The sequence below is a fragment of the Telopea speciosissima genome, chromosome 4, assembly GCF_018873765.1.
Source record: "Telopea speciosissima isolate NSW1024214 ecotype Mountain lineage chromosome 4, Tspe_v1, whole genome shotgun sequence".
In the NCBI taxonomy this organism is placed as follows: domain Eukaryota; kingdom Viridiplantae; phylum Streptophyta; class Magnoliopsida; order Proteales; family Proteaceae; genus Telopea; species Telopea speciosissima.
In genome coordinates, this window is record NC_057919.1 from 35,022,284 (window position 1) to 35,166,462 (window position 144,179).

Here is a 144,179-nt window from a genome sequence, read left to right on the forward strand (position 1 = left end):
AGCGGTGGCATTCTCCTCCCTGGGAACTCGAACCATCTTAAACTTCTCGAAACCCTCGATCAATGCTTGAGCGCGTGCTAGGTATGATGCCATCCTCTCATCTTTTGCCTCATACTCTCCATTCACCTGATTCACCACGAGCTGGGAGTCGCTCCGGGTGGATAGGTGTGTGACTTGGATGGCTTTGGCCACCCGGAGTCCAGCTAGTAATGCCTCGTACTCTGCTTCATTATTGGATGCTTGGAAGGTGAACCAGAGAGCATATTGGATACGAAATCCCTCGGGGCTGGTTAATATGAGCCCAGCGCCGCTTCCTGCTGCATTGCTCGACCTGTCCACGAACATGTCCCATGATCCGTGATCCTTCTCTTCGGGCTCCCCTGTTTGTGACTCGATCTCAGACTGGGTACACTCTGCAATGAAATCTGCAAGAGCCTGGCCTTTGATGGCTGTCCTTGGTTGGAACCTGATGTCATGCTCACTTAACTCCACCGCCCATGCTATCAATCGTCCGGAGACGTCCGGCTTGTGCAATATCTTCTTCAAGGGTAGGTCTGTGAGGACTGTGATGGTATGGGCTTGGAAGTATGGTCGTAGCTTCCTGGCTGCCATTACCAATGCATAGGCTACCTTCTCGATCCTAGTGTACCTGGTCTCTGCATCGATCAGGACATGGCTGACGTAGTAGATGGGCCTCTGGACTTTGTCTTCTTCCTTCAGCAGTACTGCGCTGACCGCGACAGGGGTGGCGGCCAGGTAGAGTTGCAACTCTTCGTTAGGTTCCGGTCGCCCAAGCAGGGGTGGGCTCTCTAGGTACTCCTTCAATTCTCCGAACGCCTTTTGGCACTCTTCCGTCCATGTGAAGTCCTTAGGGCTTCGGAGGTTCTTCAATGTTTTGAAGAATGGTAAGCACTTATCACCTGATCGTGACACGAACCTGGAAAGGGCAGCAACCCTTCCATTCAACCTCTGCACTTCCCTGACCGTTCGAGGAGGTGCCATCTCTTGGATGGCCTTGATCTTGGATGGGTTGGCTTCTATTCCACGGACTGAGACCATGAACCCCAGGAATTTTCCTGACGTTACACCGAAGGCGCACTTTGTAGGGTTTAGCTTCATCTGGCTCCTCCTCAGTACTGTGAATGCTTCCTCTAGGTCGGTCAGGTGTTGGTTGGTGTGGACGCTTTTCACGAGCATATCATCCACATATACCTCCATGTTGCGCCCGATCTGCTCCTCGAACATCTTGTTGACCATTCTCTGGTAGGTGGCCCCTGCATTCTTTAACCCGAATGGCATGACGTTGTAGCAGTAGTTCTCTTTGTCCGTCCGGAATGCAGTGTAAGACTCATCATCCTCATACATGAGGATCTGGTTGTATCCGAAGTAGGCGTCCATGAAACTCAGCATCTCATGGCCAGCGGTGGCGTCGATCAGTAGGTCGATCCGGGGCAGTGGGTACTCATCTTTTGGGCATGCCTTGTTCAGGTCAGTGTAGTCGACACACATCCTCCACTTCCCACTTGGCTTTGGTACCATGACCACGTTGGCGAGCCAGGTTGGGAACTTCTCCTTTCTGATGAACCCTGATCGGCTTAACTTCTCGACCTCCTCCTTGATTGCTGCTTGTCGGTCGAGGGCGAAGTTACGCCGCTTCTGTTGAACGGGCTTCCTGGTTGGGTCAACATGTAGTCGGTGTTCCGCTATGGAACGTGGTATTCCTGGCATGTCGGAAGTCGACCATGCGAAGACATCCATGTTCGCTTGGAGGAGGTGTCCAAGCCCTTCTTTTTGTTCCTTGCTTAGCAGCGAGCCGACCTGAACGACCTTAGAGGGGTCATCCTGGCGAGGGGCCATGGGATGAGGTCTTCCACTGGCCTTCCCCTTCTCTCTGTCGGTTCATCTCTGCAGTCCGATCATGCTCTCTAGGCAGAGTGCCATTCCACGGGTGTTGCCATTATTCTTTTTCATGAAGGTGGCGTAGCACTCCCTTGCTTTCTTCTGATCTCCTCGGACTTCGCCTACCCCATTCTCGGTGGGGAACTTCATCTTCAGGTGAAGTGGTGATATGACTCCTCTAAGGGCTGTCAGTGATGGTCGCCCTAAGAGGCCGTTGAAGGACACCACTGACTTGACTACCATGAAATTTACCATGATGGTTACTTGTTGAGGGTGTACCCTGAAGGTGACGGGTAGCTCTATGGTACCTCTGATGGAGGCGGTGGCACCTGAGAATCCATGGAGATAAGTGGGCTCTGGTTTGACCTGGTCGTCCCCGAACCCGAACTGTCGATAGGCATCCAAGGAGAGTACATCAACAGACGCCCCTGTGTCTATCAGTACCCTGTGTACAGGTCGATTGGCTACCTCCACCTGTACTACCAAGGCATCTTCATGCGGGAAGTTTAGTCCTTCCAGGCCTTCATCCGAGAAGGAGATCACCGCCTCAGTCTTGGCTATCTTGCTGGGCTTCTCTGCCACTCCCACGAACCTGGCATGAGCTTTAGCTTTTCTGGTGGACTCTTGCCCTGGTCCTCCAAGTATGGTGAGGATAGGAGGTCCCTTGGTGCCACTAGGTTCTGTGGCATCTCTCCGCTCTTCTGGGCAGTCTCTCTCTCGATCTATTCTTCTTTCTTCTCGTCTCGGTTCCACTCTGTCTCCATCGCGACCTCTATCTCCTTGGCCTGAGCGGTTGTCACGTCTCCCCTTCACATACTTGTTCAAGCTTCCTGCTCTTACCAGTTGTTCTATCTCTCTCTTCAATTGATAGCACTCCTCTGTGTCGTGCCCATTCTCTTTGTGGAAGAGACAATATTTGTTAGGGTTTCGCTTCTCTGGCGCTGCTAGCATGGGTCGTGGCCAATGGAGTAGGTCACGGTCCTGGATCTGCATGAGTATCTGGGACCTGGTGGTGTTCAGTGGTGTGAACTCAGGGGTGCTTGCCCTCTCACTTCTCTCTGGGCGGCGGTCTGTCCTCCTAGATGGGCGGTCGCTCTTCTCTTGTCGGCGCTCTGTCCTCGACCTCTTACCCTCTTTGCGGTCATCAGGTGCTGACCTCTTGTTGTCCTGTGGCTTGGCCTCGATTATTTTTGTTCTAGCTTGTAGTACCTCGGCCATATTTGCAAACTCGTTGCACCGCTCCAGGAGCTCTTTCATAGTCCTGGTCTCATGACGTGCCAGGTCCTTGATCAAGTCCAGGTCCCTAATACCTCCTGCTAGGGCTGCATACTGTGTCTGGTCATCCAAGTCTCGAACCTCCAGGGACTCCTTGGTGAACCTGGTAACGTATTCCCTGAGAGATTCCCCAGGGTTCTGTACCACGTTTAGTAGATTGACGGTGGTCTTCTTCTGCTTGACGCTGCTTTGGAAACGGGTGACGAACTATTCGCATAGCTCTGCGAACGAGCATATAGATCTCGGTCGTAGCCTGGAGAACCATGATGTGGCCGCTCCCTTGAGGGACGCAGGGAATGCCCGACAGGATACCACGTCCGACCCCCCATACAGCATCATCATGCCATTAAAGTAGTTGATGTGGTCATTAGGGTCAGTGGTACCACTGTAGAGTTCAAAGGTGGGTAGTCGAAACCTGAAAGGTAGTGTGGCTGACATGATCTCTGCCGAGAAGGGGTGTTGTCCAGGTATGGAATGTGTCTCGCCTTTGGTCTGCTTCTCCAACCCTTTCAGCTTCTCATCCAGGTCGCGGAGTCTTTGATCGAGCTCCTCGTCCCGTGTCTGCCCCCCACGCCTAGCCGGACGTTCGCTGCGACCCCGTTCACGCTCTCTCCTGGATGTCCCCTCCCGCCTTGAGTGTTGGCGGGATGGTGAATGGTCATGCCATGATGAACCCTGTCGTGAAGGTAAGGGGCTTTCTTCTCTGCAGGTCCGGCTTCGTCATGGTATGTGACCTTCTTCCAGTCGTCCGTCGAACACAGACCTCCAGACCGATCTCTGCGGGCTAGACACCCTCGCCCTGGGTGTTGGCGTCCTCCCACGTTCTGACCGTGGCGAGAGGTCTCTTGTTCTCCTGGGATGCTGGGAAGGCTCCCCCCGTTGTGGAGTGGGGGTTGCCTGTCGCGCAAGTCTCTCTGATCTCGCGCCCCTGGGAGATGATCTCCTAGGGTTTGGCTCTTGTTGAGGTATGGACTCCACCCTTGCTGATGGTGAAGTCCTCCGACGGTGAGATGTCGCACGCTGCGTCAGGTATTCTCGAAAGAGTCATTGTTCATCGAGGATCTGTCATTGCAGGTCGTTGATCTGACCCACAGTGGCTGGAGCATTGGGGTCAGGTGTCACCTCCACCACCACATCGTCGGCCTCGTTATTGTTGGGCTCGGCGATCACGAACTGGTCATTAAGGGGGATCTCCTCCTCCAGAGGGACATGGTCCTGGTTGTTGGCTCTGCGGCGAGAGCACTCTGGGGGTGGTGATCCATTCCTTGCTCCGTTGTTGGTGGTGGTAGTCTTCCTTCGTGCCATTGAATGAGTATGGAAGCGAGTTAGTAGCTATAATGGCTAGCGTCGTTCCCCACAGACAGCGCCAATCTGTTGCGTCAAGAAATCGTCGAGCGGTCCTGCGAGTGCCGTCACCTGCAAGTGGACCAAAGGGGTCAACAGAGAGAACCGGTGTGGTCCCGGCCTAGGGGTCTCCGATGCCAAAGTTAGATCTCCTGGCGCAAACAGATGAATAGTGATTATTCAGTATGAGTTTTGATGTCCTTTGATGGGGTTGCGTACCTTGCCTTTTATAGTAGCATATGGCGGTGTATGGCGGTGTGGAGAGTCCCCGTTTGATGGCGATTGTGCCGTTGAGTGGATAGAGGCCCTGGGTAACGGGGCTCTATCCTGATTGGCCATCTCCCCGTGGGAGGGAGTGTCCTGGTGGCATCAGGATCCTTGGTGGATAGATACCCGCGTGTGGTGATAACGTCCTTGGTGCTTGAATCCGTCTGGATGACGTGACCTCTAAGCGGCGGTCTAGAGTCCTGGTAGTGACATGAGTCTTAGCGATACGATCAGATCGTAGATGGGTGGCCCCCACCTCACGTGCCCACGATGTTGTGCCTGGGTGCAGGCCGCGCCTGGGTGAGGCTGCGCCTGGATGTGTGGCTGCGCCTAGGTGAGGCCGCGCCCTGGTGAGGAGGCCACGGCCTGGGTGAGGCCGCTCCCTGGTGAGGAGGCCGCCCCCTGGTGAGGAGGCCGCGCCTAGGTGAGGAGGCCCCGCCCTGATGCGGGGCCGCGCCCCCGAGTGGTGCTGGGACCCCGGTTCGTTCCCCTTAGCTATGGAGCGGGTGTCTGTGACACGTGGCGGTCGTTGATTGGCCCGGTGAATATTGGATGTATCAGGCCTCATGCCACTCCTTGGCTGAATGATTTATGTAATTAGGATGCCTTGCGGTTTTCTTGCCCCTCTTTTCAATAATATTTCCCTTTACCAAAAAGGTTGGAAGTTGGAACTACAATGTGAAGGCCAATATCATATAGTATATAGTTTATACTAGGGGTGTCAAACGGTAGGTTCGGCTCGATTTGGGTCGGGCTGAATCAGTTTCGATCTTAGAATGGTGAGACCAAAACCAAACCGTTAAGAAACTTTGATTTTCAGTCGATTTCGGTTTATTTCGGTTTTTCAATATCGGGTGATTGCTGGTTTAGATCGGTTTGTTTTTGGGTTTGAAGCACAATGGAATCTTAAATTCATACTTTATAGTGAGGAAAGATTCGATTAAAAGACCTTATTTCACCTTCCCCAAGTCAAAACAAGTATACAATCATAAACAAGAAAATTGATTTAATACGTTCATGTTGTAATTCAAACAAAGAAGAATAAATTATACGGGGAAGAATGGAAGATATATTCAAATCAATGGATAATTATTGTTACAAATCATATAATTATTTATCATTAATTGTAAGGGGAAGATAATTAAAATTGAAATCAAAGAATAGTCACTGAGAAGACAATTAATATTGAAATCACAGAATGAACCCTACTTTCAAATCATTTATTTGACAACCAACTAATTTTGTATAGTAGGAGATTAATGGAAGAAGCATTGTTAAAATGAAATTTATTTTTTTCATAACCTCATACTCATTGATTCGTAACAATTCCCCTTGCAACCAGAAATTTGTTCACTAACTCAATGATTTTTCTTTATCAATTCACCTATTCATAACCTTATACTCAACGATTTTTTTTATCGGTTTCATTCGGTTCGGGTTTCTGTTTGCTATCGGTCGACCCGGTGCAGTCCGATTTTCAGTCGGTCCCGTCATACCCCAGTCCAAAACCAATCCAATAAGGATCGGTTCGGTTCGGTCCGGGTTTTTTCGATTGATCTTAACGGTTCGGGCTAGGTTTTGACACCCTTAGTGTATACCATATATGCAACTTAACTACAAATTTAAGTTTTGAATAGTTAAGCTACCATTTCTACCAAAAAAAAGGGGGAAATTTCACGGACACCCCCTCTAAGTATTCAAAATGGCACGGACTTACCAAACTTGGTCAAAATGGCAACCTTCCCCCTGACGTTAAACAGGGTTACCACCCAAAGTTAAAATGTCCATTTTAACCCCATTAGTTATTAAAAAAAAACAAGATGAAATATCCATTTTAACCCCAAAGTTGAAATGTCTATTTTAACCCTAAAATATCAACCTTCCCCCTTCTTCCCTCTTCTTCCCTATTCCAACAATCTACCCCACTCCCCCAAACCCTAACTCGCCACCGGCAGCCCCTCACCGCTCCTTTCATCTCTCACTCCTTGAACCTAATTTAGCCTGGTGTATTCATACCTTAATTTTCCCCATTTTTTGTTTCCCCTTTCTTTCTAGGTCCTCCAGAGTAGTCAGACCGCGAGGAGCAGCAACTGTTCATACACGGTGAGCATAAAAACGAGCTGCTCACCAGTAAGATTCACCCGAGGCAGAATCAGCCTCTCATTCGACGAAGCTTATGGTAACCAGGTCTGCATCGATGATCACTTCTTCTTCAAATTTTTATTATCTGTTTGTTCTATTGAAATTCCATATTCTTAAAGGAAAGGATTAAAGGAATATGTATCTATTTTGATATCTGATCTAATCTAATCATCTGGGTGGATTAGGTTTATGCCCCAAGGTTGGACGTCTCGGATTTTTGAGCAATGCTCGACGGATACGTTTCAGATAAGAGGGTCATGCACCTACCAGATTTGTTATCTCTATTTGCTAAGATCTAGTTATGATGGTTGGAAGCCGAAGACAGTGAAGGTGTATGGGGGGCCTTCTAAGGTTTCCTTCAATTACAACATCTTCATTCCCAATGGAGTTTGGTTTGGTTTCAATCTTTGCAATTCCAATGTCAACCAGAGTTCATCCTTCTCTGTTTGTGTCAAACCTGGATTTTCCAAGAAAGCTGCAACGCCAAGACCAACACCATCACCCTCTCCCTCTCGGATTTTTATGCTCTTAAGTTCACATCGAACACTCCGGCAGGCAGTGAAAGATGAGAGGAGAGGTGAGGGGCTGCTGGCAATGAGAGGGGGGATCGAGTTAGGGTTTGGGGGAGGGAGGAGACCATGAAAGGGCAATTCTGCCATTATAAAATGTTAACAACAGCTTAACTGCAAAAGACTAACGAACTAGACTTAGTTGAGATATAATCATAAAATAAGGGTAGTCTTTGATATTTTTTCAAAGTTGTCCGTGACATATTGAATACTTGGAGGGGGTGGCCGTGAAATTTACCCCCCCCCCCCCCCCAAAAAAAAAAGAGAATAGTTAAGCTTCCATGTGTTAGATTATATCATCCAAGGGGGTGCTCAATTAATCAAAATATAACCTACTTCTCCCCATATAGGGATGTCAACAGATAGTCAATAAATGAGTTCAATTTGCATCTGTATCCATTTAGGGGTATCTAAATTCGAGTTTGGATAATCCAGAACATATTCTATCCAATTCGAATAGATATCCAATTAATAATAAAAAATTATGTAATTAATGATCTCGAGGGTTCTTCAAGATTTGACCGGTTCTAAAGAACTAGGAAAAGAGCTAAGACAATTGAGAAACATGGATTGAGAGTGAATTGTATCCGATGAGGGGGGAAGGGGAGGAAAGTCTTTATTACAGAAGTCGGGGATTTAAGCAGATGCATATCTATCGGTTTGGGGTATCCTTATCCAGCCAAGGTGATATCTAGATCCGATCACATCCAATCCATATTCGATCGTTTACATCTCTATCCCCACATCCCTTCAACCTTGCTACTTTCGTGGTACTCGTTTCATGAACTAAAATAAGAAGAATAATTTGTAAGGGAGAAAGTTCTCTATCCGAGAGTGTGGCCTATGCCAACACTTCTATGAGTCATTCTCTCTCCTCCCCATATGAAAAGACACCTCTATCCCCTTATTTTGAGGAGGAGAGATAGACACATGGGAGTGATGGCATAGACACACTCCCAAACAGAAAATTACTAGAAAAGATTTTCATATCATGTGCACACCATCTCCCCTACTACACGATTCGTTGCGGGCCCCTTTCATTGGTTCAAAACTGCACCATTCTGTTGTAGCGAATCCTTCCCACTACATAAAAAACAAAATTGAGAATAAACTATAAAAGGAATCGTCATTGTTATGAACGGTTGGATGGGCACCTGGAGTAGTTATGAAATGCTAGATTCATATCCAACGGTTGGAAGCTCGATGACTGGCACCGTAGCAGGTGAGGTGAGGGGACACAGTGGGTAATGCCATAGCCTATAGCAGAAGTGCAGAACTAAAGTTACTGAACAGTGGGGTTTCGTTTTGTTCGTTTTGAAGAAGGTAAGAACTGAAGAAGTAAACGCCAACCCTGGAAAAAAAAAATTGAATTTTTCAAAACGTTTCGTGCGGGAAGTGGCACCCATCCCGAGGGCGATGGCAACTCAAATAAAAGCATGGAAAAAGCAGACAGAGAAACTGTATTAAAGTATTAATGGCGTCGCGGGGTGCAAGCAATTAACTATTACTAATTTGAAGGGTACAGAGTTCAGACAAGAAACACGCTTACAGAGCTTGAGAGAACTCATCTTTGTTGTGGGTTGTGTTTCCTCCAAATCCGCAGTAAACGCGCAAATTACGGAGCTTGTTTCTCGATTTCCTCTTGTTCTTATCATCGCCTCGCTTGATGCTTCCTGTTGTTTTCGCCTTCTGATCAAACCCAAATACTGTGTTTGATTATTATGCTTCTCATGGATCAGTTATCGTGACAAGGTACAACCAGATTCAAGAAATCTCAACTGGGTATTTCATGATTGTGTTATTCCTCCCCCCCCCCCCCTCTCCTTCTTTTCCCTATCTTTTTGGTTTTCTGTCTCCGTCTCCCTACACCCCCTCTATCAATCTATTCTGGCTGAAACCGTAAGGTTTGCACGAAGCAAATCGAATTTCACAGGGGTTCATCACTCCAAAAATTACCTTCTTAATTATTGGAGTGATGCATGATTGTGGCCTTGTAGGTAGTGTGAATGGGCTTTCATGACTGGTTAATCTGCGAACACTGAACAGGCGGGGAATGGCAGTTTATTTGAATGCGAGTGTTTGTGTTTTTGAACTCTAATTTCTTGAAATGATTGGAACTTAATCTGCTTAAATAATTCTTAAAAGATTTTTTTTTTATGACACGAACACTTTTGTCATATCCTCCACAAATCACCATAGATAGATGCTATAATCATAGAACAAGAATCACTTTCAAAAATGATTTTTTTTTTGATGAATTTCAAAGATGCATTTGGTGTGTAATAGAAAATTCGTTTTCTTTTCATTTTCACACATCCACAAAAGATAAAATTCTGTTTTTGCAGAACAGAATTCTCCCACCCATCCAAATCAAGGGAATGGCTGAGATTACACTTCATTGCTTCGAAGGATCACTTATTGGCACAATCTGAAGTGATAAAACGCAAATGGTGCTCACTGTGGGAAATGGACAAGTTGGTATTTGCCACAACCTTTTCAGCTTCTGATCCTAGAGTATGTTTATGGTAGTTCTGTTTTTGCTATTATTGATGTCCAATGACTGGTTGGTGAAGAGTCCATGTAATTTCACTTTGAATCAATCGTATATTCATCTCTATCATTCACAGTAACTCATTTTGCTTTTGCCTGTTCAGCGTTGTCATTTTCTCCCATTAGGATCTTTTTGGGGGGCGCGGGGGGGGGGGGGGGGAATTGGAATTTATGTTTAGTCCATATTTGAATGGGTAAGTCCCTTTCGTCTTTTTCCTTATCCTGATTTTCTTAACAGCATTGCTTACTTAAACGTTCATATGCTACACATCTAATTTATATTATTGAAATGAGATTTCATTCATTATTCAACTCAATTTAATGGAGTGAGAAACAACATGGGGATGCACATGAGTAAAAATTCACTACTTCCCTTCTTTGTACTAGATAAATCATTAGCTGGTGAAAAAAGAGGCTTGAATGATAATATTATGCTCAAGGTGTAAGGACTCTTAGTCATTGTTGAAGCTAAAATATTGACTTAGAATGAACACGTCTTTGGTTGAATATCCACCTACATGAACTTGATCCTTTCTGAATACCAAACAAGTTGTTGGAAGTGATACTGCCAATTCTTATAACTGGCATAGCTTGGACTGGGAACCACATTGATCAATGAGGTAGAAACCAGAAATCTCATCCTGGCTGTAATCCATCAATTCATTCCAAATATCATACTGGAGAAAGACCAAAGTGAATGGTAAATACCGAATCCTCACCAACAGAAACATATTACCATCCCTTCAGTGTTACACTCATTCATTTGGAATTGCATTGACTCTCTTCTGATTTTGCCAATTAGTAAGCATCACCTTACAGTTCACTGGAGAGATTAGAACTAGAATTGGTGGGATGTTCTTTATATTTTTCTTATATCCGGTTGATCATACCTTGCAGGGGTGATCTTGGCATGATACAATGTGACCTTACATTTGGGTTACCTAGTTGGAAGAACTAGTGATGTGCTTTGTTCAGGCCATTTTCTCTGTAAATTGGTTTATTAACAATATTCTAATGCTATTTTATGGGCCACACATCATTACTAAGTATCTTGACCATTTTTCACAGAGAAAAAGCTTGTTATTATACATATGAATGTACTGGTATCCAATGATAGGAAGAATAAATTTATATGCATAACTATAGGTTAGAGCTCTTAAAGTGGGACATTTGGGACTTTGGGAAGTCATATTAATTGGAAAACACTCTGAAATGGTTGGACATATTAAATTCAGGTAATTTATGTGCCTTCATCTCCATTTTCTGTTAAGCTTTAATCATATTTAGGGAGCAACACAGCTCTCTTAGTTATTTTAATTAATTATGCTTCATTCTTTTGAAGCTAAAAACCTCAGTTTAAGTAATCAGAGGTATAATAGGGAGGGTACATTGGAACAAAAAACTTGTCCAACCATTTCAGAATATTTTCCAATTAAAAGGAATTCCCAAAGTCCCAACTGTACACTTTAAGAGCTCTAACCTATAGTTATGCATATAAATTTATTATTTCTATCAAGAGGCAAGTTTCACTTTTTTGTCTTCCATTGGATCCCAGTATATATGATAACTTGCTTTTTTTTTTTGTTAATACTTGAATCAGATTTAGAGAACAACCCGCTCTCTTATTTATTTTATTTTTATTATGCTTCATTGTTTTGAATCTAAAAATCTTAATGTACGTAGTCAGAATGGGGAGGGTACACTGGACCAAAACGCTGCCCACTTCTAGAGTTCAATTGGGAGAACTCCGGGTTTTATGTATATATTTAATTTATTGGTTGAACATGCAAACATCTAAATATAATAGGTTGGCAGAAGGCTTACTAGAATAGTTTCACAGTTTAGAATGCAACGATTAGAAATATAAGAAAAACAGTTCATTTTCTGAACAGAAGTTCTCAACATGATTCAGAATACCACAGAATTATTCACCTATTTCTACCATTATTTTAAGGATAGTTTAATTGAATCACTTTTATGAGCATGGTTTGTTAACATTTTAGTAACATTTTGTTTTTCTAGGAACTTATATGGGATTTGACAATTTGTTATGGACATTGTTTCTGTTCGTTGAAAATTATGTCTTGCCTGCAAGCAATTTCCTTTGACAAAAATGGGTGCCTTAGTTCTATTTGTTATCTTTGTCGATGTCACTATTTTAGCTTTATGATCTGTTCTATCTGACAGATCAAGGATATCCTTGAAAGTTGGCAAAAGCAAGGTCTGATGGCATTGTTTCTTAGTTATTGAGCTAGAAGTAATTCCGAATTTGGAAATTGCAAGCATCACTCCTGGAGGCAGCATGAGCGACGAAGTTCTTGAATCTCATTCTTCAGCTGCAGACAATGATATGAATTCAAATGCAGAGAACAAAAGTGTTCCATCTATCAGGGCTACCATTGCTTCTACTCGAAAGGCTTTAGTGTTGTCTACCAACAGTGTGCATGAGCTGCTTCTCTGCCCTGTTTGCACAAGCTCAATGTACCCTCCCATTCACCAGGTTTGTACTTTCTCTCTTGTCCTGTCATTCCATGATTTCACATTCAGTTGATAATATGCCATACCTGAACATGTTTAAAATGTTTGTTTTGCAAGGCATCTGCTCTTTTAATTTTAATTTTTTTTCTTGCAAATAGGGACACTCAATGGATTCTATCTTTTAGATGTAAAAATCCAAGAATTGCACTAAAGTATTCCTTCATTAAGATCCATATGTCACTTTTGGAGCTCCCTTTTGCTTTATCGTCTAGGAGAGATACGACTCTCATGGTCTTACTTGGGCGCTTCTTGATGAAGGATGTCAATGGCCCGTGGGGTTTGAGATCTCAAAAGTTTCAAGTTCATTGAAGGTCTAGGAACCTCTAGAAAATATGTGAAGGAGTGAGATAATCAGGAGAAGAGAGATAAATGTTGAGTTTAACTAACATCCTGGCCTCTAATTGAAATCTCAACAATTAGAGAAGCAAGATGATGGAATTATAGCACCTCTGTGCATGAATCTTCACTTGCATGTTGATACCCTACATCGGCTAGGGGGTGGGACTTTGGTGTTCATATACCTGTTTCTCTCTCTTCCTACCATTCTAGACTTTTGGGATCAAATCTAACATGGTATCAAAGCATGTTTCAATCCTGCCGTAGTTTTGATACTGCCTCCGTGCATCGTTCCACATGTTCGCATTGTTCTGATCCACCTACACGTGAAGGGGAGTATTAAGTATTAACATCCCACATTGGTTAGGGAGTGAGACTTTGGTGTCTTCATACATCTGTTGGTTTCTCCTCCTATCAGTCTAGACTTTTTTGGATTAAATCTAACATTGAAAACCCAAGAGTGTGGCAGAGAAGAGATAATTTTTTTTTTTAATCAAGGAATGGAGGATTACTAGGAGTATTATAGGGTTTGCAAAGGCATTTCCTAATGCAAGTATCCACTTCAAAGTGTAACTTGAAACATTTTCATCCAGAAGGAAATATAGCACCAAAGACAGCCAAAAGAAATCTAATAATGTTTCAATGGATTCTGTAGTAATAATTTGAATAACTCAACTTGATTGTAGCCCAAAATTGGTCTCTAGGTCCAGATAGATGCCATGTGAGTTCTTCTTTTGCCTATGATGTACACATTCAGCCCCATCTCTCTCTTTCCCCTTTTCTTTACTTTTGCATTTTTGTTATGTGCTACAAACTACAAAGGCCAATGACTGCAGTCACGATTCACGAGTTACCCATCACTGTACCAGTGAGAGGGATATGGTGCGAGTGGAATGAATCAGGTTGAAGTAGCAAGACCACGAGTCCTTATGAAGTCATGAGGCCTAGATAGATTGCAGTGATGCAATATCTTTACCCCAAGTAGGGTGTGTAAGGCTTGTTTTAGGTCCCCCTGTGTTTCTTTCTCATTTTCTTTTCCTGTTACTTCCCTTGATAATATTGACAATTGCAATCAACACTTTTTTACCAAGTAGAGTTGTACTAACTTCTGTGAATGGTATCTGATGTTTGGTCTAAATCAATCGAATGGTTGTTTTTACAATGTTCTGAAATCGCAATGTGAATTCTACAATTTTTTTTAATGATAGTAGTTAATTATAAGTGATTCTTGAAAAGTGCCTTGAATTTGAAGATAATTAAAAAAAAAGGGTTTTGAGGGGAGAGAACATTGAGGTGGGTTTTAAGACGCGAGTCCAAAAGACACATTGAAAGCTTAAGGCATAATGACCAAGCGAGACATCCAAAGGAGGTATCCCCAAGCAATAAGAAGATACCGTGTGCTGTCTCTAGTTTTGTGACCTTCCAGAATTCACTTGAAAAACTTATAGATAAGAAATTCATAGGCATCTATTATTTTTAATTTTGTATTTCTTCTTTGCAAGTTTCAACCTCAATTTTTATCATGGGGGTAGAAAGAGTGTTCTCAAAATTTGTTTAATTCAAGTATTGATTCTCAAAATTCTGTAAGTGGATTGTGTCCAATTCCTTGTGCACTAGAGAATTATTTGAGGGGTACAAGGGAATTTTTTGTAATCATGCCTTGAAATCCTTCTTGAAATTGATTTTGGGGGAAATTATCTCTGAGCTGCTGGCAGAGGCTACGCCAGCAGCTCCTCTCTCTATCTCTCTCCTCCTGACCCCTATTAATGAACTGTAACAGAACCCCTTATTGGTGGGTTCTCCATGCCTCTAGCTCAGAGAACCTTCTCCTTTTTTTTTGTTTGGATTTATCCTACTGTTAACAACATAACTTTCCACTCAGTGTGTGTTTTAAAAGGTGGGAACATACACAAGTACGCATACAATGTAGACACAAAAACTTTAACAAACATTGTACATTATATGGTTTAATTAATGATATTTTATTCTCATAAAAAAAATGTAGACACAAAGGCACCGATTGATGCTTACATTGATGCTACCCTTCTCTAATAGTTCAAGCTTTTAGGTGAAAACGGTATTGAACATGGTATCAGAGCAGGGAGGTTGTTGGCAGAATCGTGGGTTAGAAAGAGAGAATGAGAGAAAATAATGTGTTGTATTCATTGATAGATAAGCCCCTCGATTTATAATAGATGGGAAATTACAGAGAGACTAAACTAGGCGATATGGGACTAAAACCCACATAGCCCACTTACACTTAATAACATAAGAAGAATAAAACTACCCCAAAAAGACCAGAATACCCCCACGGTATTCTGGATTACATATTCCAACACTCCCCCTCAAGCTGGATTATACAAATAAGCAAAGAAAGAAGATCCAGCTTGAACTAAAGAAAAAATAACTCCTAATAATGCTAACACTCCCCCTCAAGTTGGCGCATACAAGGTACTAATGCCCAACTTGAAAAAAAAAGGGGAAAAAACTAAGTTGTAGCAGAATCCAGCTTGACAGATGAATGCATCTCCCAAATAAACCTTCAAGAACTTGAAAAAAATAAGTCTTCAAAACCTGGGCAGACTTGAGCAGCAAACTTTCACCAATCTTTAACAGCTGTCTAGTGATGAATCTCTGATTGATAATCTTGAAGATAAGCAACTAGGGCAGCAAGTAGATGAATCAAGCTGCAGAAAAGATCAAGCAGCGGAAAAAATCAACCCAACTGTAGAACCTCATATAGGCAGACAATAACCAAACATCTTCAATACTTTAATACTTCTAAGGATCAGCCTTAAGCCCTTGTAGCCCTTATCTATTTATGCTTATCATGAACGACCTAACCAAGAGCATTCAAGATGAGGTCCTGTGGTGTATGCTCGTCACCGATGACATCGTTTTGGTGGATGAGACAAAAGCAGGGATTAACGTCAAGTTAGAGCTATGAGATCAACCTTGGAATCAAGAGGCTTTAAATTAGTAAGTCGATGACAGAGTATATGAGGTGTAATTTTAGTCATACTATTATGGCTACTGACATGGTGCGAAATGAGGAAAGAGAGATACCGCAAAGTAACTATTTTAGATATCTGGGGCAATTATAAATAAAGAAGGTGACATAGAGGATGATGTTTCACAGAAAATTAAAGTGGGATGGATGAAGTGGAAAGGCACGTCCGGAGCTGTGAAACCAACGTATTCCTTTAAAGCTTAATGGAAAATTCTATAGGACTGTTGTATGACCAGCTATGATGTAAGGGGCAGAATGTTGGGTAGTTAAGAAGTGTCATATTGAGAAGCTATGTATAGCTGAGATGAGGATGTTAAGATGGATGTGCAGAAAAACTAGGAAGGATAAAATAAGGAATGTACGTTTTAGAACTGATTTGGGAGTTGCACCGATCATTGACAAGATCTAAGAGAGTCATTTGAGGTGGTATGGTCATGTCCAACGAAGGCCTAGGGACGCCTCAGTAAGGAGTGACATGATCCCGACTGAAGGAGCTAAAAGAGGTAGGGGTAGACCTAAAATGACCATAGAAGAAGTTGTGTAGAAGGACATGCAAAGTCTAGGTCTTGTACCCATTAAGTTCGGATAAGGCTGAGTTGTTGTATTTATATCCCACTACACCCCAACCCCCCACCCCCCCCCAAAAAAAAAAAAAAAAAAAAAAAACGGGAGAAAAAGAACAAGCACTCTTCTGCAGCATATCGTATATGAGCCACTGTTATATCTTCCCTAGATGAATTATTTCCCAATCATCCATTATCCTTTGGCTCCTCCAAGCACTGTTCTAAATTTCATCCAGTTGACCATGAACTTGTTAACATGGTATAAAATCTCGCGAAATATCGGCGATATATCGCGATATTTCGTGAATCTCGACATGACCGAGATACGAAACAAGGTCGAAATAAAAAAGTACAATAACTCGTCGATATATCGAGATATTTCGACGATATATCGTGGAACTCACGATATATCGCGAGATATCACGATATATCGCGAGATATTGTAAAGTGACAATAGTGTCACATTCAAAATCCTTATAAATTTCATATTTCGCTCTTGGTCGATATTTCGACCGAGAGCTGCTGAAATGAAATTTTCTCTCTTCTTCCTCCCTTCCAAGCCTCATTGAAGCTCCTTGTCGCGGGAAGACGTCGGAGGGTCATCTAAGCTCATCATCCAAGCCTAATTTCATTATTTAAGGTAAATTATATTTCTCTAAAACAATTTTTTTAAAAAACTTTGTACAAATGTTGTTGGATGTTGATGATATTAATATATGTTAGACACGGAGGCCGATCTGACCTCACGGTGTCGAAATTTTTTCCCATATGTATTTTTTTATTTTTTTCTGGTTTTAAAAATTCATTTTCCTACAACTAAAATAGGAAATAATTAGGGGTAATATGACTTAGATGGTAATGAATTAAATATATGTTAGACACCAATGGCCGATCTACGGCTTCACAGTGTCGGATTTATTTTTCTGCTCTTAAATAATTCTTTTAATTTTCGAAAATTAAGAAAAATATATAAAAAATTAAAAAAACAGAAATAAATAAGGAAAAATATGAGTTTTAAGTTTAAAAAATAATGAAAAAATATGAAAGTTATTTCTATATGTTTTGAGATGCATTACATGTATATTATGTTTACTAATTCATAGTTTTGTTGTGTTAGGTCAATACTTATATTAACATTATATATAAAAAATTGGTTTTAATTTTGTGAAAAATATAAGGGTTAGGGGAAAAATATTAAATAACTATACAAGTGTATTAGTAATCTAAAAGTGTCAATTGAAGTGCATCTACATTAAGTTTTTTAATTATTTGTGTTACTTACATTGCAGTAAACAAGTATCATTATGGCGGATCGTGATAGACAACGTGCGAGGGGCAAGCAAAAGGTGGGGAAAGTAGTCAACAAAGGGGCGGACGAACAAAGAGAACAGAGGGAACAAGAGAGACCAACCAGCCAGCATAGGGGTGACATTGCATGGTTACATGGTACTCCCATTGATGGGGATAAGAGAAAATCTATATGTAATTATTGTCACATGCAATTTATGGGAGGTGGGTCCAAGAGACTTAAACAACATCTCCTGGAGGATCTAAAGATGTTGTAGGTTGTCATATGGTCCCTCTTCGAAGTAGCCAGGAGATTGGTGATAGTTTGAGGGGAAGAAAGAAGAGGAAGGCCGACAAGCAAAGGATAAGAGAACAACTTGAGGATACAGTGAGGAGTTCGATGGGAGGAGGAAGACGATACAATGATGATGATGACTCCTCCTCCTCCTCCTCTGATGATGACATTGCAGTACCTGATGACATACAAACAGCAGAGGAGGCTAGGGATTTTAGGCGGACTGTTTCAAGGAGTAGAGGAAGTTTTCAAGATGATCGCAGAGACAAAGAGTAGGGGGTAGTGGAGGAGCTGGCAGTTCTGGAGGTCCTAAAACTTTGAATCCTTTTAAAAGATCACAAAGTGTGAGGGCAACCCCAACACCTCTACCAAGATCAGCACCACCATCAACATCCGATCCTAAATTGCATAAGAAGAAAGGAAGCAACAACCGTAATCAAAGGAGCATGGAAGGGGATGAAGGGATTGGTTAAAGAATCAATAGCTAAGTGGATGCTATACCATACCATCCCGAAGAACATCGCACAAGGCCCCCATTATGATACCATGATAGATACCATTGCAGAGGCTGGCCCAGGATTCAAGGGCCCCACCCCATATGAGGTAATGAATGTTTATCTACCTCAACAAAAGAGTGAGATTGATGAGTACATTAGTGAGATGAAGAATATGTGGGAGACATATGGGGTGACTATAATGGCGAGATGGATGGACTGGGCCTACAAGAAAGTCCATCATCAATTTCATGATTTATTGTGATGGGAGGACGTGTTCCTCAATCGTGGATGCATCCAAAGAGATAAAGGATGCAAAATATATTTACTGATTGTTAAAGGAAGTAGTGGAAAAAGATGTGGGTATTGAGAATGTTGTCCAGATTGTAACGGACAATGGAAGTAACTTAAGCGGCCGGTGAGAAGATGATGAACAATAATAAGTACCGGCTCTTCTGGACTCCTTGTGCAGCCCATTGCATTGACTTAATGCTAAAAGATATGGGAAAGTTAAAGTTGGTGAAGACTGTGGTTGAAAGTGCAAGACAAGTCACCAACTTTGTATACAACCACTCCTATGCACTCAATCTATTGAGGGAAAAATGTGGGGGTGACTTGGTTAGGCCTGGCATCACAAGATTTGCCACCAACTACATTGCCCTCAAAAGCATTGAGACAAAGAAGGCCGGGCTGAGAAGCATGTTTGCTTCGAGGAGTGGTTTCAATGGAAGGGTTCCAAGACTCGCAAATGGGAGGGAAGCACAAACAACGATGTCATCCGAGGACTTCGGACCAAACTAAGCAAAGTGGTGAAAGTTTTAGAGCCGAATTCAAGTTCTACATGTTGCTGACTCCGCCCGAAGGGCCCAACCATGCCAGTCCTATATGCCGCAATAGACTTGATGAAAGATAGTGTCTATAGTGTGGGTCCTCGCAGTAGCAAACACTTCTTAGATATCATAAATGCTCGCTGGGAGAATCAACTTATGCATCCACTGCATAAGGCTGGTGAGTAAATTTGTTTTATGTTTACTAATTCATAGTATTATTATTTACTAATTACCTATGCATTTGACAATACCTCTATTCTATATGTCATATTTCAAGCATACTACTTCAACCCTAAGTATCAATATAACAATAGGCTTGGGTTGGAAACTCAACTTATTGATCGTGAAACAAGTAGTGAAGAAGTTGGAGCCGATGGTGCACTACAAGCAATTTGCAACAATGAAGTGAGTTCATTTGGAAACTCAACTTATTGATGCTTTCAAATAAGTAGTGAAGAAGTACTTACTAATTTTCCACATGGGTATAGATCAAGGTATTTAGGGATGCATTGGGAAGTTTTGGAACCGAGGCTGCGATACAAGGCGAGCACGTGGTGATCTTGGTAATTCTTTTAAGTTTTAAATTACATATGTATTGAAATTTGAAAGTTGAAAGTTGAAACAACATTTGACACATGTCTTTTTGTTGTAAACTTGTAATGCAATGAATGGTGGGTGTTGTATGGGGAATCGGCTGAAAACTTAAGAAGAATAGCAATTAAAGTCCTCGCCCCAAACATGTTCGCATCCGGTTGTGAGAGGAACTGGAGTACCTTTGCACTCATCCACTCCAAGAGGCGCAGCAGATTGGGGTCTCAACGTTTATCCGACATGGTGTATGTGCACTACAACTTGAGGCTGAAACTCGCAACACATACGCATGGGACATGAGGACAAGAGGGGCACCATTGATCTAGCTGACATCTTTCAAGTTGACTTGGACGATGAGGACCCTATTGTGGATTGGGTGAGGATAGAGGTGAGCCAAGTGTTGGATGAGGAGGGAGGTAGGCCCGACCCCATGATAGCTTCCCGAGATTGGTGCCGATGTGGGACGAGTATATGGCCGACGAGGGTCGATACATGCAAGGGAAGCCTCACCCATACCATTCCACCACCTGGTGGCAATGTTGCTTGATGATGAAGACTGGTCTAAGTCCTCAAATGATGATGATGGTGATGATGGTGATCTTGGTGGTGGTGATGGTGATGCTTTGGTGGTGGTGATGTTGGTGGTGGTGATGTCTGGTGAAGAATATGACGCATGCGAGAGCGTTATGTGGTAGGCCAGGAGGCCCGAGGATTCGGCACTGTGAGACCCACTCCGATTCACCTGGAGAGACACGGTTTGATCATGCCACACAAGATACGGACCACGGAGCACGTGCCCCCGCACCCCCACCTCGAGAGGCCCCCTACATACATACAACAGAAGCGTAGGGGTCGACAAACACACGATTGCAACTCCGATCAAATGGACATTAATAACCTATCTAGCTCTGTTGGTGGTTTGAGTATGGGTGATAGGGAGGGAGGACCGATTGGACATTGGCGTGCCCCATCTTTTGACGCACATGCCACTCCATTGGCATCGGATTATGGTGCATCACAACCTTACGGTGGATATGGATATGGATCATCATCATATGGGCGATTTAGTGGGGTAGGGACTATTGACTACCGGTCCAGTCCCAGGGACATCTTGGATCATCTTTGTAGATAACATCTTTGCATACCCTAGCGGACCTAGATACCAACCTCACCAGCCATACATGCAGCCAATGCCATCGCCTCTTGCGCCGGCGCCAACATCATATCACAGTGGATCATCTTCTTCACGGACTGGATCGATTGGTAACCCTAGTTTATATCCTAGGATAGGTTACCTACAGACTGTTGATGATTCCATTTACGTGACACTTGTGGATGACTACACTCGTTTCTTCTCCGATTCTATACCGTGGTCCACATATGTCATTCAAACAGAGAGCAATGGACGTCGACTCCAGCGAGGCATGAGTGGGATTGATCCAGGGAGGCACAGCAACTACTATTAGCAGTTTAGCACTTGTAATTTGTAACTTAAGTTGTGATTTCATTAATCTATGTGTATTTAACTATTTATACATTAAGGTCGGCGACCGTATGTCAATCAAGGGTGCAAGCCCAAAACACCAATTTGAATTCACATTTTTACAATTTTATGGTTTAAATGTGTTTATTAAGCTTAAATAAGGCTGTCCATGAAGTTTCAGGCCTAAATATGGCCAAATACCCCCCGAGATGGACCCCCGAAATATTGCAGAAAAAATGCAATATTTCGGGAATATTTCGGATATCTCGGTAGGCCCGAGATACCGATATATCGCGAGATATAGTACTATGCTTGTTAAGCTGAATTGAATCAATAGAAGTGACAGTTCGGTGATTTGATGTTCATCAGAACTTGTGAACTTGACTAAAGCTTTATAAGGTGAACAAAAAATGAATGAAGCTCTGATTAGTCACAAACTGTAAACTTAATTCAATGGGAATCCTTTTAAGGTTTAGACTGTCCAAGAAAGAAATTTTCTGATTACTCACATGATCTGGAAAACCTACAGTTGGTCATTTATTAACAATCTGCACACAAACTACACTCTCAGTTCCATAGCAGATGTCTATATATTCAAAGATTGACAAGTGGTATGATCATTTTGATCATGCAAACCAGAACATGCCGTGAAATGAAAATTCTCTTTGGGTAGTTAAAACTCCTAACCAGCATCCACATTTTTTAGAACTAAAGTTTGTTGTTGACAAGTGGTATGATCGCTCTGATCATGCGAACCAGAACACACTGTGAAAAGAAAACTCTCTCGTTCAATGGAATCATACCTACAACCAGATTTCTTTCTAACAAGGATCAGTTTAGATATAGAAAATACTGAAAGTTAGAAGCGTACCAACTGATCCACCGCAGTATCTCTCCTCATTATCTTCTTTCTATGAAATGAAGGAATCTATCTAGGGATTCCAGAACTGTTAAGTGAAACAGGAGATGAGGACCAGTAATGAATCTGTTTTGATGAATTACCAACCACTGGGCTGTGAAAAACCTAACCAGCATCCACATCTTTCCAAACCGGGGTTTATTGTGCTCAAGAAAATTTAAAAAGAATGAATGAAAAGGATAGTTGTCAAGGCATCCAGGGCCTTGGTCACCTTGGGTGCCTTGATCGCCTAGGCGGATGGCCTTGGACTCCTTGGTCGCCTTGCATCCAGGCCCCCCTCCAACGCATTGGGTCGCCTAGACGCCATGACAACTATGATGAAAAGTTTCAAGAAATGGTACTCTCAGGAAAAGACAATAGGACATTCCTAGGGGACGGAGGATTTTCAGATATGCATGCTTTGTTAGAGAAATCAGAAGATTCTTATATGGTGCATGTCAGCCAAATGAAGTCCACCTATTCATCATTCCTCTGTCAAGTGTATGATTTGGGACAATTGTAAATTATAGCTTCATACGGACATTCATATAAACCAAGTTGTTACCATACTGAGGGATTATTAATGATCATGCAAAGAAAGCAATGCTTAATACCACTAATGCATCTGTGGCTGAAAGATCTAGTAGATAAGAAATGTGGACGGTAATGCAACTAATCCAAGAAAAATAGACAGTAGATGGAACCACTCAACCACCTTAAGAATTTTAGAAATAAATAGTGGAAATGGAATAGTACCTCATAGCAGTCTTCTCGATGCACTAGTCCTATACAGCTGCCCCAGTCATCAATGACAGGGACAACAGGTGCACTAAAAAATCGCATCACCACTTTCTTCAAGTCCAAGGTAAAATGTAATGGATGGGCTTCTGCAAATGGAGTCATGATATTCTCAATAGGATCACTCAATGGAACCTGAATTTTAGGCCAAAATGTATAGAACTTGTGAGAAAAGAATTCTTCAGAGTTGGGAAAAAGAAAATATTAAGGAGAAATACTAGTGACATCTAGGTAGAGAATAAAGGCAGTGAACCTACTACAAACAGGTATGCAAAGCAAAGAGGTAGAATGCTGGAAACACCATTCAATTGGCCCAACTGCAGAGATCCAGAGTAAAAAAAGAAAGCTATTTCCCAGCTATTTTTGTGCACCTTTATATATGATATAAATTATAGATATAGATATATCCCTCAGCCATTCCCCTCTAAACCCTAGAATACATAAACTCTAGTATCAATATTTATATGGGACCTGACAGTAAGGCTATGCTAACTTATGGGAACCTGAACTGATCCTCATTTATCCAAGCTTGGGACTGCAACACAATAACATTGGTGAAGATACCCTACATCAAACATAGACTGGATCAGGTCAGAATATCAGTCCTACAGATTTTAACCCGACTACTCCCCACTTTCCTTCAGATTGTCCAAAGAATGCAATCAGTCAGATGGGCAAACTAAGTGTCATGGTTCTAAACCTCGGTTTCTTACGAAACTGAGACAAAACCTAAATGCAATACCATTTTGTACCTGGTTTCGACATGTTCCAGCCATATTTTGGTAATTTCTCAAGTTTCAACCTGAACCACCTATATAAATTCACCTATCCCCATCAAAACTTGATAAAACTTGGGAGTATCAACCTGAACCTGGTTGAACCACCTTTTATTTGTTATTTCATTTAATTAAGATATTATTCATAAATAAGTAAATACCCACCATTTTGAATCCAATACATGTAATTAGAAATTCAAATTCCAAAATGATAAAACGTCAACCCCACAGTTCAAGAACAAAAAATCAGACTTTCATCAGTAGGTGAAATTTTCAACTTTCTAATGTCGGGGATTTTTTCAAATCTAAAAAAATACATAAATCTTATTATGATAAAACATGACTAAAAACCAAAAGAGCGGCAAAATTATCTTTTATTTTGATATCTAAAAACTATTTTCATTCAGAGCGATTTTGAAAGCATTCGCACACACCAAATAAAGTTTGACCGGAACATAATTCCTTCAATAAAAATCAGATTTAAGCAATCTTGGGTTTGTTATAAAGCTTTCCAACAAAGCTTTCAAACAAATCCAAGATTGTTTAAATCTGATTTATATTGAAGGAGTTATGTTCTGGTCAAACCTCATTTGGTGTGTGCAAATGCTTTTAAAATCAGCTCTGAATGAAAATAAATTTTGGTTTGATACCATTTTCAAGAATAGTATACAGTATCAAACTTGGGTCAAACCACAAGTACCATTTTGAGTGTTCTTTATGAGAAACTAATGCATGGATTGGGGTCAAAATGTCAAAAATAGGCAGCATAGCAAAAATCAGGGCAGAAAAAAAAACAACTGTTGGGCCTCGAAACCAAGGTTTTGAATTGTCCGGGAGGAAGTTCTAGGATTAGACCAAGATATGGTCGCAACCTAACATATCTCGGTTTTGGGGCTGGCTGAAACCAGCCTCGAAACCAAGATTTATAACCTTGCTAAGACATGTGTCATGCTGAATCCCACACCCAATAAAGTCTACCAAGTGAACCAGTGTGCCATTGATAGATCTTCCTTAAGGGTCTGCAACAGCATGTGAGAATTTTGTGTCAATGTAAATGAGATAAGTAGAAGCAAATCAGACACCTGATATAGAACGTGAGGACATAGTGTAGATAGGGTGAATCCAGACAAAGCCTCTATACACACAGCAACCTGCATTGCATTAGTCAAAAGTTAGGATATCATGCACTGAATTGAACATATAATGCAAGGATTTCATAGGAATTAGGAAATTGGGATATAGCAAAAATTGATCTATCCTAGAAATTGAGACAAAGTGACTGTTTAAGAAGACTAGAGCTTTCAAAAGAACTTTCTTTTTGGATAAATAACAGCTATATTCATCAATAAAGGATATAACCAAGCACAAATTAAATGCAAAACATCTACAGAAACGAAATTTTGGATATACCCATCAGATCAATTCCCCCAGCCCTGAGATAAGCAGCTACAAATGACAAATCCTGTACGTATGTAAACTCTTGGGAGATATCAGGTAATTTCATAAAAGATTCTGTGATTCTCTTCTTCTAAATGCCCAATCTAACCTTTAGTGCTAAAAGTAATGATTGGCCATAAATGGTGGTAAGGTAGTCCTCGGTGGCAAGGAGACCAGCCAGGAGCCAAGCAGCAGGATCTGCTATGAATAGGCAGTCCGATTGGGTAGAAAAGAGGATTTTAGTCCAAATTAGGGTTAGGGTTAGGTTAAGGGCTGATGATATGGTTATGCTAGGCAGGGGGTGGGAAGTCTATTAGTATTGTTTAATAATGTTTTTGATGAGTGGAAGTGAAAGGATTCAAACGATAGCGGGTTAGGGTTTCAAATTTCTGGTTTTTAAAAAGTGGAATAAGAAGGGATCTAGTGTTTAGGTTGGGAATTTTGGGCAGGGGCTTAGGTCGAGTCTCCCTAATGGTGAGGGGAAGATTCGACCCAAGTGTGGGCAATTTCTGATGGTGGGAATAGGCTGGACAGAAAACTAGGGTTTTGGGAATTTAATGGAGGTAGGGTTTATCTAGGGTTTGAGTAGGACTTTGGGGACCAAACTCAGATCGAGCTTCCCAATTCAGGAGGGGAATGTTCGATCGAAATTTGGGCAGAATGAGATGACTGAATTGGTCTGTGCAGGTTTTAGGGTTTTGGATTTTTAATTTTAGATGAGGGGAATTAGGGCTTGGCTGTTAGAGGGTTTAGAAGCAGAATTGGGGGATGGGGAATATTTCATACTTGTAATGGCAGAATGTAATCGGCAACAACTTGTTGACGGAGGAACTTGGATAAAAATCGAATCTTAGAACTTGAACTTGAAACTAGAACTTGAAGAGAACCACTCGGGCTTCACACTATAGTGTCGATTGGATTAGACTCCAATCCCACCAACAAACCACCCGGGCTTCACACCGCAAGGTGTCGATTGGATCACACACCAATCCCACCTTGCTTTGATCACACACAAGGCATATCTTCCGGAGAAGAGAAGTTGCAGCAGCTTTACAAGAGAGAAATTTCATAAACAGTGAGGTAAAGAGGAGCCCCACGGTTTGCCTATATTTATAGGCCAAAAGCCTAAATTCCTATGCAGCCTAGGAATAATAAATCCCAGGCTGAGCCTAAATACAAAACACTCCCTCTAAATTCGTGTAGAGGGTGGACCCTAAAATATGACTTAAGTTAAAAAGATTCTATTTTAAGAGAATTCTAAAATAACTTAAATTGGACCAGTGGTTCAACCGGTTCAATTTAAAACACTAAAACATGAAAATAAATTAAGTACAGGGCTAATCCCGTATGCAACACATGTACCCATATTTTAGACCCATTAAAGTGGCCTATTACATATAAAACCCATGGGATCAAAGGCCCAACATGTCCGTAACCCAACCCTAGACTTATTTCTAGGGAAAGAAGCCCAATTTGGTGATAAACCTGCATCAGGTGGAAAAAAACCTCTAATCTCTCTTGGCTTCTAATGACCCGCCCCAAAAGAACAAACTCAACTCATCCTTATCCAAACTAAATGGGATCGAACCCCAAAGAACCAATTAGAATAAATTATCTCAAATATCCCATGCCATACTGCAATCAATAAATTGGCAATTAACTGCCTCCTGATACACTTGCCAAATGAAAAAATGGCAAGCCATCTGGAATCCTTTAAAGTGATCCACTTCAAGTCTTCAACAAGGATCTAAAAACTTGGGAAACGGGATCGAATTGGACTCCACTGAATCCCATCCTCAGTTGACTCCAACAATCCCAAAAGATCCTGGCTGAGTTTAGGCTGTGACACGCATACTGGACCTAGCCGCCAATTTTTAGTTGGCTCCATTGATCCAGATACAGATTGGCCATTATGCCTGATCAAATCCATGATACTTAAAACCACGCACTTCAATATTGAAACCAGACCCTCAGAAATGCCTCCAGAATAGGAGGTAATGGAATACCCCAAATCCTTTATAAAAGAGAAAACAAGTCTCTAGATAAGAATTGTAAAATGATACTACTAAAATGTGTTTTCATTTCCTTCCTCCATTTTGTTGAATCTGCTGAACCTAGAAAAGAGACATCTACTTCCTCGTGAGCTGGATAGCAACCAGATCAATTCTCAACTGCACGCATTCCAAGGAGTTAAATTGGTTTTTTATTTAGCATTGGTTTGTTTCCGTAGGCCCTAAAGCCAAAATATTTCTCTACTGTGCTGCATCTATTAATAAAAACCTGTGCCAATTAAACACCCTCAAACTAGATTTAGTCCATTTTAGAGGGAAAGATTCTAAAGGACGAACTAGGATATCTCGAGTCCTATGGTAGGTCTCTCAATAGCCAAGGGTAAACTTCCAGAATATGCATGTTATAGACATTTTGGACAAAGTTATCCTGATCAACGGGTTCTTCTATGACATAAATAAGAATTACATTAACAGGAAATCGACAATCCCATTAGCCCATGAAAATTATTTTATGGTATATAACTTTTAGCAAAATTTTGAAAATGAAAGGATTCATGATCTTTTATATATACCAATTAAAAGGGGACAATAAGAATTGGTCACGCACCATGCTTCCTCTGCTTGTCCAAGACGTCACTTTCCATCTTGTAATAATATTTGATAAAATTTGTCTAGCCACATCAACCTAAAGACAATCCATGAAATCTAAAATGTCAAGAACTAGTACTATGAAGTTTTAGAAGCCTTTTTTATAATTGGCTATGAAAAACGTCAAGAAATTTATATTAAAAACAAAAAGAAGCATAAAATAATGATACATCACAAAATAATCAGGAAAATACAATTATTAGGTTCACATTAGCAGACCATTGTATGCATAATAGTCCACCTTTGCCTCCTGTCAGCCATCTTTTTAGGTATGCCGTCTATTTCCCGCTTCCAATGCCCTGGCTTTCACTGGTACCTAGACCACTGGTATGGGTTCACCCCAATCTACTAGCACAGGATCTAGAGACCCCCCTGTGACTACTACTACTATCTCTGGTTCTGGACAGGAAGGGATGTTGGGCCAAAAAATGTCAAGGATATCATGGGAACGGAAACCCCCTCAGTTGTGCTCGTGTACCGCCGGGCTGCAAACTAAAACAATCAAGTAGTGGCTGATACCCATTCCCTCTGACAAATAACAGCATTCTGTTGCCATTAACTAAAAGGGCATACCCAGTGCACGAGGCTCCCACCATTAAGGGGTGTGAGGAGGGTCATAATGTACGCAGCTTTACTCCAGCTTCGTGGAGAGGCTGTTTCCCGACTCAAAAGCAACCTTACTGTTGCGCCAAGGTCCACCCTCGTAACTCTTGCAATATATATATATATATATATATATATATATATATTGTCTTGAATGAGATTGAAAATTGAAGCTTTAAAATTTTGGAGTGAATTATGTTTCGTAGTTTGGGAAGTAGATTCAGAAGTTTGGATGTGTAAGTTATACGTTTGATCTCTCTCTATATATTTCTGTTACTGATACATGTGGATGTGAAGTGTCTTCAGTGTTTTCGTGAAATTTTAAGCCCTCAATTGTTGGTGCTTTGCATTCTTCATGCTCCCTGCGTTTCTCCAAGAGAAAGCGCTAATAAGTAAAAATGAAAATGAGAGAAATTCACTTATCTATATTTCTTTTCAACTTATCTATATATATTGCATGTGTCCAGCAATGCCTATGGTTTTGCTAAAAAGTTCATTGAATCCTATCCTATAAATCTCACATGATAGAAAAAGGGTCAGTCCAAAGAATCGTTCATTTAACACCAAGGGAAAAAAATATGGGACTCGACATAAAAATGGGAAAAGTTTTTCTCAACATGATGTTTAGAGAGTATATATTGATGACTGCCTTGTTTCTACCATCTGGAGGGTTGATTAGGTCAATCCAAATGTTGGATGGATAGAGAACCCTTTGGATTGTCTACATGTCAAAGTTCATGTCCAATCTCAAACGCATAGATCACCATCCAATGGATTTTTCTCCCATTTTATTTCAACCATCAAGTCAGCAGGATGTATGTCACAGTTCTAACTGTTGGATAAACACGGGATCGTGTGATGTAGATCGATGGAGGTTGAAGGAAAATCAGAAACAGACTGTCCTGACTCTTCCCCCCCCCCCCCCCCAATCGAACCAGCATATTTGGGCCCATATTCTGATTTTACTTAGGCCCATATATCAAGCCACCAATTACCAGTCCCCAAAGAGATATTTTATCAGAATTTTAGGGCCCATAAGGCCCTTGTGTGGAGATATGTTAGGAGATCAGAATTGTTGTTGTATGGAGTACCTTCTATAAGATTTGAGCGGTCAGCCTTGAGAAGATTTTATTTAGTTACTAATTTGTGTTACTTAGTCAATGACAAAGTTAGATTCATTCAGTTTATATATCTTTGTACGCTTTATTTAGTTTCTATTTTGATGAATCTCTTTGTTAGCCAACGAGAGTTTCTATTTTATAACAAAGCAGTATTATTAATAAAGGTGGAGGCATTATTACTCTCACAGGATTTTGAAAATAAACTTTGAGGGCCTTGCGCATGCGTGTGCTTGTGAGAGACAACCACTGCTGTGAGAGACAGCCTGGGTGAGATGCCCTTGTGAAGATAGGTGGGAGACCTTTCTTCAAGTTGGTGAGAGACTAACCTATCCTATTGTTTAGTCCTTTCTTCAACTGGTGAGTTTGATCCATCTTTGATTCTGTTTCCTGCTACTGGTAAGTTAGTTTATTGTTGATTTCAGGTAGTTTCTATTTCAGACTTCAGTTTCTCATCTCTGCATTTTGTCGATTCCTTTCTTGAGTTTTCTGTTCTCTGTTTTAATCAAGTCTTCAAGCTACTGACCTACAGATGCTGATACAGGACCATAGAACTCAGTTGCTATTTTCCAGCCATGTTCCAATGTAGCAACTTCTATTTCCTAGCTTTCTAACCTGGTTCAGCAGGTTATCTATTGGGATTTCTGGTACTGCTATTGTCTGAGATCAATACACTCCGTTTATATGCTGTGTTCTAACTTTCTAATTCTGGTTTTTAAAAAACTTTCCAATTCTGTAATAGTCCCACAACTTCATATCTTAGCGTCAGATACAAGTTTTGAGAATGTGTTCTCCACCCAATTAGGTACACTCAACCAGAATTCTAATTTAATCTGACTGGCCTGTTATGAGTTACAGAAATTTTCTTATTTCTGGTTTATTATCCTGCCCTGCGATTCTGGCTATCTTTGGTTTCCTGGTCATTAATGGTTTGGTGATCCCACAAATTTGGTATCAGATCCATGGCCAGCAGTGGCTTAAGTCCCTCCGATATGGCTGACATCCAAAAGGTTCTTAATTAACTTCTTGGGGAGTTGAGGCAACTGGACAAACGAATGGCTCGAAATGCAGAAACATTTGGGTGTCCTAGAATCATCTATAGCACATTAGCACCTCCATGGGAAGAGCAGAGACCTCCTTTCAAAGAAAAAGAACCTGAAGTGGGGGTTAACGTTGAAGAAATTCCAGCAATTGGTGATGACATAGAAAAAATGGTGCTTGACATTCCTACTATAGTGGCTTACATTGAAGAGTTTGAAACAAACAAGGACAATGAGGTTGTGATTAACGAACTTGGCACTACAATTAAAGTGGTGATTGAAGAAATAGCTAATTCAAAACTGAGAGTAACCCAGATGTGGAGTTTGTAGAGTTCATAATTCCACCTAAGTTTGGTGAAGAAAAAGAGCCGCATCTCTAAAACTTCATTCCCCACATTTGTAAGTGGCCAGAATACTGTTTTGGTCTGAAGCTGGATGTGCACCATGCCAAACTTATACTTAAACTCCATTAAACTCGAGGTCGAGTTTTTCTCAAGTGGGGGAGAGCTGTTGTAGATCGATGGAGGTTGAAGGGAAATCAGCAACAGACTGTCCAGATTCTTCCCCCATCGAAACAGCATATTTGGGCCCTATTCTGATATTACTTGGGCCCATTTATCAAGCAATCGATTAACAGTTCTCCAGAGAGATATTTTGTCAGATTTGTGGGGACCATAAGGCCCTTGCGTGGAGATGTGTTAGGAGATCAGAATTGTTGTTGTGTGGAGTACCTTCTGGAAGATTTGAGCTGTCAAACTGCCTTGAGAAGATTTTATTTAGTTACTACATACTTAATAATTTGTGTTACTTAGTTAATGAAAAAGTTAGATTTTGTTCAGTTTCAATTAGATTTTATTCAGTTATCTATTTTGGAGTATATATTTCTTTGTAAATTTTATTTAGTTTCTTTTTTGATGAATCTCTCCATTAGCCAAAGAGGGTTGCTATTTTGTAACAAGGCAGTATTATTAATAAAGGTGGAAGCATTATTAGTCTCACACAATTTTGAGAAAAAAAAAACCCTTTGAGCGCCTTGTGCATGTGAGTGTGTTAATAAAACATCTTTGAATGAATGGCTTGAATAATCTGAATGATCAGGCAAGCCCTTAATTTATAATTAAGAGATTACAAAAGGAGGATAGAATTGCCCTTACACTAGCTTACTCTATTAAGAGAGTCGGCAGAATATAAAAAGAACATAAAAATAACTCCCAAAAGACCAGAATACCCCCACAGTATTCTGGAGTACATTATTCAACACTCCCCCTCAAGTTGGAGCATAAATGTCAAACATGCCCAACTTGACTAAAGCAGGATGAAACAACTATCCAAACAATCCCTTGGTGAAAATATCAGCAAGCTGATCAGCAGACTTCACAAAGGGAATACAAATCAGTCCTCCTTCCAATTTTTCCTTGATAAAATGCCTATCCACCTCAACATGCTTGATACAATCATGCTGTACTGGATTATGTGCAATACTACTCGCAGCCTTGTTGTCACAGTACATCACAGGAAGACGAATAGGAACACCAAGGTCTTGTAGTAAACCCTTCAGCCATAGTAGTTCACAAATACCTTGTGCCACAACACGAAACTCTGCTTCAGAACTGGAAAGAGCTACCACATTTTGTTTCTTGCTATGCCAAGTGACAAGATTGTCACCTACAAAAGTATAGTACCCAGAGATAGGCTTGCGATCAGGAGAACCAGCCCAATCAGCATCAGTATAGGCCTCTATCCGTAGGTGATCATGAGGAGACAGGAGAATACCTTTCCCAGTAGCTAACTTCAAGTAATGAAGAATACGAAGAACAACCTCCATATGGGAAGAGTAGGGATCATGCATGAACTGACTCACAACACTCACTGCTATAGCAATGTCAGGACGTGTGTGTGAGAGATAAATCAACTTCCCTACCAACCTTTGGTACCGGCCTTTATCAACAAGTTCACCCTCCTTTTCTTTGAGACGAACATTAGCATCCATGGGAGTATCTGAAGGGTGACACCCTAAACAAACCAGTCTCTGTCAACAAATCTAGGATATACTTCCTTTAGGCGAGAAAGATGCCCTTAGAAGACCTAGCAACTTCAATTCCAAGGAAGTACCTCAACTGTCCTAGATCCTTAATCTCAAATTCCTGACCCAGAAAATTCTTCAGACTGCTGATTTCAGCACCATCATTACCAGTTACCACAATATCATCAACGTAGACTATAAGAATAGTGATTTTTTCACCAACTCTTTTAATAAAAAGAGTGTGATCAGCATTACTCTATTTGTAGCCTACAGAAATCATAGCCTTGTGAAACCTGCCAAACCATGCTCGAGGTGATTGCTTCAGCCCATAAAGTGCATGCTTCAATCTACACACTTTGCATTAAGTCTTGTCACAAGAGAACCCTGGTAGAATACCCATATACACCTCCTCATCCAGTTCTTCATTAAGAAAAGCATTCTTCACATCCAGTTATTCTAAATCCCATCCAAGATTAACTACGTAGGATAATAGAACACGGACAGCATTCAGCTTTGCAACAGGGCCAAAGGTCTCCTGATAATCAATGCCATATGTCTCGATGAACCCTTTTGCCACGAGTCGTGCCTTATATCTATCCACAGTGCCATCCATCTTCTATTTCACTACAAGCACCCATTTGCATCCAAGAAGTCTTTTCCCTGGTGGAAGTGAAACAAGCTCCCATGTATCATTTTTCTTTAAGGCTTCCATTTCTTCCATCATTGCTGCCTTCCACTTTCGATCTGATAGAGCTTCTTGGCAATTCTGAGGAATACGAACAGAAGAAAGAGAAGAAACAAATGCACGAAAAGATGGAGAAAGGGAATAATAGGAAACAACATGAGATATAGGGTATTAAGTACAAGCTCTAACACCTTTGCGAACAGCAATAGGTAGCTAAAGAAAAGAAGTCTTACCTGGTAGAGAAGTAGGTTCTGGATCCAGGTTTGGCCACTGGATGGGTACTGGTGCTATAGTGGATTGAAGCTGCTTATCTTTGGTTTGGTTCCTTGTATAGACCTTCAAATTTGAATCATTAATCCTCCTTTGAAATTCATTAATGGTTTTCTGAACTGAAGTGATCTCCCCCTAAACAGGAATTTCATTATTATCACTTTTTGTAGTCTCCCCTGTATAGGAACATCTCCCCCTGAAGTAAAGGGAGGAACAAGAGCAGGAGGAGCAGGAAGGGACTCATCATGTACATACTAAAGAAGGGGTTCTATGGTCAGCACATCTTCACTAAAATTCTCCCCCTGAAGAGGTGGGGACGAATAATAGGAAAGACTCATGAAAAAAACATTCATACTTACCATAGTAAAACGGGCAGGAGGATAATAGCACTTGTACCCCTTTTGGGTGGTAGAATAACCTAAGAAAATGCAGCTGAGACCACGGGGTTCAAGCTTACTAGGGGTTTTAGTGTCCCGAGCACAGCAAACATAGCCAAACACCCGAGAGGGAACAAAAAAGAAGAGCCATGTAACAGCTCAGCTGGGGACTTGGAGTCAAAAACCCGAGTAGGCAGCCTATTAATCAAATAGGTTGCAATAAGGACAACATCCCCCCAATAAAAGGAGGGAACATTTCGAGCAAACATAAGTGTATTGGCCACCTCCAAGAGATGGCGATTTTTTCTCTCAGCCACACCATTCTGGGCTGGAGCATCAACACAGCTGGTCTGATGTAAAATTCCATGGGTAGCAAGGTATTGTTGGAACTGACCTTCCATATACTCTGTCCCACTATCACTTCTCAAAAATTTTGAGTGGCATTAAACTGGGTCTGAACCATCTTATGAAAATGCTGAAAGCATGAAATAACCTCATTTTTAGTATGCATCAAGTAGACCCAAATGGTTCTAGAATAACAATCTATAAAAGTAGCAAACCAACGATGGCCAAAAACAAAAACTTTGCGACTAGGACCCCACACATTAGTATGAACCAAATGAAAAAAGGAAGAACATCTTTTATTAGAAATTGGATAATTTGAACGTGTCTGACAATCCAGAGGATGCCAGGAGTCGAATCTTACTTTGGCAGGGTCTTGCAAGCTTCAGGAGCCTCAACGCCTATATCACTAGGCTTTTACCTTCCTTCGTAGTTTGGGAGCTTTGGAAGGAGAGAAATAACAGAAGGCATGGAGGATGCAAGCGATCGGCAGGTACAATTATTAAGAGCATCAAATTTTGGGTGAAGGGCATCCCATATCCCCCTAAGGTTAGACACTCCTCTTCACCTAGAGAAGTACTAATTTTGCAGTGTCTTGGATTATCGGCTCCCCCTATCAGGCTAAAACCCCCCCTTCCTATCTATTGGTGTCCGCCCTTTGCCTCTGTAAAAATTAATGTGGATGGAGCCTGTAGAGGTAATCCGGGTTTAGGAAGGGGTGGAGGAGTCATTAGAGACAAGTTGTACTGGCTGCTTTCTCAAGCTACTATGGTGAATGCACCAACTCGATTACGGAGTTGAGAGCTATGCGGGATGGCCTGAAGTTGTGCTCTGATTTGGGTTTCACAGACTTTGTGGTTAATTCGGACTCTGCTATTACAGTTAGAATGATTATTTCCAAAAGGTGTAACTTGTGGAGGGGGTGGTACTGGTTTCAGGAAATAATGGAGCTCCTACACTCCACTCGGCCTCTTATTTCTTTTGCTTTCAAGGAGAGTAATAGAGCTGCAGACTGGCTAGCCAACTTAGCTTGTGATACATCTGCCTCAGCCATCTTTCACTTTGGGAGTCAGACCCCCGGGGATCTCCAGTGGATCCTTCGGGAAGACAAAGCTGGTCTGCCAATCTTCAGATCATAGCTATTGGCTTTTGTTGCGTTATTTTCTCAGAGTTTTATGGGTTTGGTTTTAGGTTTGAGTTGTGAGTTTTGTCTTCCTTTGGGATGGGGTACGGCCGAATGTCCCCCCCCCCCCCGTGTATTCTTTTATTTGATCTATTCATTAATAAAGTTTCAGGGGCTGACCCGGGTCCCAGATAAGTTTGGGTTAAAAAAAAAAAAAAAAACGTGTCTGTTTGGCCAAGACACAAGCCTCACAAAAAAATTCTTCCTTTTTACAGTTTTTAACCAAAGCAGGAAATAAATGGGACAAAGTTCCTAAGGGTGGTGTCCTAATCTAGAATGCCATTGATGCAATTCAGAGGAGGAGGAAGGCTAACACAATTGAGAAGGTAATGCTGTAGGAGGAAGACGACCATCATCAAGCAGGTACAATCCACCATGCACTTTACCACATCCAATCGTTCGGCCCGTTTCCAGTTCCTGAAAAACACAATGAGTGGGAAAAAATGTGACCTTACAATTCAGATCTCTAGTAATACTACTAATAGAAAGAAGATTGGTAGTAAAATTGGGAATATGTAATATGGAAAACAATGAAAGGGATGATGAGCAGCTAATGGAACCCTTTCCGGAAATGGAGGAGAGGGAGCCATTAGCCACCCTAACTTTATCCTTGCCAGAAGTAGGAGAATATTTATGAAAAAGACTGGAAGAACCTATCATGTGATTAGTGGCACCGAAGTCTATAGTCCAGGGGGAAGAGACAACCGATACACAATGACCAACAAATGAAATACCTGAATGGGCAAAGTGGGAACCTGATGAAGTGGAAGAACTGGCAGGAAGAGATGTAGTAGAAGCAGCAGAAGCTTGTAACATATGCCTGAAAGCTTGTAATTCTTCCTGGGAAAGACCATGTTCAGAAGTAAAAGCTGTAGTTACACTTTCAGTGTGATTAGCCTTGTTTTTAGTTTTACCATAACCACGTTTGGCTTCAAAATCAGTAGGTTTCCCATGTAGTTTCCAGCAAGTAGCCTTAGTGTGAGAAGGTTTGTTGCAATGTTCACACTTAAAAGGGTCCTTGGTGGAAGTAGCAGCCGTAGGAGAACTATCAGTAGTAGGAGTAGGGCTGGAACCAGCCTGTAAAGCAGACCTCTCGACAGTAGGAGTACGAAGCATGGCAGCCCGATGAGTCTCCTCAGTATGTACCAAAGCATAGGACTGCTCCAGTGTAGGAAAGGGAGACTTACTAAGAACCTGCATTCGAATAGGGTCATACTCAATATTCAGGCCTGCCAAGAAGTCATACACATAGATCTTGTCCACATGTTTGCGATAGGCAGCAATGGCAGCTTTAGCAGAGGGCTGAAAGTCTGAGTAATGATCCAATTGCTGCCATAAACTCTTGAGGGGAGCATAGGATTTAGAAACTGATAACTCCTTCTGAGTGGTGTCATGAACCTTCTTGCGAATCTCATACACCTGAGCATCATTCCTTACCTGCCCATAAGTCTCCTTGGCAGCACTCCATATTTGATGGGCTGTATCCAATAATAAGTAGTTGCCGGATAGGTCAGGTTGCATGAAGTGTAGCAAATAGGACATTACCATAGCATCATTGGACACCCATCGATCTTGTAGAGCTCCAGGTTCAGTTGGCATGGTAGTACTCCCAATAATATGTCCAGTAAGGCCTCGACCAACAATGGTCAAATAAGTAGACTTGGACCACATCAAGTAATTGGTGCCATCGAGCTTTAGAGGAGCAGTAAAAGGTAGAAATTCAGTCTTGGTCTGACCATCAATCCCAGAAGTTGCAGTATTTATATCTGAGCCTGACATGATTGTAACCAAACAATAAATAGAACCAGCAAGGAAGCAATGCAGCCAGCCAAAAGAGACCCAGAAAAAGGGGATCGATATTGGGAGAAATCGAGCCAAAGAGAGGGAGACCAGCATTTTGCCAAAAAACTCAAAAAAATTGGCTGATAACAAGGTTGAGTGGTCTTCTTGTGTGAATAAAACACCCCTGAAAAATCAGCAATAGGAGACAGCCCTAAGCCAAAAATCGATAAGTGATTCAAAACCCTGAAAGTGGAGATTGATATTGGTTAGGGGGCTTCAAAAAAGGCTGTAGAGCTGTGATAGGTGCTGTCCAGAACTGCCAGGGTGAATCTCCAACAAGGAATATCAATCTTCAAAGTGGAGAGGTGCTTGATCTTCAAAAAAAGAACTCCAAAAATCGCAGAGGAGAGAGGCAGCAGCTATTGATCTGAAATTCTGTTTAGAATATGAAGTGATGATGTTGAATTGAGGGCAGAATCTAGATCATATGATCACCTCATTAGTGCTGCCCTAAGGTGGAGAATGAGAACCAAGGGGAAAACAAAAACAAAAGAAGAAGAGATCGAGAGGAAGAGGGAGGGAGAAGAACGATGGAAGGGGGGAAGGGTTTTGAAAACTTAGATCAGAGAATTTGGCTCTGATGCCATGTTAACAAAACATCTTTGAATGAATGGCTTGAATAATCTGAATGATCAGGCAAGCCCTTAATTTATAATTAAAGAGAATACAAAAAGATGACAGAATTGCCCTTACACTAGCCGACTCTCTTAATAGAGTTGGCAGAATATAAAAAGAACATAAAAATAACTCCCAAAAGACCAGAATACCCCCATGGTATTTTGGAGTACATTATTCAACAGTGTGCTTGTGAGAGACAACCACTGTTGTGAGAAACAGCCTGGGTGAGATGCCCTTGTGAAGATAGGTGGAGACCTTTCTTCAAGTTAGAGACCAAGCTATCCTATTGTTTAGTCCTTTTTTCAACTGGTGGGTTTGATCCATCTTTGATTCTGTTTCCTGCTACTGGTGAGTTAGTCTATTGTTGATTTCAGTTAGTTTCTATTTCAGACTTCAGTTTATCGTATCTGTACTGTGTCGATTCCCCTCTTCTGTTCTCTGTTTTAACAAGTCTTCAAGCTACTGGTATACTGATCCAGGACCATAGAACTCAGTTGCTACTTTCCAGCCATGTTCCAATTTAATAACTTCTGTTTCCTAGCCTTCTAACCTGGTTCAACAGGTTATCTATTGGGATTTCTGGTACTGCTAGTCACTGAGATCAATAAACTCTGTTTATATGCTCTGTTCTAATTTTCTAATTCGGGTTTTTTTTTTTTCTTCCAATTCTGTAATAGTCCCACAACTTCATATCTTAGCGTCAGATTTTGGTCAAGTTTTGAGGAAGTGTTCTCCACCCAATTACGTACACTCGAACAGAATTCTACCTTAATCTGACTGACATTCTGTGAGTTACAGAAATTTTCTTATTTCTGGTTTATCATCATGCCCTGCCGATTCTGGTTATCTTTGGTTTCCTGATCACTAATGGTCTGGTGATCCCATCATCACGTGGATTTGTCATCTATGAAATTTTGAGGTAAACTCAATCATATGGATGTAGTTAAGGGTGTCCAATTGGGGCAATTGGGTCACATAACACTTCATTTTGGCCCATGGTTGTGCTATGGGCATTGGGCTTGTTATTTTTGAGTTTTTTTTTTACTTTTTGTAATGGACCTCTTTTATAAGCGCATTAAGTGGGGGGGGGGGGTTAAAGCTAGTACATGGGATTAAACATGGGATTAGTAGTTAAGTGTTGGAGTTAGATTAGGATGCTTAATAGTTTATAAGAGTTTTGTTTTGAGTCTATTTACTTTAAGTTAGCATAAGAAAGTGGTTAGGAGTCCTTTTATGATTCAGATTAGGAAATTTAAAAGGTTATATATATGTATACACCCCCAACTCAATTGGAGATGATTTCATAAAATAATATTGAATTTTTTTATGAGTTTTGGAGCTGTTGAGCTTGGCATACGGGATTGATTTCCATGACCTTATTTCTTCTCTTTGTCTTGTGTTCTTTACTCTTCTCTTCCCTTCGCTTCTTCTTCAGTGATAACATTGTGAGCTTCTGCAACCGATTGTTAGATTGTGCTGTCCGATGGCTACTAGGATTCATTAGTATTAAGTAATCTAACCAATGGATCAACTTGATTTTCTGATATTATATTTTGTTCATTACTTGAGCACACGTGACCAGTTCTTGATGAGAATCTGATCATTGGTTGTGAAATTTAATTATCTCCATTGCTGCTTCTGAGATTCTATTTTGAGGTTCAGAATCCAACCATTGGATGAGCTTCTACCTTCGATACTTTGTTACCTATTATTAACCCTACTTGCAAGTTGCAACCAGAATTTAGAGTACATCTGATCTGATTTTATCAAAATTTTCCTTTACTGAAGTTGTTCCTGTTTAAAAGTTTCCTGCAGAATTGAAACACTGTCATTACTTCAAATCTGACCATCAGATTGATTTGATCTTTCAGTGTGTTATTCTCGTACTAGTGCTTAACATCTATTCACAGTTTTGTTCACCCCTGAGTTTCTGATTTTGGTTTATTGAGTTTCATTGAAAACTGGACTGTTAAGTCCTTGTCTGCGATCCTGGTTTAGAGGTTTTCTGAAACCTACTTGTTTGGTAAATCTAAACCCCATCACATACATCCTTTCACACATAGAACATTTTCACTAGTTGTCAAAGACTTGAAAAAAATTGGGTTGTTGATTATGTCATATGGTGCAATTCTACTGAAATTTACCACATGCTATTAGCATATACTGAATTATGTAAATTTAGCCAAAAACAAAAATTTTATTTTTATGGATAAAACACTTTACAGAAAATCACACAATGGCATGAAATCTGTAGATATGTCTCTCCAACTTCCAAGGTATAAAACCACAAGGTACCTGACCATTGTTCAATGCTGCTTCCATGAGAAGCTCATCAGCTTCTACTTGAACAGGAGGAGCAATAGTTCCTACCGTATCTAGCCACATGCGTGTATGTAAAGTTTTCACCATTCTATAATCTCCAAGAAAAGAAAATGTCCGCATCATTGAAATGTAAAGGTGGGGCTTCGGCCGCAGGTCTGGATTTTGACCACTTGGCTTCAATACCTCCCCAAATAGACAAAGAGCACCTGAAAACAGGATACAGAAAAATAAAAATAACTGCAAAGAATGGAGTGAGAGGACATTGGGTCCTCTAAAAATTGAAAAAGAATTCATGAACAAGATAACAGCATCCATTTATAGATACATATGCAACGTTAGCACAAAAAAGTACAGCAACTCAAGTACGGGCAAACAAAAGTACAGGAAATTTACATATTAATCTCCCTACTCTTCAAAGATTTTAAACAATAACCAGCACCAAATTTTTATATATCAATCAATCAAACTAATCCAGCCATCAGGAAAATATAATACATTTTAAGTGGCTACTATTCCGCTATTCCGTCTCAGAATTCAACAGATCTAGGGAGAGTCCTAAGAGAAAGAAGGTATCTGAAGAGTCATCATTCTCACAGCCAAAATAGTAGCAAGAGATTATCAATATCCACCATCCCTCCCTGTGATGGTGGTTATCATATAAAATTGAGTTTCACCAAGAATGTAACTGTTTTTTGTGACTAGTGAGATTTGACACTTCTATTTTTTTCAATGAACATCCTTACCTTTTGATCACATTCATGTTTTCTACCTTTCTAACTATTGAGTTACGTAACCCAAAAGGGTTTTTTGGGCTTTTTCCCCCATAGCTAGTAGAGTCGGCTATGTGGGGGATTTTATTGTAATTCTGTCCACTCTTTGAAAGTTATAAATAAAGGGCTTGATGATCACATTGATCATTCAAGCTTTCCATTCTAAACTGTTCTGTTAACATGGTATCAGAGCTAATTAATCTGATCTTGGTTTTAGAACACCCCTTCCCATCGTTTTTCTCTCCTTCATCTTCTTCTCTCTTTCTCTCGGTCTCTTCTTCTTCTCCTTTTTTTCTGGTTTTCCACCCTCATTAAAGGGCAGCACTAAGGAGGTGATCAAATGATCTAGCTCCTGACCTCCATCTACCCGAGCAATCAATGAATTAAAGAAGGTTTTTTGCGATAGCTGCTTCCTCCCTTTCTTCTGCAATTATTTGGAGACGACGACTTCTTGAAGATCAAGCCTCAAGCACAACTGGAGATTGATTGTTCGTATTGGAGATCCATTATGGCAGATTTGGAGAGCATTTATCACAATTCATCATCAACAATTGAAGCCCCCTACCCTACATCAATCTCAGCTTTCAGGGTTTTATAAAACCTTGACAATTATCGATTTTAGGGTCAGGGTTGTCACCTCTTGCCGATTTTTTTAGGGGAGTTCTATCCATACCAGAGGAGCACTCGACCTTGATATCAGCCATATCTTCTAAGTTTTTTTGAAAAATTCAGTTCTTCTCCTTGGATCAATTTCTCCAAATTTCAATCTCCTTTTTCTGGTTCTTCTGTGGCTGGCTGCATCGATTCCTTGCTGGTTCTGTTGATTGATTCAAACTCCTTGCTGGTTCTGTTGATTGGTTGTTTGCAAGCATGTCAGGTTCAGATATTACTACTGCTACTTCTAGGATTGATGGACAGACAAGGCCTGAGTATTTACCTTTCGCTGCTCCTATCAAACTCGATGGCACTAATTACTTAATGTGGTCCAGGTCTACTTATTTGACCATTGCTGGTCGAGGACTACTGGACATATTATTGGCAGTGACTCAAAGCCAGCCGAAGCTGGTTGTCTTCAGGATCGATGGGTGTACAGACCAATGATGCTATGGCGATGTCCTAATTGCTGCACTCTATGCAACCTGACCTCTCCAACCCATCAAATATGGAGTACTGCCAAGGAGACTTATGGGCAGGTAGGGAATGATGCTCAAGTGTATGAAATTCGAAAGAAGGTTCATGACACCACACAGAAGGAACTGTCCATCTCTAAATACTTTGCTGCTCTAAAGAGTTTATGGCAGCAATTGGATCACTACTCTGATTTTCAGCCTTCCACTACAGCTGATATTGCTGCCTATCGTATACACGTGGACAAAATTCATGTCTATGACTTGTTGGTAGGCCTGAATGTTGAATTTGATCCTGTAGAAAACCTAGGACCTGTAACCAGTAACCTTAGAGAGAGAAGAGAAGAGAGAAAAGAGAGAATGAGAGAATAATTGCTTATATTAATTCATAGGTAAGCCCCTCTATTTATAATTGAGGGGAAAGTTACAAGAGACTAAAATAGGCGATGTGGGACTAAAACCCACATAGCCAATTTGTAAAATCCGCAATAAATTTAAACTTTTGGAACTTATGTGATTTCAGGTTCCAGTTCCGTGTCGATGCTTGCCTCGATGTTGTGGGCTGCATCGGTTGAGGTCTTAGATCAATCCCCCGACCCACCTATGGAGGATTCCAGGGAGTCTTCTTCTCAACTTGCCCTTCTGGAGTCAGAGAACCCTAGTGGGGTCCCGCATCTAAGCTATCTGTGTCGGATCTGCTACCTGGAGGGCATGCAGAGTCTCTCCCTAAACTAAATGCATTGTAAGTATAGTTTAAGTGTATTTATATGCCGATTGTATGACCAAATAGAGTTAGCGGGGTATTTTAGTAAATTTACCTCTGTGGGACCCACATCCCCAATGGGGGAATGCTGTCCGTAGCAGTTATGCGTGTTTGGATTATCCCTGATGTCATCTGACGTCGCTCTATGGTTAGATTAGAACAATAAAAACAGATTTCTGGTTATAAACTGATTTGAAAATCAGTTTTAGAAGTAATTATTGCTCAAAAGACCAGATTACCCCTTAGTGCTTAAGTTACTATATAAGCATTCCTATCCTTACTATTCATCCATTCTACCAAAACCAAGAGAAGACAAAACGATTCAGCTTGGGAAAAAAAAAAAGAAGGAAGGAGAAGAAGAAACCTAAGGCTACGGTTGGACATTTGAGCTTGGATTTGCATTAGAGCTGGATTTGAAGCTATTATTGGCTCTCTAAAACCTAAATCAGGTTGGTTCCCTTCTATCTCCATGCTGTTAGACATGTCTTCTCCCTCTCTTCTTTCCTCTTTTTCATTCTAAACCCTTGGCAGCCATGAAAGTCTGTAAATCAAGCTTTGGAAATGGGAATTTGACCTATATAAATCTGATTTAGGTTAGACAAGGTTCAGACACAGCAGGAAATCCTGGCTACCTCCCAAATTGACCCAAATCTGGTTCCATGAACCAGATTATAGAACCCTAACTTTCCAATGTGGGTTAAATACCTAAAATCCTCAAATTGGAATGTAATTTCTTCTCTAATTTCAGTCCTATTGCAGCCTAAGCTGCTGGCTGCCATTAAAGCCTCCTAACCAAGCTGCTATACTGAAAATTTAATGTCTTTGGGACTGATTTAAGTCAAATTACACTCCCTTACACCTGAGATTCATGGCAGTCCCTTTACTTATGTTCAATTCTTGATCTGGGGATCAAATTTTAGAACCCTAAATCAACCAATTTGGAACCTATAATTTAATTCCCCTAATTTTGGTTTAATCCTTGAAATTAAACAAATATATGAGCTGACCCCCCTTAGAATAGGTTGAAACCATGAAATTGGACCCCTAAATTAAATTGACCCATCTTAAAATAGGGTTAGAACACCAAATTAGACCCAATTGAGGTTCAGATCTTGAGTTAAGTTATATGTTTCTTGCTGAATTTCAAATTACAGCTGAAACACAAAACCTATTGAACTCTGGCATAGTGAATTAGGTTAATTTGACCAATTTCCCCAAATTAGTTATGGGGTTTCAATTAAATCAGCCTAATTAAGTTGACCCACCTTAAATTGAGTCTAAATCATGAAATTGGACCCTTGCATCCAAGGATCCATGCACTAGGAACAAAACCCCCAATTTTGCCCTCTAATCCGATCCAATACTTTTGGACAGAAATGCCCTTGGACCCTTGGTTAGACCTTAGACTGCCTTCTGACCCTAACACTTTATCTTTTCTAATGTTTTAGGGCTGCCTTTGGACTGTTTAACCTGTGTTTGTCTGTATTGCTGGGATCCTTGGAGGGTAGTTGATCTAGTCTAAATCTACAACTTCAGGTAAGGGAATTTGACTTAATTTATGTGTGTTTCTTAGTTAATTCTTGTTTATTCTGTGTGCCATGTCATGTTTCATTAACAGTACACTGTTCATGTAGTTTCTTAGCTTAATTTTCTTCTGCACTAGTTGCATGTGATTCTAGGCTGCATTGGCATTTGCATTTGCATTGATATTTATTGTTATGATTCAATGGATGAAAATGAAGTACTGTTTATTCTTACAACTCAGCTATCCATACATGTTCCTTCATGCATAGATGCACTGGGCTAGGCTGATATGTCATAACCCAGTACTACGCCCCTTACCAACAAGGGGTGAGGTGTTGGACAACCTGTGGTACAGCCGAAGGGTATGCCGGGGTGCCATTTACTGTCCCATGTTAGCGTGTGTGCTCCGCTGTGGGAACAAACAGTAGGGTTGGTCATTGGGGGTCTGTTGGGTTAGCTGCCTGGTGATATGCTTTCCTGGCGGGTCTTCACCGTGGTAGAATGGTTTCGCTCGAGTGACCGATGTTTGGTTATGTGTTTCCGGAACCGAGGTTAGCATCTACCACAGTAGTACTTAAACCTCATGAGACTTAGTATCCATGCTAGGACATGCTACATAGGTCATTCATCATAATTGCTGCGACATGTTTTGTATGCATTCCTATATTGGGCTCAGTTGAGAGCTCACCCCTGTGATCACTCTATTTTAAAGATGAGACTACTGTCGCTGTTGCTTGTATTTCTATGGGGACTCCTTCTGTTCAGGATTCTCTTGTTGACTGTGGAGTTGATACTTCTGTACTGGTGGAGCACGATGCTTCGTGCTCCTGCGATGATTGCTCTTTCTCCTGATCTCCCAGACTGATCAGGCTTCTTCTCCCCTTTTTGTTATATCACTTTTGTAGTACCTACTGTATATAGTCTTTTGAGCTAATGTTACATCTTTTGTGAACCGACATTGTAACCCAGTTGTACATGAATGTTCATATATAAATATAAACTGTTATCACTAGTTTTCCTTAATTATTGTCTTACATCTTATTATTGCTTTTGCTGCACTTTAATTCAGAACATTGTGAATGAAACTGCGAATAGAGAATTGTATTGTGATCTTGGTTGGATGTTTGGGACATCCTATCACACTTGGCCCTTATGAACCGGGCCGGGGTGTGACACGACTTACACTTAATAACATAAAAAATAAACTAACCCCAAAGGGACCAGAATACCCCCACGGTATTTCGGATTACATATTCCAACACTCCCCCCTCAAGCTGGATTGTACAAATAAGTGAAGAAGGAAAATCCAGCTTGAACTAAATAAAAAAGGAACTCTATAATAATGCTAACACTCCCCCTCAAGTTGGCGCATACAAAGTACTAATGCCCAACTTGAACAAAATGGGAAAAAACCTAAGTTGCAGCAGAATCTAGTTTGACATATGAATGCAGCTCCCAAATAAACCTTCAAGAACTTGAAAAATAGATCTTCAAAACTTGGACAGACATGATTAGCAAACCGGGACTGGAATGTCTTCCAAAAAAAGGCAGCTTTCAACGTTCTTCAATAGCTAACCAGTGATGAATCTGAGATTGTCACAATGACATAGAATCTTGAAGTGAAATAACTAGAGCAGCAAGCACCGGAAACAAACTGAATCAAGCAGCGGAAAAAAACTGTATCAACCCAACTGAAAGTCCTCAATTAGGCAACAACCAAATATCTTCAATACTCTTCAATACTTCAATCTCCCCCTTACGGCAAACTCAACCCAATAACAAAGGATACCCAATAGTAATGGTGGAAAACACTAATCTTCTATGTTTTGCACCAATGTTCCTACAAGTTTTGCGTTCTGCAATGTCTGCAGGTGTACTGTACATAATCCCCCCCTCACGTGTAGTACACGTGGACATAACAGAGATGATGTAAGAGATGGGGCAAAAACATAATATTCCAGATTTTTCCAAGAGGTGCTAAGGGTAATGGAAAAGGAAGAAATGGCAAATTAGAAAATACCATGAAATTCCAAAGGGGTTATGGGTATATGCCAAAGGTATGTTTTGGGATATGAAGGGAATTAGAATTATTGAAAGGGAACGGTGTTGGAAAAAAGGATGGCATGACTGTAATTTGGTGGAAATCTACTTTTAAATACAATCCAAGCCAAAGGGTAAACTGGTAATAACCAGAATTTTCAAGGGTCAATTGGGTAGTCAAATAGGAGAATGTATTAAAAAGGTAATGGCAGTTCCGTAAATAACTAGAATTTTGCAAGGGTCAATTGGGTAGTCAAATAGGAGAATGTATTAAAAGGTAATGGCAGTTCCGTAAATAACCAGAATTTTGCAAGGGGCCTTTGGTAAATAAGAAAGTAATGGGTCATGTAGGGAATTAGATTTAAAAATGGGGGACAGACTTGGAAGGAGCAAACTCTTAATGGTAATATGTAAATAGACATGAAAAGATGGGTAATAATTAAGGAAGGGTAATAGGAGCATTAAATACCAAATAGGTTAATAGGGGAGAATGAACCGTGAGTATGGAGAACCCATCGTCTTCAACAGTTCAACCTCAAGGCTCCAAATAGCAGCGGAAACCAAGGAAGAAGAGGAACCAGCGGCAGTGGCAGCTCATCGACTTCAACCTTACAAAACCCAGCCACAACTCCAAAACTCTCCTCCAGATGCAACGATACAAATCAAATACGAGATTTGAATCGCAGGCAGCAACATCAGCATCGATAGGAGCATTACAAGTGCAAATAGATTCAGCAAATCAATACCCAGATAAGCAAACGAAGCAGCAATCGACTCCAGGAGACAGCATATACTCCATCGACAAACCATATTCAGCGATTTCAGAACTCCAAAATCGATAGCAGAAACCAGATAATCCATGCGGCAGAATAAACACCACGGCCAGCAAACCTGAATTTTATTCCACAAATATCAGAAATCAACAGCAGCAGCGACAATGACGAGTTCGATCAACATATCATCCCTAGTTCAGAAAAAATCAAATTGGTAGAAGCAGATCATCAGTAGCAGCCATTGACTCCATCCTTCAAACCATGAAATACCAGAACCCTAGCAGCGGCAGCCAGAGGTGTAGAACCAGAGGCTGAAACAGCATCTCCCTGTTGAAGTTGATTGTAGCAACGATACTTGGGAAGGACTTAAAGAATCGTGGACCAAGGTAGGGAACGATGAAAGCAGATTCAAACAAATTTGATGCAGCAAAAAACAAGAGTTCCAACAGATCAATTCAGCAAATTGATGTCTGCTCTTCAAAAAACCAGATCTGAAACCTGGAAGACAAAATCGAGTTTGGAAATCCTTGCAAGATGGAGAAGAAAAAACCTGCAACTGAATCTGGAAGTAGCAGCTTGATCATAGGGACTCCATAAAAAATGCTTCAAACGATGGGTATCGCAGTAGCAGCAGGGCATCCACTGTACCATATTCTGCAATCAACTCCTTTAGAGTCAATTCCAACGGCAAAAAAGGGCATAATAGCACTTGATAATTATAACAGCAGCAATAACATGTCGATAGCAGTAGCAACAGATGCAGACCAAGAATGATAGCCTGTGGTGCTGAAACAACCAGAAGAATAAATCAATACGAAACCGAAACGAAACCCTAGTTCTCTTTTTTTTTTTTTCTGAACTAGGGTTTCTCCATAAATCGGAGAACCTTGAAATGACTCTCAAACCGGCAATCTTGGAGAGAATCAGTCACTGGTTGCCTAGCTTTGATACCATGTAGAAAACCTAGGACCTGTAACCAGTGACCATAGAGAGAGAAGAGAAGAGAGAAAAGAGAGAATGAGAGAATAATTGCTTATATTAATTGATAGGTAAGCCAAATAGAGCGTAAAGTTACAAGAGACTAAAATAGGCGATGTGGGACTAAAACCCACATAGCTGACTTACACTTAATAACATAAAAAATAAACTAACCCCAAAGGGACCAGAATACCCCACGGTATTCTAGATTACATATTCCAACAGATCCCATTCGTGTGCAAGTGCTTAGCCGATCTCCATTCCCTATATTAGAGCAGTCCTTTGCTTTGGTTCATACAGAGGAGACTCGTAGAGCTGCTATGATGCACACTACTACTGTTGATAGATCAGTTAAAGCTTTAATGGATCGATTCTAATGGAAGATTAAAGAGTTAACAGCAAGGAGGAAGGAAAAGGGAAGAAGAGAAGAAGAGTTGGGAGAAAATCGGTTGTGTGTTGAGTGATTCTCAACACACATATTACTTCATTAATAAACTCTTCCAAATTATACAGGCCTCCTTAGGGAGGTAAAGGGAAATAAAACAAGAAGAAGAAAAATACAACTTGGTTATGTCTTATAACAGGACATTGACACAACTACCCTTATACAAGATATTCTAACAACTCTAACACTCCCCCTCAAGCTGGAGAATAAATGTCATACATTCCCAGCTTGCACAATAGGGTACTAAATAGACTAGGAGCGAGACCCTAGGTGAAGATATCTGCTATTTGATCACTTGTCTTCACAAAAGGAGTACCAATGCACCCAGAATCCAGCTTCTCTTTGATGAAGTGACGATCAACTTCAATATGCTTGGTTCGATCATGTTGAACCGGATTATGGGCAATGCTTATGGCAGCTTTGTTGTCACAATAAAGTCTCATTGGCCCTTCAGTTTCAAAGCTCAAGTCTTGAAGAAGCCTCTTCAGCCATATAAGCTCACATACTCTATGAGCCATGGCCCTAAACTCGGCCTCTGCACTGGATCTAGCTACAACTGGTTGTTTCTTACTCCTGCAGGTAACTAGATTACCATTCACAAAGGTATAGTACCTAGAAGTAGATCTCCTGTTAGAGACTAAACCAGCCTAATCAGCATCTGTGTAGCCTTCAATCTGCAAATGGTCATGCTTGGCAAATAGAAGACCTTTTCCTGGACGGGATTTCAAGTATCTAATGATGCGATACACTGCATCCAGATGTCCACTCCTGGGAGCATGCATGAACTGACTCACCACTCCAACTGCATAAGAGATGTCTGGTACACCACTCCAACTGCATAAGAGATGTCTGGTCGAGTCAAGGAGAAATAGATTAGTTTCCCAACTAATCTTTGGTACTTGCTTGCATCTATAAGAGAAGAACCACATTCATCAGCAAGTTTATGATTCGGATCAATGGGGGAAGTGGCTGGTTTGCATCCCATCATCCCTGTTTCTTTCAGAAGATCCAAGACAAATTTCCTTTGGCAAATGTTGATTCCTTTCCTTGATCTAGATACTTTAATACCCAAGAAATATTTCAAGAGTCCAAGGTCTTTGATTTCAAACTGTTTAGCCAGATAAGACTTCAATCTGTTTATCTCAGCAACATCATTCCCAGTTACCACAATGTCATCAACATAGATAATGAGAGCTGTAACTATACCATTACCCCTCCTGATAAACAAGGTGTGGTCAGCTTGACTCTGATAATACCCATTCTTCAGAATGGCTTGTCTAAATCTCTCAAACCAAGCCTTAGGAGACTACTTGAGGCCATAGAGAGCTTTCTTCAAGAGACATACTTTCCCTTCAGCTGAGGGACACTTAAAACCAGGTGGAGGCTGCATGTACACTTCTTCTGCTAAATCTCCATGAAGAAATGCATTCTTCACATTTAATTGGTACATTGGCCAATCTTTATTGGCTGCCACTAAAAGAAGAACCCTGATTGAGTTATGCTTGGCTACAGGGGCAAAAGTCTCCTGGTAGTCTATGCCATACACCTGACTATATCCTTTTGCAACCAGCCTAGCTTTGTACCTTTCCACTGTACCATCGGATCTATACTTGATTGTATAAACCCATTTGCATCCAACTGGAGTTCTCCCCCTGGGAAGATCAACTAGTGTCCAAGTATTGTTCTTCTCTAGAGCCACCATTTCCTCAGTCATTGCTTACATCCATTTTGGATCGGATAAGGCCTCTGTGACATTTTTGGGAATGGAAGAAGACTCTAAAGCAGTGGAAAAACCAATAACTGTAGGAGAAATGGAGTCATAGGAAACAAACTGGGCTATGGGGTTAGTACAGGCTCTCTTCCCCTTTCTCATAGCAATGGGAAGATCTAATTCAGAAGGAGAGGAATTACCTGATTGAGGAGGATGAGACTGAGGATGTGGATCCAAAGAGGGGTTTTGGCAAGGTTGCTTATACCATGGTTGCTTCCCTTTTCCCTTCAATAAGCATTCACCTCTTGAGAATACACCATCTTCTTTGAATCTTATTCCCTTGTATTCTTTTTTCCTGCTAGCATCACCACCACTACTAGCGTAAATATCAACAACACCATCAGCCTCAGCATCATCAACAACATCCACTTCTTTATACTTTCCAATATCAAATAGGAATGGGGAAGTGGAGGTAGGCAAGGGAGATAGAAAGGGAATGACAACAGCATTCTGTTCACTGCTAGTACTCTCCCCCTGAACAGAATGTTGGGGGGATAAAAATAAGGGATAGACTCAAAGAAGGTGACATCTTTGGAGAGAAGTCGCCTTCGGGAAGGAGGATGGTAGCACTTATACCCTTTGGTGGAATCAAAATAGCCCACGAAGATACACTTGAGAGCTTTGGGATCAAGCTTGGTATGGGCTGATTTGTTGACATGAACATAACAAACACAACCAAAGACTTTCGAAGGCAAGGAGAAAACTGAGGATTGAGGAGAAAGAAGAGCCAGGGGGTTTGCAGCCAAGGAGTGGAGTTGGCATCCGGTTAATAAGAAAGGCAACGGTAAGAAGTACATCAGACCAGAAAGTCTTAGGCACATGTATACCAAAGAAAAGACCCCTGGTGATTTCCAGTAAATGGTGGTTTTTGCGCTTAGCCACCCCATTTTGTTGTGGGGTGTCAACACAAGCTAGTTGATGGATGATGCCATTATCAGTAAAGAACTGTTGGAGCGCCCCATACATGTACTCACCCCCCTTATCAGACCTAACAAGTTAGATTCGAGTACCAAACTGAGTACTGATAAGTTGGTAAAAATCCTTAAAAGCATCACAAACATCACTCTTTTGTTTCAACAAAACAGTCCAAGTAGACCGAGAATAGTCATCCACAAATGAAACAAAGTAACGAAATCCAGTTAAAGAAGTAGTAGGAGAAAGCCCCCAAACATCAGTATGAACAAGGGAAAAAGGTGCAGTAGATCGATTACCAGGATAAGGATAAGATGTACGACAATGTTTAGCAAAAACAAGATTCACACTGAAAAGCATAAGATGAAGGGAAAGAAGTAAACAAATAGGGTAACTGTCTCCTCATAACAACAACAGAGCGATGACCTAAATGGTGCTGCCAAAGCATTACAGACTCCAAAGTACTACGGTCACTCCGACCACAAACATAAGCTGCAGCAGTAGATGGAGTAGGTAACCGTAGCTCAAGAAGATAGAGTCCTCCTTTCTTATTCCCACTGCCAATAACCCTCTTTATCTCCAAATCCTGAAAGACACAATAGGAAGGAAAGAAATTGACATAACAATGTAAGGATTTGGTTAGGTGACTCCCTGATAATAGGTTAGTAGAAAAATTAGGAACATGAAGGACAGACTCAAAGGAAATAGAAGGAGTAACTCGCATATTACCCTTACCAGAGACAGAAGAAAGGGAACCATCAGCAACCCTTACCTTGTCCCAGCCAAAGCAAATGGAGTAGGAATCATAGTACTGTGACATACCAGTCATGTGATTAGAGGCTCCAGAGTCAATAATCCAGGTGGGCGCAGTAAGAGGAGCAGACGAGATCTACAGAGCTGAGGCAGAAGTAGTAGATCCTCCAGAGGTAGAACCAGTAGCTGACCCTCCAGGGTGAGACATCAGCTGACGGAGGGCTGCAATATCATCCTATGAGAGGGAATCAGGAGCTGGTTGGGGTCCAGGTGGCTCAGACTCAGATGTCACTGAGTGAGCCCTAGCTCCCCCTCGCTTGCCTCTCCGGGCACTAGATGAACCACCACGCATACCAGGGGGCTGTCCATGAAGATCCCAACACCTGTCCTTGGTGTGTCCAAGCTTGCCACAATGATCACATTTGAATCTCTCACGGTGATCTCCACGAGGTAGCCCTTGGCCTTTCCCCCGACTTTTCCAGTCTCAGTGGGAACTAGAAACAAGAGCAGATCACTCTGTTGATGGTGCAATATCTATAGTGGTTTTCCTGGTTTCCTCACTTTGCAAGTAGCTGCACACTTCATCCAGAGATGGAAAGGGAGATCTTCCTAAGATTTGCAAGCGAAGAGGCTCATACTCTAGGTTAAGACCACCAAGCAAAATAAGGATCCTTTCCTTTTCTTGGCTCCTGTAGACCTTTGTCTGATCTGTTAGATGTGTATAGAGTTGTAATAAGGGTAGTTCTAGTACTAGTCTTGTTACTAGTTACCTTATTATGTAATTTTGTATTTTCTTCTTTTTTACCTTTTACCTCCCTAAGGAGTGAGTTGTAATACTTTAATTTATGACTTTGAAGTAATATAGATGTGTGGAGATCTCTCTCACACACACAACCATTACAACCGAAATATTACTCTTCCATTCTCTTGCTCTCTTCTTCTTCTCTTCCTCTCCACCATCTTCCTCCTCTTCTCTTACCTACATCCTTCAACTAAAATCCAACTTGGTATCAGAGCCAACGGTTTGAGAGTCGTATCATCTCTATTTTCCTCATCTTTTTCCCTCTCTTTGAGATCCTAGAACTCAAGGGATTTCAAAGAAGAGGTTCCTATGTAAATCCTTTGCAAAAGAGGTATGAAGTAGGTTCTCTATAACCTATTTAGGTGATTGAGGATGATTCTTGAGCTACTTTGGAGCTCCATTGAAGCTGTTTTGAAGTGAACCAAGTAGCAGTTAGGGTTTCCGCCAGCTCAAGAGTGAAGGCCATGTTTCTCTCATTCTCGGCATGTTTTTGGAGCTTAGAATAGCTCAACAGAATCGTATAAGGGTCCTCTATATGCTCCAAGTGTGCCTCCTTGATGAATGAAGGTACTGTCCAAGCATAGCTCAGTTTTGTGGATCTGCTCTTCTGCCCAGATTTCCGCCAGTTGTAGGTTGAATCCATGGATCAGGTCCATTTCAGCATGGGTTTTGCTGTTGGACCAGCCTACTAGGATCGTATAAGGACCCTAGTTATAGTCTTCGTGTTCTCCTTTGATGGATGAGACTCCTCTTTGAGTTCTACTCAGTTTCGTGGTGTTGTTCTCTGCCCAGGTAAACCCGATAATGCTGCATTTTCCTTGTTCTTGCATTTAGGGTATATTGGACCTCTTGTTTGATTGAAAAGTGATGATGAATATCTGTATTTGAAATATTGGGGCTTGTTTAAGCTGTTTTATCTCTTGAAGAGTGTGGGAGTGAAGCTTTGTTGTGTTGGAATCTGTCTTTAAGCTGGCAGCTCTGTTTTTGTGTGTTGGGATAATTTCCTTGGGTTGAGTGCGCACTCCCCTTGCTGGTTGTTACCTGTTTATGGTCAAGTACTCTTTCCCATACACTATGGGTGATACATCTGCATCTGAACTTGGTTCGGCTACCTCACAGCCTCTTCCCACTGTAGATGTGTGGAGATCTCTCTCACACACACAACCATTACAACCGAAATATTACTCTTCCATTCTCTTGCTCTCTTCTTCTTCTCTTCCTCTCCACCATCTTCCTCCTCTTCTCTTACCTACATCCTTAAACTAAAATCCAACTTGATCATCAGAATTGGACAACTGGAGGTTGTTATAGTGATCATATTCCTCCCACAAGCTAATAACAGAGTTGTAGTACTCAGATATACTCCTATCACCCTGTTTCATATGGATAATCTTTTGGAGGATTTGATACACCTTTGTTGCATCTCCAACTCTATCAAAAACTTTGGAGACACTGTCCCAGATATCTCTCGCAATTTCCTTACTCATAAACCTCCTACCTATCTCAGGTTTCATGGAGAATATCAGCCAAGTCATAACAGTGGAGTTCTCAGTCTCCCACTTGAGATAGCCTGGATCAGTTGTAGCAGGAGCTGTGATAGACCCAGTAACGTATCCAAACTTTCCACTACTGCGTAGGGACAACTTCACAGAACGGGACCAATCCAAGTAGTTAGTATTGTCCAACTTCACAACAGAGATTTGGGCGTTGGGGTTATCAAAGGAAGCCATGGTTGGGAAACTAGTACTCAGGCTGCCAGCTGTAGTTGGTCCACTGACTTCAGAATCTTGTCCAGACATAATAGACATAATGGGCAAACACTCCAACAATCAATATAGTGTTTTTGCTCAAGTGGGGAGTATACTCAACCCAAACAAAGGAGACAAACCAATACACAAATAGTGCTCAATCAACCAAATCACTTGGCTGAGACCAAGCCTAAAATACAGCAGGCATACAGAGAGCAAAAACTTGCATAACTCAAACCAAATCCTTCTAACATCCAAGGAACTTCAGTTCATAACACCCAACAAATGTACCAAGATACACACATTCCATTCTCAGCAACAAACAATCATCCAATGCAGCAATCTTCAAAAAAAGGTCAAACAAGAAGCAGAAACAGAGCTGCTAATACTTGTACAACAGCAAAAAAGGCAGCAGCAATCTTCCAATCTTCCACTTTCAAGAACAAGCTCTTAGGGCTTCAAAACAGCACTCCCATACGACTTGAATGAGTCAAGTTCCAAGGCAAACCAATCTGCTAAAGGCAGAATCAAATTTGAAATAGCCCACTGCTGGCAGAAAAAATTGGGTTTGCTTCCAATGCTTCACAACAGTTGGAAGCTAAGTACCCTTCCTCTTAACAACCAAGAGGTTAGGGGTCTGAGATAACATCCCTAGGCGATTCAAATGCACTAGGTCTCATTCCAAGAGATGGAGAGGAGAAGGAGAACCGAGGCAAATGCTTCACTGGCTGGCGGTAGCTAGGCAGACATCTTCCAAAGCTTTAAAACACTTCAGCAGCTCCAAAAGTCTCTCCATATGGACTTGGTTTGAAGAATACTACTCCCAAGACTGTAAGAAGTATAGTATCTCACATATACAACCTCTAATGAAACCCCCTTTACATTTATAGGGTTCCAAAGAGAGGAGAAGACAACTACTGAGCTGAGCCGACTCTCAAATCAGAGATGTTAGCTCTGATACCAAGTTAAAGCTTCAATGGATCGATTCAAATGGAAGATTAAAGAGTTAACAGCAAGGAGGAAGGAAAGGGGAAGAAGAGAAGAAGAGTTGGGAGAGAATCGGTTGTGTGTTGAGTGATTCTCAACACACATATTACTTCATTAATAAACTCTTCCAAATTACACAAGCCTCCTTAGGGAGGTAAAGGGAAATAAAACAAGAACAAGAAAAATACAACTTGGTCATGTCTTATAACAAGACAATGACAGAACTACCCTTATACAAGATATTCTAACAACTCTAACAAGATCTGCCTTACAAGTTGGTTCCAGCCCTACTTCTATTACCATTACTGATGGTGGTAATGCTGCCTCCAAAGAGCCTGTAAAGTGTGAACACTACAACAAACCCTATCACACTAAGGCTACATGCTGGAAATTACATGGGAAACCTGCTGACTTTGAGGCGAAACGTGGTCGTGGGAAGTCCAAATCCAAGGCTACTCATTTGGAAACTACTGCTACTACTGCCCCTTCTACAAACATTGGTCTCACTCTGGATGAACTTCTAGCTTTCTATCACATGCTACAGGCCTCTTCAGCTGCACCTGCTCCGACATCTGCACCTGCTGCCCCTTCTGGTTCTCACTTTGCTTTAAGTATTTCAGTCGGTAGTCATTGTGCATCGGCTGTCTTCAGTCCTTGGATTATAGACTCTAGTGCTAGCTACTGCCACATGACTAGTTCCTCCCATGTGTTTCACCAATATTCTCCCTCTTCTAGGAAAGACACTGTTCGAGTGGCTAATGGTTCCCTTTCTCCTATATCTGGAAAGGGTTCCATTAACTGCTCTCCTACCCCTTACATTATCTTCTTTTTTGCATGTTCCCTCTTTTTCTACTAATCTTCTTTCAATTAGTAGTTTTACCAAAGATTTAAACTGCAAAATAACCTTTTTTCCTTCTCATTGTGTCATATAGGATCTGGTGAAAGGGAACACGATTGGGGGTGGTAAGGTATATGGTGGTCTCTACTTACTCGACACGGGTCAGACTTCTCTTCCGCCAGCTTGTTCTCTAGCTCATCAGTTACATTCAACCACGTCTCCTAATCTCCATCCATGGCATTGTTGGCTTGGCCATCCCCCTCTTAGAACTTTAGCTTTTTTATGACCCTGCGGGATGTTGCAATATCCTCCTTGGTAAGTAAGCCTGAATCAATCAGTATGCTAGGACGGTACTCTGGAGTATCAGTCTCAGTCATCACAGAATGTGCTCCAACTCCCCCTCTATGGCCACCACGCACACCAGTAGATGTACCATGTGTACCAGGAGGACGACCATGAAGTGCCCAACATCTCTCTCTAGTGTGCCCACAATGTAGAGCTAATCTAGGTTAGATTTAACCCCAAAACTCAAAATAGGAACAGAACCAGAAATTAGAAGGTAAGGATTTTTGTCAAACCAACCAACTGATGGACACCTCCTTTGGATCGAAGGTAGATAATGATAAGGAGAGGTTGTCTTCAAAATTCGGGTCACTTCTGATGGCTTGATGTAAAGTTATCAAGGTTTCACAAAAATAGAAGGTTAGAGGAAAATCTTCCAAAACAGGCTGATGGTGTTCTCTGCAGTAGCCAAGTGTAAGACTTGGTGTAGGGAGCTTGATCTGCAGGTATGGATCAACTCTGAGGGTGGGAAATAGAGATGGATGGTTGGGAATGAAAATAGAAAGTATGGAGGCTATGGAGGTTGCAGGCAATGGAAGAGGATCGGAATGGAGATCGAGAGGAGGTGATGGTGAGGAGGTCGTGTGCTCCAAAGATCAACTAAAACTGATGGTTGTTTGCAGAGATAAGACTTCACAAATCCCAGCACCAAACCTGAAAGAAAAACTGAGCAGCAACAAGGTGACTTGATTCTTAACTGAAGAACAGCAGCAGCAGTAGATCTAGAGAAACAGCAGTAGCACTCGGATGGTCTTCTCAATGGTTGGAGCAATCACAATACACAGCAGCAACCAGGGATCGATCAGGGTAGGGAGAAAAGGGAAAGAGAGGATAGAAGAAGAAGAAGAAAAGTGATATAGAAGAGAAGCGGGGTAGGGGAATGGGCTTCTCACCCTGGGTCTCTCACCCACAGCTATCTCAACTGTTGCACATAGGAGCAGGCTCCCATAATCGATGGCTAATGTGGCCAGGATAATCTTTTTGCTAAAACTTTACCTTTTCATCAAGATTCAAGATATCATGCCTATTAGTAGAAAAGGCAAGCTTACAATGAAATAGAAACTTTCTAAAAATAAAAACTAATCTAAAATATGAACTTTGCAAAATAGAAACTACTAAATCCTAACTAAAATAGAAAACTTAAACTACTTTCTTTATAATTTAGCTACATGCAACTAAATTAGAAACTAATAATTATAGAAACTGCTTACTTGCACCATTCCTAGTTGACTGGTCAAAGGGAGAATTTGTCAAAATCGTGAGGCATCTTTGGGCAGCTTCTAGAAGCCCTGCTGTCCAGTTCTGGCCCAGGAGGGGGCCTGGTCTGGTCCATCTCTGGCCCATAAAGGGGATGAAGAGGAGTTACCAAGAAGCTGGCGGTAACGGTAACATGCTGCCCAGCTAGGGTGATGTGATTTGAGCTTCAAACCCTAATTTCTTCAAATAAAAATCTCCTTTTGTGGCTCCATGGTCCTCATTCATGCCTCTTGTAAGGTTTCTTCAAACATTTCACATAATAGCTCCTTCTTTGGAACCCCTTATAACCTAGGGGTCCAAAGAGAGGATAGAAACAGAACATGAAGGTGAATCGACTCTCAAACCAACAAAGTAAGCTCTGATATCAAGTTGGAAGTTAAAGTGATGCAGGACAATCTTGGACCGGGCCAACCCAACTGGTGTACTACATTGGACCGACCCAAACCCAGTTGAACCGGGTCCAATTTGAGTGTTTGGATCTAGTAGGATTTTAGGGAAGTTTATTTTATTTGGGAAAGTACTATGTAATCTTTTATTTTAAGGTAGTTATTAGCATAGTTCAATATCTCGCGATATACCGGTATCTCGGGCCTACCGAGATATCCGAAATATACCAAAATTTCGCCGAAATATGGTATTTTTTCTGCCATATTTCGGCACTCCATCTCGATGGGTTTTTGGCCATATTAAGGCCTGATACTTCATGTACACCCTTATTTAAGCTAAATAAACACATTTAAACCTTCATATTGCAAAAAAAATGAACTCAAAGTGGTGTTTTGGGTTTGCACCCTTGATTGACTGTATACGGTAGGACCCTGATGTATAAAATAGTTAAATACATATTGTTTAAGTACTAAAAGACATAATAAGAAATTTAAACAAAGTAATAAAACAAAAATAAAGTCAAATGTAGCCTTTAGTTTAAACTTTAAAGTTTAAACTCATAAAGTCATAAGTGCATAAGTCATAACTCATAAACTTCATAATAGTCAATAGTTTAATACTCAATACACAAAGTATTTCTACGAAATTTACCAAAATATACCGAAATATACTGCTCAATACACAGTATTTCAACGAAATATACCGAAATATACCGAAATTTCTACGAAATTTGAACTTTTTTCATTTCGGAAGCCCATCTCGTCTCGTTAGTGTTGAAATTACCGAAATTTTAGGCGATATATCGCGAAATTTTGTACCATGGTTATTAGACACGTAGGGAAATTTCCAATCTGAGTTTTATTGGGTTTCTATTTTAGTTAGCCTGGTTTTAGTAAGTGTTAGAGTATAGAGGGTAAAATGGGAATGGGGTCTCGGTAATAGCGTCAGCTTATATGGCACTAGGTTTATTTAGGGCTGCCTTCCTCCTTTTTCATTTCCTATTTTACCCCTGTAAAGTCTCTTTATATTAATGAATATAGTTGGCCTCTCTAACGATAGAGTGCACAGCTTTCCTTTCATTCTTCTTCTTCTTCTTCTTCCTCTTCTATTTTCCTGCTGTTTACATGGTATCAGAGCAGGTCTGATCAGGGCAAGCTTCCATCTCCCTCCCCATCCCATTTCTTACTTCTCCAACTCAAAGAAGAAGGTGGAACAAAACCCTATCAGATTCTGAAGACCTCTTAGGGATCCTCTCTGCCGTAGGGGGCAGTTCACCCCATTGTTGAAGCCTAGAAGGTGTTCGATAGATTGCAGTAATGGTTTGAAGGCATCATCTCTTACTCTAATCAGGTTTGGTGACTCTTACAATGGTTTAAGAGTGTTGTGGGATGCATTTATGGTATATACTTGTTATCTTTTCATTGCTGCAATCCTTCTTTTGGATTAGTTTGCTGTTGGAGTGGCCTTAGGATGGCACTCGATGTTTGAATCAAGGTTTTTGGGGCTGTATTTTGGTTATTCTAATGCTGTTCAGCTACTGGTTGCTTGCTGTGAGCCTTTTGTCTGTTTTTTGGTGATTATACTTGTTAATTGAGCTGCTGTTGCTAGCTATTGTTTGCTGCCTATTCTGGAATACATTTTTGGATGCTCCTTTGGTGAAGATTGTGGGTCATTTGTGCTGCCACTGTTGTTTGGTTTGAGTGCAGACCTGTTATTACTTGTTGGTGTTCTTCTTTGTGGTCATTATGGGAGAGAATGTGACATCGACGAACACCAAGGCTGTGACTGAGGTTGTATCCTCTTCACCTAATTGACCTCTAAAAAGCTAGAGGGTAGTCAGAATTATCAACAATGGCACAAGATTGTGACCGTAGTTCTCACAAGAAGGGGTGAGAAGTATCATTTGATTGGCATGAAACCTGCCACCATGACTGCTGAGGCTTGGGAGGTTGTTGATGCTCGAATCTTGGGTCAGATGCTCAACTCTATGGACAGCAATATTGTAGATCTTGTGACCCATATTGACACTATTAAGGATCTATGGGAGTATCTGGCTGTACTGCACTCTGGACACAACAACCTCTCCATGATTTATGAACTCTCTCAAGACTTTTATCGAGTTGATAGAAAGGGTTGACCATTGACTCAACACTTTGCTGATTTCAAGAGGATGTATGAGGAGTTGAATGCTTTGCTGCCCTGAATTTGACTCAGTCCGATCTCAGATCCTTGGAGGTGTTACAGTTCCATCTCTTGCAGACACTTTTTCTCGAGTTCTTCGTGTATCTCATGATACTACTCGAGTCTCTTCCGGTGATAGTTCAACTCTTGTGAGTAGTGGCCGCTGTGGGGGTCGTCAATCTACCAAGACTCCCCCAGCTGCACCTTCTGCTATTACCCATGACTTGTCTGAGAAGTCAGAGAGATCTGGTCCTCCAAGGACTTGTCATCATTGTGGCAGATCTGGTCACATTCAGCGTTATTGTTGGAAGGTACATGGCAAGCCTGCAGCCAAGTTGGCTAACACGGCCAGTGTTGACCCTGCAGGCTGCAGCCCCACTTGTACCTGTTGAAGAGCGTCATGTGACCTTGACTATGACAGAGGAGTATGCTCGCTACAGCCAGGGCAAGGCTACTCAGAACATTTCCTCCACTACTACTTTTGTCCAGAAAGGTAATGCCACTTCGTCTCTCCACTTCTAGGCCTTGGATCATTGATTCAGGGGCCTCAGATCATATGTCTGGCATCTCAGGTATCTTTTCCTCTTTGCAACCTTCTCATTCGAGTGTCACTTTGACTGATGGTTCCTGTGCAACAGTCATAGGCATTGGTATTGTTAAGCCCATTTCTTCCTTGTCCCTATCCTCTATTTTATATTTACCTACATTTCCTTTTAATCTCTTGTATGTTCATCAACTTACCAATGCCTACAACTGTTCCATAACATTCTTTCCTGATTCTTGTGCCTTTCAGGACTTGCGGACGAAGAGGGCGATTGGTAGAGGCAGGGTCTCGGGGGGGCTCTATCTTCTTGAGGATACATTTTCTATTGCTTGTTCAGACACAACCACCCCACATCAACTTCATTGTCACCTTGGTCATCCGTTTTTACAGAGTTTGCAAAAACTATTTCCTAGTTTGCATTCTCTTTCGGTTTTAGATTGTGAGTCGTGTCAGTTTGAGAAACTCCACCGTGTGAATTATCCCCCTCATATCAATAAACGGGCTTTACAACCTTTTTCTTTAGTTCACTCAAATGTATGGGGTTCTTGTCGTGTGTCTTCTAAGTTGGGTTTTGCATATTTGTTACTTTTGTTGATGACAACTCTCGTGTGACATGGTTATACCTAATGAAAAATCGTTCTGAGTTGTTTTCTGTTTTTTCCCTCCTTTGTGGCTGAAATTAAGAATCAATTTGGGTTTTATATTAAGGTGTTGCGCAATGATAATGCAAGTGAGTATTTTTCTGCTCCTTTTTCTGACTTTATGACCACTCGTGGGATCGTCCATTAGTTTTCATGTTCCAACACACCCCAACAAAATGGTATGGCTGAACGGAAGAACCGTCACTTGATGGAAGTGACTCGGTACCTTCTCTTTGAAATGAAGGTGGACAAAACTTTCTGGGCTGATGCAGTGTTGACTGCTTGTTATCTTATCAATCGAATACCCTACTCTATTCCAGGTGGGGGCATTCCTCATGCTTTGCTCTTTCCTTCTGAGTCTTTATTCCCATTGCCCCCACATGTCTTTGGGTGTGTGCTTTATTCGTGACCATACTCCTGGGTTATCGAAGTTAGACCCCAAAACCATCAAATGTATTTTTGTGGGTTATTCTCGTGTTCAAAAGGGGTATCGCTATTATTCACCTGTACTTCACAAGTATTTTGTTACTGCTGATGTTTCTTTCTTTGAATCTCAATCTTCTGTGCATGAGCTTGTTGAGGATCCTTCCTAGTATGAGGATCTTCCTCTTTGTGTTATTCAGCCTCTTGTTGCCCCATCTCCTATGCAGCCCCTTGTTCGGTCTCCCATCATTTGTGTGTATCAACATGAATCTCATCGGAGAGAAGATGTTGCTACCCCTATTGATGCTCCGCCTACTGCCACGTCTTTGCCGTCTGTGGATCCTACCCCTGATCCTCCCTTTTCTGATTTGGATCAGCCCATTGCTCATCGGAAAGGTACTCGTCGGTTTGTTACATACCCCATTTCTTTTCATGTTTCTTATTCTGGTTTGTCATCTAGCTTACAAACCTGTCTTTCCACTGTTCCTAAGAACATTGCAAAGGCATTATCTGTTCCTTGCTGGAGGACAGTTATGGAGGAAGAACTTCAGGCTTTGGCACATAACCACACTTGGGATCTTATTCCACTGCCATCTGGGAAGTCTGCCATTGGTTGTCGGTGGGTTTATGTGGTCAAGGTTAATGTTGATGGTTCTCTTGCTTGCCTGAAAACCCGATTGGTGGCCAAAGGCTATGCACAGGTGTATGGTGTCGATTACTTGGATACCTTTTCTCCAGTTGCCAAGCTCTCCTCTGCTCGAGTTTTGATCTCTCTTGCCGCCTCTCATGGGTGGCCCTTGCATCAGCTCGATGTTAAGAATGACTTCCTCTATGGCGATCTCCATAAGGAAGTATATATGGAGCAACCTCAGGGGTTTATTGCTCAGGGGGAGTGTGGCTTAGTTTGCAGATTGAAGAAATCTCTGTACGGACTGAAACAGTCTCCACGGGCCTGGTTTGGCCGATTTATAGAGGTGGTTCTTGAGTTTGGTTTGTCACGATGCAATAGTGACTACTCTCTCTTCTACCGTCGGACAAGTGCTGGAAGTATCTTTCTGATTGTATATGTTGATGACATTGTGATTACTAGTGATGACTCTACAGGAATCGATAGTTTGAAAGCTCATCTTCAACAGAGATTTCAAACTAAAGATTTGGGAAAGCTGAATTATTTCTTAGGAGTCGAAGTGGCTCGATCTAGGAAGGGTATATCTCTCTCACAGCAGAAGTATACCCTTGACTTGCTTATGGAGAGTGGGATGCTAGGGTGTAAACCTCTTGAGAACCCAATGGATGCCAATATCAAACTTTTTGCAGATGACAGGGATCCCCTTGATGATCTAGAAAGGTATCGAAGGATGGTTGGAAAGCTGAATTACTTGACATTCACTCGACCTGATATTTCATTTCCGGTGAGTGTTGTAAGTCAATTCATATCATCTCCTAGTACACCTAATTGGGATACTGTCATTCGGATTTTAAGATATCTCAAGAAGACTCCTGGTTGAGGATTAGTATACACTGATCATAGTCATACTCGAGTTGAGGCATTTTCTGATGCAGATTGAGCTGGATCTCCAATTGATCGGAGGTCAATTACAGGCTATTGTATATTTGTTGGAGGAAACCTTGTTTCCTGGAAAAATAAGAAACAAAGTGTAGTGGCTAGATCGAGTGTAGAATCCGAGTATCGAGCCATGACACATACTACTTGTGAGCCGGTTTGGTTGAAGATGTTGACTGAACTAGGGTTTGAGAGCTCTACACCAATGCAATTGTGGTGTGACAACTAGGCGGCTATACATATTGCCTCAAACCCCGTATTCCATGAGAGAACCAAACACATTGAGGTGGATTGTCACTTTGTAAGAGAGAAACTCCAACAAGGTGTCATCTCTACAAAGTATGTCAAGACTGGAGAACAACTTGCTGATAGTTTTACTAAGTCTCTAGTTAGTGGGAGGGGTGATTACAATTGTAACAAGCTGGGCATGATTGATATATATGCTCCAGCTTGAGGGGGAGTGTTAGAAGTATAGAGGGTAAAATGGGAATGGGGTCTCGGTAATAGCATCAGCCTATATGGCGCTAGGTTTATTTAGGGTTGTTTTCCTCCTTTTTCATTTCCTATTTTACCCCTGTAAAGTCTCCTTATATTAATGAATATAGTTGGCGTCTCTAACGATAGAGTGCACAGCTTTCCTCTCATACTTTTTCTTCTTCCTCTTCTATTTTCCTGCTGTTTACAGTAAGTAGTTAGGATTTATTTTTAGGTTTCATAAATAGACGTGTAACCAACGTATTGGGGAGATTTTGCAAGAATGAATTGAAAAAAAGTGAGTTCGTGCGTATGCACACACAACCCCCCCCCCCCTCTTCTTCTTCTCCCCCCCCCCTCTGATTTCTTCTCAGATTTCTCCTCTCCTATTCTGTCCCCCATTATCTGGTATCAAAGCCCACACCTGGGTGAATCTCTTCCCCTCTCTCTCTGATTCTTCATCCTCTCAGTCTCTCTTCCCTGCTATTTCTTCTCTTCCTTCTCTATTCTTACATCTCCTAGTACTTCCTCATTATTCTTTCTACTATTCCCTGTAATGTTATTATCTCCCCTGGTATTATGTTTCATATGTTTCCCAGTTTATGTTCTGGCAGAAAGAGACCAATAGAGATTTCGTTGAAGCTGCAGTAATGTGCAGCAACCCATCGACCCATTCCTCCCTTTGATTCCAGTAGAAACCCACTCCCGTCCCCTTGACTTCTGTGAATTAATGAAGAAAAAGAAGAAAAAGAAGGAGAGAAACCGAGAGGGAGAAGAAGAGAAGAGAATGTGTAACTTGGGGAGTCACACGATGTGTGTAACTCTCCTCTAAACTTCAATATATATATTCACTTAAGGGCAAAACAGGAAACAGATAAAAATTAAAAGAAATAACTCAAAGTACTGATCTACCCTCCTCACTCCTCTCTCGGTATTAGTTACTTGCGCTAATACCAAGCTCATGATAACACTCCCCCTCAACTGCCTCAGGCTGGAGCATAGATGTCAATCATGCCCAGCTTGTTACAAATATAATCCACTCTTGCACTTCCCAAAGACTTTGTGAACACGTCTGCAAGTTGTTCTCCTGTACAGACATGACCAGGAGAAATTAAACCTTGTTGTAACTTTTCTCGAACGAAATGACAGTCAACCTCAATGTGTTTCGTCCTTTCATGAAACACTAGATTTTAAGCAATATGGACAACAACTTGATTATCACACCACAGTTTCATTGGAGCACCATCGACAAAGCCAAGTTCAGCCATTAATTGTTTTACCCACATCAACTCACAGGTAACATGTGCCATAGCCCTGTACTCTGACTCTGCACTGGAGCGAGCAACAACTGACTGTTTCTTACTCTTCCAGGACACCAAATTTCCACCAACAAACACACAGTAACCTGTAGTAGATCGCCTATCAACCGGAGATCCTGCCCAGTCAGCATCTGAAAAACCCACTATCTGCCCAAGACCATGATCACTATAGAGAAGACCACGTCCAAGAGCCTTTTTAAGATAGCGTAAGATATGAATAATAGCCTCCCAATGAGATGTCCGAGGAGCAGATATAAACTGGCTCACCACACTAACAGGAAAAGCTATATCAGGTCTAGTCATTGTTAGATAGTTCAATTTTCCAACAAGCTTCCGATACTTTTCTGGATCACCTAAGATCTCACCATCCTCTGCAACAAGTTTTAAATTAGGATCCATAGGAGTATCTAGAGGTTTAGAACCTAGCATTCCTGTTTCTGACAGAAGATCAAGAACATATTTCCGCTGTGAGAGTGAAATCCCTTTCTTTGACTGAGCAACTTCCACACCCAAAAAATATTTCAACCTTCCCAGGTCCTTGGTCTGAAATTTCTGCTGCAAGTGTCTTCAAATCATCAATTCCAGAAACATCTCCTGTGATGACTATATCATCAACAAAAACCACAAGGAACAATTTTCCAACTTCAGAATAGCGGAAAAATACAGAATGATCACTATTACACCGTGCCAGCCCAAACTCTAACATAACTTTAGTGAACCTACCGAACCAAGCTCTAGGGGACTGTTTCAGTCCGTATAGAGACTTCTTCAATTTACACACCAAACCAGACTCCCCCTGAGCAACAAACCCAGGAGGTTGCTCCATATAAACTTCTTCATTCAAATCACCATGCAAGAATGCATTCTTGACATCAAGCTGATATAGGGGCCAATGGTAAGTAGCAGCAAGAGATATCAAAATACGAACAGAAGTAAGCTTTGCCACAGGAGAAAAAGTATCCAAGTAATCCACACCATATACTTGGGCATAACCCTTGGCAACTAGGCGGGCTTTCAAGCTAGCCAAGGACCCATCAGGGTTCACCTTCACCACATATACCCAGCGACAACCGATAGCAGTCTTCCCTGAAGGTAAGGGAACAAGATCCCAAGTCTGATTTTCTTCCAATGCCAATAATTCCTCATTCATAGCAACCCTCCAACCAAGACTAGATAATGCCTTTGCGACAGACTTGGGAACAGGATGGTTCTCAACAGTATGTAAACAAGAATGAAAAGTGGAAGACAAGCCATCATAGGAAACAAAGTTAGAAATGGGGTGTCGGGTACAAGCCCTAACCCCCTTACGACGAGTAATAGGAACATCAAGATCAGAAGAAGGATCATTACCTATTGCAGGATCCTCCTGCTACATCGATGTAGCAGGGGTCCAAGCACATACTTTTCATTGGTGACGTTGAAACACACTAGGTTGAGGTGCCAGTAATGAGGTAGCCTGCGTAGCATGGTGAACAATAGACTGAACAATAGTAACAGGAAGATCATCATCCAAGTCAAACATATTACTAGAAGAGTTAACAAATGGTGTAGACTCAAAGAAAGAAATATTAGGTGTAACAATATATTTTCGCAAGTCAAAAGAATAACAACGATAACCCTTTTGAGTGCGAGAATAACCAACAAACATGCACTTGAGAGCCTTGGGATCCAACTTGGAAACACTAGGACGATGATCATGAATAACACAAACACTACCAAACACACGGGGTGGCAAAACAAACAGTGGCGCTGAAGGAAACAACAAAGAAAAGGGAATACCACCACGTAAAACTGAAGAAGGCATACGATTAATGAGATAACACGAGGTTAAAACAGCATCTGCCCAAAAGGATTTAGCTGCCTTCATTTCAAACAATAGACAACGAGTAACCTCCATCAAATGTCTATTTTTCCTCTCAGCCACACCATTTTGCTGGGGGGTATAAGCACAAGAGGACTGATGAATAATACCACGCTGAGTCATAAATTCAGCAAAAGGAGTAGAAAAATATTCCTTAGCATTATCACTACAAAGAACACGCAAAGGATGTGAAAATTGATTATTTACTTCATTCACAAATGCACAAAAGATAGAAAATAACTCAGAACGATGTTTCATTAAGTAGATCCAGGTAACCTTGGAATAATCATCAACAAAAGTAACAAAGTAACGAAAACCCAAAGTGGAAACGACAGGACATGGACCCAAACATCTGAATGAACTAAAGAAAGTGGTTGGTCAGACCGTTTATTTACTCTAGGAGGATAACTCGCACAGTGGAGTTTCCCAAACTGACACGACTCACAATTTAAACTAGAAATTGACCGAAAACGACCATTAAGAAGCTTCAAACTCTCCAACAAAGGATGACCCAAACGACAATGAATCTAGTGGGGTGATGTCACCCTAGTACACGCCATAGATGAAGTGTCCTCAAGTATGCAAAGTCCCCCTGATGCACGACCTCTACTAATCATCTTCTTCGACGAAAGATCCTAAAATACACAAGAGTCAGAAGAAAAGGTTATAGAACAGTTATGGGTTTTAATAAACCGACTAACAGATAAAAGGTTAAAAGGAAAATCAGGTACATACAAAATGGAAGACAAAGAAAGAGAAGGCGTAATATGGGCAGTACCAGTACCAGTCACCTTAGCCAAGGAACCATTAGCTAAAGTGACACTCGAAGAGGATTTCTGAAAAAGAAAAAAGTATACCTGAAACGCCAGTCATGTGCTCGGAGGTCCCTGAATCAATAATCCAGGGACGGGAAGAGATAGTCAAAAGGCATGCAGTGGCATTACCTGTCTGAACAAAGGTCGCAGTTGGAGGCTGGGCTGACTGAGAAATCTGGAACTATGTATAACGGGCATATTCATCATCAGACATCTTCACAGTCTTACCTTCAGGCTGTGGAGATACAGGAGAATCAGAAATCAGTTGTAGCAGAGTTGGCAAACTATTGCTGATTTGGTTTGCCATAAAGTTTCCAACAGAAACGTTGGATATGTCCCGGACGACCACAATGATGGCAAGTGCGCACTGAACCACCAGAAACATCAGAGTTACCCTGAGTACTCATGGTAGGTGCCTTATTAGAAGAACCAGCCCCACCACCACGACCACGGCCACCATCACCACCACCAGAACTGACATTACCACCATTACCAGTCCCACTGTTGGTCCACGGTTGGATGGGAAAGAAGCCAGGGCTGAAGTATCACTATCAGTAGTATGCTACCGAGAAACACGAAGAACCCTAGAAAAAGTTTCAGACAAAGTGGCTATCTTGTCACCACCAATAATTTGAGAACGAACAGAGTCAAATTCCTTCCCAAGACCTCCCAAAAAACCCATAACAGCAAGTTGTTCCTGCTAGTTTTGCATCTGTTCCACATTGGCAGTGATAGGAAGTAAGGAATTAAGCTCTTCATACATTCTCTTAAAATCAGCAAAATATTGGGTTAAAGAACAACCCTTTCGATCAACCAGGTAGAACTCTTGGGACAAGTCATAAATGCGGGAAAGATTGTTTTGTCCAGAATACAAAACATTAAGATACTCCCATAATTCTTTCACTGTATCAATGTGTGTTACCAAATCCACAATTTGGTGATCCACGGAATTCAACATCTATCCCAAGATACGAACATCAACTGTGTCCCACGAAGGGTCATTCTCAGGCTTAGTGTTGAAGAGGTGTTGGTGCTGATTACGGCCAGTTAACACTAGCCTAACAATTTTCTTCCTTGCAAAAAATTTGTAATCCCTTTCAACTTCTTCTTGGTAATACGATTGGAAGAGGAAGAAAAAATTTCTGTTGTTATTGACTTTGAACCTTCACCAGATTTCAATTCATCACCCATTATGTACTTGACGAAGTGAAGAATAAATAGAATGAAGTATGCTGAAAGCAGGGACAGAAATTGACAAAGGTAAAAAAAAAAAAAAAAAACCTGACAGAAGTCGATAGAGGCAGCAAAGGCAGCAATCAATTCCCTCAAACGAAACCCTGATACAGATAGTAGAGGCAGCAATCAATTCCTTCAAACAAAACCCTGACACAACCTTCACTTCATCGAGAAACTCCTTCAAATATTCCACAAACAAAAAGAGAGACCTAGTTCTTAATTTATATCATGAACTAGTCTCTAAACAATCCCAAAATACAGCATAGGGTGTTGCACCCCTTCAAACAGAAAATAGAAGAAACCGCAAGGTCTTCAAGTCTTCAAAGAATTCTTAAATCTTCAATTGGATGTTGTAGATAACGGAAGCAGTGGTCTACGAAATCTGTAGTAGTCCTTACAGCCATAGTTGTCACGGCGTCACGGCGATCCAAGTCAGTGGAAGGGTGTCACGTCGATATATCGACATGTCGCCCGCCATGGCGTTGCCATGGCGAGCATGTCGACCATGTTTAATTTTTTATTTTCTGTATTTTTAATGTCATTTAGTATGCTATAATATATGTCCTATAACATCAAAAATCAACATGAAAGTGTACTACACTACTACTAATATACTATGCCACTATGGTTTAATTCATGAAAGTGTAACTAACATCCATTAGTGCATATGAAAGTATGAAAAATTGAAAATATAGATTAACCTGTCAAATAATTGAAAGCAATAGTAAAAATCAAATGATAGGCTAACCTGTTTACTGAAGCTTGATAGCAATAGTCTTTCTTCAGTGTGTGTGATTTGAAGCAAAGCATCTAAGCTATTAAATGGTTTAAAAAAAAATAATTTAAATCTAACTTTTATATGTACAAATATCGACCGATATGCCAACATATCGTGGTATGGCGTCCATATCGAACGATATATTTACATCCACCATGGCGTAGCTCGATATGCCACCTCTCCCAGCGCCAGGACACCATGGCGACGCCATGACAACTATGCTTACAGCTCTGATACCCTATGAATTAATGAAGAAAAAGAAGAAGAAGGAGGAGAGAAACCGAGAGGGAGAAGAAGAGAAGAGAATGTGTAACTTGGGGAGTCACACGATGTGTGTAACTCTCCTCTAAACTTCAATATATATATTCACTCAAGGGCAAAACAGGAAACATATAAAAATTAAAAGAAATAACTCAAAGTACTAATCTACCCTCCTCACTCCTCTCTCGGTATTAGCTACTTGCGCTAATACCAAGCTCACGATAACAATTTCCACTGAAACCTCAACCTTAGCAACCTCCCCTGCGATTCTACAAACAAAAAAAAAAGGGGAGCAAACCACATTCCTTCAGTCCCCACCATAAGTCCCCTCTCTCCGATTCCCCAATGCTAACCCTTCCCCCACTACTCTCACTTGTTTTTCCTGCAACTTCGATCAACATCATCCCTCTAGCCCAGGGTTCCGCCAGAGCCAAAAAAAAAAAGAGGTGCAAAAGAGAAAGAGAGTGTGAGACAGAGAAAGAAAAATAGCAGAGAGAACTCGTGAAGCCAAAAAAAAAAAAGTGGAAGACATACCTGGTTGCTCCCGGATTTTCTCCTCCTTCCTCGCATCGCATCCCCACAGTCGCAAAGTAGGAGACGTCCAATAAATTACAAGTCTGCCATTGTCATCATAAATCCACAACATCCTAGAGGTTGATCGCAAAGAGCGTTGAATCATCACCCCATCAAAGCCGATGATTATGGATGCCAATCGAGTGATGCTGATCTTTTCATTTTATAAACTCATGGTCGAGTTTTTTTCAACTCCGAGAGAATTGATGCAGGATAATCTTGGACCAACTACATTGGACCGACCCAAACCCAGTTGAACTGGGCCCAATTTGAGTGTTTCGATCTAGTAGGATTTTAAGGAAGTTTATTTTATTTGGGAAAGTACTATGTAATCTTTTACTTTAAGGTAGTTATTAGACACAGGGAAATTTCCAATTTGAGTTTTATTGGGTTTCTATTTTAGTTAGCCTGGTTTTAGCAAGTAATTAGGAGTCTTTATTCTTGGGTTTTATAAATAGATGTGTAACCAACGTATTGGGGAGATTATGCAACAATGAATTGAAAAAAAGTGAGTTTGTGCGTGTGCACACACAACCACCCCCCTTTCTTCTTCTTCTCACGGCTTCTTCTTCCCTCCCCCCCCCCTCTCCAATTTTTTCTCAGATTTCCTTTCTCCTATTCTGTCCCCCTTTATAAAGACAGCAAGGGAACAAGGGAAATATGAAGGTAGGAGGTTGAAGAAGGAGAAGAAGAAGAGAAAATGGTGCAATATTGTGTGTTGGAGTATTGCCTCCACCACACCTATATTACTTCACTAATGAGATAGAAGAAATTACATACACCTCCCTAGGGAGGTAAATGATAAAAACAGAAAATTACAATATAAAGCAACTAGTAATCTAACTAGTTCCTAAAGTATCCTTACAACATATAAACTCTAACACCCTCATGAGGAATGTTGGTGTTGTTTTTGTAACTCTACGTAGGTTGCATCTGATATACTACTATGTACCTTCTTTATTTAATAAAATCGTGTTATTTATCAAAAAATAATACCACTTTGTCTGGAGGGAGCAAGATAATCCAATCCAAACTCTTCTAAATTGAATAATCTAAAGCAGCATAAATCCAAATTGACCTTTATAGGGCAGACATGACCTACCAGAAACATATTGGACAAGAAAACAGAATATATAACGGGACTGTCATAGCAGGTTACTCCTGCAACTAATACCCTGCAAAATTCCTTTCTTGCCTTCCTGTTTTGTCATTTTTTCCTTTCTTTTTGTTGGTCAAGGAGACCTATTCTTATGGTTGTCAAGGCCTGCAGCTTGGGAGATGGAGCATAAGGGAAAGAGGGTCTTCCATTGCAATTGTTTATTGCTGAAATTTGATTCTTTTTGTTTGGAAGGGAAGAGAGCTGGATTTAAACAAGGCGTAGGTACAACTTTGACCTTGTTTAGTGTTAATGTTTTTCTCTTTTTCCTTTTACAGAGCATTGGATCCCTTCACATTGTACAGCTTTCATTTACTGGTTTAGTTCAAATTATTCTTGCTACTCAAGAAGGAAACAGAGATATAAAATGTGGTCGTCCACTGTAATATGTCCTTGAATTATAAGTTGAAATATACAAATTTAACCAAATTATACACTTGAATCACCAAAATAGAACCTCTTCTGAATGCTCTTCTCTATTTCTTTTTTTTTTTGGTGCCATTCTTGATGGAGAAACAAATTTCAGAAACATCAAAGCTCTACAGGACTATGCAGAAAAAAGAAGAAAAAAATTGCGATTCTCTGGGTCCAAAGTAGCACACCTTTAATTGAGTAACAATTTAACAATGCATCAATTATTGCAGTGTATGCAATTCGATCAATAAATAGACCATGTGATGATTTCATTTCCATCACAATCTTCTGAATTGAAAGGAGATCCATGGCATGCCCAAAACCCTGAAAGGAATTCTTTCCTTAGCAAATGAAATAGGAAAGGAGAAACAGTAGTATCATTGAACTAACTATTAAAAGATTAAATGACAATCCAGTTTTGACTTTTGACACCCTTTAAACAAGCAAAACAAAGTTCTCCGGCTAATCTCAATAAAATATATATAACAACTAAAGTATATAATATTGCCCAAGTATGTATGAATACCAATTTCAACAAGTATATAAATAACTAGGTGACTGAACAGTTTTTGCAAATGAGTGCATGCTAGCTGGGGAAAATGTTAGAGACAGTCAGACGTTAGGTCAGAATTTTTTTTCCATACTTACAATATTTTAATTCCTCCCTGCCAAAATATTACAAAATAAAAATTAAGATATTCATCAATAAAGTCCAACTCACCTTAAGTAAGGTAGTGTAAGTGACAGCATCAGGAAATAGATCACGACGCTTAACCTTCTGTCCTTCATCCTGGGAAAAATAAATTAAAAAACAAATTATTTAACTCCGCTCTACAAATCTCCATTGCTTTTATAAAGAAGGAATTTATTTGTATGGCTCCAAACTGGCCTTTCAACCACTTGCTTGAGACCTTCATTTCTGCAAACAATCGCATAGCAAACTCCAAGTTTCCAGCCTTGACACATGCAGAAACCAGGGTATTATAGGTGAGCTGATCTGGCTTCAATCCTTGGCGTACTATTTCATCATGCAAAGTTAAAGCATCCTGAGGAAAACCCATTTTTATATTTCCCTGGACAATTGAAGAACAAACCCTTAGGGGATCTTTCAGTTATTTGCTACATTTTGTGCCTTGTCAATGCAGAAAGCAAAAATGTAGTGAAAAACATGTTATGCAACAAATTTTTAACTGCAAAAAGCACAAAATCATGATAATTTTCCAGTCACTGATTAAACAATATGGAACTCTTCAATGAGATTGTAATTAAAGCACAAAACCTTCATTAATAAGTTGTACATCAAAATTGATGGACCACCTCCTTCATGTAGCAAAAAGCGGTAACGTGCAACAAGACCATTGGCACGGCGGAGATCTCCTGCACTAAACGATTGCAAGTTAGGAGTCATCTAACCCTAACTAGAAGCAATCAGTAATTTCCAAACTCCCCGCACCTTGACAGAGATGCTAAGCCAACGGGAAGTCAAAGCTAAAATCTTCAATAGGCAGTTCAATTCAACTGCCATATTAATTTATTATCAGATTCCCTTCACCAAAGGAAATAACAACATAATCCAATCAGACAAAGTTCATCAAGAAATTGTAATGCAAGTACTTGCAGTGTCACCAAAAATAGCTGAAGATGGATGATGATAAATTGATTGTCTGGTATTCATGGCTAATGTTAAATACACCATTCCTGGTAAGCAAGAAATTCAACAGACAAAATTTGCAATGATAAGAGTGAAGAATGAACTTCTGGTTTGGTTTTATATGACTACTTATTTTTATGAGCATAATTTTCATGGAAAAAGTATAAGATCTAAATATTAGGTCATAGGAGGGAGCATGAATTTTCTTTTATTGTAAGTGTGTTTAAACTGGTGGATAGGTTGCTTAGGAAAATTATCTTTCGAAAGTCTAGTTTCTGTTTTTCCAATTAGTCCTGGTTGAGTCAAAAAGTCTTCCTATGAGTTTCTTTTTCCTTTAAGACAGAATAATAGGAGTCATATAGTAGTTAAGAAATTTTTATTTTCTTAGCAAAAGCCTTTATACATTAATGTAATCACTACAGTTTTAGCAGAAGAGACGGAACAAAGAATTGTGTTTTTTGTGTGAGGTATGCTCACAGTGGCAAACTGAAGGTTGCACTCTGCACTCTCTCTTTTTCTCACACTTTACAATATTCTCTTTTCTCTCAGATCATTTTTCCCCTGAGATTTTACGTTTCACAGTTATCATTCATGTTTGTTATTTTATCGTCCCATAACAATATCTTAGATCTTATCCTTGCTCCTCATCTCTTCTACTTCTCTCAATCCTATTCAACCCTATAACTTTTCCAACTACCTCTTCCTCATAGTTCTACCCTAGAAATCCAGAACATTAAGGATTTCACACAATCACAGGTTCGTCAACAAGCACAATAATTATGTTTCCAAGATGTTTTTGGTGGGACCATTTAATGTGAGGATCAGCATACAAATTGAAGTCTGAAAACGAAAATTTCTTGAATATTTCTTTTGTATAACATTTCATACTATGATGCACATAAGTATCTTAAGGAAAAACATGCTCTATTGAAGCATGTCCAGAGAGGTATATTTTGAATCATAATTATCAAGGCGTTGCCTTGGGCACCTTGTTGGAGGGAACACAAATGAGGCCGGCTTCAAGCTTCTCCTTGATGAAATGTCGGTCAACCTCCACGTGTTTAGTACGATCATGCTGGACAGGGTTATGAGCAATGCTAATGGCGGCTTTATTGTCACAATAAAGCATCATAGGAAGATGGACAGCAACACCGATATCCTGCAATAATCCTCTAAGCCACAGAAGTTCACAAATTCCTTGTGCCATTGCACGGAACTCGGCTTCAGCACTAGACCTTGCCACAACATTCTGCTTTTTGCTACGCCATGTGACAAGGTTCCCACCCACAAAGGAACAGTAGCCAGAGATAGATTTCCTGTCAGGAGAACCAGCCCAATCGGCATCAGTATAGGCTTCAATCTTCAAGTGACCATTGGGAGATAGAAGCATTCCCTTTCCTGGAGCAGACTTTAAATACCTCAAAATACGACGGACTGCATCCATATGAGAGGAATAGGGATCATGCATGAACTGACTCACCAAACTTACAGCAACTGCAATGTCAGGGCGTGTGTGAGAAAGATAGATTAGTTTGCCCAATAATCGCTGATAAGCACCCTTGTCAACAGGCTCACCCTCTTTCTCCCTAAGTTTTGTAGTAGCTTCCATAGGAGTATCGGAAGGATGACAGCCTAGCAGCCCTGTCTCAGTCAATAGATCAAGGACATATTTTCTTTGAGAAAGAATGATGCCCTTTGAAGATCGAGCAACTTCTATCCCTAGAAAATATTTAAGAGGACCAAAATCTTTGACCTCAAACTCACGGCCAAGAAGAATTTTCAAATCCCTGATTGCAGCATCATCATTACCAGTGACCACAATATCATCCACATAGACTATGAGAAGAGTAACCTTGTTACCAAGCCGTTTGATGAACAAAGTGTGATCAGCATTGCTCTGCTTGTAACCTGCTGAAATCATAGCCTTATGAAATCTGCCAAACCAGGCCCTAGGTGACTGCTTCAAACCATAAAGGGCACGCTTCAATTTACAAACCCTGCCCTTAGTCCTGTCATCAGAAAAACCTGGTGGAATGTCCATATATACCTCTTCCTCAAGCTCCCCATGGAGGAAGGCATTTTTGACATCTAACTGCTGAAGATCCCACCCAAGATTTGCAACACAAGATAATAACACCCTGACGGTGTTGAGCTTTGCCACTGGTGCAAAGGTCTCCTGATAATCAACTCCATAAGTCTGAGTGAACCCCTTTGCAACCAAACGTGCCTTATACCTATCCACCGAACCATCAGCCTTCTGTTTAACCACGAAGACCCATCTACATCCCACTGGTTTTTTCCCTGGAGGAAGAGCCACAAGATCCCACGTATTATTTTTGTGAAGTGCTCTCATTTCTTCCAACATTGCTGCCTTCCACTTTCCATCTGTAAATGCTTCCTACCAATTTCTAGGAATCGAGATAGAGGAAAGAAAAGATACAAAGGCACGAAAAGAAGGAGAAAGAGAGTTATAAGAAACAAAATGAGATATGGGATGTAAAGTGCAAGTTCTAGTACCTTTACGAAGTGCAATAGGTAGGTCGGAAGTAGATGGATTACCAGGAGATGTAGGATCCGTGTCTAGAGCCGGCAATTAGATGGGTACTGGTGCTACAGTGGGATGCAGCTGCCCTCTGGTAGATCTGCCCCTTGTATAGGTGATCATGTTGGAGTTGTCAATTCTCTTCTGAAATTCACCAATAGTTCTCTGGATTGGAGTCAGCTCCCCCTGGATAGGAACATTAACACCACTATTTTCTATGGTCTCCCCCTGTAAAGGATTCCCATTAGGTGAAGGAGGAACAGCCAGAGGTTGTTAGGCAATCGCCAAAGTAGGATGGGAAGCATCCACAAAAGGCTGGGTAGCAGCCGTGGGTGGTAAAGAAGGCTGGGCAGCCACCAGAGGAACCTCAGGTAGAGGAATCTCAAAGGACACATCTTCACTAGAACTCTCCCTCTAAAGAGGTGGCGAAGAATAATAAGAAAGGGACTCAAGGAAAATAACATCCATACTAACCATGGTACGGCGGGAAGGGGGATGGTAGCATTTATAACCTTTCTGGGTCGGTGAATAACCCAAGAAAATACAACGGAGCCCCCGAGGCTCAAGTTTCCCTGGAGATCTTGTATCCCTAGCATAACACACAACCAAACACCTTGGGCGGCACAATAAAGGAGGAATTACCCAGTAAAATATCAGAGGGGCTACGGGAGTTAAGAACCCTAGAGGGTAGCCTATTGATGAGATAGGCCGCAGTGAGGACCGCATCCCCCCAATATTGAGACGGGACATTCCTCTCAAACATCGAAGCCCTAGCCATTTCTAACAAGTGGCGATTTTTTCTTTCTGCCACACCATTCTGGGTAGGGGTATCAACACAACTAGTTTGATGAATGATTCCATGATCAGTCAAATATTTTTGAAATTGGGATTCTGTATACTCTGTTCCATTATCACTTCTCAATACTTTAAGAGTAGCCTGGAACTGAGTTTGGACCATTTTATGAAAGTGATGAAAACATGAAAAAACTTGGTTTTTTGTGTGCAAAGGATACACCCAGGTGTTCCGAGAATGACAATCAATGAAAGAGACAAACCAACGATGGCCAGAAATAGATGGTTTACGACTAGGACCCCAAACGTCAGAATGCACTAATTGAAATTAAAAAGAACTCATTTTATTTAAAATTGGATAAGTTGAACGTGTCTGTTTGGCCAGAACACAAGCCTCACAAAAAAAATCATCCTTAGTACGAAGGGTGACCAAACGAGGAAATAAATGAGCTAAAATTCCTAAAGGGGGGTGACCTAACCGAGAGTGCCACTAGGAGAGTTCAGAAGAGACCAAGGAGTTCTGATGCAGCGGAGAAGGTGGTGGTGGAGAGAAGCGTCTGTCATCAAGCAGGTACAGTCCACCGTGCACTTTACCCAATCCAATCGTCTTCCCAGAGTCCAAATCCTGAAACACATAATGAGAAGGGAAAAAAATGACTTTGCAGTTTAGATCACGAGTAATGCTACTAATTGAAAGAAGGTTAGTAGTAAAATTAGGAATGTGCAAAACAGAAGACAAGGGAAGAGAGGAAGTGTAGTTGATGAATCCTTTTCCAGATATGGAAGAAAGGGAACCATCAGCCACTTTGACCTTATCTTTCCCAGAAGTGGGAGAATATCTGTGAAACAGACTAGAGGAACCGGTCATATGATCTGTAGCTCCAGAATCTATGATCCAAGGATGGGAAACCACAGAAGCACAATGACCTCCAAATGAAATACCTGACCGGGCAAAGTGTGAACCTGAAGGAGCTGAAGAATTGGCAGTGGCTGATGTAGTAGAAGCAGCAGCAGCGGAAGACCTTAGCATACGTAGGAGTGCCTGTAGATCATCCTGGGATAGACCAGTGTCAGTAGCAGGAGCTGCAGTAACAGTCTCAGTCTGATGGGCCTTGGTCTTTGTCTTTATCTTTGTCTTGGCAACCCTTTTAGCTTCAAAATCAGCCAGTTTCCCATGAAGTTTCCAGCACTTCTCCTTGGTGTGGTAAGGTTTGTGATAGTACTCACAAACAACAGACCCTGTAGTAGAATCACTAAGAGAAGCAATGCCACTAGGGGGAGATGCACGGGGCAGCGGCCCGGAGAGCTGATCTCGTCGAATAGGAGGGTGCAACATGGCAGCCCTACGGTTTTCTTTAGAGGAGACTAGGGCATATGACTGTTCAAGTGTGGGAAAAGGCTTGTGACCCAACACTTGAACCCGAATCTGATCATACTCCACATTTAATCCTGCCAAGAAATCATAAACCCTGATCTTGTCCATATGTTGCTTATAAGAAGTAATATCTGTAGCTGTACTTGGGTGAAAATCAGAATTATGGTCCAATTGCTGCCAAAGGCTGCGCAAGGTAGCATAGTATTTGGAGATGCCAATTCTCCCGAGTAGTGTGAAGGACCTTCTTCCCGATTTCATATACCTGGGCATCATTGCCAAGCTGTCCATAAGTCTCTTGCAAGCACCCAAATTTTCGAGGTCAGATCAAGGAGAAGAAAATTGTGTTGTAGATCTGTAACCATAAAACCAATCAAGTAGGACATAAGAACTCCATTGTTGGCAAGCCACTTGTCTTGAGCAGCCCCAACCTCGTAGGCATAGCAATGGATCCCCTAATATGACCAAGAAGGCCACGCCAAGAATGGCAAAGGAGGCAGACCTAGACCAAAGTAGGTAATTGGTGCTATCCAACTTGATTGGATTTGGAGAGAAAGTATGATACTCTGGTTTGCTGTTTCCATCACCAACATAAGTAGCAGTCGAATCCACAGAGTCACCCATGGAGACAGTGAAGAATCCCAAATCGTAGAAGGGGGCTGTTGTGAAGAGAAAACCAAGAACACCTCCAAGTTAAGGGCTGAAACAAGGATGAAAGCCCTCTAATAATGAAGGAATAAGTGTCTCCAAGAATCAGCAACAGCAGCCAGAGAAAACCTTGAGATCGATATTTTCAGGGTTTTGAAAAAAACCCTGAAATTGCTGAAATCGATAAGATTATTTGAGGCCTGAAAAGTGACTGTATGAGGCTGAAATTGCAGTCGAAGGACACTTGAACAGATGTGAAGCACTCCTCAAAAAATCAGAATTAACTGATAAGTGGAACCCCAAGATCGACAATTGTCAGGGTTTTGAAAAAAACCCTGAAAGTGTGAAGAGATATCGATCTTGAGGGCTGAAACTTGATGTAGCTTGATGTAGGTGCTGGAATACTGATCTGCCGCAGGTCTGAAGCTCCAATATAGTGAACAAAGTCCTTGTAATATAGTGTGAATCTGTCCAATGAAGGCTGAAGGCTTCCATATTCGCAGCAAAGGAGGGCAGCACCTTATCGATCAAATCTTCATATCATGAAGTGAGGTAACAAAAGAGGGCAGCAGCTGGATCAATAGATCACCTCATCAGTGCTGCCCTATGGGATAAAGAAGAACAATGCAAAACAAAGGAAAGAAGGGGAGAGAAGAGAACAAGAGAGAGATCGAGAATTAGAGAAGGGGAGGGAATCGTGGATGGTTCTAATTCATAACCAGCTTTGATACCATGTTAAGTGGATCTGAATTAGAACTCTATGCTTGGATGATCAATGCATCCTAAGCACTTCTATATTTATAATTATAATGAATAATTAACACTTAGTACATTAGCAATGTGGGACTAAACCACATATACCGAAATAACAAAATAACAAAATAAAGAGGGTATAATGGTCAGAATACCCCCACGGTATTCTGGCCATATATCTAACAGTGTCGCCTTGATTTTGGACCCTCCCCAACACCTTGGTTGCCTTTCCTCCTTGATAACTATGTTTTGAATAGCACACTGCAGTGGTTTTATCTTCTAGTAGCAGCTTAGTATGTGGTCAAATTTTCTGGACTATCTGTCCACATCGTTTCTTACTCATACCACATTGTGGCACAACCAACAGACCAATTTTGATCAAGATTTGGACAGCTGATGATAGAATGAAAAAGTTTCAATAAACTGTGAGATTTATGATTGAGTTTGGCTCCTAAATATGATAGAAGGCCAATCGACATGGTACCCTAGCAAGTGTCCAACAGTTAGAATTGCCATATCAGCCCTACACTGATTTCACATCTGCAAATACAATGACAGAAAAATCCAATACTTAGTATGGTGGAGGTAGGCCAAGGATTCTCTACCAATCCAATGGTCATATTACGCAAATTAGCCCTCCTCATGGCAGAACCAGATCACTTATCAAAAGATAACTCCCTAGATATGCTCATCTAGAGAACTGGCATTCATATCTTGATTAATATCAAAGGAATGACACAATGTAAGGGATGTAATATATGGTAAAGTATTAATACTTATCACGCTAGTGATACCAACCTGCTTCGATCAAAGCATTCAAAAGACCATAGATGAGTGTCGGTGACAGCTTTGGACTCCCTGCAGCAGCACCTTGCTCTATAGATTCGAGTAATTGAAATGCGTCATCAATTCTTCTAGCCTCACCCAAACCCTTCACAGAAAAAATAAAAATCCTAATGAAATGAGACAAACAAAGAACTATTTATGTGGACTAGCTTCTAGTTAATGCATAACCATTCATGAGAAGAACATGAAAATTGAAGCTGAAGAAAGTAGCCACTGGAAACTTCATTAATTTCACCCCCCCCCCCCAAAAAAAAAAAAGAAACTTCATTAATTGCAAGATAAGTTTCAGAAATGAAAATAACCACAAAAGAACCCCAGAAAAGGTCTTGAAAAATGGGATACAAATGAAGCATTAGAAATGAGTCAAATGACATAATAAACTCCTAACTTTACAGAGGGGGGATAACAAATAACCTATTTTCTTTTAGGGAAAAGGCTGGGTGCACCGCCAAAGTGCCCAGCATGTGTCATCCTCTCTCTTCCCCCTTTGGAAAAGACCCCCTTGCCCTCCTATGTACAACACAGGATTGGTCTATGCCGCTAGCTTACCAAAAGCTGGTGGCATTCCTGTATAACTTTCTCCACTATCTATAGAAATATTAAAAATCTGACACGTTATTTAGATTTTTCCTTTGGTCATTTCTTAAATTTCAACATGCTAGACCTTTAGAGGTTCTAAAATTCCATAATATAATATAGCTTTAGAAGAAAAAAAAATATAGGAAAATTAGGCTTTTGGTCTAGTAATTATCTCAATGTTCTAGAAATCTCTTTGGAATTCTAAGGTACCATCTACATAGGAAATTAGAGGTTCAAACAAGATAGAAACAGAAAAAAGAAAAGAAAAGAAACCAAAATAGAGACGCCATGGCATCTGGATGCTTCAAATATGACTGCTCCTCTACCTGACATTTGTGGACTCAGATTCACACGCGTAAGACAGCACAGGCAATTTGATAAAGAGGGGGGAATAGATCAAAAGGAAAAAAGAAATGGCGTGGGCAGGTCATAACTCCATTATAACAGTTTTAAGAACTTAAACAGAGAGAGAGAGAGAGGGAAACAATTTTCATTATATGTGCGTAATAAGTAATAACCACCACTCAACCTCTAAAGATAAGCTATAACCATCCCAAAACATAGTAAATTGAGAAAATATATGAAAGACTCAGTCATAGATACATATTAAAAAGCTTGACCACATTGATAGCACTTACAAAATTACAAATATATGATAAAAGGCCTCATTTACATCCCTGAGAGGAACTTGGTTATCTGGTTTTCTGTTAATCCCATTTAACTTATGGATTGAAAGAAACTCTCACCGGTTTGAAGGTTGTTGAGATTTGGGAAATTGTGACTTGTGTCTAGACTAACACTGGCCCCTTTATTAATGATAAAATGAAGAGAAAATAGGATATAATGACATAATGACCAAACTACCCCTACACCCCATATTACAATACTCCCCCTCAAGTTGGTGAATAGATATCACACATGCCCAACTTGCACAAAATCGCATGAAACATTTTGCTACTCAGACCGACATCTGCTAACTTCTCACTAGACTTCACAAAAGGAATGCAAGTAAGTCCTTGCTCCAGCTTCTCCTTGATGAAATGGTAATCAATTTCAACATGCTTGGTGTGATCATGCTGAACCAGGTTGTGTGTGTTGGTTTAAAATGTGCAATTCTGATCGCAAACTTGTTGTCATAGTATAACAACATCAGAACACGAACAGGCAAGCCCAAATCATGAAGAAGACCCTTATGCCATAACAACTCACAAATACCATGTGCCATAACACGAAACTTAGCCTCTACACTAGACCGGGCTACCACATCCTACTTCTTGCTACGCCTGGTAACAAGATTTCCACCAACAAAAGTGTAGTATCCAGATGTGGACCTCCTATCATCAGGTGAACAAGCCCAATCTGAATCAGTAAAGGCCTCTACACGCATGTGATCATGAGGTGAAAAAAGGATACCATTTCCTGGAGCCAACTTCAGGTACCATTGAATCTAAAACACCGCCTCCATATGAGAAACGCAAGGGTCATGCATGTACTGACTCACCAAACTCACAACATAGGCTATGTCAGGCCTAGTGTGAGACAAATAAATAAGACGATCAACTAGCCACTGGTATCTGCCCTTATCAACTAGCTCACCATCCTTAGTTTTTAAATGGGAATTAGCCTCAAGAGGAGTGTCGGCAGGCTTGCAGCCTAGCATACTAATCTCTGAAAGAAGATCTAGAGTATATTTCCGTTGAGAGAGAAATATACCTCCAGTGGATTGGGCCACTTCGGTACCAAGGAAATAACACAGCTTCCCCAGGTCTTTAATATCAAACTCCCCTTCAAATTAGCTATCTAAGTAGGATCATTCCCAGTGACAACAATGTCGTCAACATATACAATTAATACAGTAATATGATCACCAACCTATGGGTATGATTAGCATTACTCTATTTGTATCCCACTGACACCATAAGCTTATGGAACCGACCAAACCAAGCATGCGGAGATTGCTTCAATCCATACAACGTCTTTTTCAACTTGCACACCTTCCCTTGAGGCTCCTGACAAGAGAAACCCGAAGGGATATCCATGTATACTTCTTCCTACAGCTCACCATGAAGGCAGGCATTCTTGATATCAAGTTGTTGTAGCTCCCATCCGAAATTCACCGCACATGAAATAATAGTTGGAAGTTACAAGAACAAGGGGAAAGATGAAAGTGAGGTCGGAGAAGGAGAAGAGGAAGAGGTAGAAGAGAAGATGGTGGAATGTTGTGTGCTAGAGAAATTATCTTTACCACACCTATATTACTTCACTAATAAGATTTAAGGAATTACATACACCTCCCTAGGGAGGTAAAAGGTAAAAAAGAGAATACAATATAAAACAACTAAACAACAATCTAGTTCCTAAAGTACCCTAATTACATAAACTCTAACACTCCCCCTCAAGCTGGAGAATAAGTGTCGTGCATTCATTCATAATGCCTACTTAGCTCCATCAAGCTTTGGTGGGACCTCTTTCGGTAAACCAGGTCTACCTAGTAAAGGAGAATCTTTCAAGGAAAATGGTCATTTCCTACATAAGGCCTACTTGGACAGGAACTCTTCGGATAACCCAGTTCCAATCAGCATGTGGGGCCTTCAAGGTTCAAGAATGTAGCATTGTCTTAATACCACTTTGGCATCTAAGCAATGCAGGTGACTATAGCCAAGATAAAATAATCTTCTTCATGAATTGTGTTCATTAAATCCACTCAAGTAGATAAAGTTAGAGGTGAAGGGCAATTCAATGTCCTTATTGAGTTATTGGTTGAGTTCCCCAACAGATTTTGGTCCATGAAAACTTTTGCATCTTATGTGAAGTGCTAAGTCCTTATATTCTGTCAAGAATATCCAATCCTTGTGGTTGTATTGGTCAGGTAATTTCTTTGCAGATGATATTGCTAATGATGGTCTTGAAGGGGGCCTATTAATTACAGTCCTTACTCTTCTATGTAACTCTTTTCATCGTATCTTTATAATTTGTGCTCTGTTCATTTTTCTTTCAAGCTAGGCTCGGTATCGATAGTAGTCTCAGCCTGCTTTCCCTGCCATTGGCATAGATATCGATTAGTCTTTCCTTATCCAATAGTGAGTGGAGAAGAGTAGAAGGAAGATTCCCAGTAGGTACATTCCTTGTCTCTTTCAGTCTTTGTGGGTTCATTTCTGTAATCTTTTCAACCTTGGATCTCGGTAGGTCTTTGATACGGCTCTTCGCGAAGAAGGGCAATTCAATGTCCTTATTGAGTTATTGGTTGAGTTCCCCAACAGATGTTAGTCCATGAAAACTTTTGCATCTTATGTGAAGTGCTAAGTCCTGATATTCTGTCAAGAATATCCAATCCTTGTGGTAGTATTGGTCAGGTAATTTCTTTGCAGATGATCTTGCTAATGATGGTCTTGAAGGGGGCCTATGAATTACAGTCCTTACTCTTCTATGTAACTCTTTTCATCTATCTTGATAATTTGTACTCTGTTCATTGGCTGTTTGGCTGTTTTTCCAGCTTCCTAATAAATCCATAAAGTTTAATAGGAAAAAGAAAAAGCCCTTTAAGATGTAAAGTTGAAGGCAGAAATACGATGAAATATATAATCTGATACAACAGAGTACTAGGATGCAAAAATTTCGCAGAGTTTATAGTCCTGCAATACTCAGCACATAAATGCTTTATTGAGACCTGGAAAACTATCAAAATCCATAACGCACAAGTTATCCATCTGAAGTAAAAGTACGGGGATTTAGTTTCCATCTTACTTGTGTTCGGTTAATTCCCTGCACTCTAGTATGTAGCATGTAATAAACACATAAGAAACAGAATTGCCACACAGCAGTGAGTTACCTTTAAAAGGGTTCCAAAGGTGACACAATCAACACCACAGCTCTCTGGTTTTGACATCTCACCAAATATTTGAAGGGCTGAATCAATATCACCACAGTGAACACAAGCCTCCATGACTGCATTCATCACAATGGTGTTCAGCTTCCCGTAACGTCGCTTGGCAATCTCAATTTCCTCAAATATCTGGAAAAAAATAATAAAACGCTTATAGAAGAAGAACAACAAATTGGGTATAAAAGTGGAGATAAAAAAACAAAAGATTTTTAGAATTCCACTCCAGACCTGATGGAGTTGCCTTCTACGGGTAAGCTCGACGACACGGGAAGTAAGTCGTTTGAGATTGGTTTTCAGAGAGAGGATTTGGGATTTATACAGGGAACTCTTTCTGTCTGTGCCATGAGAGACAGAACAAGAAGCGGACTTGTTGGAGGTGTGAAGTCGTCTGGTAATTGAGGAGGGAATAAGGAGGGAGAGTGTTGAGGTTTCTCTTGGAGGAGAGAAGCCATGAATGTGTTGCATCGCTACAATAACTGATCTCTGCAACTATCCATCACCAATTCACCATGCAAAGCACAAGGAGATACAGGAAAAAGAGAGATAATGTAAAGCAACAACTATTTTTGGAAAGGGCAATTAACTGGGAACAAATGTTTTGAGTTCATTGGCTGGCTCTTAAACTATTGGCTGAACCGCATCTTTGTGGAGGTAAGGTAATCTCTGGCAGTACACGTGTCCAAAATGCTCATGTTATGGCAGCAAATGGATATGAGATATGGTTCAACCAAAAAAATATATATATATGAGATATGGGAAAAATAGGTTCGGTTCAAAAGATACAAAAATACAGAAATCAAAATCGAACCGAGAATAGAAACATATTTTCGATCAAAATCAAATCGACTTGGTTCGTTTCAGTTTTGTATTTAGTTTAGATAATATTTTAGGGAGGAGGAGGTAGCCGCTCCCTAAGCTCCTGCCAGATTTGTCAGAGGGGTTAGCCGCTCCCATCACTCTGGGTTTGGAGGCGGATAATCTTCTCAACGCCGACAGCCGGTTGCTATATGGAGAGGTCATACTTCTTTGTCTTCGGACGAACCCCCCACCCAAACTACTGAATCTTTTTCACCTAACTCCCTGGCCCTAGTTGTTGCGAAATCTCTTCATGGATGTTTGATCGGATTCCCCAAGCCCCCGGTTGATTTTGCTTGCAACCCTCTGGCTTCCCCAAGCCCCCGGTTTTCTGCGGAGTTTGACTCTTCTGAGAAACGCAATAAAGTACTGAACTTGGCTTCGTGGTGGTGTAGTCCTATTCTTGTCCAGGTTGTTATGCATCTGATGGACAATCCACTCTTCGATGCTGAACATGACTCTTTTCCGCTTTGGATGCAAGTAAGATCTATCCTGAAGATTGTTTTTGCGCTGAAGCCATCAAGCAGGCGGCGTCTTGTGTGGGGAAACTTGTGGATATGCAATTTAATGCGATTGAGTTGGGACTTCCTATGGATACTGTTCGTGTTAAGATGCTCTTTAAGAAGAAGAGATCGGTGTGCATCTCGTCCAAAATCCGCAATCCCCAAGGTTTGGTCTCTGTGGTTGATTTTAAATATGAGCTGTTTAATATTTGTTTTCGTTGTGATCGCCTCACCCATGAAACAGAATGTTGCTCACTGCTCAAAGAAGGTTCTTCGAGAGATGCTTCGGGAGAGTTGTTCAAAAAAGTTCTTACCCCGCCTTTGATGAGAAAAATTATGTGAATCGTTTTCCTGGAAGAGCGGATTTGGATGTTGGTGGTTTGGACTCCCCTTTCTCCACAGCCCTTGATTATTTTGCGCCTTCTGTGTCGGAAGAGGTGGAAGTGGAAAGTGATCTGCTGCCCGACCTGCTGCTGGAGTCTCTGCTTGGGGATTTAAGGCCTGAAGTTTTTGTGGACTTTTCGGCACCTATGGACTGTGAAGTGGTGCCTCCTAAAACCCTACCTGATCCTGTTTATGATGTTTCTTCAGAGGAAGAAGATAGTGAAGACAAATTTATTGCTTCTCTTTTCAAGGAAAAATCGGGGCCTTCCACTGCTGCTCCAACACCTCTCACTCGCCTGGAGCCATTGTTGAAGAGACGCGTATTTTGCCCACTGCCTTGCAACTACCTCCTGGTGTTGGCACCCCTGAGCCTAACAATACAACTACCCTCTCCCAGCCCATTAGCCAGACCATCTCTGGAGATTTGTTATCTTCTCTGCTTCGGCTGATGCATTTCAGGGTTGTTCTTTCCCAAATGCTCAAACCATCTTCGTCAATCAGCACTTTTATGGCCCTCTCCCCCCTCCCCTGTTGGCACCCCGTTACCCCCCTCTTCTTGCAATCCTGGTGGGAATATTGCTTGTTTTTTCTGTGAACGTGGCTCCCACTCCTCTTCCCAAGAAAAGAAAACTCGTTGTCCCAACGGTCCTGTCCCCTCTGGAACTGGGTTTCAAATTCTTTCGTTCTTCCCTGGCGCAGCTTCTTACCTATTTTTCTAACCCTGAACGTCTGATGGATCTGGCGAGGGAATGGGTGAGTGAACAGAGTGTTACTTCTGCTCGTGGCTTCCTTCCTTTGGCTTCTGCCTGGAATAATGATGATGGAACCTTGGATCCTAGGGAAGAGTTTGGTTCACCGAACCCAAACCGGGTATCTTCTTCTAATACTAACACCTCCTTTACTGGTTTTTTTACTGTGTATTTTGTTGTGTTGCTTAGCTTGGCTTGTTGCTTGTGGGATCTGAATTGACGTTATCTGTTTCGATCCTTCCAACCTCGTAAACCATGCTGTATATTTCATCTTCTTTTCATTGAGTTTTTTATTCTGTTTTTTCCTTGGTACTATTAACCTGCTTTGTTTCCAATTTCTTGTTTGTGTGATTAAAAATGATTGTCGTCTCTTGGAATGCCGAAGGGATTCATGGATCCCTGACCCAAAAATGTCATTCCTTTCACCTGAAAAAATTTAACCCTGATTTTGTCTTTTTAAGTGAAACGAAATGCATTGATCACTCTACTTTAAAATGTCAAGGGTTGTTGAAGACTTATAATTCTGTTGCCTTTGTTAACAGTGCCAATTCTAAAGGACGAAGAGGAGGGCAATGGCTGTTGAGCTCCTCCTCTTCTGCCTTTAGCATTTTACATTGTTCTATTCATGATCATTTTATTGGAATTTGTTGTGCCAACCCCTCCTTGGGTCCCTTCTTGTTGATTTGTATTTATGCACCTCCCCAATATGCTTGTCGTGAGGTGTGTTGGACACATTTAAGATCTTTTATTGCATCTATCTCTGAACCAATGATTATTATCGAAGACTTTAATGAAATTTTGGATCCTTCGGAAAAGCTGGGGGGAGCCCCATTTCACTGTTCTCTTGCCACGCAAAGTTTAAAAGACAGCATTGAGGATTTTAGCCTGGATGTAATTAAACTCCAAGGATCCTGCTTCACCTGGTCTAATAAACAGAAACCCCCAAACTTGGTGAAGGAATGTTTGGACCTTGTTTTGGCTAATCAACCTTGGTTGCTTGCGTTTCCTTTGGTCAAACTCTCTAAACTCCCTTCCATTGGATCAGATCACAACCCTCTTCTTCTCAAAACCCATGCTCCAAGACCCTCTTATAGAAAGCTTTTTCATTATCAAGAAGCTTGGACCCACCACCCTGATTTTGCCTCTTTCTACTCTTCTAAATGGAATTCTTTGACCTCCTCCTCTTTACTTGGAAAACTTCATTCTTTTGCAAATCTACTAAAATCCTGGAATAAAAATGTGTTCGGTCATATCGACTTGCTGAAAAATTATCTGTTTTCAAATTTTGTTAATTTGGAAGGCCTTGACTCCCCTCCTCTCTTTGATCTATATGCTATCTCTAGCAAGCTTAAATGGATCCTCGATGCTGAAGACGCCTTTTGGCTAAAGAAATCTACACACCGCTATATTTATGAGGGACAGGAATACAAGATACTACCATACTATCTCAAAAAACAATCTGCAACGAAGGAAGTTACAGTTTCTAATCCTGAATGATGGTTCGCGTTCTGAGGATCCCAAAACCATTGCCCTTGAGTTTGCCAATCATCTTAATGACATTTTGACAATCTGTAACCCTTTGGATGCATCTTTCATTGAATGCCTTTTCCCCTCTGTTATCAATCCTGGGAACCAATCTTCTCTTTGCACTCTACCCACACTTGATAAGGTCAGAAAGGTGGTTTTTTCTTTTGGACCATGGAAAGCGCCAGGTGTGGATGGGTTTCAAGCGTGCTTCTTTCAAAAATTTTGGGACATTGTGAGTACTGATATTCTCTCTTTTGTTTTCTCTCTTTTGTTCAGAATTTCTTTGCTAATGGTTTTTTACCTCAAGGCACTAATCATACTCTGATTTGTCTCATTCCTAAATCTAACGCTGCTTGTAAAGTTTCTAATTTCAGGCCAATTAGTCTTTGTAATGTTTCTTATAAAATTTTGGCTAAGATTTTTACTAATCGGTTAAAGCCATTCATATCTTCCTTTATCTCCCCTTTCCAAGCAGTGTTCATACCTGATCGTCAAATCTCGGATAATATCATCATTGCACATAAAAGTTTTCACTATTTGAATCATAAAAAAAGGTAAGGATGGTTTTGTTGCTATTAAGCTTGACATGTCTAAAGCTTATGATAGGGTGGAATGGAGGTTCATCCAATCTATCTTCAATTTCCTTAGGTTTGGTAATCACTGGGGTAAGCTCATTTATAATCTTATTTCTACTACCTCGTTCTTTGTTAAAATGGATGGAAGCCCTTTTGGTTCGTTCACTGCTTCAAGGGGCATTAGACAAGGATATCCACTTAGCCCTTACCTCTTCATTATTGCAATGGAGGTCCTTTCTAGGCTTCTTGACGCTTACAGAGATCTTAGTCTTTTTAGAGGAATTAAGTTGGCTAGGAATGCCCCTGAGATTTATCATCTTCTTTTTGCGGATGATACTTTTATTTTTTGTCGGGCCAATGCTGAAGATCTTAACACTATTAAGGCCATTTTGGACTTATTTGTTGATCTACGGGGTTAGGAGGTTAATTTGGACAAGAGTGGCCTTTGGTTTAGTAGAAATGTCTTTACATCTGAAAAACGCAATTTATGTTTCATTATTGGAATAAAAGAAATGAATAAATCCTCCTTTTATTCTAGGGACCAATCTGTTTGGCTCTAGATCTAGAGTCAAAGATTTTTCTTATGTTGTTAATAGGGTTAATTAACGACTTGCTTCTTGGAAAATTAATTTCTTGTCTCATGCAGGTCGTTGTGTGCTGATACAATCAGTCCTATCTTTGATACCATCTTATATCATGTCATGCTTCTCTCTCCCTCTCAAAATTTGCCAATCCTTGGACTCCATCTGTATCAAATTCTGGAACAATAGCTCAACTACTAGGAAATTGAATTTGATTGCCTGGGATAAAATTTGTAGACCTGTTTCTTCTGGGGATTTGGGAATCAGAAAAGCTTATACCTAGAATTCGACACTAATTCTTAAATTAGGTTGGAGGCTCATCACACAACCATCCTCTCTCTGGGCTTGTGTCCTCAAGGCAAAGTATTTTCCTCACCTTTCTATTTTTAATCCCAAAACCTTGGCTAAACCGGGGTCTCGGACTTGCAAAAGTATTGCGAGCTGTCTAATTTTGTTAAAACGCATACTATTCAAAAAGATAGGTAATGGAAGTTCTACTGACTTCTGGAATGACCCCTGGATACCTGCTATTAAGGATTGTTCCATTCCTCCTTCCCTCAATTTGCATCTTCAACAAGAAATGATAAGTCATTATTGTGCCTCTGCTAGTTGGGACAGTTCTTTACTTGCTGAGTTTCTTCCGCTTTCTTTTGTTCACAATATTACTAATATTTCTTTATCTTCTGTCTAGGATCATTGGTACTGTACTCTTGCCGAAGATGGTAGATTCTCTACAAAACGTACTACTAATTTCCTAACCCTTAATAATTCCCTCAGAAATTCTGGACTTACCAAATGGTGGAAATTTTTTTGGAAACTATCGATTCATCCTAAGTTTAGGATCTTTATTTGGTGTGTTATAAATGCAAGTATACCAACAAGAGGAAATTTATCAAAGTGGATGGCTATCAATCCTAATTGTGCTATGTGTGAAGCCCATGAGGAATCTATCTAGCATATTCTCATTTCTTGTCTGATGGCTAAAAATATTTGGGCAGCAGGGACCCCTAGGACTATGAACCAAATACCTCGCTTTCCCCTCTAATGATCTCTTTGTGTTTACTTCCTTACAAGTAAAACTCTTCATAAGATTTCTTTAAATTAGTTTTTTTCTGTCTTCATTATTACATGCTATTTTATTGGGGATTCCCGTAATAAGAAGCTTTTCGAAAAAACAAAACATGACCCGCTTCTAACAATGAATCGTATTAATAGGTGGCTCAAGGATCTAAATATCTCCCCTCGCAAAAAAAATTTGATGATTCTGTTGTTAAGAAAGCAACACCCAGAATGACAATTTGCAAAAGAAAAATGAAAAACAGAGAAGAACAAGCAACACACAAACCAGAAATTTACGTGGTTCACCCCTAAGATGGGAAGCTACATTCATGGCCGAGCAATAAAAAGAATTTCACTATTCTCTGAAAAATGTTACAAAACCACTCTTACAGCCCTCTCAGAGATAAGGACATTATATACAAAAGCCCTAACCTGAGGAAGTATAGAAATACCCCTGGACCCAAAAATTGTCAAATCGTACAGGGTTGGACCAAAACATAACATATATCCTAAAATATACCGTTTCGAAGATCTTGACGAGCCCAACACAACTCACTGCCTTTGACAATCCGAGATCGTTTCGAGGCCAAAATGGCCCTATGAAGATCTCAACTGTACATTCTGAACCAAAATCAGGCTTCATTAATAACATTTGTTACCTTTCCTTGCAACCTTATTGTTACATTCGCACCCCAAATATCTCTTATACCCCAGGGCAATCCAGACCTTATACAAATGGTTATGCCTTATGGCCATGGTCAACACTGATGACCTTGAACTGAAAATAGTATAATAAGAACCCCCTCGACGTTTTGGAAGTGTGGGCCAAAGCTCCGTCATTTTCCTTGAAGTTTGGGCCATGACAGCAGCACCAAAGTTACGAACGGACTCACTCTTACTGAATCCGCTTGAGGATACACTCGTGCTATCATCAGTCTTTTTGATTAGTTTTCTTGTGGGACCCACATCCTCTTGTCCCGGACACTTTAATTGAACCATTGGACCCTGTGGACTACTACTCTACCATTTATTGGTCAAGTGGGGCCCATTAAGCCTAACTTAGGGAGATAATGGATTGTAATAACTTAGCTAAAACCAAACAGGATTTAAGGGCCAATAAGTCTAATGAGGCTTGGACCCAACACAATCAGATCCTAACTAATTAAATGGACCTAAAGGCCATGATTTGGACCAAACATAGCCTAATGCCTAACCCAAAACCCATTTTTAAGCCTGAGGGCCCAACTACATTCTTAGACCCCTAACCAAACACACCCTAAGGACCTTTCTACCCCCCTTAAAGCTAAAAGAATCCCTTTTTATTCTCATATCTCTCCTCCTCCCCAAAACCGTGGAGGAGAAGAAACAAGAGAAGGAGAAGGAGGAGGAAGAAAGAGGGAAGAAGTAGAAGTGGAAGAGGAATGAGAGGGAAAGGGAAGAAGATGGGAGCTATGCCAAAATGGTTGGCTGCCCCACATCTCCTTCTTTTGCTAACCGAACAAAGAAGGAAGAAGAAGGTGAAGGAGAAGATATGGAAAGGAAGGGAAGAGGCCAAGGGGGTTCACCTAGCCTTGGACTCCACTCCTCCATTGGAGGATCTCACCAAGGTAAGCTCCTCAAACCTAGATCTTCCCCATTTCCATTTGATTTTGGTAATTCCTTGAGCTTGGACTGACCTAGAGTTCCATTTGGGACTCAAGGTGGACCTCGGTCCGTAGTCGAAACTCTAATGGAACTGACCTAGGACTGAATTGAACCCCTTGGTGTTGCATTTGCAACCATGGCTGTTGAATCCCTGGTTTTGGATTTGAATCCCAACCCTTGGACCAATATGAGACCCAAACCTTGTAGGATCTTGGATCCTTGTGGTGAGCCTAGGATCTAGTGACCCTAGGAAGGCTTAGACACCCCCTCAATTACCCTGAGGTGCTATGGAGCTCCAAGCTTTAAGCTGGAGCTGCAACTCTTTGGAATCTCATAAGAGATTGTCGGCGGACGAACAATCGAATCCATCTATCGTGGTACCACCCATCAGTTCGCCCAGTACAAACCTTGCACCTTAGCCTGAGTGGACGAAGGCACGGATTCACTTTGTTTGCCTCCGCCCGGGGCCTGTTGCTCTCGAGTCTGTCTCAGAAAATCGAACGGATGCAAGGGCGGACCCAAGAAGCACATCCGCCCGTGGATCCGCTCCCTTTTAGTTATGCCTTAGGTGTCGAACAGATCAACGATCGGATTCAACTAAGAAGTTCCGTTTATGGGTCTGCTCGATCTGATTTCACCATTTGGCCTGGATGGAGTCAGGGGCGGATTCACCTCTACTGAGACCGCCCGTGAGTCCGCTCGTGCTGTCTTGGTTGAAACTTGATTTTAACCTTAGGGGCCTAGCATGGTACCCTTCTATACATGTGTTAATGATTTCTTTTTTGTGTTTAGGCTGGTGCACCGGTGAGATTCATGTGAACCATGCCGAAAGACACCCGATGTTCGGTGAGATTCATGCCAATTACACCGGGCGACACCCGTGTTAGGTGAGTGGGTTCTTGGTGACTTTGTTGGGTTTGAATATTAGATAATTGTTAATATTAAGCATGTTATGATATATTTATAAGCATGGTGCGCGTTGCATTTTATTCCATTGTGAACTGTTGTGAATGTGATAGTATGCTCACCAATGTATCGGGTTACGGTGTCGGATGTGCCAGTATCGGAACCCTAATTGATTTAATTATGAAAATTGCTATATTTCATCCTGATTTGTATGTGTCGTGCCGTGCTGGTATCCGAGTATTAGATGGAATGGGACGTTGATGCACCCGAAATACCTCTCGGGACGATAGGATTTGTATATAGTATATCTACGGCTAGGATGTTTGTTCCCTTATGCTACGACTCTTGTCAACAGGGGTTTATGCATTGGATAGTCTGAGCACCTGTGGTCTGTGGAGATGGGAGAGACCAGGACAGGGGTAGTGATGGCTATCGAGGTTTGCCATTGAGTGGTCATGATGGTTTCTACCGGCGTAGGTCCCTTGTGATAATTGAGGTTTCACTGGGACGATGGGATAAGTGACCCTCAGTATCTCCCAAGTTATCACAGTAGCATATACTTGACCGATAGAATTGTGTGCTAGGTGAAAAATGAATCTAACATCAGCATGCATCATTCTGTTTGATATTGATTGTGTGATGTGTGTGTATTCCCCTTTGCTCCCTCACTAACTAGTGTAGCTAACCTCGTTGTACAACCACTTTTTAGTTTATATGCAGATAGCCTCTTGACGAGCACTGTTGGATGCAAATCAAGTGGAGTTGATGACCGTGGCTTTGATGTAGATATACACCCAAGGACTTGTGCCCATGGGGCAATTATTTATCTATTTAATTTATGTATTCATTCCACAACCATGTATACACTGTATGTTTAATTATTAGGAGAGATTGAATGGTTACGAGCATTGATACTGTACTATTTGTTATCATTAGATAATCGATGTTCTATAATTTCACATATTTGATTTTAATTTCGTTTTCGCTAACTCTGTGATTGGAACGATTTATTCATTTCGGTACGTTCCTTTCTGTCATCATAATGTGATGACAGGGTGGACTGTGGTTCGGGACACTATATCTGCGATCCTGGTAGGTGTTAGGTTGATGTGTGATTATTCCAGTCATATCCCTATGTGGCACTATATATTACATTGGCATAGGGGCGTGACACTTATTTCTCCTGATAGGTCTGTGAATTTTATATACTCAAACAAGCCTATTTTATGTTGCACAGGATCTTCTACATCAGGGCTAAACAAGTCAGGCTGGACTTTTTGTGTCATTCTACAAGGGAATATCATTTTGGAAGAGACAGGGAGAATGGAAGCACATCATCCATTGGAGCCAGAACTCACGACAATGATGTAGGGACTATAGAAGGCAAATGAATCTAATCTCCAGCTGAGAGAAATATGGAGTTCGAGCGAGGAAATATTACTTTTTGTTCCTCAACCAAAGGATCAACCTTGGCCGTGGCTTTTAGTCCCTCTTCTTTTTAATATTTTGAATGTTGTATAGAATTGTAATTTTGTCCATATGACCAGGGTAACTATAATTTTGTTGGGTTATCCAGGATGCTTAGGTCTAACTCCACAAATATTAACCAAACTGTATCTTCCTTATATTAATATATTTTTCTACTCCTTTCATAAAAAAAAAAAAAGATCATATTTTAGTATTCATGAAGCAGAGAAAAATAATAACAAATAGATGAAGATCTAATATGACTTAAATCTACTATTGGGAAGAAATTTCTCTCCTTATTGAAGTACAGTACCATCAATATGGATTAGAGATTTTAACCCTATGATAGTTATTGACTACTAACTTGTTCCTTTAACTGGAAGGATACTGTAGGAGAAGATCTTTCGAGTGAAATAAAGAGCCCATCTTGATCTTAGGGTGAGAGCACGAGGAGAGAGATGTTTAGCAAGGCAAAGAAGGCGACAAAGGCAGGAGAAAAATAATAATGAAAGAGTGAGAAAGAATGGTTTCTTTATTAGTTTAAGGTGATACAATGTGATGCACATGATGGCAAATGAAATGTGCACCGCCACCCATTCTATCATTCAATGGTGCCATTACAAGTCGTAGACTCACATGCAACAACACCACTCTCTAGGTTTAGATGGGAAAATTAGCATTAGGGTGTCACCACTCGTCAATTGCCATGGTACATTGATCATTTTATCCAATTGGGTTCGATTTGGTTAACGAATTGTTTCACCCTAGAAACGAAAACCGAACCAAATCAAGAAAATATTTCTCGTTATAAAACCAAAACTGAATCAATTCTTCTTTGGTTTGGTTCGACCCGGTTTTAAATACCCATTTCGGTTTTGGTTCCAAATTTACACCCTTATAAAAAGGGGGATCAGGGGGACAAGGGGATACTACGTGTAGAAGGTTTGAAATTGAGACCTCAGGGGGGCCTAAGTGCCTACTGAACTAGCCCATTCTAGCCACGGGTTTATAACTATTAAAAAATAAGATAAGGAGGGGGGAGGGGAGAGCTCTCACGCAACAGGTCATGTGGCTTGCTGCTGCTATCTTATGTCGCGAGCAGCAGGCCAGCATTCCTCATGGCCCGTTGCCATGGTTCTCATGTTCAAGTACGTAGCAACCTTTGGGCTGCTTTTTGGATAGATTTTGTAGCACTCTCTATGTCACACCCCAAACCACCCCCTAAGAGGATTAAGTAGGTGACTCAAATTATATAACAACAATCCACCAAATCCCACGGATCTAGAAGCGGTTAATACACTCACAGACACACATCCATAGCATTACCACAAGTAAAATCAGTGTTGCAGATAATCTATATTTGTGATGGAAGAAAGAAGAAGCGTAGCGATATAGGAAATGATTGTGATATATACACAAGTAAGATTGTTCATTTCCCCATACAAACCCACAAACAGAACAGTATGATCTACCATATACATCGACTAGAATAAAAGTAAAAATATATACAGGGCGAGATAACTCAACCCCAAAAAGATAGACTAAAAATTAGAAGCAAGAACAAGGATAAACTCCTGACAAAGTCAAAAAGAAGTCCCCAAAACAGAAAGTAGCATCAGCATCCACGTCAACACCCTTTGCGGGTCAGTCCTCAGTAGTCACCGAGAATACTCAGACCATCAGCATAACTTCCGTTGGGGTCCACACCAATATGGTCATAACCACCAAAGCTCTCCTCCGCGTAAGGAGCCTCCCCGCCACAGAGCAATCCACTTGTACAATCATCTAATAGAAAAGCATATATAACAGAGTGTGAGCCCCATTGAGCCCGTGGGTAAAACATATCATTATGCATGCATATGCAACCACATTCCACATGATCCTACATGATATGCAGATCCAGTTATTTATTAGCCACCTATCAATACAACTAAGGCAGGTTAGTGCTACTACAATCCCCAATACATGTATCCCTAGTGTGCGCTTTTAACCCCTTCCCGCGATACACCCATTGAGTTGTCGGAGAGGACCAATCAGCATCCGCATTCATACACTAGGTCAGCCCGATCAGCCCTCTGTGATTAACCTGTGAGGTAACTGTCCCTTTTTTTTCTTTTCTTTTTTTTCTTTTCTTTTTTTTGGCTTAAAGCCAGCATATAGCCCATAACCACATTTCTTTTCTTTTCTTTTTTGTTTCTCATATATATATATACGGTCGCTCTCACAGGCATCCAACACCTTAACCCTTATTGGCAAGGGTACGTAGCATAGGTGATGAAACTCTAACCCCATGTCTATATGGCATCGTATGAGTCGATGGTGTCAACCGCATCCCATTCTACGGGCTACCACAGGCCTCATTTTCAAGTCGGCTATGGCATCTAGTCTAGCATTCACAATCAGCATAGAGTATTCAAGCAGAATTGATCAACAGTAACACAGTGTTGTAATAATTATAAGATTTGAAGTTAAACATGAATTATAATAGTAACGTCATGAAAGTTAGATTCAGCATATTACTTATGTGACACGTACATACATGATGACATTTCACTCACTTGGGTCTGGTTCTATGAGATCAATTGCTGTTTCAGTTCCGGCTGCAGTCTGGCAATGTACTTCGAGCCCGGGATCAAATCCTAAAGTATAAATCAGAAATATGTCATTTAATATTCCAAACTATTTTTGGATGTCCTAGTGTTGATCTAGATTCACTGGTTTGACTCGATGCACAATCAGGTATCACTTGGAATTCTCTGGGCCTTGCACTAGGCTTTAGGCCTATGTCCTGGTGCATCATCCGAAGAATGTGGTCTAGGGTCAGAATGGTAATTCACCACTGTAGTACATAGTTCTAGGTCACAATAGTCTTACAATACAGTCCCCAAGTCAGCAGTGTTGCAGGACCAACACAGACAGGTTTTCAAGCCCTGCGGGGCCCACTTGGGTACCCAAGGTATTCATAATTATGGACAAATGTGAGGAGGGGTATTTTGGTCATTTACCACCTCCTTACACTGCTTACAATCCTTATGTGGAGGTCCCAAACTCAAATCTACAATAACAACCATTTTAATTCTCTGGGTGATGTGTGCATCGCCCAATGCATCACCCAGAGCCTATTTAGAATGTGAACAAGCTCCAATTCCAAGGTTTTTACACCACAGGCAGTGCCTTGATCAATCCCCCATGCATGTTAGGTCATTGTGGACCTCATGGGGTGTGGTTTGCAGTGGTCCACTCGGATCTTGACCTGGGCCCACCACTTAGCTGTCAGGAGCTGCCCAAACAGCCCAGTGAATAGTAACCCAACTGAGTTCCAACTGCAAGTCACGATTTGGGCTGCATGCAAGGCTGTTCTTACGTGGAGTAGGGTGGTCTAGGGCTGCTGCAACACACGACTATGTTGGAAACAGCCTATGTGCACAGATCCAAGCCCAAACTGCCTGTTCTTGGTGAAACAGTGCAGTGCAGTCTGGCACAGAGATGGATTTCAGTCTCAGGTGTATAACAGCAACCAAAATCATATCACAAGGCTCAGATCTTCCATGCAACATGTTTGCATGTTGGATTTAAAGCAATACATGGCAGCCCCCAGCTGTTCTGGGCTGCTAATGGCCAAAAATGCTACCTAAGCACTGAGAACCATGAAGATAAACAGAGAATAGCAACAAGGCTGCAGGTATAGGTAGTGTTTTTATACCTGAACTGAGCTAGATGGCTGTTGGAGCTGATTTGATGCACAGGCAAGCTCTCCCCTTCTTCTCCTCCTTCCTTCCTTGTCCTTCTCCTTCTCTTTCTCTCTTTTCTCTCCCATGGTTTCAGCAATGTCTAAAGCTCTAAAACTGAGCTGAGTCCTCTATTTATAGGACAACCCCCCCCCACTGAGGCCTGTTTGGCTGCTTAGGTCCCTTTTCAAAATGCATTTTTAGACTGATTCTCAATCATTCTGGGCATTCTGGTGGGGTCCATAGGGGTCCAAGGGTATGAGGTGGTTCCCAAGACTCCCTTCAACCTATGGAGGGTGCCCATAGCCAGTAGGGGTGGTCCCCACACAACTGCTGATGAAAATATCCATTTTCCCACTCTAGGTGATGTCTCTGGGTGATATGTGCATCGCCCAGTGCATCACCCAAAGAATACAGCAAGACTGTATCACTTTGGGCTTGCATAGGGGTTTGCCCCAGGGTGTTGGCCTTACACCTACACCTCACCTAGGGTCAAATGCACCTATTTTCAGGTGTGGGCCCCACATTTATAGAGAGGAGAAAGATTACCTGGAGTCCATGTAGTACATTATGCTATGGGCAGTGCAACTGCAAGGGTCTGCAATCCATCTTCTGATAGGTATGTAGGAGGACATCCTCGGGGGTTCTCCATTAAATTCAATCACTGAAGTGATACTCCACAGTGTGCTTGGATGCCATGTCAGGGGTTCCTATCCTTCAATCAAATTCCCAGCCAGTTAGGGGCAGGTTTGACACTTTGTGGTTTCAATAATGGTGATCGTTGCCCATTTGGGTGGCCATCTCATGGAGCACCACCACCCTCCCACCACCATGGTTGGTGGTTGATTCACTTTCCTCCATTATCCCTTGAGAATATAAAAAATTTCTATTATGCTAAAGACATGATTTGGGAAGTTTCTAAATATTTTAGATTGCACATTCTAACCTCCAAAGTTATAAAGTATTATACTAGAAAATAAATATGCACAATATAAGAGTTATATTGCAAGTAATAATTACTTAATGTGTTTGTACTACATATTATAGTTGTTATATTCATAAAGTGTTACGTTATCTAATTATATGTGGAATGGATTTACACAATATAAGAGATAACTTGTTGGGTAATCTAAGAATTATATTGTGTTTCTAATATGGGTTTAGTTAAGTAGATAACTTGTTGGGCAGTCTATTGATTTATACCTATAATGGGTGATGTATGTCATGTAATGCGTGTTTTTGATGTATTCCCTCATTACACTCGACTTTAGATACAAGAACCTCTAAGGAGTGATGATCTTATGGCCTCCTATCAATGGTTGGTGTAGGGACTGCCTTGAGGGCTCTTGGGAACTTTAATAGTCTAACCCTTGAATCTGATTGGTGTGTTCTCACTCCCATCTCGAACGTGATAAAAAGTGGACATGACGGTAGGGCCTACCCTTGCATGTGGGTATCGTCCCGAAGCTATGATCTACTATGAGGGGATACGTAAGTACTTGGCTTGAGTGTTTAGTGAACTCTGACAGGCTAAGCTGGTATTCAGGTGACCAATTATATCAGGGATCATTTCCTTCACGAGGGGATGTCACAGATAAGGACATGTATAGTAAAGTTCAAATAGGTTAAGCTGTGCGTGTTAAGGGCTTGGTAAAACCCGATACAGTTTCTTAGCTACAAGGGAAGCCCAAATTGTGTGAGACTATTGAATTATGTTGCACTTTCCTTATATTTATATTCAATATTTATTATTGCTTTTAATTACTAGTACATGGTTTTTATATTTTCCTATATCATCCATCATGATGAACAATGTTTCCCTTAACTCCTTGTTGAAAGACAATAGACTGATCAGACGTACCCAACTATATTAAATGAAAGCGAAAGCTTCTTCTTGTCATGAGAGCTGAAAGATTCACTCTATGCTCACAATCAGTGCACTTTTCATACCTCACACCATAGACGGAGAGGATTTTGTGTCTTGGGAGACCTTTAAGAAAATTTCCTTCATGATCACCTTTTAGAAATTTGATTTTAGTTTCAAGACTTATATGAAAATAATGATACCACTTCTACTGCTAACAAATAATAAATGGTACAAAAACATTATCATCTCACTTAACTCAAATAATTATGAAATACTATTATCACTTCCGACATTTTAAATTTGCATTGTATCGTACTATTGCAGCAACAATATTGCTTAGTACATTATAGTGATATATTTTTCTTCAATTATAAAATAAAAACATTCCACAAATATAAGTGTTTCATAGATATGCAAATAAGTTACATATACAATTCTCAAAATATAAGTGTTCCATAAATCAAATCTCCTCCATCCCATAATGTTTTGGCAAGCTGATATGTAATAACTTTCAGACTATTCATCTCTCTTGCTTGAGATTCCACATAATTCAGTCAAAGTCATCAATTATTCTAGGTGGTGTCACCCCTTAGACTAGTGCTTGTTTGGTGTCTTTGACAGGTTTCTTTAAATTTATGCTACTGATCACTTACTCGGTGTTCCTTTGATATCTGGAAAATTGAGGGTGGGGGATTGTGCTTCTCTTTTTGCCTTGGTGAAGTGTAGGCTTGAAAGTTAGAAATCTAGATTCCTCTCATATTTTGGTCGGCACCAACTTATGTCTTCGGTTCTTCAGGGAGGATATATCTACTAGTCCGACCTCTTTGGCCTCCCAAATATCGTCATTAAGAATTTGGAGGTTTTATTCTCTAACTTTCTTTGGTCAAGCCTGACCTTAAAAAGGATAATTTACTAAATCTCATGGGCTTCTATATGTAGGCCAAAGATGGAGGGAGGTTTGGGGACCAAGCGTATCAAAGATATAAACATGGTTGGTGTTATTAAGCAAGATTTGTGGGTGATGTCTCAAAAAACCCTTTGTAGGTGGGATGGGTTAATCACAGATGCTTAAAGGGGGACTCGATTTGGACTATCTATGCTCCCCAAAATTGCTCTTGGGTTTGGATGAATTCATTAAATATAGGGAGTAGGCCTTTTGTTTCTCACATTATTTGTGATGGCATGTCTACGAAACTTTGGTTGGATCTTTGGCACCCGAAGGGGATCATAAAGAAATTTTTTGGGAATTACGATGCAAAAGAGCCAAGAAAGTTTAAGAAAATTATGACAACATTCCAATACATTAAATTTTTTTTTTGGTAAGATTTCAATACATTATTGTATCAAGCAAAAATGGTCTCAACATTATGTTATTTCTCGGAAAAGGAGGATGATCAAAATTGGACTCAAAATATCTCTCTAGCAAACAGCTTGCACTGCTAGCTTCTTGGGGGTGTTGGAGTTGGAACTGCTTAATCCAAAACTTGTTCCTGAAACATTGATCGAACAAGACTCCTTTTATGAACATGCATTCTGCAACACAGATAGAGTGTTAGGATCATCGCTGCTACCTTTCTTGAATGATCCACATGTGCCTTGGGGATCTCCGAAGCTGGCAATTCAATAGTTGAGATTTTGCCACCTATGCCGCATGAAAGTTTCAAGATGCTTCCTTCATATGCATTCCCGCATACCTTTCCTACTATGATCATCTGGAAATTAATTTGTATGGGATTTCCACCCATTTCTTCGAACAAGATCTATGTGTTATCCTCAGCATTCAAGAATGATCGTGGGATGTGGTACCTATTGTAATTTTAATAGTTAGCTTATAAGAAGAAGAAGAAGAAGGTGTTGGTGATAAAAACTCCTAAACACTCACACGCGGAGTTACACTCATAGTGCGAATAATGCGGGCGTGCCAGAACCTTTGCTCAGGTTCAAACGGGGTCAAAAATAGCCTAATCTAACTCCTTACCAGGCTAGTAGGTTTCCCTCCTGCCTGAGTAGCTCTAAGGTCTTTTGGGTTAAGCCAACAACTACGGACTACAGCCCAAAATGCCACAGATCATGGAATAATCAAAAGCAATTTGAAAACACAAACAATAATTAGACAAAAATGGAAATTATATCAATCAACCATAACAGATACAAGTGTGGGCTCCGTAGATTCACTCTTGAGGCTCTTAGTATGTGACCGTACATCCCTTTTGATCTCAATTGATAACAAGCACCAATATAGAAAGACAATAAACAAAGCAATAAACAAATGAAGTAAACGAAAATAGAGAAGTGTGCTAGTTGTCAGATGTCTGTGTGTCCCCCCCACGGATAAGCCTCCCTCCTTATATAGGATAAGCCTTGGAAGTTATCAGCCTGTGCAACCGTTCCCTCCAAAGCCACTCCATTCGGCCCATCTCTCTCGAGCTCCAATCAGATGTTGCCACATAGGCCATCAACCCTTACTCTCACTCCAACTGTTACAGCAGTGGCGGGCCCCACTAATGTTGTTTCTCACCTTGCTCCATGCGAGACGCAAGCCTGCGCCTAAGGTTGCCTGTGCCTCTGCCACATGGGCCACCCCTTCCCAACCATCAGGGGTGCAGCCACGTTCCGACGCTCTCTCTCGCTCCTGGTCCAACGCCAAGGACCCAACCTCGATTCTCTCCCAGTCTAGCCTGTCCAGAGCCTGGTGGTTTTGGGCCCCAAATAATGCCCCTCACAACCTTCCTGAGCGATGCCACGTGGCCCAAGCTCAGAGGAGGTTATGGCCGAAACCGCAGTGACCTCCAGCTGATCCACCGCACGCAAACTCCCTAGCCGCTTCATCTTCTCGGGCCGTTAAGGATTTTGAATTTCAAACCCCCCGCCATAATGATGGCGTAAGTTCCAGCCCATCATTAAGACCCCTGCTGATTATCGAGACCCCTCAACGGAGAATCCCTCGCCTGGCTCCTCGTATCACCCGTCGCCCATCCTCCTCTCCAATCTTCCTTTCTCGCCTCTGCTCAATCCCCTACCCTGATACTATGGTCAAAAAGAAGGAACCAGCAGCGGCGGATGACGTAGAAGACCTTCTGGCACGAAAATGCTCACTTCTACCTTCCTCAGTCCTGGCCGAGGTACAAATCCCCTGTTCCAAAGTCTCCGTTTTTAGGTTAGGTCCAACCTTTGCCTCCCAACCCCACGGTGTGGCTAACTTCCCAAAATTTGAACGGGAATAGCTGCTTGCCCAAACTCCTGATCCTCTGCAACTCAAAGATAAGGCTTTCACACGCCTATGGCCCCACTACCTCCCAGATTGGAAGACCTAGGTGGATAGGGTAGTCTGTGACCAATCAAAGCTATTAATCAAGCTTGGTGCCCTTCACGCTATTCAGCTTTCAACCACCCCTGTTCCTCTCGATCGCCCCCTGCTCCAGGCTGCACTCTAGTTCTGGTCGCGATCCACCAATACCTTCCACTTCCGCTTCGGTATGACCGCTCCAACCCTTTTTGATGTCGGGGCTCTCACCGGTTTGAAGGCCGGGGGTGAAGAGTTCAACGGCTCTTCCCCTGGCTTGATCGACGACAAGGATGTTGAAATACATCATAGCCTTGAGTTTTCCAAGTCTTCCAGTTACAGCTTCTACCTACGGACCTATCGAGAGACACGTGGCCCTGTTTCCCCTAGAGAGCTCACATCTTTCTTCCTGTTCTGGATTTGTCGTCATGTCGCTTGCGTTCGGGCTAACAAGATCTCGAAGACCTACCTTTGCCTGGCCAATGCCCTAAGGCAAGGCCGTGTGGTAGATTTGGCTGCCCCGACTCTGGCAACCCTCTTCCGAGGTTGCAATGATATTATCGAGTCTGACTTTGATTATGGTGGTGGCCCGTTCTGGCTCCTCCAGATGTGGCTCTGTGCCCACTTCATTGACCTGTACACTATGCCCTCATCGCTCCCAATCTGCCCTATGGCTAGTTACCTATTTGCGTCGGCTCCCCACCATGACCTGAGAACTTTGCGAGAGTATTATGACTTCTTTTCCTCCTTTGAGCCTGATTTTAGTGGAAATTTCTTCCTCCCCTACCGGATGGGGGAGGCCATCCCTGAGTGGCTCTTGTTAGCCATCAATTGTCGTACCTCTGATCCACCACTGTGGGGCAAGTTCCTAGTGTGCCGGGATCTTCATATCGGCGTTACCCTAGAGCCGTCAGGCAACAACACCTGTGGTTTTGAAATGTACAATCCCCACTTCTGTGCTCACCAGTTTAGCCTTCGCTAGGCAATCCCTTACCCCAACTACTATTCAATCACGGACTGCGCACTGGACAGGCTAGTATACTCAGATGTGACCGACATACTTCACGCATCGGCCATGAACACCCTGGTCCTCTCAAAGTTTGAATTGCAGTTCTTTGTCAAGGAACCCACAGCGACCGAAGATTCGTGGTTTGGTGGGATACTTATTTCAAGTCTCTCCTCCTGCTTTGGTCTTTCCAAAAAAGCAGCAAATGCCCCCCTTCATCCTCGGGCGCCACCAGTCATCAGATCGCTGTCCCAAAGTGGAAAAAGGCATCAGCCTCCAGACAACCCTCCAGTAAGCACTATCCCATCTTTCCTTGTTGCTCGGCCTTACAAGCCCTTCCTGACCGTTTCCTTCATAACCATAGGCAAATCTTTGGCCCGATCAACGTCTTCCGTTTAATCAGCCCAAAGCGATCATGGGTCCACACCGGAGGACGATGAAGATTCTAAAGATGATCCTCCTCCAGTGAGTAAGAGGATGAAAAGCATCAATCCATCGAAGTCTGTCCAATGCCGGGCCGTTCTCCCAAGTGTGTTCCAAGGGCTTCAACCCACAAGTATCAAGCCCCTCTCTTCCATTGCAGCATCTCCTTCAATCACCTCCCATTAGCAAAGGACCGCACTTGGTCCAGTGCCCTCCTGAAATAGGTTGTCACTACGAAGTCTCCTCAAGTCGTTGTTACTAGCTCCTCGGAGTCTGAGTCCTCCTCTCATTCGAATGGTGCCTCTGAAAGCAGTTCTGAAGAAGAAGAGACTGGTGCTGATGTGCCCAGTAACTATGATGTGGCCGAGCCCAGCGGGTCCAAGAACCCAGTCCTCGAATCGGCCTCACCATCTCCTCCCAGCCATGTCGTCCCTGCGGTGACCCCTACAGTACGTATGCCTTAGCCCTAAAGCTTGCCCCCTGCCTTGCCAGTGCTGATTCATCGTTCTTTCAGGTTGCAAGTATGGAAACCCTTTTGGCTGGCCTGAGTTCTTCTGATGATGAAAAAGAGACCGGTGATGCCCCCACCCTTGAGCCTATTCCTTCACAGGTCACAGAGGCAAAAGCACTCCTGCACTCTTTCCTGTAATCATCCTTTCGCAAGGCCGCGGGCACCGGTAACCTGACATCCATCGCTGAAGCGCTTCGCACGTTGTCGCTGCCAGACCTCCCGGCTCCTATCAAAGGGTGGTTGGATGGGGCCGTTGCGTTTATGTTTGATCTGACCACTTCGGCCCCCCTTGCCATCCAAGATGCCCAAAAATACGAGGCCCTTCTCAAGGAAAGTGACACCGTAGATGAGAGCCTGCAGAAGTTGAGGGACGACCTTAAGGCGACCGTGGATGCGGTGAAAGAAGGGTAGGATTGGCTGGCCCAGATGGATCAAGACATATTAGGTTTGGAAGCCCAGATCACGGCCTTACGGTCTGACAGGGCTGCTTTAGCTCAAGAGGTTCACTAGAAGCTGCTTGGTTCCCAAGCCGTGTCAGACAAAGCCACCTCTGCCAAAGCCTAGGTGAAGCAGTTGAAAGCACTGAGGCCCAATCATGAAACCGATTTAGCCGTGGCTAATGAACGCTTACTGGCAATGGAGAAACAATAGACCGAACTCTAAGGGTCCACCCCGCAAGACTTTCTCAAGTAGGCCTGCGTGCCTGCCCTTTCCCTGCCAAAAGAACTATGATACTTTGTTTATCTTTTAGCTTGTTTTGTACTCAGCCTTCATAGGCCATGTTTGTACTTCTTTTAGGAGTAAAGCCTGCTTTTTCCTTAATTTGCAGCCTCGCTCCAATGGTGTGGTACCCTCATGTTGTTCACCCTAAATCCCAGATCGTAGGATGAAAGGTCTTTAGGAACTTGCCGTTGATCGGCCTAATCTGGATGCAGCCTCCCAAGTCACGCAGCCTGAAGGCCCCACCCCGGAGCACCTAGCAGATCATAAAGGGTCCTTCCCATGTCGGGGACCATTTTCCCAGTCTAGGATCCTTTGCCCCAACCAGCAGTATGGCCTTCAGCATGATGTCCCCCTCTTGGAAGTGCTTCGGGCACATCCTCTTGTTGTAGATGGCTGTAACTTTCTTCTTCTGAACCTGCATCCTGTCTAACGCGGCTAAGCGTTCTTCCTCCAAATCATCGAGCTCAGCCATCATGGCCTCGTGGTAGGCAGTTGGTGTGAGCCCCCGTTGGAATGCCACCCGCGCTGATCTCACGCTGACCTCAACCGGTAGTATTGTGTCATGACCATATGTCAACGCAAAGGGCGTAGTGGTCGTGCTAGTCTGTTGTGACATCCTGAATGCCCATAATACCTCAAAAAACATGTCTGTCCATCTTCATGGGTTATCATCCACAACCTTTGCTAAACATCCCTTAAGGATCTTGTTACTTGCCTCGGCCTGGCCATTGCCTTGTGCGTAATATGGGGTAGAATGGGTGAACATTATCCCTAATTTTGCTGTTAATGCCACCACCTCATTCACAACGAAAATGCTTCTGTAGTCACATGTAACGGTCTCTGGTAGCCCAAACCTATGAATGATGTGGCTTTTGAGGAATTGGATGACTTCGGCCTGAGTGACGCCCTTCATTGGCACTGCCTCAACCCACTTGGTGAAGTAGTCCGTGGCCACGATAATGAAGCAATACCCCTGCGTTGCAGGCGGGGTAATCTTCCCTATGAGGTCCATTGCCCCACCCCTGAATGGCCATGGCTTAACCACTGGGTTGAATTTTGTTGCTGGCAACCGTTGTACTAGCCCATGAGTCTGACACGCCCAACACCCCTTAGCTTATTTGACGCAATCTGTAGTCATGGCTGGCCAATAATACCCATGACGCCGGACCAACCATCTCATCTTTGGCCCAGCCTGGTGCGCACCGCAGATGCCCTTGTGAACTTCGGCCATGACCAGCGTTGCCTCATTCAGGCTGAAACACTTGAGCAACAAGTCATCCTTCCCTTTCTTATAAAGGTCTTCCCCAATCAGCACGTACCCCATCACCCTATCTCTGATCCTTCAGTCAAACCCTAGCCCGGGGCTGCTCAAGTACTGGGCGATCGGCATTCGCCAGTCAGGCTGCATATCCTCAACATGGTTGACCTCTAAGTAGCTACCATCATGGACCGCAGACCGTGTCTGCCTTTTGATGACGATCGTTTTCTCTGCGCTGCCTTCTGGCAGACCGATGCCAGACGTCACCTGTGCTAACCCGTTCGCGGCCTGATTCCTTAATCATGGGACGTGACGCACCCCTACATCCTGGAATCCTTCGATTAGCTTCTTGGCCTGTGCAAGGTAGCCCACAAAGTGTTCGCTCTCACACAGATACTCCCCGGCTAGCTGCTTGATTACCAGCTGCGAGTCTCCGATGATTTCCACGGTGTCGGCCTTAAGGCCCAGAAGCAGGCCCAACCCCAGTATGAGAGCTTCGTATTCGGCCTAGTTGTTCGAACAAGGGAAGTCGAGCTGAAAGGCTACCTAAGTCTCTGTTCCTTCTGGTGACCGCAGGACAACTCCTACCCCGGCCGCCTGCTCGATCTTGGACCCATCGAAGAAAAGCTTCCATGGCGTCAGGCCGAGGAGGGAGACCTCCATTACTTCCCTTTCAGCCTTAATGGGTGGGTGATCTGCCAAAAAATCTGCAAGCACCTGCCCCTTAATTGCTTTCTGGGGCACATATTGGAGGGCGAACTCCGTAAGTGCGGGAGTCCATTTTCCCACCCTCCCCCTAGAAATTGGGCGTGTGAGCATGTACTTGATGATGTTGGTTTGGCAAACCAAGTCCACCATTGTCGGCAATAGATAGTACCTAAGCTTGCTGCAGGAGAAGAATAATGCCAGACAAAGCTTTTCGATCACAGGATACTTCTACTCTACTTCCGTCAAGGCCCTGCTTAGGTAGAACACAGCTTGCTCTTTCTCGGCCTCGTTATCCTGCGTGAGTAGGCTCCCTATTGAACCTTCCGCCGCGGTCACGTATAGTTTTAGAGGGACTCCTTTCCTTAGAGGCATTAGGATCGGAGGCTTTGTTAAGTAGGCCTTTATCTGGTCAAACGCCTCCTGGTGGGCTTCCTCCCATCTGAAGTCCTCGTCAGCCTTCAATTTTAGCAGCGGGGAGAAGACCTTTGTCCGCCCTGCGGAGTTGGCAATAAAACGCCTAAGGAAGTTCACCTGTCCCAGGAACTTCTATAACTCCTTTTTGTTTGTAGGTGGCCTTGCCTCCTGGATGGCCTTAGCCTTGTTCTTATATACCTCAATTCCTTTTTGATGAACCAAAAACCCCAGGAAGTTACCAGCCGTTACCCCAAAGGCACATTTCAACGGATTCATCTTCAGGCTGTGACTCCTCATTCTGGAGAACACCCGCCTCAAGTGCTCCAAATGCTCGTGCTCCTGCTTCGACTTGACCACAACGTCTTCAATGTAAACCTCAATAAAGGTGCCAATCATGTCATGAAAAATGGTGTTCATTCCTCGCTGGTAAGTGGCGCCAACATTCTTCAACCCAAACGGCATGACTAGCTACTCATACGTCCCTAAAGCGCCCAGGCATCGAAAGGCTATCTTTGGGACATCGTCTTCCGTGATGAAGATCTGATTATATCCAACGTGGCCGTCCATAAAAGACATGATGTGGTTTTTCGAGGCCGCATCAACCAGCATATCGGCCACTAGCATCGGGTATTCGTCCTTGGGGGTGGCCTTGTTCAGGTCTCTAAAGTCAATGCACACCCTTACTTTTCCGTTCTTCTTTATGATTGGTACTATATTCGACACCCATTCCACGTACCTGGCAGTCCTAATGAAGCCTACCTTAAGCAACCGTTCGATTTAGTCCTTGATTTTCAGGACGACATCCGATGCCACTCACCTAGGTAGCTGTTTTACGGGTCTGTAGCTATCATTGATGGGCAACCGATGTTCGATCAACTTTCGATCTAAACCAGGCATCTCAGAATAGTCCCAAGCAAAATAGTCTTTAAATTCCTTCAATAAACTTACAATATCCCCCCTTCACTTGGGTGAGAGTAGACCACTAACATAAATAGGCGTGTGGTCCTCGGCCGTTCCTAAGTGTACTTCTACCAAGGGATCTTGGACCTCCGCCAAAGTTTCCTCCATCTTCGGCGGAGGTCCAAGATCCTGCAGCCTGACTTCAGGGCCAGCCACCGCTGGCTCCTTGGTCGCGACCTCAACCACCAATCCTATTTCGTGAGACATCTTCTGCTCCAGGCTTGCAACTGTCAGCCGACGCATTATGTCTACTACAACCTTCTGGCTTGTCTTCATAGGTAGTCTTCGTCAGTCTTCCTTCGTCATTCTCCAAGATTCGACAGGGCTTTTATCTGAGGTCCTTTCAACTGGAATACTTCTTCTAAGACCATAGATGAGGTAATCAGAGACATAGGCCTCCCGTGTGCATTTGCTCCAATGAACTGGATAGGGCCGATGCATCCAACGTACAAGACAGCCTCCGCATGGCTGGTGTCGACCATGAACGACCGGTTATCAGCCATCACCAACTCAATCTTCCCTTTCCGCCAGAGTATTAGGAACTGGTGCAAGGACGATGGGACACATAAATTTGCGTGGATCCAGTCTTGTCCTAGGTGGGCATTGTAGTTGGTCATGGCGTCCATGACGAAGAAAGCCGTCAAGGACGTATGGTTCCCCACCATTAGGTCGATCGGGAGCACTCCTCTTAGCCTAGTGGAGCCGCCCAGGAAATTTGTGACCGATACATTGGCGGGTAGCAAATCGGTCTCGTCTCTCCTGAGACGTTTCATCATCCTTGAGGGTAAAATATTTATAGCCACTCCATTGTCGACCAAAACCCTAGTTATTGGCTTGCCATCCATATGAGACTGTATGTACAATGGCTTCAGGTGCCGCGTCATCTCACGAGTTGGCTCCTCGAATATGTCGGCCACCTTCCCCCGTGGCACTGGATTATCGAAGGTGTACGCTGTTTCTCTGGTAATGACTATCGTAACATTGTCTTTGGGGCCCTGCTGGTCAGGCTCACTGCAGTCCACCTTCTTCGCGGTCTGTTCTTGATTGGGTGCCAGTTCTATCCCCAATATCTCTGGATGCGAGCCTCCCTCGTCTACGTCTCCCTCCAACTGCGCTACCTGGCCGGGCTGATACTGGAATGTCTTTGGCAGGACGTACACCATTGAGATTTGTACCTGAGTCAAGATCGTGCCGAACATCATTTCAACTAACCCCCCGAAGTCGATATCTGATGACTGGATGGGGCCACTGTTGTCCGTACCGTTAACACTTGGGCTGGTGCTCGTCACTATGTCTCCGAAGACTTCAGGGTCACTGTCCTCGGTCTTGTAGTCTGACACCTTTGGCTCCAGAGCTCCTTCTCCGCCTACGGCATTGTCTGGTTCTTTTGTCCCTGATGCCCCTTTGATCACTTGGCTCTGTACCTCAAAGCTTATGCCCTCCTCGACCTGGACCTGGAGGAATCCCCTAATACGGCCCTCATTGGTCTGGGCCTGCTGGTGCCATCTTTGGACCGCCCTCTTTCTCTGCCATCTTCTTTTTTGTGCTCTGGACAGGCGAGCTGGATCTGGGCTAGCCGAGAACTTTGGATGCCTTGCAACCTTCCATCGTTCTTCATTTGTCTTGGGAACAACCATCCTCGGCCTGTGGCCTTCCTAGTGGTAAGCAACCTCCCATCCAGAGTATTCTGAGTACGAGTAGCCAAGTCTACACTGTTCATATGTCAAATGCCTCCTTACTGAAGCCCTGCCAAGCCGGTCTTTGTTGGATGGCCTCGAAGTGTATGATGCCTGATAAGGAACTGGCCTCCTGTCTGCTGGATTAATCTCCTCTCACACCCCGAGGGAAGACCGTGTGTCCTGATCAGACGGTGCTTGGCCTGATCAGGCTGTGTTTCTGTTTCGACGTCCCTTGATTGGACGGCTGCAACTGGGATAGACTTCCTGGTGGATCCTTGGTGCTTCACTCAGCCTGGGTGTGCCAGTCCCAAGTCCTTCTGCCCCTCTTGGTTCCTCTTGCAGACTAAACTCATAGCGGGGATTCACTGTGGGCCTTGTGCCCCTCCTTCGGCGTCTCTGGACCCTATCCTGCTCTTCAGACCGAGCTGGCGGATTACTGGACCGGCCCATGATAGGTGCCCTGGGTTGCTCAGGTGGGGCCAAGTACGCCTGCGCCATTTCGCCCGATGCATCCCCCAGGTTGTTAGTTGCCCGGTCGCTGCTTGCCTGGGTGCAGAAAGGAGTGGCCCATGGGCTCAAATGGGATCCTAACGACCGCTCTGCTGGATTTGGCATGTGTGGATGGCTCCCCTACCCGATCCTCACAGTTGGCACTACATTCTCGCTTGGTCCGGCCATCCTTAAAAAGTCGACGCTAACCATGTTGACTGGAAAAGGGTCTTCATCGACCATCATAACCCCCTTTTCCTTTCCAGGGAACTGCAAATGTCCAGTTGTAATTGCTTTCTGCAAAGCACTATGTAAAACCACACAGTTAGTAGTAGCATGGGTGCGAGTGTTATGCCACTCTTAGCTCGTGACTGGGCGGTATCTGGTGCCCTGGTGGCAACTTAACCTGCTTATCCTTAAGCAGCTGGTCAAAGATCAATTCGGCCTTTGAAATGTCAAAGGAATATGTCACCTTCGAATCAAAGGTCCTCTGAGGAGCAGCCTTGGATGGCTCGGTCTGCTTGGCCTGATCATTCGGCCTGGCCAAAGCCTTACATACCTAAGGTTTTCCTTCTACGATTTCCGCAGCGTCTACCTCAAACTCAACGTAGTCAACCAATTTTTTCTCACTGTTTCCTAACAGCGGGAAGGCGTGGCTCGCTACATCTTTATAATATGTTCCAATAGAGGCCGCTTTCTGCTGACCCTCCTCTTTTAAGAGTTGCTCATAGGGCGCGGCCTGCAGCAAAGTACAGACCAGCAAACCTTTTTCGGAGCTCAAAACCGAGTCTCCCCAAGGCCATCCTTGGGTATTTGGCCTCGGGTAAAGTGGTCGGACATTTGTATTTGGCCATCTTGAACCAGGTAACGAACCTCTCGATAGCCTCACCAGGCTCCTGGGTCATTTTGGCCAGGTCCCCTATGGTGATCTCAGGCTCGGTCCGGTAGAACTGAGTGTGAAAGAGGTCCTCCATTGCCTACCAACTCTGGACCGAATTGATGGGTAAATTGAAGTACGAAGTGAAGGTCGATCCCGTAAGGGAGTTGGGGAACATCCTGAGCTTGGCCGCTTCCAGTCTGCCCAAATTACCACACTGGACCATAAAGCGGGCTATGTGTTTGATAGTGGACACCTTGTCCTCGCCTGAGAACTTGGTGAACTCTAGGATCTTGGGATTCCTCCCGAGGTCTACTGCATCAAAATACTCGGGGTAGGGCTTCCTATATGCAGGACGTGGGGTCGTCCTATAGAAGGGATTAATGTTGTCCTGGATGATCTTGGCCAGTTCTCCCCTGTCAACTATCAATGGTACCCCTTGAGCGGTTGGATACCCTGTTGCGTCTGGCAGCCATGGGTTACCGGGGTAGGCCAGGCCGGGCTGAGCGTTTGGGAATGCCTCTAGCCTTGGTTCGAATCCAGGCATACTCTCCCTGATGTTCTCCCCTATGGGTTTGTACCCAGGCACACCGGTGGTCGCACTTCCACGTCCTGGAGGGGCGTATCCCCCTAAGGGAACAGCGTTTGGCCCAATGCTGACCATGTTATTGGACCCCGGGATGGACCTGATGCCCCCTGTCTGGGCAACACTTGCAGCTGCTGGCCACTATAGCGCCGCTGGGATAACCGCTACTGGTGTATGGCCTGCCCCTAGGGTTGTTGCCTGATTAGAGCCCCCCTGGACGCTTGCAGGAGGGCTTCTGGCCACATAACTCCCAACCGGGTTGGGGACGCCGGGTGGTGCGGCCTGATACAGGGGATTGATGAAAGTCGTCGCTGGCAGACTGACCCTAGGCCGATCCCCAACAATGGGATTTTGGCTCAAACTGCCGCCAAATGCGGCCTGAGCCGACAAACCTTTGCGGCCCACCTCTAGTCCTCTACCTTCGGCCCCTGCGGCAGTCCCATCAGGTGGTGTGACTGTGGTGTTCGGTCTCGCCCCTGGCGTGGCCTACTGCCTCGGGGCAATAAGGGTTTCACAAAACTCCTGGAACTGACTTTGCTGACTGGCTACGGACTTATCAACCGCAGCCATCATGTGGCGTAAATCATCGAAAATGGGTCTAAAGACGTCCACAAGCTGCTATATACTGCCCGCGAGGGGGTCTACAGCGTCATGCACCCTAATTGCCAGCTGATGTGCTGAGTCATGGCTGGCGTTACTGCCATGTGAACCGCATGGTTCGTCCTCAGCTTGGTCTACAAACTCATCCACCATAGGATTCTCCATTTATTTATCCACCATATTTTCCTTTTGGATACGAGGACATCCTAGTCCTTTCTTTTACTTGACCATAGCAGTCGTTGGCTTATGAGGGTCCCACCGGGCATGCCAAAATGTGTTGGTGATAAAAACTCCCAAACACTCACACGCGGGGTTACACTCGTAGTGCGAATAATGCGGGCGTGCCAGAACCTTTGCGCAGGTTCAAACGAGGCCGAAAACAGCCTAATCTGACTCCTTACCAGGCTAGTAGGTTTCCCTCCTGCCTGAGTAGCTCTAAGGTCTTTTGGGTTAAGCCAACCACTACGAACTACAGCCCGAAATGCCACAGATCTTGCAATAATCAAAAGCAATTTGAAAACACAAACAATAATGAGACAAAATGCAAATTATATCAATCAATCATACCAGATACAAGTGTAGGCTCCGCGGATTCACTCTTGCGGCTCTTAGTATGTGACCGTACATCCCTTTTGATCTCAATTGATAATAAGCACCAATATAGAAAGACAATAAACAAAGCAATAAACAAATGAAGTAAACAAAAATAGAGAAGTGTGCTGGTTATCAGATGTCTGTGTGTCCCCCCCACGGATAAGCCTCCCTCCTTATATAGGATAAGCCTTGGAAGTTATCAGCTTGTGCAACCGTTCCCTCCAAAGCCACTCCATTCGGCCCATCTCTCTCGAGCTCCAATCAGATGTTGCCACGTAGGCCATCAACCCCTGCTCTCACTCCAACTGTTGCAGCAGTGGCGGGCCCCACCAATGTCGTTTCTCACCTTACTCCCGGTGAGACGCAAGCCTGCGCCTAAGGCTTCCTGTGCCTCTACCACGTGGGCCACCCCTTCACAACCGTCGAGGGTGCAGCCACGAATTGACGCTCTCTCTCGTTCCTGGCCCAACGCCAAGGACCCAGCCTTAGTTCTCTCCCCGTCCAGCCTGTCCAGAGCCTGGTGGTTTTGGGCCGCAAACAGAAGGACAAAAAAGGGTGCAAGTTTGGCTCAACAAGCCTCAACCAAACCAAAAATTTCAGGATTTGGGTTAGCCTTGCCTGCCAGCTAGGCTAGGACCAGTTCGGGCCTGGGCTGGAGCTTGGGGTTGAACTCGGCCTAGCCGGTCCCTACCCTATATAGTTATGTATGCAAGATTAGGGCTGTGACTTAAGTATCATAATTTATATTTAATATACATGATTGATATAATATTTTAAGAATATAAATATTTAGGCTAAAAATTAAATTTTTTTATACAACAATAACTCAGCCTTATCCCAACTGAATGAGGTCGGCTACATGGATCCTTGGCCTCTAATTGGCTCTGTTCGAGCTTATACTTTCCCTAAGATCATTTTAGGTCTGTCCCTAGTTCTTTTTGTTTCTTCAATTTGAATCAAATCACTCCTCCATACTGGGGAATCCAAAGGCCTCCGTTGAAAAATAAAAATTATTTTTTTCATATTTGTGTAAATTGAACATAAAATAACAAAAACTATACCAAACTTGGCCTGTGGTGAGTTAAGAAGTGTTGGGCATAGCCTGAGATATCCCAACCCAACCTTGAGCCTGACTAGGCCTAAGCTGAGCCATACAGACCCTGGCCTAGACCTGGGTTTCAAAAAATTGGGCCAAGCCCAACCTGGTTGGTATATCAAATCTGGTTATGCTGGTACTTACTCATAAGGTAAGTAACATAACTACATAAGTAGTGGAATAAGCTTTCGTACCATCTTTAAGAAGGAAGGCCACAATCAATCATGCCTTTTTTATCAGTGAATTCTCTACGATAATTGCATGTCTCAGTGCAATCAAAACTCTGAGGAGCTTTAGAAATCATGGTGGGCCAGAATCTTCCAATGCTGTGTCCATTCACCCAGGCATGTCCCTTCCCCATACCCAGGATCATTACCCAGAGGAGCCTTGAAGCATGTCTGCCATTAATTACATACATTAATATATTAATTACTCAAATACTCAAATCCTACATAGTTAACATTAAAATTGTGTTATATTAGAGTGAGCGTGTGTGTACCTTATACCACGTCATTGCCCTCTTCAAGGGTAATCCTTCTGAGGTCCATTTTTTATGCCGGGAAAGTCTATAATCGTAGAAATACTTGTTCTCACCATTCAATCCAATCTGTATCCAAAGAAAGTAATAACTAATTTAAGTTGGAATTTGAGATACTGAACTAGGGCTGAAATAGGATTAGGTTGGGCAGGGTTTTTTAAAATTCCAACTTAACTCTGAGTCCCCTTAGCTGGGTCTAGACCCGGTCCGGCCCTTATTCAAGATCAGAAAAATCCAAACCTGATCCACCCTTAGGGCAGGGCCAAGCTGGGCTGACCCTAATTGGCCCCGACCATGGGGAGGGGGAAGGTAGGGGTTGGATCAGGATGACAAGAAGAAGAAGAAGATAGGTTGGGCTGAGCTAGGCTGAGTCGTACTTAACTCGAGGTCTCAACCCTGGCCCGACCCTGACTCAGGGTTAGAAATTCCTAGTCCTGACCTGCCTTCAAGGTTAGGGTATCTCAGCCAAGGCCCTGTTCGGTCTCAGGGCGGGGTCGGGTCATGAAGGTTAAACTTGTGCCCCTAATTATGAAACTTAAAAGAATGAACCAACCACCATTTTTGGGAATTGCAATGCAAAAGAGTCAAGAAAGTTTAAGGAAACTATGACAACATTCCAATACATTTATTTATTTTTGGTAAGATTTCAATACATTATTGTATCAAGCAAAAATGGTCTCAACATTGTGTTATTTCTCAGAAAAGGTGGATGATCAAAATTGGATTCAAAATATCTCTCTCTAGCAAACAGCTTGCACTACCAGCTTCTTGGGGGTGTTGGAGTTGGAACTGCTTAATCCAAAAGTTGTTCCTGAAACATTGATCGAACCAGACTCCTTTCTTGAACATGCATTCTGTAACACAGATAGAGTGTTAGGAGCATCGCTGCTACCTTTCTTGAATGATCCACATGTGCCTTGGGGATCTCCGAAGCTGACAAATTCAATAGCAGAGATTTTGCCACCTATGTCACATGAGAGTTCCAAGATGCTTCCTTCATATGCATTCCCGCATACCTTTCCTACTAAGACTGTCTGGAAATTAATTTGTGTGGGATTTCCACCCATTTCTTTGAAGAAGGTCAATGTGTTATCTTCAACATTCAAAAATGATCATGGGATGTGGTACCTATCGTAATTTTAATAGTTAGCTTATAAGAAGAAGCAGAAGAAGATAAAAAAAGGGTGCAAGTTTGATTCAACAAGCCTCAACCAAACCAAAACTTTCAGGATCTGGGTTAGCCTTGCTTGCCAACTAGGCTAGGGCTAGTTCGGGCTTGGACTACGGCTTGGGGTTGAACCTGGCCTAGTTGGTCCCTACCCTATATAGTTATGTATGCAAGATTAGAGCTATAAATTAAGTATCATTATTTATATTTAATATACATGATTGATATAATATTTTAAGAATATAAATATTTAGGCTAAAAATTAAATTTTTTTATACAACAACTCTGCCTTATCCCAACTGAATGAGGTCAGCTACATGGATCCTTGGCCTCCAATCGGCTCTGTTTGAGCGTATACTTCCCCTAAGATCATTTTAGGTCTGTCCATGGTTCTTTTTGTATATTCAATCTAAATCAAATCACTCCTCCATACTGGGGAATCCAAAGGCCTCCGTTGAAAAATAAATTAATTTTTTCATATTTGTGTAAATTTAACATAAAATAACAAAAACTGTACCAAACTTGGCCTGTGGTGAGTTAAGCAGTGTTGGGCATAGCCTGAGATATCCCAACCCAACCTTGAGCCTGACTAGGCCTGGGCTGAGCCATACAGACCTTGGCCTAGACCTGGGTTTTAAAAAACTGGGCCGAGCCCAGCCTGGTTGGTATATCAAATCTGGTTATGCTAGTACTTACTCATATGGTTAAGTCATATAACTACATGAGTAGTGGAATAAGCTTTCTTACCATCTTTTAGAAGGAAGGCCCAATCAATCATGCATTTTTTATTAGTGAATTCTCCACGATAATCCCATGTCTCAGTGCAATCAAAACCTTGAGGATCTTTAGAAATCTTATTGGGCCAGAATCTTCCAATGTTGTGTCCATTCTTCCAGGCATGTCCTTTCCTCATACTCAACAAATCTACCACCACAGGATCATTACCCAGAGGAGCCTTGAAGCATGTCTGCCATTAATTACACAAATTAATATATTAATTACTCAAATACTCAAATTTTTTTTAGTTAACATTAATATTGTGTTATATCAGAGTTAGCGTGTGTGTACCTTATACCACATCATTGCCCTCTTCAAGGGTAGTCCTTCTAAGGTCCATTTTTTGTGCCGGTAAAGTCTATCATCGTAGAATTGCGTATTCTCACCGTTCAATCCAATCTGCTCCCAAAGAAAGTAATAACTAATTTAAGTTGGAATTTGAGATAGTGAAGTAGGGCTGAAACAGAATTAGGGGTGGCTGGGTTTTTTAAAATTCCAACTCAACTCCAAGTATCCTTAGCTGGGTCTAGACCTGGTCTAGCCTTTATTCAAGATAAGAAAAATCTAATCCTGATCTGTCCTCGGGGCTGGGCCAGGCCGGGCTGACCCTAGTTGGCCATGACTATGGGGAGGGGGAAGGTAGGGGTTGGGTAAGGATGAGAAGAAGAAGAAGAAGATAGGGTTGAGCTGAGCTGGGCTGAGTCGTACTCAACCCGAGGTCTCAACCCTGGCCTGACCCTGACTCAAGGTTAGAAATTCCTAGTCCTGACCTACCTTCAAGGTTAGTGTATCTCAACCAAGGCCCTGTTCGGGCTTAGGGCGGGCTCGGGTCGTGAAGGTTAAACTTGCGCCCCTAATTATGAAACTTAAAAGAATGAACCAACCACCACTTTTGGAAATTGCGATGCAAAAGAGTCAAAAAAGTTTAAGGAAACTATGACAACATTCCAATACATTAATTTTTTTTTTTATAAGATTTAAATACATTATTGTATCAAACAAAAATGGTCTCAACATTGTGTTATATCTTAGAAAAGGAGAATGATCAAAATTGGACTCAAAATATCTCTCCCTAGCAAACAGCTTGTACTGCCAGCTTCTTGGGGGTGTTGGACTTGGACTTGGAACTGCTTAATCCAAAAGTTGTTCCTGAAACATTGATCGAACAAGACTCCTTTCCTGAACATGCATTCTCCAACACAGATAGTGTGTTAGGAACATCGGTGCTACCTTTCTTGAATGATCCACATGTGCCTTGGGGATCTCCGAAGCTAGCAAATTCAATAGTAGAGATTTTGCCATCTATGCCGCATGAGAGTTCCAAGATGCTTCCATCATATGCTTTCCCGCATACCTTTCCTACTATGACCGTCTGGAAATTAATTTGTGGGATTTCCACCCATTTCTTCGAACAAGATCAATGTGTTATCCTCAGCATTTAAGAACGATCGTGGGATGTGGAACATATCATAATTTTAATAGTTAGCTTATAAGAAGAAGAAGAAGAAGAAGAAAAAAAGGGTGCAAGTTTGGCTTAGCAAGCCTCAACCAAACCCAAAATTTCAGGATCTGGGTTAGCCTCACCTACCAGCTAGGTTAGGTCCGGTTTAGGCCTGGGCTGCGGCTTGGGGTTGAAGGTGACCTAGCCGGTCCCTACCCTATATAGTTATGTATGCAAGATTAGGGCTATAAATTAAGTATCATAGTTTATATTTAATTTACATGATTGATATAATATTTTAAGAATATAAATATTTAGGCTAAAAATTAAATTTTTTTATACAACAACTTAGCCTTATCCCAACTGAATGAGGTCGGCTACATGGATCCTTGGCCTCCAATTGGCTCTGTTTGAGCTTATACTTCCCCTAAGATCATTTTAGGTCTGTCCCTAGTTCTTTTTGTTTCTTCAATCTGAATCAAATCACTCCTCTATACTGGGGAATCCAAAGGCTTCCATTGAAAAATATAATATAATATTTTCATATTTGTGTAAATTTAACATAAAATAACAAAAATTGTACCATACTTGGCCTATGGTGAGTTAAGCAGTGTTGGCATAGCCTGAGATATCCCAACCCAACCTTGAGCCTGACTAGGCCTGGGCTGAGCCATACAAACCCTAGCTTGGACCAGGGTTTTAAAAAACTCGGCCGAGCCCAACCTGGTTGGTATATCAAATCTAGTTATGCTGGTACTTACTCATATGGTAAGTAACATAACTACATAAATAGTGGAATAAGCTTTGTTACCATCTTTGAGAAGGAAGGACACAATCAATCATACATTTTTTATCAGTGAATTCTCCATGATAATCGCTTGTCTCAGTGCAATCAAAACCCTGAGGAGCTTTATAAATCATGGTGGGCTAGAATCTTCCAATGCTGTGTCCATTCACCCAGGCATGTCCCTTCCCCATACTCAACAAATCTACCACCACAGGATCATCACCCAGAGGAGCCTTGAAGCATGTCTGCCATTAATTACACACATTAATATATTAATTACTCAAATACTCAACTTTTTTTTAGTTAACATTAATATTGTGTTATATCAGAGTTAGCGTGTGTGTACCTTATACCACATCATTGTCCTCTTCAAGGGCAGTCCTTCTAAGGTCCATTTTTTGTGCCGGGAAAGTCTATCATCGTAGAATTGCGTATTCTCACCGTTCAATCAAATCTGCTTCCAAAGAAAGTAATAACTAATTTAAGTTGGAATTTGAGATATTGAACTAGGGCTGAAACAGGATTAGGTTGGGCTGGGTTTTTTAAAATTCCAACTCAACTCCGAGTCCCCTTAGCTGGGTCTAGATATGGTCCGACCCTTATTCAAGATTAGAAAAATCCAATCCTGATTCTCCCTCAGGTTCGGGCCAGGCCGGGCTGACCCTAATTGGCGCTGACCATGGGGAGGGGGAAGGTAGGGGTTGGGTCAGGATGAGAAGAAGAAGAAGAAGGCAAGGTTGGGCTGAGCTAGACTGACTCGTACTCAGCCTGAGGTCTCAACCCTGGCCCGACCCTTACTCAGGGTTAAAAGTTCCTAATCCTGACCTGCCTTAAAGGTTAGGGTATCTCAGCCAAGGCCCTGTTCAGGCTCAGGGTGGGTTCAGGTCATGAAGGTTAAATATGCGCCCCTAATTTTGAAACTTAAAAGAATGAAACAACCACAATTTTTGGGAATTGCGATGCAAAAGAGTCAAGAAATTTTAAGGAAACTATGACAATATTCCAATGCATTAATTATTTTTTGGGTAAGATTTCAATACATTATGGTATCAAGCAAAAATGGTCTCAACAGTGTGTTATTTCTCAAAAAAGTAAGATGATCAAAATTGAACTCAAAATATCTCTCTCTAGCAAACAGCTTGCACTGCCAACTTCTTGGGGGTGTTGGAGTTGGAACTGCTTAATCCAAAAGTTGTTCCTGAAACATTGATCGAACAAGACTCCTTTCCTGAACATGCATTCTGCAACACAGATAGAGTGTTGGGAGCATCATTGCTACCTTTCTTGAATGATCCACATGTGCCTTGGGGATCTCGGTCGGCAAATTCAATAGCGGAGATTTTTCCACTTATGCCGCATGAGAGTTCCAAGATGCTTCCTTCATATGCATTACCACATACCTTTCCTATCTGTGACCGTCGAAAATTAATTTGTGTCGGATTTCCACTCATTTCTTCGAACAAGATCAATGTGTTGTCCTCAGCATTCAAGAATGATCGTGGGATGTGGTACCTATAGTAATTTTCATAGTTAGCTTATATGAAGAAGAAGAAGAAGAAGAAAAAAAAAGGGTGCAAGTTTGGCACAGAAGCCTCAACCAAACCAAAAATTTTAGGATCTGGGTTAGCCTTGCCTGCTAGCTAGGCTAGGACCAATTCGGGCCTGGGCTGTGGCTTGGCGTTGAACCTGGCCTAGCCGGGCCCTACTCTATATAGTTATGTATGCGAGATTAGGGCTATGAATTAAGTATCATAATTTATATTTAATATACATGATTGATAAAAAATGTTAAGAATATAAATATTTAGGCTAAAAATTAAATTTTTTTATACAACAACTCAGCCTTTTCCCCACTGAATGAGGTCAGCTACATGGATCCTTGGCTCCAATCGGCTCTATTCGAGCTTTTACTTTCCCTAAGATCATTTTAGGTCTGTCCCTGGTTCTTTTTGTTCCTTCAATCTGAATCAAATCACTCCTCACTACTGGGGAATCCAAAGGCCTTTGTTGAAAAATAAAAATTAATTTTTTCATATTTGTGTAAATTTAACATAAAATAACAAAAACTATACCAAACTTGGCCTGTGGTGAGTTAAGCAGTGTTGGGCATAGCCTGAGATATCCCAACCCAACCTTGAGCCTGACTAGGCCTGGGCTGAGCCATACAGACCCTGGCCTGGACCTGGGTTTTCAAAAACTGGGCCAAGCCCAGCCTGGTTGGTATATCAAATTTGGTTATGCTGGTACTTACTCATATGGTGAGTAACATAACTACATAAGTACTGAAATAAGCTTTCTTACCATCTTTGAGAAGGAAAGCCACAATCAATCATGCATTTTTTATCAGTGTATTCTCCACGATAATCGCATGTCTCAGTGCAATCGAAACCCTGAGGAGCTTTAGAAATCATGGTAGGCCAGAATCTTCCAATGCTGTGTCCATTCACCCAGGCATGTCCCTTCCCCATACTCAACAAATCTACCACCACAGGATCATTACCCAGAGGGGCCTTGAAGCTTGTCTGCCATTAACAATTACACACATTAATATATTAATTACTCAAATCCTCAAATCCTACTTAGTTAACATTAATAATGTGTTATATCAGAGTGAGGGTGTGTGTACCTTATACCACGTCATTGCCCTCTTCAAGGGTAGTCCTTCTGAGGTCCATTTTTTACCCCGGGAAAGTCTATCATCCCAGAATTGCTTGTTCTCACCGTTCAATCCAATCTGCATCCAAAGAAAGTAATAATTAATTTAAGTTGGAATTTGTGATATTGAACTATGGTTGCAACAGGATCAGGTTGGGCCGGATTTTTTAAAATTCCAACTCAACTCTGAGTCCCCTTAGCTGGGTCTAGACCCGGTCCGGCCCTTATTCAAGATCAGAAAAATCCAATCCTGATCCACCCTTAGGGCAGGGCCAAGCTGGGCTGACCCTAATTGGCCCTGACCATGGGGAGGGGGAAGGTAGGGGTTGGATCAGGATGACAAGAAGAAGAAGAAGATAGGGTTGGGCTGAGCTAGGCTGAGTCGTACTTAACTCGAGGTCTCAACCCTAGCCCGACCCTGACTCAGGGTTAGAAATTCCTAGTCCTGACCTGCCTTCAAGGTTAGGGTATCTCAGCCAAGGCCCTGTTCGGTCTCAGGGCGGGGTCGGGTCATGAAGGTTAAACTTGTGCCCCTAATTATGAAACTTAAAAGAATGAACCAACCACCATTTTTGGGAATTGCAATGCAAAAGAGTCAAGAAAGTTTAAGGAAACTATGACAACATTCCAATACATTTATTTATTTTTGGTAAGATTTCAATACATTATTGTATCAAGCAAAAATGGTCTCAACATTGTGTTATTTCTCAGAAAAGGTGGATGATCAAAATTGGATTCAAAATATCTCTCTCTAGAAAACTGCTTGCACTAACAGCTTCTTGGGGGTGTTGGAGTTGGAACTGCTTAATCCAAAAGTTGTTCCTGAAACATTGATCGAACCAGACTCCTTTCTTGAACATGCATTCTGTAACACAGATAGAGTGTTAGGAGCATCGCTGCTACCTTTCTTGAATGATCCACATGTGCCTTGGGGATCTCCGAAGCTGACAAATTCAATAGCAGAGATTTTGCCACCTATGTCACATGAGAGTTCCAAGATGCTTCCTTCATAGCATACCTTTCCTACTAAGACTGTCTGGAAATTAATTTGTGTGGGATTTCCACCCATTTCTTTGAAGAAGGTCAATGTGTTATCTTCAACATTCAAAAATGATCATGGGATGTGGTACCTATCGTAATTTTAATAGTTAGCTTATAAGAAGAAGCAGAAGAAGATAAAAAAAGGGTGCAAGTTTGATTCAACAAGCCTCAACCAAACCAAAACTTTCAGGATCTGGGTTAGCCTTGCTTGCCAACTAGGCTAGAGCTAGTTCGGGCTTGGACTACGGCTTGGGGTTGAACCTGGCCTAGTTGGTCCCTACCCTATATAGTTATGTATGCAAGATTAGAGCTATAAATTAAGTATCATTATTTATATTTAATATACATGATTGATATAATATTTTAAGAATATAAATATTTAGGCTAAAAATTAAATTATTTTATACAACAACTCTGCCTTATCCCAACTGAATGAGGTCAGCTACATGGATCCTTGGCCTCCAATCGGCTCTATTTGAGCGTATACTTCCCCTAAGATCATTTTAGGTCTGTCCATGGTTCTTTTTGTATATTCAATCTAAATCAAATCACTCCTCCATACTGGGGAATCCAAAGGCCTCCGTTGAAAAATAAATTAATTTTTTCATATTTGTGTAAATTTAACATAAAATAACAAAAACTGTACCAAACTTGGCCTGTGGTGAGTTAAGCAGTGTTGGGCATAGCCTGAGATATCCCAACCCAACCTTGAGCCTGACTAGGCCTGGGCTGAGCCATACAGACCTTGGCCTAGACCTGGGTTTTAAAAAACTGGGCCGAGCCCAGCCTGGTTGGTATATCAAATCTGGTTATGCTAGTACTTACTCATATGGTTAAGTCATATAACTACATGAGTAGTGGAATAAGCTTTCTTACCATCTTTTAGAAGGAAGGCCCAATCAATCATGCATTTTTTATTAGTGAATTCTCCACGATAATCCCATGTCTCAGTGCAATCAAAACCTTGAGGATCTTTAGAAATCTTATTGGGCCAGAATCTTCCAATGTTGTGTCCATTCTTCCAGGCATGTCCTTTCCTCATACTCAACAAATCTACCACCACAGGATCATTACCCGGAGGAGCCTTGAAGCATGTCTGCCATTAATTACACAAATTAATATATTAATTACTCAAATACTCAAATTTTTTTAGTTAACATTAATATTGTGTTATATCAGAGTTAGCGTGTGTGTACCTTATACCACATCATTGCCCTCTTCAAGGGTAGTCCTTCTAAGGTCCATTTTTTGTGCCGGTAAAGTCTATCATCGTAGAATTGCGTATTCTCACCGTTCAATCCAATCTGCTCCCAAAGAAAGTAATAACTAATTTAAGTTGGAATTTGAGATAGTGAAGTAGGGCTGAAACAGAATTAGGGGTGGCTGGGTTTTTTAAAATTCCAACTCAACTCCAAGTATCCTTAGCTGGGTCTAGACCTGGTCTAGCCTTTATTCAAGATAAGAAAAATCTAATCCTGATCTGTCCTCGGGGCTGGGCCAGGCCGGGCTGACCCTAGTTGGCCATGACTATGGGGAGGGGGAAGGTAGGGGTTGGGTAAGGATGAGAAGAAGAAGAAGAAGATAGGGTTGAGCTGAGCTGGGCTGAGTCGTACTCAACCCGAGGTCTCAACCCTGGCCTGACCCTGACTCAAGGTTAGAAATTCCTAGTCCTGACCTACCTTCAAGGTTAGTGTATCTCAACCAAGGCCCTGTTCGGGCTTAGGGCGGGCTCGAGTCGTGAAGGTTAAACTTGCGCCCCTAATTATGAAACTTAAAAGAATGAACCAACCACCACTTTTGGAAATTGCGATGCAAAAGAGTCAAAAAAGTTTAAGGAAACTATGACAACATTCCAATACATTAATTTTTTTTTTATAAGATTTAAATACATTATTGTATCAAACAAAAATGGTCTCAACATTGTGTTATATCTTAGAAAAGGAGAATGATCAAAATTGGACTCAAAATATCTCTCCCTAGCAAACAGCTTGTACTGCCAGCTTCTTGGGGGTGTTGGACTTGGACTTGGAACTGCTTAATCCAAAAGTTGTTCCTGAAACATTGATCGAACAAGACTCCTTTCCTGAACATGCATTCTCCAACACAGATAGTGTGTTAGGAACATCGGTGCTACCTTTCTTGAATGATCCACATGTGCCTTGGGGATCTCCGAAGCTAGCAAATTCAATAGTAGAGATTTTGCCATCTATGCCGCATGAGAGTTCCAAGATGCTTCCATCATATGCTTTCCCGCATACCTTTCCTACTATGACCGTCTGGAAATTAATTTGTGGGATTTCCACCCATTTCTTCGAACAAGATCAATGTGTTATCCTCAGCATTTAAGAACGATCGTGGGATGTGGAACATATCATAATTTTAATAGTTAGCTTATAAGAAGAAGAAGAAGAAGAAGAAAAAAAGGGTGCAAGTTTGGCTTAGCAAGCCTCAACCAAACCCAAAATTTCAGGATCTGGGTTAGCCTCACCTACCAGCTAGGTTAGGTCCGGTTTAGGCCTGGGCTGCGGCTTGGGGTTGAAGGTGACCTAGCCGGTCCCTACCCTATATAGTTATGTATGCAAGATTAGGGCTATAAATTAAGTATCATAGTTTATATTTAATTTACATGATTGATATAATATTTTAAGAATATAAATATTTAGGCTAAAAATTAAATTTTTTTATACAACAACTTAGCCTTATCCCAACTGAATGAGGTTGGCTACATGGATCCTTGGCCTCCAATTGGCTCTGTTTGAGCTTATACTTCCCCTAAGATCATTTTAGGTCTGTCCCTAGTTCTTTTTGTTTCTTCAATCTGAATCAAATCACTCCTCTATACTGGGGAATCCAAAGGCTTCCATTGAAAAATATAATATAATATTTTCATATTTGTGTAAATTTAACATAAAATAACAAAAATTGTACCATACTTGGCCTATGGTGAGTTAAGCAGTGTTGGCATAGCCTGAGATATCCCAACCCAACCTTGAGCCTGACTAGGCCTGGGCTGAGCCATACAAACCCTAGCTTGGACCAGGGTTTTAAAAAACTCGGCCGAGCCCAACCTGGTTGGTATATCAAATCTAGTTATGCTGGTACTTACTCATATGGTAAGTAACATAACTACATAAATAGTGGAATAAGCTTTGTTACCATCTTTGAGAAGGAAGGACACAATCAATCATACATTTTTTATCGTGAATTCTCCATGATAATCGCTTGTCTCAAAGGCAATCAAAACCCCGAGGAGCTTTATAAATCATGGTGGGCTAGAATCTTCCAATGCTGTGTCCATTCACCCAGGCATGTCCCTTCCCCATACTCAACAAATCTACCACCACAGGATCATCACCCAGAGGAGCCTTGAAGCATGTCTGCCATTAATTACACACATTAATATATTAATTACTCAAATACTCAACTTTTTTTTAGTTAACATTAATATTGTGTTATATCAGAGTTAGCGTGTGTGTACCTTATACCACATCATTGTCCTCTTCAAGGGCAGTCCTTCTAAGGTCCATTTTTTGTGCCAGGAAAGTCTATCATCGTAGAATTGCGTATTCTCACCGTTCAATCAAATCTGCTTCCAAAGAAAGTAATAACTAATTTAAGTTGGAATTTGAGATATTGAACTAGGGCTGAAACAGGATTAGGTTGGGCTGGGTTTTTTAAAATTCCAACTCAACTCCGAGTCCCCTTAGCTGGGTCTAGATATGGTCCGACCCTTATTCAAGATTAGAAAAATCCAATCCTGATTCTCCCTCAGGGTCGGGCCAGGCCGGGCTGACCCTAATTGGCCCTGACCATGGGGAGGGGGAAGGTAGGGGTTGGGTCAGGATGAGAAGAAGAAGAAGAAGGCAAGGTTGGGCTGAGCTAGACTGACTCGTACTCAGCCTAAGGTCTCAACCCTGGCCCGACCCTTACTCAGGGTTAAAAGTTCCTAATCCTGACCTGCCTTAAAGGTTAGGGTATCTCAGCCAAGGCCCTGTTCAGGCTCAGGGTGGGTTCAGGTCATGAAGGTTAAATATGCGCCCCTAATTTTGAAACTTAAAAGAATGAAACAACCACAATTTTTGGGAATTGCGATGCAAAAGAGTCAAGAAATTTTAAGGAAACTATGACAATATTCCAATGCATTAATTATTTTTTTGGTAAGATTTCAATACATTATGGTATCAAGCAAAAATGGTCTCAACAATGTGTTATTTCTCAAAAAAGTAAGATGATCAAAATTGAACTCAAAATATCTCTCTCTAGCAAACAGCTTGCACTGCCAACTTCTTGGGGGTGTTGGAGTTGGAACTGCTTAATCCAAAAGTTGTTCCTGAAACATTGATCGAACAAGACTCCTTTCCTGAACATGCATTCTGCAACACAGATAGAGTGTTGGGAGCATCGTTGCTACCTTTCTTGAATGATCCACATGTGCCTTGGGGATCTCCGAAGCTGGCAAATTCAATAGCAGAGATTTTTCCACTTATGCCGCATGAGAGTTCCAAGATGCTTCCTTCATATGCATTACCACATACCTTTCCTACTGTGACCGTCTGAAAATTAATTTGTGTCGGATTTCCACTCATTTCTTCGAACAAGATCAATGTGTTGTCCTCAGCATTCAAGAATGATCGTGGGATGTGGTACCTATAGTAATTTTCATAGTTAGCTTATAAGAAGAAAAAGAAGAAGAAGAAAAAAAAAGGGTGCAAGTTTGGCACAGCAAGCCTCAACCAAACCAAAAATTTTAGGATCTGGGTTAGCCTTGCCTGCTAGCTAGGCTAGGGCCAATTCGGGCCTGGGCTGTGGCTTGGCGTTGAACCTGGCCTAGCCGGGCCCTACTCTATATAGTTATGTATGCGAGATTAGGGCTATGAATTAAGTATCATAATTTATATTTAATATACATGATTGATAAAAAATGTTAAGAATATAAATATTTAGGCTAAAAATTAAATTTTTTTATACAACAACTCAGCCTTTTCCCCACTGAATGAGGTCAGCTACATGGATCCTTGGCTCCAATCGGCTCTATTCGAGCTTTTACTTTCCCTAAGATCATTTTAGGTCTGTCCCTGGTTCTTTTTGTTCCTTCAATCTGAATCAAATCACTCCTCACTACTGGGGAATCCAAAGGCCTTTGTTGAAAAATAAAAATTAATTTTTTCATATTTGTGTAAATTTAACATAAAATAACAAAAACTATACCAAACTTGGCCTGTGGTGAGTTAAGCAGTGTTGGGCATAGCCTGAGATATCCCAACCCAACCTTGAGCCTGACTAGGCCTGGGCTGAGCCATACAGACCCTGGCCTGGACCTGGGTTTTCAAAAACTGGGCCAAGCCCAGCCTGGTTGGTATATCAAATTTGGTTATGCTGGTACTTACTCATATGGTGAGTAACATAACTACATAAATCTTGAAATAAGCTTTCTTACCATCTTTGAGAAGGAAAGCCACAATCAATCATGCATTTTTTATCAGTGTATTCTCCACGATAATCGCATGTCTCAAAGGCAATCGAAACCCCGAGGAGCTTTAGAAATCATGGTAGGCCGAATCTTCCAATCGTGTCCATTCACCCAGGCATGTCCCTTCCCCATACTCAACAAATCTACCACCACAGGATCATTACCCAGGGGCCTTGAAGCTTGTCCGCCATTAACAATTACACACATTAATATATTAATTACTCAAATCCTCAAATCCTACTTAGTTAACATTAATAATGTGTTATATCAGAGTGAGGGTGTGTGTACCTTATACCACGTCATTGCCCTCTTCAAGGGTAGTCCTTCTGAGGTCCATTTTTTACCCCGGGAAAGTCTATCATCCCAGAATTGCTTGTTCTCACCGTTCAATCCAATCTGCATCCAAAGAAAGTAATAATTAATTTAAGTTGGAATTTGTGTTATTGAACTATGGTTGCAACAGGATCAGGTTGGGCCGGATTTTTTAAAATTCCAACTCAAGTCCGAGTCCCCTAAGCTGGGTCTAGGCCCGGTCCAGCCCTTATTCAAGGCCAGAAAAATTCAATCTTGATTCGCCCTCCGGGCCAGGCCAGGCCAGGCTGACCTTAATTGGCCCTGACCATGGGGAGGGGGAAGGTAGGGGTTGGGTCAGGATGAGAAGAAGAAGAAGAAGAAGACAGGGTTGAGTCGTACTCAGCTTGAGGTCTCAACCCTGGTCTAACCCAGCCCGACCCTAACTCAGGGTTAGAAATTTCCAGTCCTGACCCGCTTTCAAGGTCAAGGTATCTCAGCCAAGGCTTTGTTCGGGCTATGGGCTGGCTCGGGCCGTGAAGGTTAAACTTGCACCCCTAATTATGAAACTTAAAAGAATGAACCAACCATTATTAATTGAATCAATAATTCAAAATTATTAATAATATATATTACCTTATTGGACCATTCGTTTGATGATAGATCTTTAGTAACATTACCATTTCCAATTAACTTAACTGGACCACCAACTATTCCAGTGGGTACCAAATCGAAATATGAACCATAATTCTGCATGAAAGAGGAAAAGAGAAAAGAAAAAACAAATGAGAAATTGATGAATTTTTTTTCTTCTTCTAACTTTCACTTATTTTAATTGTGAACTTGGTAACTGAGAAAATTGAACTATGTACCGCTAATCCAACTGTGGCACTAAGTAAAGATAAGTGATTAATGCCTATCTTCAATGTGACTGGTTTTTCAAACACGAAACCACCACCACCACTACTCCAATCAGATGCTGTTAATACACCAAATTAAATTTAGAAATTTAAGTTAATAGGTGAGATTACAACATCTAAATCAACATTAAAACTTAAATAATTGGGGGAAGAAAAAGTTAAATTTAAGCTAATCAAGTTTAAATTATTACCCATTCTCTTCTTGTTGACATAAGCATGAAGTACATGGCCTGTTGTATTCACATGCAGGATCGCATTTTTACCGAAAGAATCATAGATGTTCACACTGAATGTAAAATCCCAACAACAACATAATTAATATACTGATCGGATCAAATTAAAAAGTAAGGCACGCAACTTACAATTTGTTGGGGTTAGAGTTTTGGGTTCCTGTATATTGTCTCTATGTGAAAAACCCTAACTACAAGCAAAATGAAGTACTTTGTGAGGGGGAGAGTAGTGTAGAAAGTTTTTTCAGGAAATAGTATAAAATATCTAGTTCTGGGTGGATGTATGCAATCTTGCCGAACCACGGTAAATTCTAAACTCATTGCATTGTGTGTGATTGTTTACTTAGGTTCTTCCTTGTGGTTACTTAGTCCAATACAAGTAGTATCAAAGCTAATGTTACGGTAGAGCCAGGGCATGGGCACCTGGTGCGCCTCCTAAGATGAATTCTACCCAAGTCCCTAACAAAGGTTGCCTCATAGGAAAAACCAAAAACAAGAGAAGAAAGAATGAAGGGTGACCAAAAGCTACCTAGTCATGTACCACAGGTAGTCACTGGCACCAGCAGTTGTTGCCTTTTGCTCAAGAAGCTTGTTTGTAGTTAAAGATCCCTTTCCTGTGAGAGCATCTTTCAAGGGCTCAGCCTTCCATAACCAATTGAATTGAGTATCAACATTGCTTGGATTTTTTTTCTTCAAGTATGTCTGGGTGGTGACCTGGAAAATTACAAAAAAAAACTTGAACTTCTGAAACCCTTGGAAGACAATGAAAAACTTCAATTATAAGAAAGGATTAAAACAAATTCATTATCAAAGTAAGTAAATAAATTCTCCCTGTTAATTACCTTAGCAGTGTTGTAGATCTCTTTGTTGCAGTCAGCAAGAAGACTAACAGACCAAGCAGGCAAGAAATACTTGCCATTCTTTCCCAAGTCAATATTCAAATCTTGTTTAGTATCATTGTTGCTCAAGAAGCAGAATGATTTTCCAGTAGAGCTGTCCATGAATGTAGAAAACTAAAAACAAATTGAAACAACATTAATTACTTCTTTTCTCATTCTCAATTCCAAAGATTTACAGAAAACAAAAATGGGTAGAAGAATTACTAAGGATGGGTTATTGAAAAATATACCACAACACCGTTTTGGATGTCCTTGTGTGTAATTGACTGTTTAGTGAGAATCTTCTCAGCTGATTTGATCTGTTCATGAAGTTGCTTTAGGTGTCCCCACTTTGGTTGATTGAGAAGCCCTGAGAAGTTTGATATATTAAAATTTCCTTTTATAGAGAAGAAAGTCATTATAATCATAAGGGTATTTTTTGGTGTCAAAATGCCATCTTAATTATTTGAAGGGAAAAGGCTGGGCACACTGCTGGTGTACCATAAGCTAGGACCCACTATGTCTATCTCTCTCTTCCCCCATTGGTATAATCCGTTAATTTACCGCACACGGGCGATGTGCCTATCCCTCTCCTTGTTTGGTATTTTACAAGTTAAAACGTGGCCAACATTATTGGTCTAGTAGTTCATTTATGTTGCAATGCAAACTAGAAGTAACAATGGCATTTTAGTAATTATAATGTGTAATGCCAGTAATAGTAATTGCATTTCTGTAATTTCAAGTCTTCTGTTGTGATGTCAAAATTAAGGGTGTCAATCGGTTCGGTTTCAGTTTGATTCTTGTTCAGTTCAGTTCAGTTACGGTTCTAATTTGGTTTTCTAATACGGGTTTAATTTGGTTCTCCAATTTGGTTCTTCAATACGGTTCCATTCTGCTAGACTGTCAATTGTGAAGAAACTCCATTTGTATAAATAAAATACTCACAAAACCTTAAAAGAACCAGAAATATTAATAAATAAATAAGAATCCCAGTGAGTTCTCCATTTTTTGATCTTATCTTTCAGCTTACCCATTAATAAAGTCAGAAAAACACATCAAAATTATAGTTCCAAAACGAAAGGCAACACCATTTAAAAAAATAATAATAATTTTGGATTTAAATGTGGTATTTGGTTCGGTTTCAGTTCAAACCAATGGTTTTTAAACTAAAACCGAAATCAAACCGAACCAGATTAAATGATCATTTACTAGAACCGAAACCAACCCAAATTTATTCAGTTCGGTTCGGTTAATTCGGCTTAGCTTCGGGTTTGATATTTGGTTTCGGTTTGGTTTTGACACCCTTAGTCCAAATAGAGGGTGGGTCTCAACACAATGGTAAAGTTGCTCCATTTCAACCTAATGATTGTGGATTTGAGTCAAGAAACAACCTCTTCGTGAAGTGGGGGTAAAGTTATTCTTCTATTTTCTTTAAAGGAGAATGTTCTCTGTGCCGCAGCGCAGGCTATGCCCAAGCACATGGGCCTGCCACTCAAGGGGGCAGGGTTGTAATTACTCTCACCCCCATGTGCCTGGGAGCAGCCTGCGCTCCGGCCCCGAAAACAGCGCCCCTTTCTTTAAATAGTGGCCACATACAAGTCTAATATTAATTTGAATTGATAATTACCATATTCATCAAGTGGGGCGTCATAATCATAAGTGGTTGAGATATAAGGTCCGCCAGCTGAACGACCAAAATTGGTTCCTCCATGGTACTGAAAGAAGTAAAGAAAATATTAAATTCTTTCTCAATGTACATAAAAGTAAAATCCACCTATGTATGTATGTATGTATGTTTATGCAAACGCCACAAACTTCTCCTATTTATATATTAATTGTTTGGTTTCTTAACTAGCATTTCTGCAAATCAAAGGATTAGTCTCTATTAATTAATAGTGTAGGTGTTAATCTGACTAGGGGAAACTAACCATATAGTAGTTTTGGAGGACACCACCAAATTGGTAGAAACGGGCAACTGCATAAGCCACATCTTCAGCAGCTCTAATGTGGGTTGGGAGGCCCCAGCCCTTGAACCTGAAAGAAAGAAAGAAAACCTTCAAATTTTAGGACATTTTTGGGTTGTTGGTAGTAATTTTGAAGAGTTAAAAGCTTACTTACCAGCCAGTCCAGTTCTCAGTCCACATTCTAGGACTTTTTGGATTGTTTGGCTTCCAATCAAAACTGGTATAAAATCCATTATGTGTGTTTATCTGATCCAAAATACAAACAAGAAGGAATATAATTACCAAAGAGCCAAACAAGTGTATATAAAAAATAATAATAATAATAATTAAGAACCAGATGCTATTAATGAAGCTTGATCTCAATTAATCTAAATCTTTTGGAAGCCCCCAAGTTGAATTTTTGAGAGTCGTTTATATTGCGGATAATTTTGTACTTTTGGAGATTAAGATTAATCTGTATTGCACTACATGAGATGCTATATATATGAGTTATCTTCTAAGGAGGTGTATGTGTTTATAATTTCTTCATTAGAATAGTGGAAGCTCTTTGGTTGTCGCTCGGTCGTGCACATATCCATCTTGAGTGAACCACATAACTCTGTGTTCTATGTTTGTATTCTCTTTTTTCTTTTGCAAATCTCTGTTTTGCTGCATTATTAATTATTAACACCAAACATACCCAACAGAAGCAAGAAGGAAGAAATATATGATTAATGATATTTATGTATACCACAGTCTGTGGTGCATCGTCCTGTTGACACATGATCCATGGAATTCCGATATTTTGAGATAGAGCCATCTTTGCACACCATTGAATATAGCTTTCCCCTGCGTCTCCATATGGTTTCATGATATTCCCATATTCGTTCTCAATCTTTTGTACAGATATCAACCAAACATTATTCAAATAATTAGTAATCATACTATATAGCTAGGGATAACATTATTAATTAATAATAGTAGCAACAACAACAAAAACAATGAGACCTGTGCAAGGATTATGGGTCCTCCTTGTGGAGCAAAGAGGTTAGCTTGTTTAGCCATGTCAACAATTTTGGTGGTGAATTTTTGCATCTCATCCTATAAGAAAAAAAAATGAGATTGTTTAGCTTGTTTAGCCATGTAAGTAGGACCATGTTCGCGTAGCGGTATCGCATCCGCGCGCTCTACTGCAAAGAACATTTTCCCTATATGTAAGCAACAAAAATGGAATTCTGCGTTGGAATTAACCTTGTAAACTTGATTATCTGTTCTGAATGCAATTCCTGGTAGATTATGCAACCACACTGGGAATCCTCTGATAAAAAAGAAAAGGCACTTAGTTAGTAATTGTGGAGTCTATATAAATAATGAAAGTATACAGGTTAGCACCCTTTGGATAAAGGTGTCGCATTTCCATGTTAATCTTTCTGTTCTTTACCATTTCACCTAAAAACTCGAACTTTTAGTGAAGGCAGTGTAAATATTATATACATCAACACTTCTCCACACGTGTAAGTCAAGATCCTATGATCCTTGCACGTGAAGCTCACGCAGCACAGAGGGAGAAGAAATGTCCAGATCTTCCCTGCTCAATATACCATGTTCGCTACCGTTTCACCTAAAAACTTGAACTTTTAGTGAGTCATATTTATATGAATTACATACCCATAGTCCCATTCTGCACAGACATAAGGACCAATGCGAAGAATGGCATATAGCCCAGCTTGTTGCACTGTCTTGAAGAATCTGATGATGTCTAGGTTTCCCTCAAAATGGAACTAAGTAGAGAAAATACAGGAAAACCAAAAAAAAAATAGAAAGAGGTACAAAAACAGTTAGAATGTGTTAATAGGCATATTTTGTTCATAAACCATCAGTTATAGATTGAGATTAAAACCTCGCCACGATTGGGCTCATGGAAATCCCAAAAAATGTAAGTCTCAATTGCATCGAGTCCACCTTCTTTTGCTTTGTTGATAAGATCTGGCCACATCTGAATCAATAATGTAGAAATTAATAATGGTGTTTCCAATGAAGTGTATGATTTGAACTGTTAATCGGATCTGGGTCTTGGACCCGATCTATGGTACCCATGTGGGGTGGCCTAACCCAACCTGTGAGCAAGGGGAGGGAGCCGTTCACTTTAAGTGAACGACTCCCTCTCTCCCTTTCCTATTTAGAGTGAAAGATTGCAAAGGTGGGGTACCTAAGGGTTTTGGCTACATATATATATATATATAGATACTCCAACCCTAAGGCCCCATATCATTAACACTGGAAACCAAAATTTCCCTCTCTTTTTATTCTCCAAGTTTTTGTGTCCTCTTGGGATTCCATCTCATCCCAAGGATTCGTGGTGTGAAGTTTTTCTTCGTGGAAAAACCTTTTAAGATATTCGAAGATCGTAAAGGAGATCGTTCGAGTTCGTGCGCTTGTAATCAAAGGCTGGTTTTTGATCTCTTCCGTTGCATTCCCAGATCCGTTCAGATATGATCCGAACCCATGGGAATCTCTATTTATTTATATGAACAAATTAATAGGAAGAAAAAGAAACTCATCAAAAAGTTCATACTACTTTACCTCTGCTGTGCTGCGTGGGTAATGGATAGCCCCAGAAACCAGAATTCTGGGTTCTCCATTGAGTAGAAGTTGGCCATTGTCATAAGTGACCTGTGTTGCTGCTGCATCTGCATGCGTCAGTAGTGAAGTTGAAAAACACAGCAGGGTGCTTAAACCTAGAAGAAGTAGCATTTTTCTCTTAGAGTACTCCATTATCGATCATATACATCCTTGACAGGGAAACAACTTGTATATATAGGTTGATCTGATAACCCAAATTTCTAACATTAGAGTAATTAAATCGGGTAAAGCAGCATTCTAAGCTCAAAATAGTATCTTATGAGCCAAATCTCTAAGATTAGATAAAAGTTGAATATGATGAATAGGGTCAAACGGCATGTTACCTCAATAATCTAATCATGAAATTTTCTAAGATTAGACAAAAGATTGTCCAATGGAAATTTATCTCAAAACACCCTTTTTACTGAAAACCCTGTGAGACACGTTCAATGTTTGATAGCACTTATGCAGAATAACCAAAATACCATTGATCTTGAATTAAGTAAACACTATGAAGTCGATGGGCCTTACCCCCCCCCCCCTCCTTGGACGAATTTGGCTCTCCCTTTCTCTCTCTCCTCTCTCTCACTCTTATGTTTTCTCCCTGTAGCCATTGGCCCCCTTTTCCTCTGTTGCCCAGCTCTCTGCATTTCATGTCCATTCCCCTGTATCTTCCTTCCCTAATTCCTGCACCGTGCCCACCATCCCCTCTCCATTTCCTTGCCTTCCCCCTTCCTCGCCTGCATGTCACCCCCATCCCCCCTCATAAGACTAAGGAGAAGGAATTTGGAAATTAAAGAGAGACAGGTTTTGCCTTCTGTTTTTGATAAATATTTTTCTCTTATATTTCTCTTCTCCCTTTTTGTGTGTTGTTGTTGGATCATCGGATGTTATAGTATTAAATGCAAATAGATACAGAAGTAGTATACTACTACTAATTGACAGAGATAGATAAATGTCGGTGGGGCTGATGATGTTTCGGTGTTGAGTGCTGGTAACAATCAGAACAAGGGGGCACTAGTGGTGGAGGGGAGTGTTAGTCAAATTGCAATCCTTGGGATCGTCGTACTCATGTATCAAGCTGGGTTCACAAATATTGAAAAGTTTGGGTTGTCCTAGGGCGCCTTACATAAATTTTAGGGTTGCCCATGGTCGCCCATGGGTACCCTACCGTGACCCAATTAGGATATGGTATGATAAACCATTACCCAATCCATCTTACTTGTCCCATAAAATTATGGGATCCCCAAGAGAGAAATTTCATATCTTTTCCATCCCATGGAAAGAGGGATCCATCCCATACCCGAATGCACAACGGAAAGAAATCGATTCAGGTTTCTTTCACATCCCATGAATGATCAATAATTAATAACCAGAGGAATTAACTAGAACATGCTAACCTGATGAGTCTCAAGTGTTGCTCCTCCAATAGACAATGGTTCTTCCTCCAACAAGCACTCTAGGTAGACAGATCTAAACCTCCAATGGTGCAGCCAAGGTTCTCCAAGCCAATCCTAAATCCTCTTTAGTTCTTCAAGCACAGATCTTGGTTTTCAAAACCCTAACTCTCAAATACCAGAGAGCAAGAAGAAGGGGAGAGAAGAGATCACAAGAGAGAGAGAGAGAGAGAGAGAGAGAGAGAGAGAGAGAGGAAGAGCCAAATTCGTCTAAGGAGGGGGGGGGGAACCAAATTCGTCCAAGGGCTGGAGAAAACATGGGCTGCCCCCTCTCCTTGGTGTGTTTAAATAATAGGGTTTCTAAAACCCTGCTTGGATGATTCCCAGTGAGAGTCTGACACTCTCTTTCCTCATTAGCTTGATCTTGTTTAATCCTGTAGTGCTTCTAATTGGTGAAGAAGTAGAATCTAATAGGGAATAGTATAATTAATTAATTATTTTAATTTATGGATAATTACAATTATCACCATATCCATTAATTAAATAAATAACCAATTATTTTAGTAAATCCAAATAAACCCCTACATGATAATAAATCATCATGTACCACCCTCCACTAATCAACACCATCGTTATGGAATCTAGGGCATATACACTAGTATTGCCAAACCCCATTCCATAGAACATGTTCATATAAGAGTGTCTGTGTATATGATCGGGTCCCACAAAACTCTATAAAACATTTTAATTAAATAACTATAAATAATATATCATTTTATGTAAAATAGGTTTTGGAAAAACCATTTCCAAAAACAGCACTGGTTCCAGATTCTGATCCCACTTGTACATCAAAGCTAATTTTCCATACATTTTAAACACATGCTCTCCATGTGTTTTTCAAACACTTTAGGAGACAAACCCTTTTGTCATGGCATCAATCACATTTTCAGTAGTGTCCACTTTGGAGATACTCATGTCACTCTGCTGGATAATCTCTCTGATGAGGTGACACTTTCGCTGCACGTGCTTGTTCCTCTCATGAGCCTTAGGCTCCTTAGCGTGTGCAATAGCCCCTCTGTTGCCATATAACTGGGGAATGAGGCACTTGACAAGGTCAGGGACAACCTCCAAATCTAATAGGAACTTCCTCAGCCAAACACCTTCTTTTGCTACATCGCAAGCTGCAAGGTATTCTGCTTTGGTAGTGGAATCGGCTGTAGATTTCTATTTTGCAATCCGCCACACAATGGCACCTCCACCCATTAGATATACCATCCCAGTTGGATTTTCTGTCATCCTTGTCAGTTTGGAAATCTGAGTCTATATAACCCAGAACTGACAACTGATCAGATCCAAAAACCAAGAAATAATCCTTAGTCCTTCTCAGGTACTTGAGGATATCCTTAACAGTAGTCCAATGCTCTCGTCCAAGGTTAGACTGATAACGATTCACAATACTTACTGCATTGCAAATGTCCGGCCTTGTACACAACATAGCATACATAAGACTCCCTACCGCCGAGGCATAGGGAATCTTCGTCATCTCTTCAATATCCGTCTGAGACTGAGGACATTGAGATCTGGAAAGACTGACTCCAAGTCGAAAAGGGACACTTCCCTGTTTGGAGTTCTCCATGCTAAATCTAGCCAGGACTTTGTCGATATAGGTAGCCTGTGACAAGCCTAACATCCTTTTCTGGCGTTCTCTTACGAGTTTGATCCCAAGGATATAGCTAGCTTCACCAAGGTCTTTCATCGAGAAAGTTGTGGACAATCATTGTCTCACCAATAAAAGAAACCCTATATCATTACCCATAAGCAAGATGTCATCTACATATAAAACAAGAAAACATACTACACTCCCACTGATCTTCTTGTAAATGCATGGTTCATCCATGTTTTGGTCAAAACTAAATGATTTGATTGATTGATCAAACCTGATGTTCCAGCTCCTAAAAGCCTGCTTCAGCCCATAGATGGACCTCTGCAATATGCATATTTTTCTTTCTTCCTCCAAGGAAGAGAACCCCTCTGGTTGTTCCATGTAAATTTCTTCTTGAAGAAATCCATTTAGAATGCAGTTTGCACATTAATATGCCAGATCTCTTAATCAAAGTATGCGGCGATTGCCAATAAAATCCTGATGGTCTTCATCATCACCACTGGTGAAAAGGTTTTCTCATAATCTATACCCTCTTTCTGGGTATAGCCCTTTGCCACCAGTCTTGCTTTGAATCTTTCGACCTTTTCATCCGTGCCCTTCTTCCTCTTGAAGATCCATTTACATCCAATCGGCTTAATGCCAAGTGGTGGATCGACTAGAGTCCAGACCTTGTTGGAGTGCATCGAATCGATTTCAAAGCGCATTGCCTCTAGCCACCTAGTGACATCAACATCCTTAAGAGCCTCAGAGTATGTTATCGGATCATCATCCGATTCAACTGACACCATGTGCAACTCTTCCATTGTTCTCTCTTCTTCGATGAGAAGAGTAAACCTAGTGGGTGGTCTAATAGTCCTCCTACTGCGTCGAGGTTCTTGAGGTGTTAGATTTTCAGTGGGTATGTCGATTGGTCTCACTTCTGGAAGTGAAGTTTCTAAGTTATCCAATAACTCCTCAATAACTATAGGTTCAGACTTCTTGGTCAACATTTCTTCCTATAAAAAAGTAACATGTTTGCTAACAATGACCTTTTGGTCAATCGGGTCATAGAAATAGTAACCAATCGTGCCTTTGGGATAGCCTAAGAAATAGCACCTTGAAGTCCTGGATTCCAATTTATCTGTCTGTTTCTTTCGTACATGTGCCATACAACCCTGATGAGCACATTTAAGTGTGAAATCTTAGGGCATAAAACATGCATTTTACCACATTGAACAGAGTTACTTGGGTATTTTTCTGTGTTTTTCAGGTTTTAGGTACTTTGAGGTCATTTTATGCTATTCTGGGCTATCGAGAGCTGTATCTCCTAATCTACACGTAAAGTCACCATGTTTCTTTTCATGGCTGTAAAGAGGGCTAAATTCTGAGCAAGATGGATGTGATGCATTAAAAGTACGTATTAGTTTTGACATCAATACATACGATTATTCTTTTTGGGCCAGAAATGGGCTGGAATGCAAACCCGAGCCAGTCTGTGATTTTCTAGGGATATATTTGGCATCAAAAAAGACAATCATGATCAAGGGTTGAGATTCTCTCATGCAAAAGATCCTCTTTCTATGTTTTTTGGGACTCCCTCACTATGCTCCACGTTTTTTAAAGTGGACCCCATAGTCCACGATTTTTGAAGGGGTAGAATGGGCATCAATTTAATTCTCGAAGAAGGAAGACCACATGGCACACACTCTCTCTCTCCACCGAATTTCCAAGGGCATTATGGGGATTTAATAAGTGATGGATATTTTGTGGGAAATATTCTCTTATACTTGGGAAGTTGAAGAGTCAAAGATTGAGGGAGCCTTATTCACATTACTTGGAGAAGGCACCTACAAGAAAAAGAAAACACATGAGAGTGGAATCTATGCTCAAGAGTCAAATTAGAAAATAGAAAGTATATTAAACTAGAAACTTATATAGTTTACTTTTTATTTTCTTCTTTTTTCTTAGGAATCAAGTTTTGACGTAAAAGGAAGAAGGGATAAAAAAATCAAAGATTATGTGATCAACACCACCACCAACGAATTTTGGAGGTGGGGTCCACTAAAAAATGTGGAGGCCTCTCTCTCCTCCCCTCTCTTCCTTCCTCTCTCTCTATAAATACTTGTGGGGTGTGGGTGTTAGAGGGTATTGAGAATTCTAGTCTTTTTTCATATTTTTTGGCTTCTAGTTTTCTAGTTCTACTTTTCTGAATTTTTATTTCAATGGCTGTAATTTCTTTGCAATTTTAATTCAAAGATTGTTCTTCCATTTTGGTTGTAAGTTCTTCAATCTCTAGGTGTAGTTTTTGTTTTAAGCCTTCTAGTTCTAGGTTTCTAGTTCTTGTGAGAGGAATTTAGAGATTCGGAGTAGGAAGGTATGCAAGTTAATTCAAGCAACGTAGGCTTCATCAACAACATTCATTCAATGCTCAATCAACACAATCATCATCAATTCGGTTTAAGGGAGTATTCGTTTCCAGTTTTTATTTTTATTTCTATTTCTCTCCTTTCTTCTCCTCCTCTATTCTCTTCACCTTATTTTTATGTTGTTGATTTAATTTTCAGGTTTCATTGATGCATTGCAATTCCGGCTTCACCTGTTGATCAAGTTTCGAGTTTCTTCAGTAGAGTAATTTTCTTCATTCGTAGATCTAGGTTTCTTTGGTTTAATTCATGTGGTTGTTATTTTCTTTTATTTTGCTTTATGTGGTTGTGGTGGTTTAGGTCCTTCAATTCATTCGCCAAATTTAGTTTCATTATGTGGCTAAATCTCCCTGAGATTGACCCACTAGCTACATTGACCCGTACGCTTGCGGTATTATGTCTTGACAAACAAGTTTTTGAATCTAATGAGCACATTAATGTGTGAAATCTTAGGGTCATAAGCATGGATTTTACTCACATTTTATAGAGCTACTCGGGTATTTTTTTGTGCTTTTCAGGTTTTAGGTCATTTTTGGTCATTTTAAGCTATCGGGAGCTGAATCTCCAAATTTACACGTAAAGTTGCCCAATATTTTTGCATGGCTGTGTTCAGAGCTAAAATTTAGGCTATATAAACGTGACGGAATTCAAGTACACATTCGTTTAGGCCATCATGCAAGCGATTATCATTTTTGGACCGTAAAAGAATAATGGGCCAAAGAGAAGCTAAAGGAAGACCAAGCCTCCAGTGATCCGTGAAATTCAAGGGCAGGATGGGAAGAAGTTTCATTAAAACAACCAAGGACAAAGGAGGAATTTCACTCCAAATTAGAAGTTTGACCCTAAATTGGGCAGCAAGCAAAGAATCGGCCAAGGGAAGGCTTGCGTAAGTTTGAGAGGAGAAATAGTAGGAGAG

At 41.6% G+C, this 144,179-nt stretch overlaps 1 protein-coding gene and 1 pseudogene across 1 annotated transcript; both read right to left on the bottom strand.

Annotated features, from left to right (window-relative positions):
- Positions 1-23,043: 23,043 nt before the first annotated feature.
- On the bottom strand, positions 23,044-86,541 carry LOC122659247 (pentatricopeptide repeat-containing protein At5g10690). The gene is made up of 11 exons (XM_043854378.1): positions 86,217-86,541; positions 85,935-86,117; positions 81,479-81,611; positions 74,202-74,299; positions 73,834-73,995; positions 73,644-73,712; positions 73,111-73,246; positions 40,439-40,671; positions 28,002-28,079; positions 25,028-25,096; positions 23,044-23,304 (listed from the first exon to the last, which is right to left on the bottom strand). The coding sequence occupies exons 1-11, from the start codon at positions 86,451-86,453 to the stop codon at positions 23,044-23,046; spliced, it is 1,659 nt and encodes a 552-aa protein (XP_043710313.1). The 5' UTR covers positions 86,454-86,541.
- Positions 86,542-117,333: 30,792 nt separating this feature from the next.
- LOC122659248 lies at positions 117,334-137,846 on the bottom strand (annotated as a pseudogene).
- Positions 137,847-144,179: the final 6,333 nt, after the last annotated feature.

Coding starts and splice junctions, on each gene's coding strand:
- LOC122659247 (XM_043854378.1), bottom strand. CDS start 86,453: ATGCAACACATTCATGGCTTCTCTCCTCCAAGAGAAACCTCAACACTC. Junction 73,996..74,201: donor TGTACAACTTATTAATGAAG/GTTTTGTGCTTT, acceptor TCAATTGTCCAG/GGAAATATAAAAATGGGTTT. Junction 73,247..73,643: donor CTTACACTACCTTACTTAAG/GTGAGTTGGACT, acceptor AATTCCTTTCAG/GGTTTTGGGCATGCCATGGA.